This window comes from Callionymus lyra, chromosome 10 (assembly GCF_982586985.1).
Source record: "Callionymus lyra chromosome 10, fCalLyr1.hap1.1, whole genome shotgun sequence".
NCBI lineage: Eukaryota > Metazoa > Chordata > Actinopteri > Syngnathiformes > Callionymidae > Callionymus > Callionymus lyra.
Genome location: NC_141827.1, coordinates 4,943,726 through 5,076,582, shown reverse-complemented (window position 1 = coordinate 5,076,582; position 132,857 = coordinate 4,943,726). Strand labels below are relative to the sequence as shown.

At 40.4% G+C, this 132,857-nt stretch overlaps 2 protein-coding genes and 2 long non-coding RNA genes across 6 annotated transcripts; 1 reads left to right on the top strand and 3 right to left on the bottom strand.

Annotated features, from left to right (window-relative positions):
- Window positions 1-3,076: 3,076 nt before the first annotated feature.
- On the bottom strand, window positions 3,077-8,189 carry LOC148069982 (uncharacterized). Its single transcript, XM_087800983.1, has 6 exons — window positions 5,019-8,189; window positions 4,444-4,939; window positions 4,268-4,373; window positions 3,959-4,197; window positions 3,335-3,496; window positions 3,077-3,235 (listed from the first exon to the last, which is right to left on the bottom strand). Exons 1-6 carry the CDS (start codon window positions 8,029-8,031, stop codon window positions 3,115-3,117), a joined length of 4,137 nt encoding a protein of 1,378 aa, XP_087657109.1. The 5' UTR covers window positions 8,032-8,189; the 3' UTR covers window positions 3,077-3,114.
- Window positions 8,190-15,648: 7,459 nt separating this feature from the next.
- LOC148069980 (plasma membrane calcium-transporting ATPase 1-like) lies at window positions 15,649-108,763 on the bottom strand. Of its 3 annotated transcripts, XM_087801306.1 has the most exons (22): window positions 108,365-108,762; window positions 69,368-69,760; window positions 50,235-50,432; window positions 49,910-50,167; window positions 48,582-48,707; window positions 48,400-48,525; window positions 45,631-45,666; window positions 41,493-41,675; window positions 38,368-38,582; window positions 37,182-37,424; window positions 36,881-37,122; window positions 36,579-36,816; window positions 32,529-32,708; window positions 31,288-31,375; window positions 31,105-31,211; window positions 29,554-29,745; window positions 25,918-26,131; window positions 25,234-25,445; window positions 25,053-25,160; window positions 24,303-24,485; window positions 20,573-20,780; window positions 16,365-16,459 (listed from the first exon to the last, which is right to left on the bottom strand). In XM_087801306.1, exons 2-22 carry the CDS (start codon window positions 69,561-69,563, stop codon window positions 16,455-16,457), a joined length of 3,558 nt encoding a protein of 1,185 aa, XP_087657432.1. In that variant the 5' UTR covers window positions 69,564-69,760; window positions 108,365-108,762; the 3' UTR covers window positions 16,365-16,454. The 3 variants fall into 3 exon arrangements, with proteins under 3 accessions (XP_087657433.1, XP_087657432.1, XP_087657434.1); XM_087801307.1 differs by lacking the exon at window positions 20,573-20,780 and having other exon boundaries at window positions 15,649-16,459; window positions 108,365-108,761; XM_087801308.1 differs by lacking the exon at window positions 45,631-45,666 and having other exon boundaries at window positions 108,365-108,763.
- Window positions 94,229-94,613, top strand: LOC148069981 (uncharacterized). The gene is made up of 2 exons (XR_015712942.1): window positions 94,229-94,463; window positions 94,535-94,613. It is a non-coding gene; the product is annotated as an uncharacterized LOC148069981 (long non-coding RNA).
- An 8,144-nt stretch (window positions 108,764-116,907) lies between the features above and the next one.
- Window positions 116,908-118,359, bottom strand: LOC148069979 (uncharacterized). Its single transcript, XR_015712908.1, has 3 exons — window positions 117,794-118,359; window positions 117,629-117,663; window positions 116,908-117,530 (listed from the first exon to the last, which is right to left on the bottom strand). It is a non-coding gene; the product is annotated as an uncharacterized LOC148069979 (long non-coding RNA).
- Window positions 118,360-132,857: the final 14,498 nt, after the last annotated feature.

Here is a 132,857-nt window from a genome sequence, read left to right as displayed (position 1 = left end):
AAGGGAGGATGACATTCAATTGAGGGATTATCATTTTTCATTTTCCTCTCTAATCCTCACTGTTCCTCGGCGAGAGATTGAGGCTCCTCACAATGAGGAGTTTACAGAAGCGGCGCTTGAATCCTGGTATTCATGTCGAGGCTGCAGATGCCGGAGTGAGTCATGTGGATGCCAATGTCAGCAAACTGTCACTTCATGTTGCGACGTTGGTTAACAGGGCAGATGCTTGCTGCCTGGAGCTTCTCTCCGCGCGACACCACCACCACCTAATGAACGTGACTGAGCCGGAGTCGCTGGTTGCTGTGGTGCGTCCACGCCATCCAACCGCCCGACGACAGAGAGAAACGCACTTGTTAGTAAGTGCTTGTATGGTGGAGGGAGGAGGACGATCAAAGCCCTGAGGACTCACTGTTGAAGGTGAAGGCCCTCATGGGGTCAAAGTATGATCATTCCTTTGATAGCTGCTATTTTAGTTTGTATTCTTTTCTATGATTCATTTCACCAAATTACAACATTTGTTTCACCTTTTTAGTAAAAAAAAATGGTTGGAAAACAAGATGTGCATCATCAAATGTAATATTTTATTTAATTTAGCTTTTTCCGTTTGTTATAAAGGGCATAATGAAATGGACATATGTCAGAGTACAGATTGGAATCCAGTAGGATCTGGAATCATACTAGTACAGATTGGAAACTACTAAACTGGGATCTCAATATTGATATGGGTTAAGGTTTCCCAATTTTCCCTATTAGGATTGGAGCTTGTCCTGGTAGAATTCCCATTTGTCCTAATACAGATCGCAATACAGTAGTAGGATTCCAATCTCTCCTAGTTGAGATTGGAATTCAGTAGTAGAATCTGGAATCCTCCTATGACAGATTGGAATTCCAATCTATACTAGTAGGATTCCAGATCCTACTGGATTCCAATCTGTACTGTGACATATATATATATATTTTTGTAAAGGTTTCGTCCGTCCTTTCTACCGGCTTGACGGCCCTTTAAAACAGTCACAGTACATAATGTGGCCCCTGAGTAAATTGAATAGCCCACACCTGGAATAGATGGTTACACAAAAGTACTCAAATTATACGTTATTAGCAGTAAGTGACTCACTACCCTGGATGGAAATATTTTTTACTATTTTTTTAAAACGATTCTATGCGATCTTAAGTCGAACGACGCGAGTGGACTAAAGTGGTAGTGTTTAGCCAGATGGGAGACTATATTTCCCATGAGCACTTGCTAAACGTCTCAAAAGTTGCCATGACGAATTTTCTGTTTCCAGACTTCCATTGATGAATGAAGGATGGAAATCGATGAGGTAATGAATCAGATTGTGGATAATGAAATATGATACGTGTTATGATCACCATCCCCAAGAACTTAACAGTGAAAATTAAAATCATACAACCTCAAGTCACAGTATGAGTCAATCAACTAGTTTTAAGTTGATGTGTCTTCACAAATGTTATGAAAATATTTTAGTACAAAAATATTAAGGTACCCAAACTACCTAGAGCTGCTTTAAGCAATTTATATTCTTTTAGGGGGGGTCAGCAGTGAATGTCTACAATAGGTTCACAAACAGGGACCACTTTTTCTTCATCCAAAGGTACACACCAAAACAAACCATCCAAATTGTTTTTGATTGTTAAAGCGCTTTGTGACCCTGGTCTCGAAAAGCGCTATATAAATAAATATTACTTACTTACTTACTTACAAATACCTCCAAACTGTGTGTAATGTCTCTGGTATTGAAGCCGTTTCTCTCAGTCTACGGCTTTTACGGTGTCAGTACACATGTGAAAATTCACCCGAAAATGGTGGCTTCCTCTAATAAAGCTTTTATTTAAAAGCATTACTACAAGAGGGACGTTACAGACGAGCAATATGGAGGTATTTGGATTTCAAGTGTCTTTTTAGACGAAGAAAAGTGAGCCCTGGTCACGACCGCCATGTGGTCATACTTTTCTGCCAGTAACCCCAAGAAGACATTGAATACTCCCTAAGTCAACGCGAGGGTGAGTAGAAAATCGGTGAGATTTTACTATCACTTTAAGTCTATGCATAAGGATGGATTTATTTTCTTCAATTTAAGACATCACTGTGATCACAATGACGGGTGATCAACCAAACTAGATTACATTTACAAGCAGCCAATCCAAATGATTTGACTTCATAATGACCAGTACTCTTTTCTTCATTTGGTGGCTAATCTGGTCAAGAAGATCATGGTCAATGGATATCATTTATCCAGGTCATGGTTATCCAACTGGTTCCAAAGCGAGTCACCGACGACTGACAATGACTTGTCTCTCCATTGATTAAAAATCAGACCCATGCTCTAAGATTGTGATTGTAAAATACACTCTTGCATTCGTCCCTCTGTCTGGATCACTTGACTAACTTTCCTCACTGAAAAAGACAGAAATCTCGAACACGCCTCCAACTGTTCCAGAAGTCAGACTTCTATCTTGCACAGACCACAGTACATAACCCCAGTTTTGACCTTACAGCACTGACCACAAGATTCTATCGATAATGTCCAGCCTAGACCCTCAGATTCTCGACTACAAATACATATAGTGACTATTTTGTGTGTCTCTTTCTGTAAAAACTGCGGAGTTGCCTGATGTATTGTATTTATGTGGATTGTGTTACTAGCTGTACAATCCAGAGTATTATTACTATTGAACTGTAACCTCTGAAACATTGAATTGTCATACACTATTACAAGTGTGTTCAACAGTAAACATGTCTTCTTATTTAAAATACACTCTATTGCTGCCCAAGATGTCACTTGACAAACTCAGGTGGACAAAGGAGTTCAGGAGAGGTTTGAGGTTCACATAAAAAACTGTCTTTTGTCATGTGATCTGGTTCCTATTTGTGACATTGTCAGAAGATCTGTTTGCACAAGAGCCACAAGAAAGCTTTCTGGAAAAGACTCATGTACATAGCTCTTTTTATGAAGTCCTTACAAAGTCATCCATTATCCTTAAAAAATGATCTCGCCAAAACCGAAAAGGTTACCAACTTTCATAAATAGTTTTCATACAGCATGGGCCATATATTTGAAGTTGTCTCAGACAACAGGATCGTTTGCACCACTAGATGGTGCAGTGCAGCTTGTTAAATAATCCCATTTCTTTGTCAGGGATGATTTTCTTCCACAGTTCTTGAAACTTCTCCTTTTGACTCAGCTTTTGAAACATCTCCCGCCCGTAGTGCCTGCACAGAGAAGTATATACGTTCAGCACGAAGTCACGCACGTAAAAAGGCATAACAAATGGGAATATGTTTTTTTTGAGGGGCATTAAAATTGACAACCTGACATCTTGAGCGGCATCCGCAGACATTTTCCAGACAGCTTTGAAAAACTTTTCTACAAACGAGCTGTTGTTTGGTCGAAGAAAATACTTCTCTCCGATCATGGTTGACAGAAGGTGGAGATGCTTCGCAGCACTTGCCCTCACTGTGGCACAACGGTGACTGTAGAATAGAAGATGAATAATGTTAAAACGACAAAAACAATTGTTCATTTTCTTTTATGCAAAAAAAGGAAACAATCCTTTTTATATTTGGTATTCAAAAGAGGATACACACACCATTTGCGTGATGAAGTTTTTAAGATTGGTTGGCTTGAACTCTGACCATACATACTACTGACCACATTGAATGGCGATAAAAATTAAAATACCAGCAGCTTTTTTTCAAACTCACATCTCAGCATTTTCAGCTGAAAAGAATGTTTTGTGCCGTTGTTGGTTGCAAAGTTATGATGAACTTTAGGTACAAAGGTTCTAAGAAAATATAAGATTTAATTCCTAGATGGTTTTGAAAAGCCACATGGCACTTTTCTATAAAAAAAAAAGACTCCTCTTTTCTCAAATTCCCACGTTTTTGTGGCATGCCGGCCATGCAAAGAATACATTTCAAGTCAATGCTTCTTACTCCAATCCTGTGTTCAGCAGAGAGCTCAGCGTCTTCTCATGGCTACAGTTCTCCACCAATGCATCCAGAGCGTGGTCGGCCCTTTGAAGAATGAACTTGTTGATGGACTGAGAGAACGTCAGTAGCAGTGCGCGACCCATTCTTTCTGCCACACAGTCCATCTCCTTCCCCATTTGATGATGAAGCACAGCAATGGTGTCTATTGCTTTTCCTGCAACAGCTGAGCGCGAGTTCGACACCTGTGCGTGATGGAAATATTGACATTAACTATGTCCGTTCATTGGAATGGGTATAAGAATGGTGACTTACATTTTGTGCGAGTGCTAGGCAGACCCCGTGTAGCCTGAGCTGGAGGGTGTAAGGGTGGTTGATAGCCAAAGCTTGAACAATTTGGAAACCTTCAATTTTCTTTGTCCTGTGCGAGGGAAGAAATTAATTTGCTGCAATAGCTACAGGGTCATTGTGCAAAGATTTTAGTTTCTTACCAATCATTTGCAGTGTTATACTGGAAGAAATCATACATTTTCTCTGAAGGGTTAATGAAATGCCGGGGTTTGTCTTTACAAACGATCTTAACTGCAGCTCCTTTTGTCCCACGGTTGTCTGATGGTTTTGAGGAAGGCTGTCGTTTTCCCTTTAAAGTTCCAGACTTGGTGACCAGGGGCTTCGGCCCACGTTTCTCTAACCGGCATTTGTTTCCAAAAAATCCAACCTTGCGATGTTGGGTTTTGTTCGCACAATTCCCTAAGGGGTTGGCTACAGGGATTGGAGCCGCTGGAGGTCGGAGGGTTTTTCCAACGACGTGTGCACATTGCTTGTTGGTCGTAGTTGAGGGTAAAGGAGGGGTGACGATGTTCTTTTCTGGAGATTCCATGGGAACCACTATATTTGGGGTACAATTATGGAAGGAAAACTTAAATTCTTTAAGTTTTGCAACACATTCATCGATCTGAACCTTTGTTTCTTCAGTCGTGATTAACCCTGTGAAGAGCAAGAATTTGACAAACTTATTTAAAAAACAAATTATATGTCTTAATATTACCATTCAAAATGTACTTACGTGCCATTACTGGGATGCGAGAACGCATCATAGTTGGCGGAGCACCAGCAGTGGAAAGTGTTACTTTCAGGGTATTGTGGTACCCATTTTTGACAACATGGCAACTTGATGTGTTCAGCTCTGGTGGCACATCTATACAAGACCTCTTTCTGGGTTTCTTTGGATCCCTTTCAAACATGATTGTCCAGCTAGCATTATTTTTAGAGCTGGTTGAACCTTCATGTGGAAATGATACACTGTCCAAAGAGGTATGTGAGGATGAGAGCATATTTGAAGAGCAAATGTCTTTCTGAGCAAGTTCATTCTGGGCAGTATCTTCACAGGACTTTTCAGCTTCTAGATCACTGATCAAGGAGTCCGCTAAATTGGTTCCATCATTGTCTGTCACGTCTGTTTGTTCAGTCAGAGTAGGATTGTTTACATTTCTATCAAAAACATTGTCAGGACTGGAGGAGCCATTCGGAGTTGACAGTGACCTGAACTTTTGGCTATCCAATGGATCTTGACCTTCCGGACTACCCACTACAGCAATGGATTCCCAACATGTCTGCTCATCATTCCAACTAGCGTCATGACTCTTGCTAGAAGTTGAATGGGGACATGACAACTCAGGTAAAGGACTTGGGTCTGTATGAGGTAAAACTATTGTATCATTATCTGTAGCATTTTCATTTTGTAAACTTTGAACAAAACTTTTAACCGGTTGTAGGTCAGTGGAGGCCTCGTCCTTAATAGCCAAGGAATCATAAAAACTAACATCTGGACTAATGGTCTTACTAGTTGACAGTGGCTCTGCGGACAATGTGACACCGTCTCTTCGTTGAGCCTCCTGAGAAACTTCAAAGTCCATCTGATTCTCCTCCACAACCCAGGACTTCTGGCAATCAGAATTTCTTATAGATGAGCAAGGACTTATCTTACTTTCCTGCTCAAAGCAAACAAGGTCCTCTGGAGGAACTGGTGAAGCTGAGTGTTGTGAACTCTGGCATGAGAAAACAATGTCTTGGTTGGACAGGGAGCCATTCCTCTTATGGTCAATTACATTTGACGTCTCCTCCTTATGTCTTCCATTGCACTGTACACTGGTGTCCGGGCTGCCCTTGTCAATCAACAACATCCTTAGCTCCATTGGAGTGAATCTGTCTACACTGCTGCAGGCGTCATCAGAACTTGCGTATGGGCTCAGGCTCATTCTAGATTCTTGCAGTCTTGTCATAACATGGGCATTTGCTGCCTTTTGTGCTTCCTGGCACAATTTCTCCTCAAATAAAGGATCCTTCTGAGCCTCTTTTGCAATCCACGACGCCCAGGTCATGGGCACGCTTAAAGGTGAAAGGGAGCTAATCCTTTCTTGCTCAGATAAATCGTGAGAGTTAAAAGGTGACAATAACACCTCTGGAAAGGAGATTGGTTTCTGGGGAAGGTGATTCTGAAGCGTGTCTCCATTAACCATTTGTGCGACATCTTTGCTCTCCTGTGCACTAACATATCCCACTTTTCCATTTACTTTTATTCCCTCAGGTTCCATGTCTTTCATTTCTTTCCTGGCGTTTTGTTTCACAGCGCTTCCTTGAAAACTGTCTGAGATTATATGTGGGCTCATGCCCCCGATGCGCGTCTTTTGACCTCTATCACTATGATTATTGGTAATCCTTTGACATATTCTTTCCTCAAAAAGGCGATGTTTTTGTTCTTTTAAGATGTTCCAGTTGGTCATATCAATGGGATTTCTGACAGTAGAGTCCGGGCTTATCAGTTTTCTCTGCTCAAAGTAAGTACTGTCCCATGAGGGTAAAGGTAAAGAGTTGTGGGAAGAGGAGAACATTGTTTGTTGAGAAAAAAATGTATGATTGTTCAGTGCACCATCTCCCCGACCATTGGCCGCACCATGACTGTCCTGTTCATCAATTTGCAAATCCCTATCAGGAAACCGAACACTGTACCGATCACCTGGAGCATCACCAAACACAAGGTCCAGGTTTCTCTTCCACCTGGTTTCCCTGGGCCTACTTAACTCACAAGCATCTAAATTCTTTACTTCTTTGTTATTTTTCTCAGCATTTTGGTTATCTCTTGGATTTTCCATAACGACCAAAGATCTCCAGTCCTCAGAGCAAACTGTATCATGTTGGAAGTGAGACATGGGTTTTCTTTCCACAGCATCTACTACTTTCTCAGCAGGATCACCTTCATCCTGCTCGCTTAATGCTGGGCTTTCACTCATTGCCCCGCCAAGATGCAAGGCCCTTAATTCCGTCGGCTTGAACCCATCCACGCTGCTCAACATACGCATTGCCATGTTGTGGGATTCTATGGCCTTCTGAGATTCCTGCTTCAATTTATCCTCAAACAAAGGGTCTTCCTGTTTCTCCCCAATCCAAGATCTCCAACTATATGTATTATTTGTGGATGGCTGTGAGTCGGTCCTCCTTCTCCCCATGTCCTCGAAACAATGATCACCATCAGAAGAGTATGAGGGCACGGGCGAAGAAGACATCTCCTGGGAAGCAAGACTGTCTCGCTGGGAAGAATTTACATGTTTCATCTGAAAAGCATCTTCGCTGGATCTCTGTGCTGAAAAAAACCTTTTCCCATGTCCAAATTCCGTCCCTTCCAAGCGGACACAGTTGGGTTTGATGTCGTTCAGCTCGGATGTAATACAGCGTTCCATGCTACTCCTGCTTTCGTCAAGCTTCAAGTACGAGCTTAGGTTCCAGTGAGACGATATCAAACTCGCCACCATTTGAGTATCAGAGGCCTTTTGATTTTCTAAATACAACCTCTCCTTAAAAAAAGGCTCCCTTTGGGCCTCCTTTTTACCGTTGGTGGAATTCAGGCCGACCTTTTGATCGCACAGATTTTCCACCGAGGTCAGTTTGTCCTCCGAGAAGGAATGATGAGGGGAGGATAGAGAGTTCTTCTGCGGTAGAATTATTAGAGTCTTCTGTACAGCATCATCATGAGCTTTCGGTGCACCCCAAACATTTTGGCCAGGCTTTATCAGGGCAGCCATCTTAGGCCTTTGGTTCTTGCTAACATACAGGATTGTTGTTTGGCCCAGATCGTCCAGTGATGCTCACAGATATCTGCAAAATAAAGCATGCCAGGGATAAGACACCTGGAGTGAAAACTACAATAATGAGCAGTAAAGCATGAAGTACCTAGAAGAAAAGAAAGAATACACTGAGTCTGGAATTAGTCTGACTGCTACGAAAAACCAAATCTCATTTCCAGTGGTAAACCGGTGCCTCAGAATTTATAACTTTGATGAAATGATGGCCCGACAACACCTTTGATAATCAGCGCTGGATCAAAAGGCGTTTCCTTTGATTTCCTGCAGTTGCTTCAAAGGAAACTGTGCCGAGGTCTCACCTCGACAGGTCGATGCCTTTTTTCACTTTAAAGGAAAGGTGGAATATAAGAGAAGTTACCTTTCATGAATGTTTCTTAAGAACACAGAAGCTTGAAGAGTTCGTGTTGTGAGCTCCGTCAATCGAACACTGGTTGAAGGAATACCACAATTTACATCAAGTTTTTCTTTTCGACACCGTTCAGTTGTGTTCAGTCATGTCTTCACTCGGTCCTCAGCTGATGCATTAATAGCTATTGTCCAGCAGGGGGCGGCGTTGTACCATTTACAAATTCCATCCATCCAGTGGGTTCTAACCAGTAGCAACAACCTTCTTCCCTTCTCAAACCTCCATGATGGAAATAATTCTGAATTTAAATGAGAAAAGCGCATACATTGACATAAAGGCGTCAATATTTAATCCGCTTTCTCAATATTCTTTGTAATTGCTAACTGTAATGTTTCACCTTTAATTCCTGACTTCAAATATACCTTGACAAAATGACGTGAGGGATACACTGTGAATAAAGTGTTTATTGCATGAATCATTAGCACTATTTTTGCTAACTAGAAACAACTGATGTTGTTGAAATCTTGTTTTTTTTGTGTAAGTGACTCATTCCAGCAGAGCAGGTGTTGAACTAACAAGTAAACACTTTTGATGAACACAATGAATGAATTACATGTTAAGTTGCGAAGACAATAGATATTTTGATGGAATCGATCTGCATACATTACTCACGTTTTTTCTTCAAACTCAGCAAGAGTATTGTTGGTCTGCTGTGAACTCCTGATCAAGTCTGTCATTAACACAAGCTGACATGAGTCGTCCGTCAGGCTGTTGTCGGAATGAATGAGGAAACTATTTATTTAATGACTTTATTAAAGCTGAAAATCCAACTCTCATGACTTACATGTATTAAATGTTCTTCAAGATGCAGTAACTTCTCATCATGACCATGTTTTACACTTATTACTTTATAAAGTTGCTCTGAAATCTGGGCGAACAAGAGGTTACGAGAGTCCATTATGACGAAAGAATGGCTTCACTCCTCCTCCAGCTGTAGTCACGCTTTGTTTATACAATGAGTCCCTCGAAGGTGGAGACTTCCGGGATTGATGACGCACGGTGACAAACCTCCATGTTTGACCAATCACAGCTGAGTGAGTGTGGTTATGAAAACAAGATTAAATCTCGAGAAAAACAGTTGCTGTGTCTCAAATCGCATACTTCTCTTAGTATACTAGAAGTTAGTATGCATCAGGATAGTGTACGTACTAACTAGCACGCAAATTCTCAACAGATAGTATGTTTCAAATCAAACTCTGCCGCTACAAACTAACCGGATAAGACGCGACAGCTTCTTCTTCTACTACTATTTAACGATGTTTGCAACCAGCTGTTTGAACGCTATCGCCACCTGCTGGCAGCACGTTTTGCAGGTTTGGAAAAAGAAATAAAGAAAAAATATGTGAAATCGAAATATTCGCGAGATATTTATGCCGGTATCAGCAGCGAAGACGTGTCATCCTTCTACTGCTGCTGAAAATACACCTGAACGTATATGAATATATATATATATATATATATATCTATGACGTAACTTCCGTTTACAACGTCACTAAGATGGAGCCGTTTAGGGTAGAAAGTGTCCTTTGAACCATACTCAGTTTTGTGGGCGTTTTAGTACGTCAATTTAGTGTGCTTGGAGCACTAAATATCGCATACTAAGAATTGAGATGCACTTACGCACTAAAAATACTAACTTTGAGTACACAAGTATGCGATTTGAGACACAGCAAGTGGTTTCAGTGGCCGGAGCTTAAGATCATTTTCTAATGTCAATATTTCAATGAAAATAGTTTTTTTTACAGTCACATTTGACTACTGTAAAAGCTTGTTCTTGTGTGTCTCTTTGACCGAACCATACATGAAGCCAGGTTTCATTAGCTGCACTCTCTTCTTCGCCTCCATGGTGTCGTCCATCACTCCCGTTCATCGGTGAGCAGTTTATTCAAGGGGCCACATTATCTACTGTCAACCTAAATCGAGGGCCGAGGAGTCAAAGTATGATGGAATAAATATATAGCCTGAAAATAATAGGAAAATATAAGACTCAACAAAATAATGATTTTAGAAAGTGTTACTTAAAGTTTTCCCTTAGTATATATAAATAAATTGAACCAATAAAAATAAATTGAACCAAGGACAGAACTTGTAAATCTAAAATAAAGGACATTCATTATAAAATATATATAATTTTAATTATTACACGAAACCAATTCCTATGACAAATAAGAATTTAATTTCTTTAAAGAAACAATTTCTTATATTAGTTTCATGGCTTTAATGTGACCTCACGAGGCCAGACTTTGTCCAGGTCTAGAAGATTGACTCCAAATACTTGAACTGTTTGTTACCTTCCTATACAATCAGCAAACATCATTGTCGATCAGTCAGTTCACAAAAAAACCTTAGTCATAATGTAGTTAAGAGAAATGAAAAGGAAGGAAAAAGAATCACAGTGACCAAAGTTGAAATTCCAATGGCTTTATTTTATGTATATAGATTTGTATATATTTATATGTATTTATATGTATATATATTATATTTATATGTCACAACTTTGACTCAGTTGCTTGATTATCATCTTTTTTCAGCTTAATTCAAACAACATGACACTAAAGGCATTCCACATGATCATATCTTACAAAAGAGTAAAGAAAACAACACGTGTGTGTCTGTCACACTCGGCCACACTCACTCTCTCACACACACACTAATGTACAAGTGTCGTGGTTCTGTTTCAGCTGTAAGAAAGAACTGAGGAGTAAGAAGAGACGGAGACGAGAGCGTGAGACGGGGGGAGGCGAGTCGAGGAGTCTGTTGCATAGATCGAAGCAAACAGGAGGAGGACGAGTGAACTGGAGGTGAGACACACTGAGGAAAGACACACTTAAAACACACACACACACAAACTCCTGTTTGTGATGATTTAGTGACACCAGACCTGAGAGGGCGGGACTCTGAAGCCCACACGTCCAACTGAGTCCTTTCATAAGCCATGATTTCAACACACATCTTTTGTTGTAATAGGTCTGGATATGTGTGGAACCACCAAGTCAGATAAAGTAAGTCAAACTTCATAGTATTTTATCTTATTCTGGAAATATATCCAACAGCACCACAGGCTTGTCGCTAAGTTTTTTCACAGTCAAAAAAGGACAAAAAAAACTTTGTTATAATCGCAAAACTGAAATAACAAAACGAGTCAAATCCTGTTTCCAATAAATATATCGAGAAATGAACTTATTAGTTTGAACCCGTCTCAGGATATGGCGATCAAAAGCAACTTCCAAGACAGATTTAAAAGTTTTTCCTCCATGTGTTTCACCTCCAAGCGCCGATACACGTGTTTGTGTCCAGGAATAATTCGGTTGGGGGTGTGGTGGGGGGCAAACAAGTCACATGATAGGGGTGAGGGACGGGGTCTCATTCCGTACGAAAACATGCAGAACACAGAACATTGAACACATATACTGAACACTTAGTTTTATCCAAATGCAGTTTTTTTCTTTTTTCTATTTTGGCGTTTAGGCTACACAGAACACGACGGAACCAATCGCACCAGGTCGGACATATTGCTTTAAACCACCAAAGTTTGTATATATGTCATGCATGCCACATAGATGATAGTATGTCTTACAAAAATAACACCAACGCCTATTACCGTGTATCATAGTAATTACAGAACACAAGTCTCAGTCTTTTTTTCCCCAACAGAAAGAAATATCCACATGTTTACATCCAATATCAGGACGTAGTAGATGTAAACATACAGGTATAAATATATAGATATATATGCTAAGTGGTTACGACGTCGCCATTTTTCTGAGTGGAAGTAAAGTTTCTCGGGGTTTCCTCGTGCTCCGATGGCGGGAAGCTGCTCTGACGAAGGCCGTGCTGGAAAGGAAGCGGTCAAAATGCATCGAGACCAAATCGGAGTTCAGTCTTGCGGAGAGTTAAACTCAAAAATAACTCTCGAGAATATCGAGGACTTTCAGGTCGCCAAGTCTTTTAACAGTTTCCTGCTGAGAAGAGCATTAATGGGACTGCAGCGCCCCCTGGTGGCGCCAGGCATTAGAGCAGGCGCCATGGGTGAGGGGAGTGACCAGGGAGGAGGGGGATGACTATCAGACAAGAGTGTGCAGAAGAAGAAGAAGAAGAAAAAAAAAAAGACTTTGGCAGAATTTGTTAAAGCTATGCTGCGCGCTGATTGGCCGATTGCCCCGTCACTCTCCCTTTTCCGTCACACAGACTCTATCAACATATTTACAAGCGTGTTCAGTCGCACACGAGCGAAGCTTCGTCTCACCGACACACAGCAGGAAGTAGTGGCGTCACAGAAACAGTCCTCTTACCCAAAACACTTGTAGAAAACGGTCGGTGCCGCCGCAAGGGTCCCTTTAAACTCCGCCCCTTTAAACTCCGTGTGACGATAGAAAACTTTTGGTTTCTCAGTGGCTCCGATCTAACAGTCTTTGATAACAATGTTCGCAGTAAAATGTTGTCATAAAACATCAAAGGCTTGTAAACAAGCGCCTTTGTGGCTAACGAACGCTTGCGTATTCTGCTAGCGTTAGCTAATAGGAAAACCCGCCTTAAATATTCCGTTTCATCAAAGTTCTTTCTTGTTGATTTTGTAACTCAATCAACGGTCGCATCGTAATTCTACCCTCAAACTGTAGGGGGAGCCACATAAAGTGAACTAGCTTTTTGTAATCCAGAAATTGTCCCAGATTAGCACTTGTTAGCTTTTGTTAGCGGCTATTAAAAAAAAGTCATGTTTCATTGGTCCATTAGTTCACAGTTTTGGTCCGATTAATTGTGCAATTCACGACTTTTGGTTTGAAGCCGAATCAAAAGATCTGCGCAAAATTTGACGGTTTCTATTTTTTGGGATGAATTGGTCGGACTTCAAACTTTCAACAAATAATCTGAGACATTCGTGCGTGTCCGGCCAGACTAGAGGACGCGTCCTCAACACATGGATTGGGAAAAAAATTGGGAACTTTTGTGGACGTCTCTAATTGTCTTTCGCTTACATAAAGGAGTGTGAGGGGGCGGAGCCGGACCCGGGGACACCTGACGTGTAAAGTTGGAAAACATCGATACACTCACTCAATCCATTGTCGTGTCGATACAAAGAAACCAAAAGTTTGGATAAATAATCACACACTTGCATTTAATGTTAGATACAGTTACTCACTGACCTCTAGTGGATAATTGCAGAATCACAAAGCGTTAAGTGTCACAACAGCGTAGATATATTGGTGTGTAAGGGGGGTGGGGGGGGGGGGGTTTGACGCCGAGACTGCGAGTAGAGAGCTTAGGTGTGTGTGTGTGTGTGTGTGTGGGGGGGGGGGGGTTCCAATTAACCAGGAAGTAAACAAAGTCACTTGTTTTTGAGCCCTAACATCAGGTGACCATGACAACACACGTGGCATTTGAATATTTAGAGAGCGGTAAAAAGACACAGTCCACGGTAGATTCATCTCATTCATGTACTGCACTGTCACCAAACTCTTCGGCTTTGACATATATATTCATATATCTCCAAAATATTAAAAAGTACTGAATATAAAAATACAGAAGAATTGTAAAAAATGAGCAAAACATCAAACTTTATATGAAAACCATGCAAGAAAGATTCCCCCACTTTTTTTTCCGGTGAACTGGTTAAGATGGATGAAGGGAATGAACGAGGGAAGTGGTGGGATGAGAGAAGTGCAGGCGAGCGCCACTCTTTTCATGTAAACATTGTTTAAGTCCTTAAAACTCGGATCGGCAGTGACGACTGATGATTCTTTTTTTTTTTTTTCTTTTTTTTTTGGTCATGTTCGGAGGATCGAGGGAGCAAACCTGGAGAACTCAAAGAAACCATACGGACGAGCTAGAAAATATGGCTCTGAGATACATAGAAAAAGCTCATCAGTGGCGGAGGAAGAACAGAGTCGTGACGAGAAATATGGCAGTAGTAGCACGACACTGGCGACAGTGTCTGAGGGAGCGCAGGCCTCGCTGCGTCTGATTGGATCCCGTCTGTCAAGACACTGGCGTGCGGGCGACAGAGGGGACGCGCCGGGCAGCGGCGGCGGCGCTTGGTTTGAGTCGCACGGACGTCGTGCTGCTGCCGGAGAGGGTCACTAGTTTAGTCATTTGACGAGACAGACGAGGATGCGAGGACCGAAGGATGAGATGAGAGGCGTCAACTTTCTGTCGGGTGGGATGAGCCGACCGGGTCCAGGAGGAACGTCGAGGTCGAGCGGACGTTCGTCCTGGACTCCAGAGACGAGTCTGTTCCGTCTCTTGATCGTGACGCAGTGATCTCGCTTCAGACTCATCGTCGTGGAGACCAGGGGTGTGTGTAGATACACGCATATCTGGCAATGCATCGTCATATATAGTGAGATTGTAGAAACAAATATATATATGTGTACTATTGTCGAGTACTTGACTCGGTATTTACAGACCACATGACTCTTGACGAAGTCGTAACTGCTTTCATTTGTTTCCGAACCAAAATAGGTCCAAACATCAGCTGTAAAAAGATGCTGGAGTCACTGTATCCTCTCGTCCCCAGTCATCTCCCGGAATTATATTGTTCCTTTAGCTGCAGAGGACGTAATAACTGCTGCCATCAAGTGGCAGGAAGTTTAATTGCAACAAACATTAACAAAAGCCATGAATATTTGCTTTTTAATTGTAAGTTTACATTATATTATTTAATTTTAAACGTACTTTATCGAACTGTAGAATATTAAATAACTATCGTTAACCCTAAAATATTCCAAATCATATCGACACATTATTGTGAAAAGAAATGTTGCAATATTTTCTAGCGCCCCTAGTGGAGAAATTAGTCAAGATCCCATCTCATGACATTCTGAGCCTTGATCTGGTCAAAGTGTTTCGGGGTCACTGAACGACCCGGAGACAGCGAACAGAACCCCGACCCGTCCGGACAGAAAGTTGAAAGCCCCAAATGCTGCTGAGGACAAACGAACACTCCCACGCCGACGAACAAATCCCAAATATTCATTCCAGGGTTCATCATGCAACTCCAGTGAAACACAACATGCAATCGTACTAGACCCGCCGGGTCCTAGCCGACGCCGCGGGTCACGCGGGTGAGACGAGGTTTTTTCAGGGCCGTAAACATTCCGTCCTTCCACATGCAAACACAGCAGCTGAAGAAAAACCAACACGTAAAGACTCGATGAGGGAAGAACATTTCTTTTGACAGTTCCACCTTAAAGACTGTAGTGTCACACTCACAAGACATTCGCAGAGTTTTGAATCGACCAGTAATTAACATTCGTTAAGAGCTTCTTAAAAACACACGTTTAAAAAAAAAAAAAAGTTGAGCATTTTGCCTACAAATCTTGTTGATGTCAGGCTTGTTAGCAGAGGAGGAGCGCGGAAGCCTATGTACATGAGAATCGCTGCACTCTTAGTAAAGTTTTTTTTGTTACGCAAGAATGAAGCGAGTACAGAACACGACATGCTGCAGCCAAAACCTGCAAAGATTGAACCCAACGATTTGAAAATCTTTAAAAAAAAAGAAAAAAAAAGTAAAAAATATACATGAATGGACGAGGACAGGTCCTCCACACCGCCCTCTACTGGTTCATGTGTGGTGGTGACGACGAGGGACAAAACTTACAGGCAGAAAAGCGCCGCAGTCAGTGTGAGGGGGGGAGGAGGGGGAGGCGAGGGGGAGGCGAGGGGGGAGGGAGTGATGACTTCTTTCCTCGGTGCAACAGTTCAAGCTGGTGGGATGAAGGTGGCGTCGATGGCAGAGGAGGGAGGAGGAGCCGGTTAAAGCGCCGCCTCTCCACCTCCCTCTGCTCCGGAGGAGCCCGGAAGGAAGTCGGTCTCTTCTCCGATCTCCTCGAGGGGTTGGCGGGCCTCCTCCTCGGACAGGGGGACGAACTCAGGATGGGCCATGAAGCTGTGGATGGAGCTACGGGACTCTGGGCTCTCCAGCCCCGCGTACAGGGAGCTACGGAACGCGTTCACCACCTTAATCTGTGGAGGAGACGAGAGGAGAGTCAGTGGAAGTGAAGAGGGAGGAGATGGTGGCGGAGAAGGATGGAGGTGCAAAAAAAAACACAACCACGGACGGTGTCACAAGTGTGCAGGCAACACAAGACCACAGTCTACAGTCACGGGGCCACAAGGAGGTGCAAATGATAAATAAACACAACACAAAAATGCACTCGGATGGTGAAGTTCTTGGGAATATGAATGGAATGGTTTTTTTTCTTCAAATGCTGAGTACTTGACTCTGGTGTTGTGATAGTGTAGTAACAAGTATATATGTGTAGTATTGTCCAGTACTTTACTCTGGTGTTGTGATAGTGTAGTAACAAGGATATATGTGTAGTATTGTCCAGTACTTGACTCTGTTGTTGTGATAATGTAGTAACAAGTATATATGTGTAGTATTGTCCAGTACTTGACTCTGGTGTTGTGATAGAGTAGTAACAAGTATATATGTGTAGTATTGTCCAGTACTTGACTCTGGTGTTGTGATAGTTTAGTAACAAGTATATATGTGTAGTATTGTCCAGTACTTGACTCTGGTGTTGTGATAGAGTAGTAACAAGTATATATGTGTAGTATTGTCCAGTACTTGACTCTGGTGTTGTGATAGTGTAGTAACAAGGATATATGTGTAGTATTGTCCAGTACTTGACTCTGGTGTTGTGATAGTGTAGTAACAAGGATATATGTGTAGTATTGTCCAGTACTTGACTCTGGTGTTGTAGTATTTACAGACCACATGACTCTTGACGAAGTCGTAACTGCTTTCATTTGTTTTCAAACCAAAATATGAACAAACATCGGCTTTAAAAGCTGCTGGAGTCACTGTATCCTCTCGTCCTCAGTCATCGCCGGGATCTTGTGGGTTCATATTGTTCCGTTAACAGTGGATGACATAAGGACCACTGCCATCACAAAAATGAACACCGTGAATATTTGATATTTTCTCAATGCAAAATTGAATAATTTCCTTTTAAACTGAGCTTCTTATCTTAAGAGTGATCATTAGAACATTTATCTCCAGGATTTTTTGTTTTAGTTTAAATTTTGATTTTCTAACTATTGATTAACGATTACAAATACAGTTTTATTGAGTCCAGAGTTCTTCTGATTTCTGACTTTTACCACTGGAAGGGAACAGATTTAAGGTTGTTTAATGTGTGAAAACACACACACACACACACACACGCACACACACACGCACACACACTGCGGCTCCATCCTTCATGCTGCGACCCTCGATTTGATCGATGGCTTCTATTGACTTTGCTAATTAAATGTGTTCACGACGACCAGGCTGTTACTGAAGCATCATTTTCTCCAAACACTGTTTACGTCGAGTTCTGGTCGACAAACTTTGTTCTGCTGTTTGTCGGTGAAGCAGCTTTAAAATGAGCTTCACGCTCCTGCAATGTAACAAACATGGCCTCCGTTTAGAGGATCTGTTTCTTTACATTTTCAAATCATTAGGATGAAGGAGAGTTTTATTTTCATACATTTCAGAAAATAAAAATATATTTAAATTACGAATAATAAATTAAACAATTCCAAACTCCAAACTTTTTTTTTCTTTTAAGTAATCTTTACATTTTTAATACACTAAAAATAAAACAAATTCACTTTTTTATAGTTTATTTTTAAATAAATTTATAAAAAAAATAGGTTGAATTTGTAAGGGTTTATTTTGATGAATTAAAAAAATAATAATACATTTGTTGAAATAAATACAATACAAAAATAGATAAAATAAAGATAAAATAAATAAAAATACTTTAATTTGTTAACGGTTGAAAATAAAATGTAAACAAATACATTAAATAATTCTTAAAAAATGAAAATAAAGTGCTTGATTTGTAAAGACATTAAAAAAGAAAAAGGTTAAATTGTCTTTCAGGGTTAAAAATAAGAAATAGATAAAAACAAATAAATAATTGTTAAAAAAAAGGTAAGAAAAATAAAAGTGTAAAGACATTAAAAAAAAGAAATAGATATAAACAAATCAATTAAATAATTGTTAAAATAGATACAAAAAAAATAAAGAAGTTGAAAGACATTAAAATAATCACATGGTTACAGATGAGGGTAAGTTTAAAACAAAAGTATTATCTCGACAACTTTCCTAATCCATGGTCCGACTTATGTGAGCGTTTACTTTCCTGATCTGTTTATTGTCCTCTGGCTGCTCTCTTTCCTGATGCTCTGATTTACACGAAGCACCAGACGCTCGTCGTTAGAATGAATAACCTCGCGGTTCAAAGCTCTCCATTACGAACCACCGGAGAGTTGCTGCCGAGCGTCGCAGCTTTACTGCTCCCAACGTTACAAAGCTCTGGGCTGTTAAACCACGAGAGACTTGCTGAGCCTGACAGATTTAACCCTGCTCGGGATTAACCCATAAAAATTATCTTGGTGCCCGGCCTGTCGCCTCGCAGGGAAAATAGAAAACAAAAGAAATAGGGCAGAGCTTTTCTCGGCCTGTCGCCGATCATTTTCTCGTCAGCGGCCGACTGGTGATCTGTTGTCACGTCCTGGTTAATCACGCCGAGGGTTTAAATCTCCGCGAGCAGAAGCTGTAAGATGAGAGCGACGCGATGGAGAGAATAAAAATAAGATTAGGATGGAAGGAAGCAAACACAGGAAGGTGAAGAAGGAAGTGAGTTGAGACTCGGGGACGTCTGCAGGCGTTTCTTCTGGATATCTTGTCAACGTTTGAGGCTCAATTTCAAGCTGAGATCAATCTTTTGATTCAACGTCTAGAACGACAAACTTCCTGTTGACTGTTGATCACTTTGACCTTTCACTCTGTTAACTTGATATTAGCTTTATGTTGCTAACATGATAGTGTCTGTTGTTAACTTATTATTAGCTTTATGTTGCTAACATGATTGTATCTTTTGTTAACTTGATATTAGCTATGTTGCTAACATGATAGTGTCTGTTGTTAACTTATTATTAGCTTTATGTTGCTAACATGATTGTATCTTTTGTTAACTTGATATTAGCTATGTTGCTAACATGATAGTGTCTGTTGTTAACTTATTATTAGCTTTATGTTGCTGACATGATTGTATCTTTTGTTAACTTGATATTAGCTATGTTGCTAATATGATAGTATCTTTTGTTAACTTGATATTAGCTATGTTGCTAATATGATAGTATCTGTTGCTAACTTGATATTAGCTATATGTTGCCCACATATTATCTTTTGCCAGCTTGATATAAGCTATATGTTGCTAACATGATAGTATCTTTTGTTAACTTGATATTAGCTATGTTGCTAATATGATAGTATCTTTTGTTAACTTGATATTAGCTATGTTGCTAATATGATAGTATCTGTTGCTAACTTGATATTAGCTATATGTTGCCCACATATTATCTTTTGCCAGCTTGATATAAGCTATATGTTGCTAACATGATAGTATCTTTTGTTAACTTGATTTTAGCTATATGTTGCTAACATGGGCAACCCAACATTAGTAAGATAATAACGATCACAGAGATGCTCTACACCGAGTCTTCTACATACGTCAAAGCTACATTGAATTATGTTGCACGTCTACTAGAAGAAAGTTCTGCACCTTCATATAGAAGTAGATTCAAATATTGACCAGAAACAGCCCATGTTAGCTTGTAGTTGGTCGTAATGTTTTGGGTCCAACAGCACCAAACAAGTGCACGTTCCATTAGAAGTCTTCGCGGCTCCAGCCGTCTGGAGACTTCTACAGGAACGTCACCTGAACGCGTCTCAATACCACGACTGCAGGCGCTCGAGGTGATAATGAGCGCGACTCCGAGGTGTTGCTGGAACTAAGAAAGGAAGAGAAGCTCAGGTTGGTTTCGAGGGTGTGATGTTGGAAGTGGAACGTGTTCAAACGACAACTATCAACTAGAAACCTCAGCGGTCCATTAACCTTTCTTGACTTCAGGTCGTGGAAGCGACTTAACGAGTGTTCAGGTGCGTAGGTGAGATTCCCACAAGAGCGTGCAGACGACCACGAGCGACACAGAAGAGCCATGCAGCACGTCACACAGAATGAAACAGGGTCCGGCCGGGTGGGCGCGCTGTGGGCCGGACCCTGGTCACCCACTCACTGCCTGCGTTGGAGGAAGAAGCGGCAGTAGCAGCGGTGGGCGGAGCCCCGGCCGAGTTGGTGAGCGAGGCGGAGGAGCTAAGTCCCATGTGGGTGGGGCTAGAGAGAGTTTTGGCGGCATCATTGTGCTGGCTGACCACGGACGGCTGGCGGCGCAGGGCACCGGGCACCGGCGCCTGGCCTGTCTGGAAGGTATAGACCACATCCATCTGAAGGGAGGACACAGGTTAGAGAGCAGAGGCAGCAGTTAGAGCTGAAGGAAGATTGATAAGACACAGGAAAGATCAGAAGATTGTGGTTATGAGGAGGAGACCAGAGAGCAGGTGTGCAGAGAGACTTTGATCCTGAGATCTTTGTTTCAGACTCTTGTCTTTGATATTTCTCTTAAAGCTTCCGGTGTCACAACCAACCTAACCAGTCTTTAACTTTGAAACCTTAACCTAGTAAGTAAGTCCTGTGACCCTGACATTGAACTATTCAGCTACAGGATCATTCCCAATAACAGAAGAAACATTTTTTTTGGACTTTAGGTGCAAATTTCAAACTCAAGTCTGTCTATTAACAGGCGCCATGTTTGGGTCCTTAAACACCATAACATTATATTGAAGGACAGTACTGATGTCACTCTGTAATAGGACTCCATAGTATCATACGGTAGTATTACTCCGTAGTATTACTCCGTAGTATTACTCAGTAGTATCACCCGGTAGTATTACTCCGGAATATTACTTGGTAGTATCACCCGGTAGTATTACTCAGTAATATCACCCGGTAGTATTACTCCGGAATATTACTTGGTAGTATCACCTGGTAGTATTACTTCGTAGTATTACTCAGTAGTATCACCCGGCAGTATTACTCCATAATCCAATTTGATAATGGTCGTAATTGTAGTAATACTAGCAATAATAGTATAGTATAATATTCCCTGTATAATTTTTTTTTATTATAGAACCTGATGTTTCTCTACGATCAGGTTCTTCATCCTTTTATTGGTGTCACATAAAAAAGTGATAAATCTGCGAACATGACCCGTCAAAACATATATTCAGCCTTTTTTTTTTTTACAAAGTTCTAAAGTTAGCTGCACCGCGAGTGTCTGCGGAGTTGTCACGACAGAACACCAGATTATTTAAGCACATTCTGACCCATTTACTCCTTTGTTCTGAGCACCAGAGTCGAGGCAGAGGTTTCAGGAGGAAGAGAAAAGTTCCACAAAGAGAGAAACGGCTGTTATTTAGTCAGTGGAAGACGAAATCCTGCGCAAACTCCGGTAGAACGACAGGATGAAGGGAGGAGCGGAAGAATGAATAAAGAGCTTTTTGAAGGCATTTGGAGTGGGGAGGAGACGGGAGGACGACTGGAACTGTGTCACTCGGAATGACTGATAAAGTTTCTTGGGCGAGCTGCCGCTTGTAGCAATTATACCCGACAGTGTCTGACTGTTGAGGCGGTGAGCGGCACATCGCTGCCCACCAGGATTAGAGAGGAGGACAGCGAGAGAAGCTCGCACAGATAAGAACCTAATTAGCTTTCAGCATTTCCTCACTTCCCCCTCCATCCCCTCGTCCGCCCGTCCCGGGAGAAAGGACGCCGCGATACTACGGATGCAAACACGAGGAGGAAACACTCGGCTGCGTTTCCCCTCCTCGTCTGGCGGCTGAAACAAAGAGGCCCGGAAGATACGATTCAGGCTCGTCTCGCATCACTTCCTCCTTTCATGACGCGCCGCGGACAGGTGGGGCTGGTTATCATGAACCGGACTCACCTGGCGGACTTCCTGACCTCAGAAAACTTTGTGAAAGGGGCAGGAGAGGACAGGCCGCTCTTGAGGACCTCAAATACTGGAGGATTTCTTTCTACCCGTCTTAACACAGCGTTGTCTTGGTTCATGAGTTCACCATGTTAAGCTGGCTATGCTACATGCTAACTTTGTAACGCCAGCTAACACAAGGGTGTTAACATTCTTAAGTCATGAAGACACTTGACGAATAAGGAAGTGTTCAGGAAGGATGACTCGACGTCTACATCAACTCGGTCAACTCTTATGCTACTATTTACCATAAAATGTTAGGCTAACATATAAAACATATACAATCTTAAAGAACATCAACAGTTCTATGATTCTATATGTTGCTAATATTATAGTATCTGTTGCTAACTTGATATTAGCTTTATGTTACTAACATGATAGTATCTTTTCCTAATTTTTATGTTGCTAACCTGAAAGTATCTTTTGCTAACTTGATATTATGTTGACATTGATAAAATGATAGTATAAGTTGCTAACTCGATATTAGCTATGTTGCCAACATGAATGTGTCTGTTGTTAACACGATAGTATCTTTTGCTAACTTGATATAGGCTTTATGTTGCTAACATGATAGCATCTGTTGCTAACTTGATATAGCTATATGTTGCTAACATGATAGTTACCGTTGCCAACTTGATATAGCTAAATGTTGCTAACATCATAGTTACTGTTGCTAACTTGATATAGCTACATGTTGCTAACATGATAGTTACTGTTGCTAACTTGATATAATATATATATTGCTAACATGATATCATCTGTTGCTAACTTGATATAGCTATATGTTGCTAACATGATAGTTACCGTTGCCAACTTAATATAGCTATATGTTGCTAACATCATAGTTACTGTTGCTGACTTTATATAGCTATATGTTGCTAACATGATAGTGTCTGTTGCTAACTTGATATTAGCTATATGTTGCTAACATTTATAGTAACTGTTGCTAACTTTATATTAGCTATATGTTGCTAACATGATAGTAACTGTTAATAAAAGTAGATATTTTTCAGTCTATTCCTCATTAATCGTCTGACTTCCATGTCAACTTCTCGTCACTCTGAGAACACCATGTTGGATTATCTAAACTGAAGCTCCTTGTCATCCTTAAAACACCGCTTTTGCCAAAAAACTGGTGCAAAGTGTTGAAAGTGAATCATTCATTATGGGTGAATAGGATTAGTCCTGGTCTACATCCTCTTTTTGAGAGCATGACTTTGATCTTCCACTGATCTGCTTTGAATTTCTGTTTAATTACTGTTTTCTCTGTTCCACTTAGCCGTTGACTTGTATTGTAGCGACCAATCAGCCGTCACTAAACAGTAGAGGAATGTGTAGTGAGGCATCATGGGAGTTCATCTTTTTTTTGGCACCATTAATAAGGTAGAAACGTTATTAGTGTCTCCTACCCAAGTTCTGTCGTTGTGTTTACCTGCTGTTGAAAAAATCATGTTTGTAACAAATAGAATATACATTTAAATACACAGTACTGTGTACACATACAAAAAAAACCTGTGGATGATTAACCGCGTTATGGCGAGGAACTGTTATACGTAAAAAACACAAATATATACAGTGACGACAACACCTCGGCGGGTCTGGCCGGAGGAACAATCCTGTGAATGTTTCTGCTTAAACGTGTGAACGTGGGATCAAACGGCTACAGTCTGAGAGCGTTAGCATGAATGCTAATGAAGTCCGCTGGGACTGAGCGCGGCCTGTGGACAAGTTAGGATCTGTTCAGGTGTCGATGCATCTTGTTGTGGGAGGAAGACACACAAACACACACTTGACTGTGAGCTGAGTCACTCCAGCAACTAAAGTTCAGTGTTGAAACTGAAGTTCTGGATCATCTGAGCTGCAAAACCAGAGAAGCCTTTGACCTTAACTTTCTGGGGAAGTCAAGCGGGTTTTGTACCTGAGTCTGGATGCGGTTCAGACCTCTGAACCAGAGGATCTGGCCTCTCCTCAGTTCCATCTCGGCGTGGTCGATCTCATCCGCGTCCTCCGTCAGGTCCTCCTCCGGCATCTCCTCTTTTGTGATGCCATGACCCGCCTCCTTCAGGAACTTCAAGCGATGGGTTGGGACGGCCGAGATCAGCTGGAAGAAAAAGTCTCTTTATTTCCTAATCAAAACAGTTTAGAAGAGACTAAAATGAGTTTTTTTGGAACGTTTATTTCTAAGTGGCATTTCTTTCGCTCTTTTCTTCTGGACTAAAAAATAAATATACTAGACAATCTTTTGCCACCAGCTATGAAGAACCTTGTTCTACTTCTAATAAGAGTCGCAGACCTCAGATCAGTCACATCCTCCGTCACCGTCTCTGCCTGTGACCGCCACATGAACCCACCGGGAATCTAACCCTGCAACTTTCTTGGCAAACTGTTTGCTTTCCAAGTGTGTGTGTGTGTGTGTGTGTGCTGGTGTTAACAAGATCATGCCTCTGATGGCGTGTTTGTGCGTCTGAATCCACAGAAGGACCGACACGCTGGGTATGTTTTCCCCGCGGTACTCGTACTACCAGAAGTCGCGCTGCTTTCATGTGCTCTGCTCATTACCATGGCGATCGTCGTGATGGCAACGCTGCAGCGAGTGCGACAGGCAACAGTTTGTTGCTACAAAACCACAGGTTTTTTTTCCACGTCTTCGCGTGGGTTCTGGTCTCACCTGTCCCCACAGCAGCTCCCCCACGCCGATGAACACGCACCACAGCCACTGGTCGATGGTCAGAGCGGTGCAGGAGAACGGCTTCCCTCCGAACTGAACGATGACGATCTGGGGAGACGACGGGATCGTGAGGACGTTGCCGTCGTTCACCAGTGGACGACGGCAACGACGATGGAGTCACCTGCAGAGCGAAGGTTCCCAGCACGACGCTACAGAAGATGGGGTTCCTGTAGATGCCTTCAAACACGTTCCTCTCTCCGTGGATCTTCCTGGCGTTGATCTCGTTGAAGAGCTGCATCATGACGAACACGTTGAACACGATGGTGTAGTGCTCGGAGGGCGGCGAGTGCAGGGGAGTGTTGCGTCCGCTGTCGATGTCGAAGATGTTCTCTCCTGATGGACAGCAGAGCCGGGATAGAAAAGTTCATCAGCAACAGTTTACCAATACTATCATGTGTGCAACATACAGCTAATATCAAGTTAGCAACATATAGCTAATATCACGTTAGCAACATATAGCTAATATCACGTTAGCAACAGATAGCAAATATCACGTTAGCAACAGATAGCAAATATCACGTTAGCAACATATAGCTAATATCACGTTAGCAACAGATAGCAAATATCACGTTAGCAACAGATACTATCATGTAAACTCACAGATACTAACATGTAAACTAACAGATACTAACTATCATGTAAACTCACAGAGGCGAACTATCATATTTACTTACAGATACTAACTATCTTGTAAACTCACAGAGGCGAACTATCATATATACTAACAGATACTATCCATCACATATACAAACAGATAATGTTGGTGTGCGACTAGAGGGACTATCAAGAACACAGCTGGACTCACCGGCGAAGAGCAGAGTGAAGATGATGGTGAGCTGATACACGGCGTGTCCCAGGATGTTCTTCATCATGGTCCTGGAGATCAGGGGCTTGTTGCGACCGTAGGGTTTGCGAAGCAGCAGGGACTCGGTGGGAGGTTCGGTGGCCAGAGCGAGAGACGCCAGGGTGTCCATGATGAGGTTGACCCAGAGCATCTGGACGGCCTTCAGAGGGGAGTCCTGCAGGGGGAGCACGGAGACCATCAGATCAAGCCAGAGGAACATTTCAATGAAGACCGAGCCACTATTTAATCGTGAGTCCATGAACAACCACCGCTGGCTCGACACTGTTTACACGTCTTAATGATGGAACCAGACAAAGATGATCAGTGAAGCACAAACACAGCCATCGCGTGGACCCGCTGAGACCCGGTCCTATCTCGGGCCGGCGACGCCGACGCGTTGCCACGGTGACGGGCTGCATCTTAGCCTACTTTGTCTCCTCTGATCTGTGGACCGGTTAGTTATCCGTCCTGCCAGCTGTGAGCCTTTCAATTAACACACGGACCGAAGCCAGCGCTTCTGTATCGCGTCAGAAGTCCGGGTCTGATTAGACGCACATTTGTCTCCGACTCAAAAGTGAGACCATCGGCCTCGCCTCCTCTCAGCCTGTAAAACACACTGTGGATGTTTTTATGGATGTTCACAAAGTTCAGGAAACAGATGCTGGAGTTGAACTCATTGAGAGGATCCATGTTCTACTGGATTGGAAGTGGCAGCAGCGTCGTCAACAACAGGGACACGTTAGACCCTCACATCAACGTCCGCTAATCCATCAAGTGTTGACACTTGAAGCCGCAGATACTGAATCACCGTCATTTAAACTCTGTTCAAACCACTGGCATCCATTTCATCGACCGACTCATACGTGTTCAAAACAAAACATTTGCTAAAGGAATTTTCACAGGGAATAATAAAGTGACATCTAAGATCCCTTGTCAGAGAGCAAGAAACATGTGTTATGTGTAGAATATAACAAAAAACAAACATTTAACTACTCAAAACAATTATTTACCCCCTTAAAAATATGTGTTGTGCATTGATCTACATTTATCAACAGTAATTTAACGTAAATATTTAGTTTAGAAATGTGTTTCTTCCTTTTGTTTTTCATCATGAAAATCAGAATGTGACTGTGAATGAGATCTAATGGATCGAATGTTCAAAATAAACCCTACTAAGCATAATTCGACACAGATCAACACCGGGTGATGACGAGAGGATCTGTGGAGGTGAAGAACGAGGTGAAGAACGAGGTGAAGAACGAGGTGAAGAACGAGGTGAAGAACGAGGTGAAGAACGAGGTGAAGAACGAGGTGAAGAACGAGGTGAAGAACGAGGTGAAGAACGAGGTGAAGAACGAGGTGAAGAAGGAGGTGAAGAACGAGGTGAAGAACGAGGTGAAGAACGAGGTGAAGAACGAGGTGAAGAACGAGGTGAAGAACGAGGTGAAGAACGAGGTGAAGAACGAGGTGAAGAACGAGGTGAAGAAGGAGGTGAAGAAGGAGGTGAAGAACGAGGTGAAGAACGAGGTGAAGAACGAGGTGAAGAACGAGGTGAAGAACGAGGTGAAGAACGAGGTGAAGAACGAGGTGAAGAACGAGGTGAAGAACGAGGTGAAGAACGAGGTGAGCGAGAGACAAAAGACGGACGAGGTTGAAGTATTTGAGCTCAATCGTGCCGAGTAATGGACGGAGGTTCAGGGAGGCGAAGAAGAGAGTGCAGGCAGGATGGAAGGGGTGACGAAAAGGAAGCTTTATAGCAAAAGACAGGGACTAGTTCTAGTCTGCCAGGTATTTGTTACTGACTAGTAGCTGCGCAAAACGTTTTTAAAATGATGAGATAATAGTGACATCCTATCTTTTCATATACAAATTATTTAATTAAATGATTTAACATAAAAAGATAATTTAATGCTGAACAAAAAAACATTTAAAAAGTAGAAAGTTCCAATACTTTGTACAGAAACAACAAACTTGTAATGCTGTGTAATGTGGCCATATATGATCCATCATTAGAACATGTGGTTGAAGGTTCTACTGCACTCACTGACCAAAGTAGAAGAATGAAGTCAAACCAAAGAGCAGGTCAACACCATTAACCAGCACTTTCCACTCATAAAGTCACATGAGGCGTCAACCGCTCTGTCGTTAGCTTGATAGTATTGGTTGCTTACATGAAAGTACATATTGCTATGATGGTAGTATATGTTACTAACATGGTAGTATCAGTTGCTTAAATGAAAGTACATGTTGCTACGGTGACACAATCTCTTGCTAACATGGTAGTATCTGTTGCTAACATGAAAGTAGATGTTGCTACAATGAAAGTATCTGTTGCTAACATAGTAGTATTTGTTGCTACGATGACAGTAAGTCTTGCTTACACGGTAGTATCTCTTGCTAACATGGTAGTATCTTTGCTATCATGGTAGTATCTGTTGTTAACATGGTAGTATCTGTTACAAACATGGTAGTATCTGTTGCTAACATGAAAGTACATGTTGCTACGATGAAAGTATCTGTTGCTAACCTAGTAGTATCTGTTGCTACGATGACAGTAAGTCTTGCTTACACGGTAGTAACTCTTGCTAACATGGTAGTATCTTTGCTATCATGGTAGTATCTGTTACAAACATGGTAGTATCTGTTGCTAACATGAAAGTACATGTTGCTACGATGAAAGTATCTGTTGCTAACCTAGTAGTATCTGTTGCTACGATGACAGTAAGTCTTGCTTACACGGTAGTATCTCTTGCTAACATGTTAGTATCTTTGCTAACATGGTAGTATCTGTTGTTAACATGGTAATATCTGTTACAAACATGGTAGTATCTGTTGCTAACATGAAAGTACCTGTTGCTAACATAGTAGTATCTGTTGCTACGATGACAGTAAGTCTTGCTTACGCGGTAGTATCTCTTGCTAACATGGTAGTATCTTTGCTATCATGGTAGTATCTGTTACAAACATGGTAGTATCTGTTGCTAACATGAAAGTACATGTTGCTACGAGGAAAGTATCTGTTGCTTACATAGTAGTATCTGTTGCTACGATGACAGTAAGTCTTGCATACACGGTAGTATCTCTTGCTAACATGGTAGTATCTATTGCTAACATGGTAGTATCTGTTACTAACATGGTAGTATCTGTTGCTAACATGGTAGTGTCTGTTGCCAACATGGTAGTATCTGTTACTAATATGGTAGTATATGTTGCTAACATGGTAGTATCTGTTACTAACGTGGTAGTATCTGTTACTAACATGGTAGTAGCTGTTGCCAACATGATAGTATCTGTTACTAACATGATAGTATCTGTTACTAACATGGTAGTGTCTGTTGCCAACATGGTAGTATCTGTTACTAACATGGTTGTATATGTTGCTAACATGGTAGTATCTGTTACTAACATGGTAGTAGCTGTTGCCAACATGATAGTATCTATTGCTAACATGATAGTTCCTGAGGTCCAGCGGGTCTAAAGTAAAGTGTGGTAACCAGTATATGGTTCTTGTGTAGAATCATGTGATCGTGAAACTTCATACGTCTCAAATGAAACCGCGACGACTGCTCGGGTGTCCGGACCACCTGGTGGTCTCACCTGAGTGATGCAGGCCCCGGTGAAGGCCACGATGACGGCCACCACGTTGACGGTCAGCTGGAACTGCAGGAACTTGGAGATGCTGTCGTAGACGTTTCGGCCCCACATGACGGCCTTGACGATGCTGGTGAAGTTGTCGTCGGTCAGGATGATGTCGGAGGCTTCTTTGGCCACGTCAGTACCGGCGATGCCCTGTAGAGGGAGACGGGTTCAAGTCGACTTTGAAGCGACACACGTGTGTTTAAGAGGAAGTGGAGAGAAAGTGTGGATTCAGCAGCTGCTGAGGGCCTGAGATCCAGAGAGCAGAGCTGAGAACGACACTCAGGAGTCACATGATGAGTCTCTGAGCTCCAATCACCAGTCGCTCGGAGCTCTTTTAATCAGGTCTGATGGTTTTCAGCGACTCTAGACTCTCCTGCGACGCTGGTCTGAGGAGCAACTTCTTGACGAGACAACAGTGATCACACTTGAACTCTATCCATCTATACATCCACCTTTCTTTTCTATCTTCCTACGGTATCCATCCATCCACATTTCTCTCCATCTACCTTCAGTATCCATCAATCTTTACTTTCTTCATCTACCTACAATATCCATCCATCCATTTTCTCCCTCTCTCTCTCCACCGCAGTATATACCGTATCAATCCCTTCTTTCTTTCTCTCTCTCCACCTACAGTATCCATCCATCCATCTTTCCTTCTCCCTCTCCACCCACATTATCCAACCACCTTTCTTTCTCTCTATGCACCTACACCATCCATTTCTCTTTCTCTCCATCCACCAACGGTATTCATCCAACCCTTTTATTCTCTCTCTCCAAATACAGTATCCATTCATCCACCTTTCTTTCTCTTCATCTACCCACAATATCCATCAATTCATTTTCTATCTCTCTCCACCTGCAGTACATACCGTATCAATCCCTTCTTTCATCCATCCATCTTTCTTTCTCTCTCCTACAGTATCCATCTATCCATCTTTCTTTCTCCCTCTCCACCAACAGCATCCATCATCCATCCATCCATCTTTATTTCTCTCTCCACCCACAGTATCCATCCATCTTTGATTACATACTGTATCAATTCATTCTTTCATCCATACACCATCATCTTTACCAAAATACACATTCTCTCTATCAAAATACAATCTCCATCCATCCATCCATCCATCCATCCATCCATCCATCCAACTATACATCTATCCACCTACAGTATCAACTAACCCCAGGTTTATTCTCAGTATTACTAACAAAGATGCTGTTGTTATTTTCACAAACGTTGCAGCCATCAGTGTAAAGAAACTAAATATTGTCAACAACTTGTGAATCTGAACCTGAGTCCAAAAGTGTGTTGGTCTGTTTGTTGCTCATTATCAATGTGTTGGTGGAATAATTCAAACGCTGGCCGGCTGAAGCCCCGCGTGACTCATCTCAGCATCTGAGCTCATCGATTCCATTCCGCAGCTAAACGACAATCGAGGCTTTAACTGCCATGAAATTAACTGGCTTTTCTCTCATTGCGGTGGTGAAGCAGCAGCAGGCTGTGGTTACCATGGCGAATCCCACGTCGGCTTTCTTGAGGGCGGGCCCGTCGTTGGTGCCGTCTCCCGTCACCGCCACCACCTGTCGGGTCTCACCCACGGTGCTGTCGATGATTCCTGTCGGACGTCAATCAGAGATGAGCGAGAGAAACAACAACACCCTCACGACAGACGACTGTTGTTTATCGTTTACCTTTCACCAGAGTGTGTTTGTCGGTGGGCGAGGATCGGGCCAGCACACGCAGTTTGGGCCAAACTTTGTCCAGACGTTCTTGTTCCACCTACAAAAGGAACAGAGACGTCAGTGAGTCACATGGGGTTAACGATGGAGTGGGAGGTTGTAGGTTCTAATCCGACCGCTGCTCATTACAGGTGTTTATAAGCAAGAATCTAGCGATACGAGAGCAAAGACATGATATATTTGAGGATATATGTGTAGTATTGTCCAGTACTTGACTCTGGTGTTGTGATAGTGTAGTAACAAGTATACATGTGTAGTATTGTCCAGTACTTGACTCTGGTGTTGTGATAGTGTAGTAACAAGTATACATGTGTAGTATTGTCCAGTACTTGACTCTGGTGTTGTGATAGTGTAGTAACAAGTATACATGTGTAGTATTGTCCAGTACTTGACTCTGGTGTTGTGATAGTGTAGTAACAAGTATATATGTATAGTATTGTCCAGTACTTGACTCTGGTGTTGTGATAGTGTAGTAACAAGGACATATGTGTAGTATTGTCCAGTACTTGACTCTGGTGTTGTGATAGTGTAGTAACAAGGATATATCTGTAGTATTGTCCAGTACTTGACTCTGGTGTTGTGATAGTGTAGTAACAAGGATATATGTGTAGTATTGTCCAGTACTTGACTCTGGTGTTGTGATAGTGTAGTAACAAGTATATATGTGTAGTATTGTCCAGTACTTGACTCTGTTGTTGTGATAGTGTAGTAACAAGGATATATGTGTAGTATTGTCCAGTACTTGACTCTGGTGTTGTGATAGTGTAGTAACAAGTATATATGTGTAGTATTGTCCAGTACTTGACTCTGGTGTTGTAGTATTTACAGACCACATGACTCTTGACGAAGAGTTTGTTTTCAAACTAAAATATGTCCAAGCATCAGCTTTAAAGCGGCTGGAGTCACTGTATCCTCTCGTTCTCAGTCATCACAAGGATCTCACAGGATTTCATTGTTTGTTTAGCTCTGGAGGACATATTGGCTGCTGCCATCTAGTGGCTGAAAGTTGAAATTGCTAAACACAAATGAAGGAATGTTTTTTAAATTTCAACGGTCAATTATTTTCTTTCATTCTATTGAAAGATAAACCATTAATGAACTATAATACAAATAGAATATGATTTGAACTATCAATAAAGTTTTAAAAAGAAACATCGGGGTATTCAAGTGCATCAATCACGTCTACTGCTCACCTCTCCTTGGTCGTTCCTGATCTGCTGGTTGAACTCTTTGCCCTCCATACACAGGAAGTCCTCCCCGGGCAGCATGATGCCGCACTTGGTGGCGATGGCTCGAGCCGTGTTGATGTTGTCGCCGGTGACCATGCGGACGGTGATGCCGGCGCGCTGACACTTGGAGATGGCTTCTGGCACCTGAGGCGAGGAGACCAGGTGAGTCATGACGTGCTCAGGTAGGCTTGAAGGTTGTTGAACGTGATGTTTTGATCCCAGACATGAGATTCTTGAAGTCTTTAAATTCAGTATAAAAATGTTGGTCTAATAGTGACACCAGACAAAACCGAGCTACTGATCAAACTTTCAGCCAATCGTGTGACGACGCACTGGAGCACCTAATTTACAACTAATGAAAGTTCTACAACTTGACGTTTTAAAAATTCAATTAAAACAAATATAACCTTTCAATATACAAATTAAATTCCATTATTAAAAAAAAAAAAGAAGCCTAACTTTAATGTTTAAAAAACAAGAATATTTCAATAAAAACTGTTAAATTTCACCAATTAATATTCTGGCAGTGATTTACGTCCATATTTAATAAATCAAAGAGTTTTTTAATGGACTTTTCTCTCTTTTATGTGTCCTTTTTGAGAAGGAAGTGCTTTTATATCATATTTCTAAATGTATTTACAAGCAAATCTTACATAATACGAGTTTAGCTTATTTAGCTTTAATTCAAATTAAAGTCACATATATTTTAAATGTTGTTTCTGTAAGAAAATACTGTATATGAAAATATACTTATCTTTTTATTTATATATATATATATATAATATATATATATATATATATATAATGATAGTCAGTTCATGCTACAATGCTAACGTAGCTTCAAGCTAAAGAGCGGCTAATAATGCTCAAGGATTCTTATTGTGTGAGAAGCAGCGTAGCTTAAGAACATCCCTGGAACTAAACATGTTACCGAGCGACACTCAAATGAACGAAAGGAGCTAAGATGCTATTTTGGAAGAGTTTCTACATAATAATGTAAAGAGCAGCGACGAGTTTAACACAAAAGTCAACTTTGAATTGAATCATTCAACGTGTAAAAAATGGATAAACGAGTGTGTATAGAGTTACGAGTTAAGTTTGAGTAAATGAAGGTTAGATTTAAGAAGATTGTTGTTCACTCCTAATGTTCACCGACTCAGACCAACAGTGGCAGCTGAGACTGTGTGTCCAAGTGTCTTTTACGCTTCGATTCAAGAACCAAAAATAGAAGTTTAGTGATGAAGTTGACGTTTCATCTTTTGCGTCTTTGTGCAAATGCGTCTAAAAATATCCCACATGAGAGTTTGTGTTTGAAACGGATGGATTTGATCTTCACGAGCAGCATCAGTGGAAAAGGACAGAAATAGAATCCGTCACAGATTCAGTGAGACGACCTCAAATCAAAACTACAACCGTTTCCCGTCGATATTTTTCCACAAACAGCTTATTTTTCTCATGTCAGCGTGAAGCCTATGGATCCAGATCCCTCCGGACCCTCCGGACCCTCCGGACCCTCCGGACCCTCCGGACCCTCCGGACCCTCCGGACCCTCCGGACCCTCCGGACCCTCCGGACCCTCCGGACCCTCCGGACCCTCCGGACCCTCTGTCAGTAAAACCGCAGCAGCTTCGTTCACGGATCGATCTCCGTGTCACACAGACGCTCAAAATACCAAAGACGAAAACACTTTTCTCAGACAAACTGCTCGTTAACACACGACAGGATTAAAAAAGCCGACATTTGTTCATACGTTTCATCTTTCCTCGTCCTCCGTGCAAAGTAGAGTTTGAACACACCGCTGGCTCCACTCCCTGGAGTTGAACCAACAACTGAGTGACTTAAAAACACTTTTTTAATTAACGTCGGCCAGAAGTGGAGCGTGACACTGAAGGGACTTCATTATCTGGAGCTGCAGCGGCGAGAACATCCAGCTCCTGACGGTTCAGAGTTTGAGTCCACGAGTCGAAGGAGTGACTCTGAGTCTGAGTCACATCGATCTGGGAAGACGGTTTGATTGACAGATCCTAGATGTTATCATAGCCACACAATTTATTTTACGCTCTTTTAAGATGTCGTCAGAAACTGTGACACTAATGATAAAAACATTTAAATTAGCTTCTTTAGTTTCTTTAGCTTCTTTAGCTTCTTTAGCTTCTTGATTCCCCTTGGTAAAATCATTCAAAGATTTCCAGATGTTTCTTATCACATTTTTGCTGATGACATCCAGCTCATCCAGCTCTACTGCTCTTAGTCAATTGTTTGCTAGAAATCAAACAATGAGTGAAAACACTTTACAGCTTAATGTGGACAAAACTGAAACTCTGGTGATTGCTCCTGATGATAAGATTCCAGGGTTGAGTCAGTACTTGGGTGACTTAGGTCAGTCTGTCAAACTGAGCCTGAGAAACCTGGGTGTTGTATTTGATAAAGACATATCTCTTGTTCGACACTGAAGAAAACTGACCAGAAACTGTTTCCTTCAACTGAGAAAAATCTCTAAACTTAGGAAAATGTTGTCACAACATGATCTGGAGCTTATAATCCATGTGTTTGTTTCTTCTCGTCTGGACTATTGTAACAGTTTATTTTCATGTCTTAACAAGAAGGATCTGTCTCGTCTGCAGTTGATTCAAAACTCTGCAGCCAGAATTCTGAGCCGCTCTAGTAGAAGAACTCACATTTCTACGATCCTTAAAACTCTTCACTGGCTTCCAGTTTCTTTCAGGATCAACTTTAAAATTCTGGTTCTTACTTTCAGATCTATTCATGGTCAGGCTCCTCCTTACATCACTGATCTGATCCAGCCTTACACCCCAGCTCGGTCTCTGAGGTCTGTGGATCAGAATCTACTGATGGTTCCACGCACACGGCTCAGGACCAGAGGAGAGAAATCTTTTCAGGCTGTTGCTCCTAAGCTTTGGAACGATCTTCTCTCTCTTTGCACTTGATGATCTACTGACTCCTTTAAGAAACATCTTAAGACGTTTCTATTTGTTCAGGCTTTTCCTTGAATTTCTCGAACTCCTGTGTTGTTCTCAGTATTATCTTGATCTTTGAAGTATGTACTGTTTTGAGTATTGTTTTGATTGTCTAAGCGCTTTGTGACCCTGGTCTCGAAAAGCGCTATATAAATAAATATTACTTACTTACTTACTTACTTACTTCTTTAGATTCTTTAGATTCTTTAGCTTCTTTAGTTTCTTTAGCTTCTTTAGCTTCTTTAGATTCTTTAGATTCTTTAGCTTCTTTAGTTTCTTTTGGACACAAATCTCTCTTTTTTCCTTTTTAGAAAATGGTTGCATTTTATCTTTTAAAATGTTTATTTTTAATGTTGTTTTTTTTAAGCATTGAATATTCTTTTATACGATTTAATTCAATTATTTTAATATTGAAAAGTTGATTTTTCTTTTAAAATAGTTTAATTAAATCAATAACATTTTCAAAATGTAATATTTTTTTTGTTTGTTTTTTTACATAGAGTTTTATATACATAAATAAATACTCTAAATTCATAGTCTTTTAAGTTCAATATAAAACAGTGTCACCAGACTCTACCAACAGAGCACCGAGCTACTGGATCAATCAGTTCAAAGTTGAATCAAGTAGCTTATTAGCTCACAAATTAAGAAATATTGAATTTAGAAAACATGTTTTTAAATATTGTAAAATAAAATATCAACGTTTATGTGTAAAAACTAATTAATTATGATTTTTTTTAAAACTGAAAGTAAAATCATTAAAAGTCAAAGTAACAACATTTGAAAGGTTACATTAAATCATTCAATATTCTGATGGAAACACTTTCATAGTTTTCTTGTCCCACAAATTTCTTTGATATACTTTTTCTTTTACTTGGAGAAAAAAAAGTACTTGTTTATCATATTTATATCCAATCAACCAACATTGTAAGCTTATTTAATTAATTAGTTAGCTGGGCGGCAAAGCATCATGGATTTTATTTATGGCGGGGGTCTTCAGAACGTAACCGAGGGGCCGCTGTAAACGGTGTGTTACCTCAGGTCTGACTGGGTCTTCGATCCCGACCACGGTGATGCAGGTGAGCTCGTTGAGGATGTCGTTCTCCATGTCCCAGTTGGGTTCTCCGCCCTCCACCGGGAAGTCCCTGTAGGCCACGCAGATGGTCCTCAGGCCGTCGCAGGCCATCGGCTCGATCACCTTGCGCACCATCTCGTCGCGGTCTTTGGGCTTGAAGATCCGAGGCTGACCCTGGGCGTCCAGGATCTTGGAGCATCTGAGAGACGTCGGTGAAGGACGTTAGAAAAGGTTATGGAAAGACTGGGACGGGAGTGTCTTACTTCCTGAGGACGATCTCAGACGCTCCTTTGCTGTACATGCGGAACCCTCCGTCGGCGTTCTTCAGGACCGTGCTCATGGACTTGCGGGAGGAGTTGAAGGTGTAAACTTTGTAGAGCTTCTCCTCTGGGATCTCTTCTCTGATGGGCTGGTAGTCCCTCTTCAGCTCCAACACCATCCCCAGCAGGGAGCACTCGGTCTTGTTGCCCACGTGGCGAGGGAGACCTCCTTCTTTCTCCGGGGGCTGCAGATTCACATTCAGTTTAGCTCGACATGAGGTTCACGAGGTGGTCAGGGTCTCACCAGGATCTTGGTGGTGTACGCCGAGTTGATGGAGATGCTGTTGACCAGCACCTCCAGAGTCTCGGGTCGCACCGCGTCGGGTTCCGGGACGGACTTGTAGTGCGTGTCTCCGATGTAGGCCTGCACCACCGTCATGCGGTTCATGGTCAGCGTTCCGGTCTTGTCGGAGCAGATGGCCGTGGCGTTCCCCATGGTCTCGCAGGCGTCCAGGTGACGCACCAGGTTGTTGTCCTTCATCATTTTCTGAGAGCAAGAACACAGGTGTGTGGTCGGACCGTTGTTGTGATAGTGTAGTAACAAGTATATGTGTGTTATATTGTCCAGTACTTGACTCTGGTGTTGTGATAGTGTAGTAACAAGGATATATGTGTAGTATTGTCCAGTACTTGACTCTGGTGTTGTGATAGTGTAGTAACAAGGATATATGTGTAGTATTGTCCAGTACTTGACTCTGGTGTTGTGATAGTGTAGTAACAAGGATATATGTGTAGTATTGTCCAGTACTTGACTCTGGTGTTGTGATAGTGTAGTAACAAGGATATATGTGTAGTATTGTCCAGTACTTGACTCTGGTGTTGTGATAGTGTAGTAACAAGTATATGTGTGTAGTATTGTCCAGTACTTGACTCTGGTGTTGTGATACTGTAGTAACAAGTATATATGTGTAGTATTGTCCAGTACTTGACTCTGGTGTTGTGATAGTGTAGTAACAAGTATATATGTGTAGTATTGTCCAGTACTTGACTTTGGTGTTGTGATACTGTAGTAACAAGTATATATGTGTAGTATTGTCCAGTACTTGACTCTGGTGTTGTGATAGTGTAGTAACAAATATATATGTGTAGTATTGTCCAGTACTTGACTCTGGTGTTGTGATACTGTAGTAACAAGTATATATGTGTAGTATTGTCCAGTACTTGACTCTGGTGTTGTGATAGTGTAGTAACAAGTATATATGTGTAGTATTGTCCAGTACTTGACTCTGGTGTTGTAGTATTTACAGACCACATGACTCTTGACAAAGTCGTAACTGCTTTCATTTGTTTTCAAACCAAAATATGTCCAAACATCAGCTTTAAAAGCTGCTGGAGTCACTGTATCCTCTCGTCCTCAGTCATCACAAGGATCTCACAAGAACAAAGGTGTGTGGTCGGACCCTCGGGGGAGGCGCGGCGGGGGGCCTCACCTTGACCGAGTACGCCAGCGAGATGGTGACGGCGAGCGGGAGACCCTCGGGGACCGCCACCACCAACACCGTCACGCCGATGATGAAGAACTTGACGAAGTACTGGATGTAGATGGGGGTACACTCGGCCACCCAGGACCGGCCCTGGATCCCGAAGGTGTCGATGACGAAGTAGAGGATGAGGATGATGACGGTGACGGCCGACATGATCAGACCTGAGGAGGGAGAGGTTCACGTTACCAGGTCATCTCCACCAGAAACACTCTATCGTTCAAGATCGATTCAATGCTTATGTTCAACTAGAAATGGTGTCAAGGGTGGGATGGAAAACAAAAGGTACTGTATGTACTGTATGTATTTTTCTGGACCATAAGGCGCATCGGATTAAAATGAGTATTTTGTTCTACTGTGTGACTGAAAAAACACCATAATATTACGTTGAATCACAGTATCTATTGGTACTTTATTGTTACTGCAATGCTCTATAGTCCCACAGAGTAATACTATGAAGACCCGCTGTGCGCCGGAGCCTCATGGAGTAATACTATAAACCCTTGCAGAGTAATACCATGAAACATCGAGGTGTGTTGGAGCCTGGCAGAATAATACTACAAATCCTCACAGAGTAATACTACAGAGCCTCACGGAGTAATACTACAAAGCCGCATAAAGTAATACAACAAACCCTTGCGGACTAACACCAAAAACCGTAGTACGGCTTAGCCTCACTTAGTAATACTTAAAGTAACGGCATGTTCTAGTAAATGTAATTTATCCATTTAAACCAGTTGAAAAAAGAGTAAATAATTATCATTTGTTGTTTTCCTGGGATTGTTAAAGTCATCAAATACTTGGTTTTATTTTGAAAGGTAGCAGCTTTTATTGTTCTAGAGTTACAGATCTAGAGAGCTAATGGCTACATTAAAACTAACCACCTGTTTTGATGAGGCTCACGTTTGGCTTTAATTACTGATTGTTCCTGGACTCGTTAGTATCTGATTGACAGATTAATCTCTGCCGTTTGTTTCGACTCCATCTCTGCTGCCAGGACGAGGGTCCGACCCGAGGACCCCTGAGATAACATGGAGGTCAAAGGAAGCTCTGGTCCAGAGTTGATTTTCAGGAGAACAGAGGGAGTTGAAAAGATGGACTCAACAGTTTCAAGTAACTCAGGGTTTTGTTGTTTCTTTTGAAGGATCTGCTCGTGTGACCTTGAAAGAAGCTGAAGCTGCTGCTCATGAAGAACAAACATCGTCGACAGCTTCACTGAATACTGCTGACAGTCCAGGAAACACATCAAATGTTGGTGAAGAGAAGAGTGACCAGGAGTGACCAGGTCTGTGTGCGTCTGTGTGTCTTTGTGTCCATGTTTATCTGTGTGTGTCCGTCTACATGTGTGTATATCTTTTGTACTTTACACTTGTTTGTCTCTTTTTGTGTGTGTGATATTAATAACTGGTGTGTTCAAGTGCATCAAGGTGTGAGTCTGTACACGTGTGTGTATCTAAGAATCATAGTGTAAATCTGTTCATGTGTGTGTTAGTATCGTTGTGAGTGAGTACATGAATGTGTTTGTAACATTGTGTGAGTCTGTTCATATGTTTGCGTGTGTATATGTGTTAGTATCATTGTGCGAGTCTGTTTATGTGTGTGCAAGTCTTCTTGTGTTCGAGTCTTTTTACTTGTGCTTGTGTGAGTTTGTACTTGTGCTTGTGTGAGTTTGTACTTGTGCGAGTTTGTACGTGTGCTTGTGTGAGTTTGTACTTGTGCTTGTGTGAGTTTGTACTTGTGCTTGTGTGAGTTTGTACTTGTGCTTGCGTGAGTTTGTACTTGTGCTTGTGTGAGTTTGTACTTGTGCTTGTGTGAGTTTGTACTTGTGCTTGTGTGAGTTTGTACGTGTGCTTGTGTGAGTTTGTACTTGTGCTTGTGTGAGTCTGTACTTGTGCTTGTGTGAGTCTGTTCTTGTTCTTGTGTGTATGAGTCTGTACGTGTGTGAGTCCATACTTGTGTGTGAGTCTGCACATGTGCTTGTGTGAGTCTGTGCTTGTGTGAGTCTGTACGTGTGCTTGTGTGAGTCTGTGCTTGTGTGAGTTTGTACTTGTACTTGTGCTTGTGTGAGTCTGTACTTGTGCTTGTGTGAGTTTGTACTTGTGCTTGTGTGAGTCTGTACTTGTGCTTGTGTGAGTCTGTACTTGTGTGAGTCTGTTCTTGTTCTTGTGTGTATGAGTCTGTACGTGTGTGAGTCCATACTTGTGTGTGAGTCTGTACGTGCTTGTGTGAGTCTGTACTTGTGCTTGTGTGAGTTTGTACTTGTGCTTGTGTGAGTTTGTACTTGTGCTTGTGTGAGTTTGTACTTGTGCTTGTGTGAGTCTGTACTTGTGCTTGTGTGAGTCTGTACTTGTGTGAGTCTGTTCTTGTTCTTGTGTGTATGAGTCTGTACGTGTGTGAGTCCATACTTGTGTGTGAGTCTGCACATGTGCTTGTGTGAGTCTGTGCTTGTGTGAGTCTGTACGTGTACTTGTGTGAGTCTGTGCTTGTGCTTGTGTGAGTTTGTACTTGTGCTTGTGTGAATTTGTACTTGTGCTTGTGTGAGTCTGTACTTGTGCTTGTGTGAGTCTGTACTTGTACTTGTGTGAGTCTGTACTTCTGCTTGTGTGAGTCTGTACTTGTGTGAGTCTGTTCTTGTTCTTGTGTGTATGAGTCTGTACGTGTGTGAGTCCATACTTGTGTGTGAGTCTGTACGTGCTTGTGTGAGTCTGCACTTGTGTGAGTCTGTTCTTGTTCTTGTGTGTATGAGTCTGTACGTGTGTGAGTCCATACTTGTGTGTGAGTCTGTACTTGTGTGAGTCTGTTCTTGTTCTTGTGTGTATGAGTCTGTACGTGTGTGAGTCCATACTTGTGTGTGAGTCTGTACGTGCTTGTGTGAGTCTGTACTTGTGTGAGTCTGTTCTTGTGTGTACGAGTCTGTACGTGTGTGAGTCCATACTTGTGTGTGAGTCTGTACGTGCTTGTGTGAGTCTGTACTTGTGTGAGTCTGTTCTTGTTCTTGTGTGTACGAGTCTGTACGTGTGTGAGTCCATACTTGTGTGTGAGTCTGTACATGCTTGTGTGAGTGTGTATCTCACCAGCTTTCCCGATCTGAACAGCCAGTCGCGTGAGTTTTCCCTGCAGCACCGACTTCTCCTTCTTGGTGACGTTGACCTTCTTGACGGGCTTCACCTCCTCCTTCTCCTCCTTCTCCTCGGACTCCGCCGCCTCCTCGCTCTTCAGCGGCTGGATCTCCAGAGCGATGCCGTCCTGGGTCTTAGCTTGAGGGGGAGGGTTGAGGAGAGGTCAGGGATGAGGGACACGTGGATTGGCAAACATGGAGGACGCATGAGAGGGACACATGTGTGGAGGAGGTCCAGGAGGAGGAGGAGGTGAAGAGAGCACAGAACATGTTAGTGAGGGAGCAGCCGCCGACACAAGGACGAGGGTCCGAACCGGACCCGAAACACAGAGACCCTCGGATGACCTTCACTGATGACCACAAACATGAGACGTCCGGGAAGCTTTTCGGAGACGAGCAGTAATGACGAGCAGCAGACACACACACACACACACACACACACACATACACACACGACACACACACACACACACACACAACACAACAGACACGAGCGCCACAGCTCGTCTGCACAACACACCTCTGACACGTTCTCCCTCCACATGTGACAGATGTTCTCTTCCGTCTGACTTTGGTTAATGTTACCGATATTGAACTACTTTAAACAATAGAAAAACCTGTGGAAAGGCTACTTCCAGGCACAGCGCCCTCTACTGTTCAGCGTCAGACATGACAGGTTCAACTTGTGATGCAATGAGATCCATAAAGTTTGAATTATATAACTTGAATAGTAACTTTACATGAAAGATAAAATAAGATGATGTCTGTTTAGTAAATGAACAGAATTGAAATAAAGCAGATAAAATCGTCTTAGTTTACAATTCGTCTTGTAAACGACAAAGATTACAGTGTACGACAAAACACTGATCAGCCATAACATTATGACCACGTACAAGATGAAATTGATCGACTGCTTCTAGTGAAGATTCTCTCTATAGAACTAAATAATGTCCTAAATATCATGTCAAAAGAAAAAACATCTAACAAGTATGGCATCTTATTTATATTATTAAAATATATACACACTCATATATATATATATATATATATATATATATATAGATAGATAAACACACACACATATATATATATATATATATTTATTCATTATATGAAGGACGATGAATTAAATAATTAATGTATAAATACATTTCGAAAAAAATAAACAACTTTGTATTTTTATTTTTGTCTAACTACTGTGCAATGTATTTCTATATATACATTTATTTATGTATTTTAATTTTAATTTATTTAAACTTTTTGTCTCTCATTGACATTTTTAAATGTATTCCGACCTTTTAGATTTATCTTTACGTTTAGTTATAGTAAGTCATTTATATATACGTGTTTTATTATCATTAGTAATATATACAAATAATTGTATCTTTGATCATATTTCTCACTAAAGATAAAGATGAATTTAAGAACAAAACATTAACAACATGATCTCAACGTCTACACGGGTCTGACACAGAACCGCTCGTGCAGGTGGTCATAATGTTATGGCCGAGGATTGTTCACCATCATGCGAGCAAACACTGGTCCAGGAACCATCAACACACTGAGGAGCTCCTCGGATGAAGGTCAGAGGATGAGATGAGCTGGAGCCACAGCAGAAGCTGCAGAACTTTGTGCACACGACACCAAACTAACCCACACAGCAACAAGGACTCAGACCCACTGACCAACCACAGAACCAGAACAAGCGGAGCGAGCAGAGGGGACACCAAATCAGAGAAGCAGGTCAACAAATAGAAGACGCCAAAAGAAAGAAAAAGAAAAAACAACAGAAGGAAATGAAAAGGAAGTAGGAAAGAAAAAGATCAAAGGACCACCCGAAAAAAATGAGAGACGACAGCGATGCAGAACCATGACAGAGACACGAGGAGGTGGAGGTCACCACGACAGAGACGCTACGAGACGACACAGTCCTGAGCAACATCCTGCAGGGGGCGACAGTGAGAGACGTGTGAGGAGTCAGTGAGGAAACACAGAAGCTGCGAAGGTGCAACTCCCACGCATGCCAGCGCCGCCGCCGCCGCAACGACGACCTCCTGCTCCAGCACGCCGCGGAGGAGGTGAAGCTAGTTTACACTTATCTTTTACTGCATCCTCCTTTCTTTTATGTACAGATGGACATCTATAATGCTCATTTATATTCATATACTGTACATATATATAACATCATATATACCTAATTACATTACCGACTAGTCGCCAACATGCTAACATTTATTAGCTAGAAGCTGAAGAAAAGGTTTTTGTTAGTTTTATTCACCGATTTAAGATGCAACTTAAACGAACACTTTCATATTAGCTACTAGAAGAGGCGCTTTACAAATACTATGACTTACTTACAAACTATTGAGAAATAAAATGTTGCTAAAATGATCAAGTAGCTAAAGCATTCATCTCGCTAGCACACGTATTGTAAACAACCTGTAGAGAAAAGCTAATGCAGCTAATGAGCTAATGTAGCAAACATGCTAAAACCTAAATTGTAAAATAATAAACATATAGTAGCTTCAGTGCTTGTTTTAAGGTGTTATTAAAAGTTAAATTACTGTATGTAAATACAAGTTTTATTTTGGCTAATGAAGCTAAAGTACACAGATAACTAGGGAGCTAGCATGCATGCTAAAACCTAAACACTTACAAAATAGCTACAGTGCTGGTTTTAAGGAGTGACTTAAGTTTGTTGTTGCAACATTATGTTATCATGTTAAAAAATAAAAAGTTTTATTTGGCTAATGCGCTTAACTACACATTGCTAATGAGCTAAAATAGCATGCATGCTAAAATTCTTAAATAATAATCGTGGCTAAAGTGCTAGCTTCTACGCGGTGTATAAAGTTGGGTGTTATAAAATGAAATTATTATTATAAGATGTTTTTTCTTCGCGCTAATGCAGCTTAAGTACACAGGTAGCTAATGAGCTAAATAGCATACATTCTCAATCCTAAATGCTTAATGTATTACTTACTTAATGGCTGCAGTTGTAGCTTTTAAGAAGTGACTAAAGTTGTGTGTTGAAATGTTTTATTATTGCGTTTAAATACTAGTTTGTATGTGTGCTAACGTAGCTAAAGTCAGCGTTAAACCGAATGTAGCTAAAGAGCGATGTATGGTTAGCGATCGAGCTAATTTAGACGACGGTGCAAGTTAACTTCTCTCTAGTGAGTGTAGTTCTAACATACGACATACATGTGTGGGTGATGACCGGTAACCACGGCAACAACACTAACTGATACTTGCCGTGTCAAGACGAGCGTTTTCTCGTCACGCGCTAATGTCACCGTTGATGATGCTAACTCCAGTCGTAACTCGTCAAATGTGTGACACATGTACACACATGTACTTTAATGTGTGTGTACATGTGTGTACAAAGCAGATGCTCAAACCATGGGAGGTCATGAGTGTGTGTGTGTGTGTGTGTGTGTGTGTGCGCCACACAGGTCAGGAGGAACAGTTGGCTGTGATGATATCATGAACAGACACACACACTGAAGGTGCAGCGTGTGCGCTTTATATTAACACCTTGTCGCACAACAAGGACACACACAAGAGTATCAGACGTCACTGGTCGACTCTGGATTCATGTTTGTGAGACAAGTTGTTGTCCTGAGAAAGTGTGTTTGAATGACAATTGCATCATGTTTGTGAGTAAACATCACCTTCAGTTGTGTAGCAAAGAAGTGTATCTACGTTTAAACCTGTTAAACATTCATTTGTTGGTCGAACTTAAACTAGTTAAATCAATTAACTTGTTTATTTCTATTGTTAAAGTTACAAAATATGTCTACGTACACTTTTGTTGATTGATAATAATTTCTTCTCAGAGAGGAAGTGACACGTTCAACAACCACTAACCCAAAGTGACCAGCGGCGGTAACCATGGTAACCGTGGCGACCGACGGAGCAGAAGCGTGGAGAGTTGCACCCTCTGGCAGGTAAAGCGAAGCGAGAGAGAACACGCCCCCTTTGTTTTGAGAGAGACACCCCCCTCCTGCTGCTGATGAAGGGGGAGAGGGCGAGGAGGTGGAGGATGAAGGGGGGAGTCAGAGGAGGACAGGGGGATGGATGGAGGGGGTTACCTTTGTTGCGATTTTCGGGGGGTCCTTGTTTTTTACCTGTTCGGACAGAGAGAGAGGGCGGATGCTGATAAATGGATCGAAGGGAAAAAACAAAAAAACAAAACAGAAAAACTGAGGGAACACAAAAGTTCAAACGGATAAAAACCCACAAGTGTGTGTCTGTGTGTATGTGTGCGTGTGTGTGTGTTGTGGGCAGGAATGGACCAATCAGAGGAGAGAGACGGAACTTCCTGCTGAGCAGAACCAGAACTTTTTAAAAGCATCGAACGATGAATAAATCATGAGAACAAACATGGGGATTATATTCAGAGGATTGTTTGTTAGAGAAGATCAAACACACACAGACACACACAATATAACACACTCTCCTCCCCTGGTGAGGCAGTCAAAAGAGACTCGGGGTACGGCGCTTTTCTTGGTAGATTGAAGTGACTAGAACTGGCCACCAGGGGGCGAACTTTTAAATTCGTTTTTTCCGTCTTCTGTCACTTTAACTTCTGAAGACGAAGTTTCTTTGTTCACAGTTCAAAGTACAAACTTATGCAAACACACACGTTTGTTCTGCTGGTGTGTCTCATGATTGATGTGCAGGTGTGTGTGTTGAAACACTTGTAAGACAAATATTGGGCGTGAATCTCAGGTAACAACACACACAAAAACACACATAAAGACACACACAATAAGAATCGTGCACAAAGAAACATTGGTCAAACAAACAAACATGCAAAGACACACTCACACACAGGGACACACACACAAAGACACACCCACACACAGACACACACAAACTAAGACACACGCACAGACAATCAAAGACACACACACACACAAATAAATACACACATACATACAAAGACACACGCACAAAGACACACACACACACAGACAGATACACACACAAAGACAAACACACCTATACGAACTTGTGGAATGTTCACCTGTGTGTGTGTGTGTGTGTTTATATGTGTGTGTGTGTGTGTGTGTGTGTGTGTATATATGTGTATGTGTGTGTGTGTCTGAGCTTCTTGACCAATAGAAAAGCGTCTCTCTCCTCTGAGTCGTTCCATTTGTGGATGACAAACTGAAAGTTCAGCCAATCAAAGGAATGATCAGACGAACTAAAACGAACTAAAACGAACCAAAACACGAGGACGTCAAAGGGAGTTAAAGCGTGAAAACAAGCAAATCAACAGCTGCAGGTCAAACGTCCAAACATCCACCAACTGGACCCTCCAGCACCAGAACACACCAGAACCATTTGAGAACCAGAGCTGGACGTCAGTGACGTCGTTGTTGAACAAACTTTATATCAAGTTTAGTTCAAGTCAAAGTTCACAAGCTTTATTGTCACTGTTGGAACTAAACATGTCTTTAATTAATTAATAAATTAATTAATATTTATTATTTAGTTCAAGTCAAAGTTCACAAGCTTTATTGTCACTGTTGGGACTAAACATGTCTTTAATTAATTAATAAATAAATAAATATTTATTATTTAGTTCAAGTCAAAGTTCACAAGCTTTATTGTCACTGTTGGAACTAAACATGTCTTTAATTAATTAATACATTAATTGTTATTATTTAATTCAAGTCAAAGTTCACTTGACACTGTTGGAACTAAACATGTCTTTAATTAATTAATAAATTAATTAATATTTATTATTTAGTTCAAGTCAAAGTTCACTTGACACTGTTGGAACTAAACATGTCTTTAATTAATTATTTAATAGTTATTATTTAGTTCAAGTCAAAGTTCACAAGCTTTATCAACACTGTTGGGACTAAACACGTCTTTAATTAATTTATAAATTAATTAATATTTATTATTTAGTTCAAGTCAAAGTTCACTTGACACTGTTGGAACTAAACATGTCTTTAATTAATTAATTAATTATTTAATAGTTATTATTTAGTTCAAGTCAAAGTTCACAAGCTTTTATCAACACTGTTGGAACCAAACATATCTTTAATTCATTAATTAATTATTTAATTAATTAATATTTATTATTTAGTTTAAATCAAAGTTCATGAGCTTTATTGACACTGTTGGAACTAAACATGTCTTTAATCATATTTACGATTTACTTCAAGTCTTCCACTGTAAACATACAACATTAACCATTAATACATATTTATTTGAGAATTTCTTTAATTATTTAAGAATTTCTTTAATTTTTTTGAGAACTTCTATAAATTATTTGAGAATTGACTTCATTTATTTGAGAATTTATTACATTTATTTGAGAATTTATTTCATTTATTTGAGAATTTATTTCATTTGTTTAAGAATTTATTAATTTAATGAGAATTGATTTAATTTAATGAGAATTGATTTCATTTATTTGAAAATGTCTTTCATTTATTTAAGAAATGTATTTCAGAATTTATTTAATTTTTTTGAGAATTTATTTAATTTATTTGAGGATTTATTTAATTTATTTGAGGATTTATTTCATTTCTGATTTCTGACAGATAATGAATTAAAAATAAAACACAACTAAATATACATGAGATAATAAGTAAAGTAAGTTATTATAGAAAATATAAATTCAATCAGTTTGAACTTTCATTTTGAGCCTCAATTTTTCTGATACAAATATTTGCAGTAAATTTGACGAACCATGATTCAAGTGGAGATAAAGGTTGAAGGTAAAACAGAAGCTCTCTGGTTTCTTCTCAGACTGACGGCTGCTGAGACACCAGTTCACCCACAAACATCTCCAGCAGCTTCTCACAGCAGGACCACCAGAGTTCGGCCGGACGTCTTACTTTTCTTGACCTTCTTCTCCTCGTCGTGATCTCCGGCGCCGAGCAGCGTGAAGATGATGCCGGTCTGAGAGTTGAGGCCGACGGCCGAGACCACCATCCTGCCCGAGCCCTCCATGACGTGAGTGCCTTCAAACAGGTCCTCGGTCAACACCAGGAGATGAACCCTCGGAGCCGCGACTCACCTGACAGCATCATCGGGTCTTTCTCCAGGGACTTGCGGACGTGGTCCGACTCCCCGGTCAGAGAGCTCTCGTCGATCTTCAGGTCGTTGCCCTGGATCAAGATGCCGTCGGCGGGCAGCAGGTCTCCTGCAGAGGGTTGAAGGTTCAAGTCTTCATTCTTTTATAACTTCAGGATCTGCTGCTTCTGATCTTCACTCTTTTATCTGCTAACAAGTGGAACTTGAATCAATCCTGTCTCTGACTCTGACTCTTCAGACTCTGATCCTCCTCAACGAACAGATTCCCTCAAAGATCCATCGATTCATGTTAACAGAGCAGCGTAACTGAACGATTGTGTAGTAGCAGCAGCTCTCCTGCAGGGCGGCGATGTGCAATAGTTCCACATCTTCATATCATAACAAACAACAATAAAGTTTAAAATAAAACCACAAACATTAATTATTCGGTTAAAAAAACGGATTATTTGTTACATTAACTGGTCGCTGAGGACAATATTTAACCACAGATGGTAAAAACACAACAATATAAACACTTTGTGACCCTGGTCTCGAAAAGCGCTATATAAATAAATATTACTTACTTACTTACTAAACACAACTATGGAAGTAAACAAATGTTATAATATATGCTTGAATTTAACATTTTAACTGTTGAAACCCTTTAAAGTACTTTTGAGCATATTTTTTTTGTGTTGAATATTCTAATGCCAATAGTTAAAAATATATTTTCTACATTCAATAATTTTTAATTCATAATCTTTTATATTCAATATAAAAATGTTGGTATAATAGAGTCACCAGACTTTACTAAACTAATTCAACCTTTCAATAAAGACATTTCTTAATTAAAAACATTTTCAATAAAAACACTGGAAAAATGATAAATTAAACGTCTCAATGTTCCGAAAAACAAAGAGAAGAAGATTTAAACATAGAGCTTGATTTTTAAGTTTAACGATTCAAAAATAAATATTAAATGAATAAAATGTAACCTTTCCAAAAAAATTCATTAAAGAATATTTAGATTTACTTCCACAATAATTCACATTTATTAAAAAAAACGAAGAAAATACAAGGTACAAGGTTCAGAGTATTTTCTTTTGGCACTAAAGTTTTTTAGTGATACTATTATACCAACATTTCTACTTTAATTTTAAAACACTGAATTCAAAAAATATATTAAGTATTAACTTCAAAATGGAGCAACGTCATGATGAAAGAACTTCTGCATTTTGAAGACTTTAACATTTACAACATGTGAAGAAGTCAGGAGAGTTTTCACATTAGATGCCCTTTAAAAACATTCTGCATGAGAGGTGGAGGACGTACCGTACTTGATCTGAGCGATGTCTCCCACCACCAGCTCAGCCACGGGGATCTGGATGACCTGACCCTTCCTGATGACCGTGAACTTCTGCTCCTGCTCGATGCGGCTCTGAAGGCCTCGGAACTGCTTCTCCTTGGACCAGTCGTTGAAGGCCGTGACCAGCACCACGATGATGACGGAGAAGAGGATGGCGGCGCCTTCGATCCAGCCGGCCTGAGCCTCGCCCTCGTCCTCCACGCCGCCCGCCACCTGACCGCACGCTGCAACAGGAACACACGCTCGGCCAGAGTTCACCTCGCGACCTGCATGCCGGGGGCACGCGCTGACCTTCACTGTCGCCCCCTGGTGGATGGTAGAAAGAGAGGCCCAGCGAGATGATGGCGGCGATCTCCAGGATGATGAGCGTGACGTCCTGCAGAGCCTCCCACACCAGCTGCAGGAACGTCTTCGCCTTCTTCGGGGGGATGAAGTTCCTGCCGTACGCCGTGTGACGCTTCTCCAGGTCCACGGGGTTCCCGGAGAGACCTGAGGACGAGAGGATACTTAAGTAACGCTCACGACATCATCATCAAACATGATATTTATCTTTTCTTCCCTCGTTCCATCCCTTCATTCAGTCACAGAACTGAATCACAGGAAGTCGAGGATGAAATAATGACGTAAAAAACAACTTTATCTATAATATGAGACTTTTTTTTAATCTTCTAATGAAGAAAATACTATTAAAACTGGCAGAAATATCATCTAAAGAAGCAGCACTGAGAGGGTTTGACAACGATGGCAGTGGATAGAAAAAAGAAAATATATAAATATTAAATTATAATTATTATTCAAAGAATTGAGGGTTAACATTTAAAAATAATAGAAGAAAATATAAAATCCTGATAAAAATCATAAAGTACTGAGAGTGATGAACACAGTTACTATAAAAACTATAAAATAAATGCTTATATATTAATATTTGAGAAAAGACATGCAGATGTTAGATTAAAAAAATAAAATAAATAAAACATTAGTTTTGAAGAAATAGTCTAGAAAAATGTAGAACATTATTCAATTACTTGAATAAAACATTGAATATTAGGCCCAAGAATATTCAATGATGAGGAAAATACAATAAAATTGAGTATATAAGGTGCCGCTGAGGACGGCAGCCTTTCCAGTGGCTCCGCAGAAATAATCTGTATTGCTGTGTATTGATATTTGGGAAAAAAACTAATTTCCCGAAGGAGACCTGCTGAGGGATCAATAAAGTTATATCCATCCATCCATCCATCTATCCATCTATCCATCCATCCATCCATCTATCCATCTATCCATCCATCTATCTATAAGCAAGTCATTTAAAAAAACACAACCTTAAAGTATTTTAAAAAAGGGATTCAAAAGTTTATTTCCTTTTTTAAAATAATAGAAAAATGTTTAAGATTTCTTGATGATCCTTCTGATGTTTTTTTAATTATGTAAATAACAATTAAAACAAGCAACAATATTATAAAAATATAGAAGAAAATAGGTGAGACGTAAGTGTATATATATAAGAAAAAGATGGAAAATGTTGTCACACTACGATCTGGATCTTGTAATCCATGCGTTTGTGTCGTTTACACTATTGTAACAGTTTATTTAGTGTCTAAACAAGAAGGATCTTCTCGCCTGCAGTTCATACAAAACTCTGCAGCCAGAATTCTGAGCCGCTCTAGTAGAAGAACTCACATTTCTCCTTCAAACTCTTCACTGGCTTCCAGTTTCTTTCAGGATCATTTTAAAATTCTGGTTCTTACTTTCAGATCTATTCATGGTCAGACCTTCCATCAGTGATCTGATCCAGACTTACACCCCAGCTCGGGCTCTGAGGTCTGTGGATCAGAATCTACTGATGGTTCCTGAACTTCAGGACCAGAGGAGAGAAATCCTTCCAGACTGTTGCTCCTAAGCTTTGGAACCATCTTCTTCTCTCAAAAAGTATTAAGTATTATATACTAAAGAAAACATTCAATATTTTACTGAGAATATTGATAATTAAAACACAATAATTAAAACATATATTTGAATAGTAAAAATTAAAAAGGTACATAAACAAAAAAGGATAAATTTAATCTCACAAAAAAAGAAATTTATGTAATAAAAAGTCCCTAAAATGTATTTTAAAAATTGAAAAAATGAATCATGTTTAATAAAAAACATGAGATTTGTTAATGAACACATGAATATTTCATGGAGAGAAAAAGAAGAATTCGTCAATCATTGTTACGTCAACCGAGGATCAGCTGCGAGCGACTAATTGTGATTTGATCGAAGACTGATAAGGTTTTTTCTCTCGTGTGATTTTAATCCATGATCGTCCACCAGAGACGAACATGATCCGTTCCTTATTGATTCCGCTGCCATCTTTTCCAGCCGTGACTCATCCGTGACTCCGGGTCCAGGTCCGGGCGGCGCTAAGATGCTCGGCGGGCGTTGATGCGGCGGCGACACCGCAGGACGCTTCGCTCTCGGCCCACGAAGCTTCGCTCTCGGCCCACGAAGCTTCGCTCTCGGCCCACGAAGCTTCGCTCTCGGCCCACGAAGCTTCGCTCTCGGCCCACGAAGCTTCGCTCTCGGCCCACGAAGCTTCGCTCTCGGCCCACGAAGCTTCGCTCTCGGCCACGAAGCTTCGCTCTCGGCCCACGAAGCTTCGCCCCCCGGCCCACGAAGCTTCGCTCTCGGCCCACGAAGCTTCGCTCTCGGCCCACGAAGCTTCGCTCTCGGCCCACGAAGCTTCGCCTGATTAGAAACATGGTCTTCGGCGAGTGAACGACGTGTTTGTTTTGTGTGCAGAGCTTCTGGGACGAAGTCAATTCTAGGCTGAACGTGACTGGAATTCTGGCGCTGCTCCGTCGCCATGTTTCTAGAATAATGACCTCTGGTGATTCCACTCACACGCACACACACGCACACACACACACACACACACACACACACACACACACACACACACACACTCTCACACACTCTCACACACTCCTGCTGCTCGTCTTCATCCGTCTTGTCTTCCCTCCACACAGTAATCAAGGGAACCATCAGATCCTGGCGTCTTCCAAGGACACGAGTATTAATCAAAGTTTTTGCTGAAATTGCACTTTCACAGCAGCTGCATCGTCTCAAGGTTGCGAAAATACTAAACATCTGTCCAGATGTTGATGAGGTTTGGGACCGGACACCCGTCGCGTCTGCAGGCTACGAGTTTTGTGTTCACGGTCGACGGCGCCGCTGGAAACATTGTGTTGTGAACACGATGTTATTACATTTACACAAGTATTAACAGTGTCGTGCAGCAAAGCTGATTTATTTTGTTGCAAAGTTGTCGTTAGCAAGAGAATGGTAGTAATATTAGCAAGACTGTTAGCATTAGCGTGAGCAGGTAGGAGCTAAAATTAGTAGTCATATTATTAACAGGTATAGTAGTAGCATTAGCATTAGCAGATAAAAGCAAAATAAGTAGTTATATTGGAAATTAGTAGCATTAGCAGGTAGAAGCTACAATTAGTAGTCATACAAGCAACAGCTACAGTAGTAGCATTAACAGGAAGAAGCTAAAATTAGAAGTCATATAAGAAACAGATACAATAGTAGCATTAGCATTAGCAGGTAGAAGCTAAATCAGTAGTAATATTAGTAATAGGTACTGTAGAAGCATAGGGTGTTAAGTGGTCTTTGAAAGGCACTTTACAAATAAAACGTACTTACTTACTAATATTAGCAACAGGTAAATTAGTAGCATTAGCACTATACAATAAATCAGTTACAATATTAGGCAACTGCAATAGTAGTAGCATTAGCATAAGCAGTTCTAAGCTAATTCAGTAGCAATAGTCGTAGTTGTATGGAAGTACTTGAAGTGGCAGTTGATATTATGAGTAGAAGTTCTAGTAGTCGTGGTAATATTAGTAGCAATAAGCAAACGCAGTCAGAAGGTAGCAGCTAGCATTAGCTGAAGCTCCATTAACTCAGTAGCACTAGTTATAGTCACAGTTGTGTAGTAAAACTAGAACATTATGACCAGTAAGATACTTCAGGAGCGTAAACGTCGTCATGAAGTTGATCTTTTTCTTCTGTTTCTTCACCGTAAACGAAGCTCGATGAACAAATACTTCTTCTTCACGTCGACGCCTGATTGAACGTCTCAGTGATGAGGTCGAGATCGACGACAGAAGGAGGACGAGCGTCAGGTGAGCAGCAGGACCAGAGGTCCGGGTCAGATCGACCCACTGAGGGTCGGTCATGTGATGTAATGAGAGAGTTGAGGGGTGTAAGAAAATATCCATACACATAAATATTGCAATATTTATTTCACGAGAACGTGTCGATGTTTCAACTGCACTTCCATCTAATTTTTATTTCTCAATTAAATTATTATTATTTTATCATCGTTGTTTTATTGTTGATATTTCAATAAAGTGTGTATAAAGTAATTACATTTTATTATCAATTACCTTGAAAATATATTCACGTTGCTTCATTTTTGTTGCAATTAAACTTCCGACCCCTAGAAACATTAAATACTGGTGATGACTGAGGACGAGAGGATACGGTGACTCCAGCAGCTTTTAAAGCTGACGCTTGGACATATTTTGGTTTGAAAACAAAGTCACGAGTCAAGTACTGGACAATACTATACATATATCCTTGTTACTACAGTATCAAAACACCAGAGTCAAGTACTCGACAATACTACACATATATCCTTGTTACTACACTATCACAACACCTGAGTCAAGTACTCCTCAATACTACACATATATCCTTGTTACTACACTATCACAACACCGGAGTCAAGTACTGGACAATACTACACATATATCCTTGTTACTACACTATCACAACACCAGAGTCAAGTACTCGACAATACTACACATATATACTTGTTACTATATTATCACAACACCGGAGTCAAGTACTCGACAATACTACACATATATACTTGTTACTACACTATTAAAAAAACACAGTCAAGTACTCAACAATACTACACATATATACTTGTTACTACACTATCAAAACACCAGAGTCAAGTACTGGACAATACTACACATATATACTTGTTACTACACTATCACAACACCAGAGTCAAGTACTGGACAATACTACAAATATATCCTTGTTACTACACTATCACAACACCAGAGTCAAGTACTCGACAATACTACACATATATACTTGTTACTATACTATCACAACACCGGAGTCAAGTACTCGACAATACTACACATATATACTTGTAACTACACTATTAAAAAAACACAGTCAAGTACTCAACAATACTACACATATATACTTGTTACTACACTATCAAAACACCAGAGTCAAGTACTGGACAATACTACACATATATACTTGTTACTACACTATCACAACACCAGAGTCAAGTACTGGACAATACTACACATGTATACTTGTTACTACACTATCACAACATCAGAGTCAAGTACTGGACAATACTACACATATATACTTGTTACTACACTATCAAAACACCAGAGTCAAGTACTGGACAATACTACACATATATACTTGTTACTACACTATCACAACACCAGAGTCAAGTACTCAACAATACTACACATATATACTTGTTACTACACTATCACAACACCAGAGTCAAGTACTAACAATACTACACATATATACTTACTACACTATCACAATATATCATATCATTGACTCTCTATCTCTATCACGACACGTATCGTATCAACAGATTCCTCATAAGAAACACCATTACTAACACCTCTAGTGCCCCCTGGTGGACACATCACAGATAAGTGTGTAGCTGGAAAAGACACACTAGTGACGCGTCACAGACGATGTCGTCTCGATCTCCAGGATTATCTCTGACGATGAAAGCTGACATCGTGGTGAACCTGTGAGATGATGTCTTTAAAAATACTCTTCCTGTCTGAGCGAGTCTTTGATCACGTGCTGAGCTCCGGTTACACACAAGTGTGTCGAGAACCATCACCTCCGTGTGTTTGATGAGAAGTATTTTTGATTCACCAGAGAAGTGTCTCTGAGATATTTTTAAAACCAAATCATCTTCAGCTGCAGAACCTTCATGGTGTTCATTTGTGTTCAGAGTCACGTGATGGTTCAGGGTTGAAGGATCAAGATGGATTTAGGACTTGATTCAGACCCAGAAGCATAAAACCAATGTGTTTGTAGTATCCCTTGTGTTTTCTTTAGGTCAAGGTAACCCAAAGGCCTGAAAACAAACATGTTTGTGGTATCCCTTGTGTTGTCTTTGGGTCAAGGTGACACTAAGGCCTGAAAAAAATGTGTTTATGGTATCCCTTGTGTTGTCTTTGGGTTAAGGTGACCCAAAGGCCTGAAAACAAACGTGTTTGTGGTATCCCTTGTTTTGTCTTTGGGTCAAGGTGACCCAGAAGCACAAAACAAATGTGTTTGTTGTATCCCTTGTGTTGTCTTTGAGTCAAGGTGACCCGATGGACTGAAAACAAATGTGTTTGTGGTATCCCTTGTGTTGTCTTTGGGTTAAGGTGACCCGAAGGTCTGAAAACAAATGTGTTTGTGGTATCCCTTGTGTTGTCTTTGGGTTAAGATGACCCGAAGGTCTGAAAACAAATGTGTTTATGGTATCCCTTGTGTTGTCTTTGGGTTAAGGTGACCCGAAGGTCTGAAAACAAATGTGTTTGTGGTATCCCTTGTGTTGTCTTTGGGTTAAGGTGACCCGAAGGTCTGAAAACAAATGTGTTTATGGTATCCCTTGTGTTGTCTTTGGGTTAAGGTGACCCGAAGGTCTGAAAACAAATGTGTTTGTGGTATCCCTTGTGTTGTCTTTGGGTTAAGGTGACCCGAAGGTCTGAAAACAAATGTGTTTATGGTATCCCTTGTGTTGTCTTTGGGTTAAGGTGACCCGAAGGTCTGAAAACAAATGTGTTTATGGTATCCCTTGTGTTGTCTTTGGGTTAAGGTGACCCGAAGGTCTGAAAACAAATGTGTTTGTGGTATCCCTTGTGTTGCCTTTGGGTCAAGGTCACAATGGTGTAATGTTAAATCCAACCAATTAATATTCTAATGACACCGATATAAAGTGTGTCCTTCAAAAGAATCAAAACAAGCAGATAGTTCCAGGACCATATGTGGCCAAACTTTCATGGAGACACTGATCAGGTCTACGTCGCTGCATCTTCACTCGAGCCTCGACGACACAAAAGCATCTGTTCAACGTTTCCACAGACAAACCTCGTAAGACGATCAGGAATCACGACCGCAGATCCAGTCGGAGAGTCAGGAGGAAGAAAGAGGCGCTTGTGTCGTCCAGCCCGAGGAGACGATACCGAGAAATGACGTGTTTTTTTGGATCAAATTAGATTAAAGTTGTGTTCGTGTGAGTCTGTGCATGTGTGTCATCAACACACAAATGTCAGTGTCGCCACATTAGAAGATTCATCTCCAGATGGTGATTCTCACCATGAACCACATGTCTGGAGGTTTGTCACTTTACGTCATGACTCAAGACGTGATCCTGAAGAACGTATGGACGCACGATGTTAACAGAAGAATGTGGTGGACAACGAATCCATTGCATAGGTGACGTGGACACACGAGTGACCTTGACTTCATCCATGTCCGTCTAATGGTCCATATCTCAGGCTTTTATCACAGATTCACTTCCTGTTTCCCTCCAACAAAGATCTGGTTCTTGAACTGGCATCGCTGGGTTTCAAACCTGCAGCTCAAAGATCATTTGCAAACAAAAACATTATAGTTTTTGTAGCAACTGGATGTGTTAAGTTTGGCTGCGGTTCGTACAAGGTACTACATCTTAAAATAAATACTTAAAGTGCATCAGATTTACTACAAGAACAAGGAAAGAAACGTGTTTTAGTCTGAAGTAGATCTGGACGAATGACGAGCAGAAAAATCTAAGATGTGAAGCAGCTCCTGTCAATCATTAAAATCAAAACAAGCAGCAAATACATGAGACGTGTCATGGGTTTGGTTAAGGATGTGGTCCAGACTTCACAACCAATCAGAGTCTATCTCCAGAACCTTCACCACATGATGAAGTGTAAAAAACCTGGTTTGGTTAGTTCACTATTGTGTTGTTAATGTATCAGATATTAAACAAAATACATTCATACTTCATGTGTTTACGTTTGTTAGGAAATAGAAAATTAGATTCTTGACATTTTGATTCAAATTAGAATCTGTTGATACGATGATACACATCACGATACAGGGACAACGAGTTGATATATTGCATTATATTGTGATACTCTAGTAACAAGTACATATGTGTAGTATTGAGGAGTACTTGACTGTGGTGTTATGATAGTGTAGTAACAAGTATATATGTGTAGTATTGTCCAGTACTTGACTCTGGTGTTGTGATACTGTAGTAACAAGTATATATGTGTAGTATTGTCCAGTACTTGACTCTGGTGTTGTGATAGTGTAGTAACAAGTATATATGTGTAGTATTGTCCAGTACTTGACTCTGGTGTTGTGATACTGTAGTAACAAGTATATATGTGTAGTATTGTCCAGTACTTGACTCTGGTGTTGTGATAGTGTAGTAACAAGTATATATGTGTAGTATTGTCCAGTACTTGACTCTGGTGTTGTGATAGTGTAGTAACAAGTATATATGTGTAGTATTGTCCAGTACTTGACTCTGGTGTTGTGATAGTGTAGTAACAAGTATATATGTGTAGTATTGTCCAGTACTTGACTCTGGTGTTGTGATAGTGTAGTAACAAGTATATATATGTAGTATTGTCCAGTACTTGACTCTGGTGTTGTTATAGTATAGTAACAAGTATATATGTGTAATATGTCCAAACATCAGCTTTAAAAGCCACTGGAGTCATTGTATCCTCTCGTCCTCAGTCATTGCCAGGATCTCGCAGTGTTTAATTGTTCCTTTAGCTGCGGTGGATGTAATGACTGCTGCCATCTAGTGGCGGGAAGTTTAATTGCAAAGAAACAATAAACAAACACTGTGATATATTTGCATTTTAATTGTTAATTCAAAAAAATTAATTACACTTTATTGGAGTAAAAATAATAATAGAACTATAGTAATACATCAAAAATTCATTTTAAAGCAAATATTGATACAGTATTGTTAAAGAATATATCATAATATATCTCAATATTATATTTTCTAACACTTCTAAAGGTGATCAAGGCCTTATTCTTAGACTCGTGAATGTATTGACGACTAAGACTTTTGAAGGAACCCTGGAACCTGTATTTGATCATCTTCGTAGCACACGACGCGTCGCTGGTTCGACCGAAACAAATGTTCCTGAGCAACAACAAACCAGCGAAGGATCCACAAGATCCACCTCCAGAAACATCTCATCCACTTCGATAGCAGTTCTTTCCACACGAGCTCGGGTTGCAATAAAAATAGCCGTCAACGTAAACATGTCTTCCGGCGAGGACGAGTGACTCAGCGCCGACACGAGCACAAAACTTTTCTCATTTAAAACGACTCGGAGAAACGTTTGAGTCTAAACGACTCCAGGAAGATTGTGCAGTGATTTATACTCCAGGGTTGTGTCCTTGAACACACCGCTGGACTGATGAGGCCCAGCAAGAGTGTGTGTGTGTGTGTGTGTCGGTGTGTGTGTGTGTGTGTGTAGAAGTGTGTGTGTGGGGGTGTGTGTGTGTGTGTGTGTGTAGAAGTGTGTGTGTGTGTGTGTGTGTGTGTAGAAGTGTGTGTGTGTGTGTGTGTGTGTGTAGAAGTGTGTGTGTGGGTGTGTGTGTGTGTGTGTGTGTGTGTGTGTAGAAGTGTGTGTGTGGGTGTGTGTGTGTGTGTGTGTGTGTGTGTGTGTGTGTGTGGACATTGGCTGATATGCAAAGTGCTTCCTGGACCACTAATGCAGGCAGAACATTTGTTTACATCTAAGGGATCAATAACACACATTATGGCTGTAAAATCCTAGTTTCTATTATTTTAAATTCAAATTAAAATCATTCATATCAATAGAAAATGTATTTTTGTTCATTTAACAATACTTTAAGATGCTAAATAAAGTCTCATGATTCTTGTCAAATATAACAGTTTTGTCAGTTTTGCTTTGACATTTTACTCCATTAATAATAAGTTAAAACTTTATCGACACAATACAGACCTGGATGGACGACGCGTGTGTCGCTCCAGCTGATTGGACGAGCACTCTACTAGTTACGAAATTAACCAATGGGACGCTTTCTTTATAGATGGATCGATACTTTATTGATCCCCTGGAGGAGAAATTATTTTGTGCGGCATCAATAAATAAATCCATCCGGACAAACGTCCATGAATACATGTAAAAACAATCAAATAAATGAATAAATAAAACCTAATAAATACTATGAATACATACAAAAACACCTATTGATCCAGAGAGCTAAAGGTTGTTTTGGAGAACAACAGTCAATCAAAACATTTGATTTGTTTGAATTAAACTACTTATACTGAAATGTGCGACAGGTCGGGGATGTCGATCAAAAATTATTACTATTACTTCGATACTTGTTCCTGAATGATACTGTTTTCAATACCTTAACGAAAAAAAAAATGACATTAAATTTAGTGTAAATCTTGAGTTTAAGTTTTAGTAAATTTCACAGATTTTGTCAGTTTTTCTTCTGAGAAATCTACACATAATCCAGTTTTGATCACATGTTTTGCAGCAAAAGATGAAGCACGTTTCAATACTTGATGCTACCAAAGTATTTGGGTCGGTGCCTCAAAAGAACCGACACCCAGTCCTGGACGGACCAGCAGACATGGCCTGGATCACCTGATCAGTGCTGTGTCTCAAATCACAAACTTCTCTTAGTGCACTGGTTAGTATCATCAGTTTAGTGTACGTACTAACTAGTAACTAATTCTCCACAGATAGTATGTCTCAAATCAAACTCTGCTGCTACACACTAACAGGAAATGACGCGACAGCTTCTTCTTCTACTTTTATTTAACGATGATATCAACCAGATGTAGGAACACTATCGCCACCTGCTGGCAGCACGTTTGGTTTCAAGAAATATGAGAAATACTATGAGATATTTACGCCGGTATTAGCACCGAAGATGTGTCATCCTCCTATGCATATATATATATATATATTTATATATATATATTTACAACGTCACTAAGATGGAGATGTTTAGTGTAGAAAGTGTCCATCGATCAATACTCAGTTTTGTGGCTGTTTTAGTGACAATTTAGTGTGTATGCAAGCACTACATTTAGCAAGAATTGAGACGCACTCATGCACTAAAAATACTAAGTTTAAGTACACAAGTATGTGATTTGAGACACTGATCAGGTCTTGGTGTCGAGTCAGTGAAGTGAGAATCTCACCACAGACGCATGTGTTGATCAGTCTTGCTCATTTGCTCGTTTATTTCTATATACGCGGAAAAAATGACATATTTAAATGTATTTCTTTTAAAAGTACTGTAATGTACGGGTTAAGAAACAAAGAATATATTTAATAGAGTCACAACCTTCACAACAAGAGGATTATTTCTACAGGAAGATGGACGACGGTCGCGTCGGGAGCCGAAGAAAATCCATGGAAAGTGTTTGCATGTCACTATCTTTTCTCTAACGGCGATTCCTCAAAGTAGCTTTCTGCTTGAACTGGCATAAACATGGATGACCCGAGGCTCCGGGCGCACGAGTGCACGTGTGTGTGTGTGTGTGTGTGTGAGAGTGTGTGCACGTGTGTGTGTGTGTGTGAGTGTCAGTCACAGTGAGAGTCTTGGGTCACGCATCTTGAGCTGGATCTCACACTAGTTACTGACTTCTCACACCACAGAGCTTTGAAAAGATCTGGCACGTCAGCAGGCAGAGGAACCTCTGGACCTGTGTGTGTGAGCGTGTGTGTGTGTGTGTGTGTGTGTGTGTGTGTGTGTTTGTCTAAGTGTGTGTGTGTGTGTCATTCAAATACAGTTCTTGTTGCCAACGATCCGTTCCATCAGAATGTTGAACCACGAGATCTAAGATAATCCAAGATAATCAAAGTTAATGTTTTTGTTCCATAAACTGTTTTTCAAAGCGATGCTTCTTTAACTCGACCGTAAACGACAAACACACTCATAACAAGTGTTGATGAAACGAGACGATCAGTCAATTAAACCAAGATTTGTTTCTGTCGTTTCTCAGTGTCGCAGACGATTTAAAACATTGTCGAGCTACATTCTCTGATGACATCTAGAGCCGATGAAGTCTTTGGTTCTGAGCAGTTCTGAGCAGGTTTGTGTCCGTTTGTCTTCGCGGGCGAGTGTCCAGCAACAGGCTAACACATCGAGCTAACACATCGAGCTAACACGCTGAGCTAACACATTGAGTTAACACATAGAGCTAACACGCTGAGCTAACACATCGAGCTAACACGCTGAGCTAACACATTGAGCTAACACATTGAGCTAACACATAGAGCTAACACGCTGAGCTAACACATCGAGCTAACACGCTGAGCTAACACGTCGAGCTAACACATCGAGCTAACACATAGAGCTAACACGCTGAGCTAACACATCGAGCTAACACATAGAGCTAACACGCTGAGCTAACACGCTGAGCTAACACGTCGAGCTAACACATCGAGCTAACACGCTGAGCTAACACGTCGAGCTAACACGCCGAGCTAACACGTCGAGCTAACACATCGAGCTAACACGTCGAGCTAACACATCGAGCTAACACGCCAAGCTAACACGTCGAGCTAACACGTCGAGCTAACACATCGAGCTAACACGTCGAGCTAACACATCGAGCTAACACGTCGAGCTAACACATCGAGCTAACACGCCAAGCTAACACGCCGAGCTAACACACGCCCACTTCTCTTGGAGCAACACAACTGCACCAAAACGCATCATATATGAAACTAAATGAGAGAAAGATTTGGAAGGAAAAATGTGCAAAAGTCAGCAGAATTTCAAACGTGTTGATCTGTGTCAACAACCACTGTTGGGGCTACTGTCGCCATGGCAACACACTGGATGTTTATACTGGATAAATGTTTAAATGAATGAAAAACACAAGAATTTTATAATGGGACACATTTAAATATGTATAAACTAAACAAATAACTCAAACTAAACAGAGGACGGAGAAAGTAAATGATGGTGGATTATGGGAAATAATCCTTATTTAATATGAATTAAAATAATAATTAGATATTCTTTTTCACTTGATGCTGCCGGTTCTTTTTTCACTTAAACATGGAGGAAATGAAGAACGTCAACTAGTGGCCAGAAGTTTTATTGCAGCACATAAAAATGAATAAACGCAGTAAGTAAGTAAGTAAGTAATTTGTATTTACAGTATATAGCGCTTTTCCAGACGCAGTAAATATTCGAGTTTTAATTGCAAAATAAATCGTCAAATATCGTCTTTTATACACACTATTGAAATATAAACCATAACAAATGTGCATTTCAAAGATAAAAAATGTATATCGATACATTATCGGGACTAAAAACATTGCGATGTATCGTTAAATCAATATTTTCTTTCACTACCAACGACTAGTTCGCGACGGTTTGGTAAAGATATTTATCTCGGGACGCAACCAAAGGTGCGACTCCTCCAGGTACCAGGATACACATGTTACTACGACGACAGCAGAACCTTCAGCTCACAGGACATGACGTCCCAGAGTTTTACTCACAGAATATAATAATAATAAGGAGACACACGACTCACGTCGCTATTGATCGTCTTTAAACGTATGGCAGCGTCTTCCTTCCAAACACCCATACAGTGAGAGGTTATGCATCGGTTTGGCTCGCAGGCCTCATTGATCACAGCAGGAGATCAATAGCTAATTAAAGTACTTGATAAAGTAGCTCCAGATACAATCCACGCGTCAAATACTTCTAAAATAAAACCTGTCACTTCCTCGCCGCCACATCCTGATCAGCATTTTCCACAAATAGTTTCCTATTTTGGGCTCCTTTGAACGTCAGGGTTTGAAGACGGTCGTGGATCCGTGAGCAGCGTTAGCGTCTCGTCACCGCGGCGCGAACACGAGGCGCAGACGGACGCGTGCGAAGCCTCCGAGTGTCGACTTATGCTCGTGTTGTCGAGCAGACTGTTGGCTGGCGATCCCACCGCAGAAATGTGTGAGCTCAGGATGTGACTCACTCCAGTCGCGGCTCGCAACTGATGCCTCGAGTGCAGTGATGGTTCTGCTCGACGGTTCCTTTCGAAATGTGGCGAAAATAACCATCGTCGCCGGTACGACAGATTAGCAGACGCTAAAATGAGAGTTTGTGAACTTCGGAGTGGATTTTGAATTAATTAACGGTGCCAGCGATCAGACAGAACTAGTCGAACACAGAGTTGATTGAAATACTCTTCGTGAAATCTACCTTTCCGCAAAGGATCAAGAGTGATGTGTGAAGTATTATTTGAGTATATGAGAATTTATGATATTAAAAAGAAGAAGCCAGTGAGTATTCATCCTCACTATAACATTCATCACTGTTGCAAAATCAATACAACTCCAGGCAATATTATATACATCACGATACAGGGGCAACGATACGATATATCCTGATACTGTAGTAACAAGGATACATGTGTAGTATTGTCCAGTACTTGACTCTGGTGTTGTGATAGTGTAGTAACAAGTATATATGTGTAGTATTGTCCAGTACTTGACTATGGTGTTGTGATAGTGTAGTAACAAGTATATATGTGTAGTATTGTCCAGTGCTTGACTCTGGTGTTGTGATAGTGTAGTAACAAGTATACATGTGTAGTATTGTCCAGTACTTGACTCTGGTGTTGTGATAGTGTAGTAACAAGTATATATGTGTAGTATTGTCCAGTACTTGGCTCTGGTGTTGTAGTATTTACAGACCACATGATTCTTGACGAAGTCGTAACTACTTTCATTTGTTTTCAAACCATAATATGTCCAAACATCAGCTTTAAAAGCTGCTGGAATCACTGTATCCTCTCGTCCTCAGTCATCGGCAGGATTTCTAGAGGTTGAAAGTCTAATTGCAACACAAAAACACATTGACTTGTTGCAAGATACTGCAATATTTAGGTGTGTCGCCATTTTTTCAACCCCTATCATGTAAACCTGACTCTACTCTCAGCTGCTCCACAGTCAAATCAGACTTGAGTACCCACAATGCATCACAACAACAACCCCTTTATATAGACCAGCACTTTATTGACCTTCAGCTTTATTGAAGCAGAGCATTTACCGACTTAGTGGGTGTGTCCTGAGCTCCAGTCGCTACATTAAGATGAACAAAAGATTTTTGTCTGCAACTCTACAAAGATGGAGTAGAACGCGAGTGGATTTTGAACAAAGGGTGAACGATGACTTGAAGAAAAGTGTGCGTCCTTCATTATCTACACAACCTTTCTAAAGCCGTGGCTAATGATCCACTTCACTCACAGCATAACATCAACACAACGACCACTTAACGCCAGCGACACCCGCAAGTGCAACCATCCTCTGGACCCACGGAAGAACCAGGAATGGCGTCGAGGGAGGAGGAGAAAGAAAGTGAAGCGACATCTTTGAGGTGCTCGTCGTCGTGACCTCGATACATAATTATGAAATCACTTGAACTCATTAACAACTTCTTCCCTCCCGGGAGAAGGATTCAATCCGAGGTTCTCCAGGGCCCGTCTATCTCCCGGAATTAATCTGGAGCAACGCCAGGATTTATCCCGATGACCGGGGGGCGGGGGGGTCTCGGGGGGTCGTCGGGGGGTCATTGATCTTCACGTCTTAATCCGAGCTTGGATTACAAACCGCATCTGGACGAGTAGAGACGGAGACGATGCTTTTGAGTTTCTAGTAGATCTGCACGATATCGGAAATAAGTGCCATATTCCATATCGGTGTCTTGAAGTGCGATATCGACATTAATGCGATATTTTTTCTTTCACCTAAAAATGTAGCCACATGCACGAGCGAGTACTATAGTGCAGGTCCAGGGGTTTAGAGAAAGAAAACGATGCGATGTTTTACTTTTCCTGTATTTCCGCGCTTCAGTGCCGACATGATCGTAGAAAAATATCACTTAAACGCTCAGTTTTGCGTGACTTGCATCGATTTCCCGCCAAACTGATAAATAATAAATCCACCTCCTTGTACACACACACATAACACTTTATAATTGACGCTAACAACTTAGCTCGTTAGCATACGGTGAAGACGGACAGGTTTACACTTCTTATAATTACGCTGAAAACTGCACAGTTCACAGACGGACGGAGACGTAAAGGACAATAAGACATAGAAGTACAAATTGACAACTTTACAGAACGTGACACTTATTTGTCAACGTGTGCATTTAAGAAATTCTTGATTTATACAATAAAAAATAGTAAATGATCACATGTTTTCAATATGCATATCACACGTGCAAATATCGCAATATCTATATTTTTCGATATATTGTGCCCTAGTTTCTAATCAGAACGAGGCTCATTTCCTTTGAACTTCAGGTCACGTTTCAGTTCCATCGTCAACAAAATCCAGTCGTTTATTTCCATCGTTCACACCTCGTTCTGTGATGCGTGTCAAGAAAAGTCTTTCTCTCGTGGATCCACCGGTGAAAACAGATCTGCAGCCCAGACTCACAGCTTTGCTGCTACAAATACCACGTTTCTACTGTAGCCATGAGCGACGTGGTGGCTCCTCGAAGAAGCTTGTTGACGCGGGACGAGCAGATTTAAATGATTTTGAGCGAGATCTCTGCAGGTTCAACACCTGGATGATGGTGTGTGGAGAAGGAGAGGAAACATCTGGATCGTCACAAATGTAAGTTCCTGTTTATCGAGGCAGAAACATCCGTCGCCACGACAACCACACGTCTCGGCTCATCGTGAGGTCAAGTGAAGGTCATCGACTTACAGAAGCAACATCTATGAATGATGTTAATAATGTGTTTATATCATCATATAATATTCATGGATTTCACTTTTTAAATAAGTGTTTTCAGCACAAATATTTACTACATTATGACATATTTCATGTTAATTCTAACAAAATGATAAAATAATGTTTAATTTTGGGATAAAATATGCCGTTAGTGATATTAGTTTGTAGTTCACTTTATAACTATAATGGTTTTTATTGTAGTTTTTCTGCCTCATCTGCTGTGAAATTTGAATTTTTTCTTACTTTGAGCGAATTTTTCTTTACTCTTGTTCTTGAATAATATTTTTGTCTGGTTCTGACAAAATGTAAGTATTTAATAAACAAAAGGTAAAACGTTTATTTTTTATCTAAAAAAAAACGAAAACTTCTAATAAAGTTTTATATTAAAAAATATGAATGAATAAAAACCTGTATATTTATATAAATATTCAAAGATTCTTACCAACTTTCTAGAAGATTTCAATGAAGTTTACAAAAACATTTTAAAGACATTTTCCCCAAAAACTACCACGACTTTTTTCTGTCTTTCAAGGGATTTTCACGATTGTGGATGAAAATGAGAAATTAAAAAGTAGAAAACAAATAAATAATGACAATTTATTAGTAATAATAATTGTAATAATTAAAACTTTGATCCCTCGGGAGAGGAAAGTCTGGACCTCTTTTCTACGACTGCTGCCCCCACGACCTCACCTCAGATGAAACATTAAAAAGAGTATTTAGGTTAAAAAAGTTGTTCAATATAAATACATTTCTGGATCATAATTTAACTTTTAAAGATCAAGGTGTTGAGCTCGAGGTTTGACTGACAAGTTGATCCGTCGTCATGACAGCAGGAACTTCCTGATCTGATTTCTTTTTTTGTTAAAATGCTGCGTCGATATATAATAATAGTTTCTTCATTAAAGTGAGTAATTTCTTGTCAGAGGACGCGACTACAGATGTCCTTTGATTACTAAATGGAATTGAGCAATGATCTGCGGAGCCATTAGGGACACGGGCTGGAACTAATTTCAATCCTGGAATGGAACGACGACTGCAAACAAACACACACACACACACAAACACACAACACAAACGCACACTAACGCACACATGGGTGGTGAATGATGGATTGATGCAGAAACAACACACGGCACCACGTCAGCCATTTTATGGCGTCATGTCACACGGAGCTACTTCTGCAAATCAAAACCGTCTTCCTTCACCAGAGACGTGTGTGTGTTGCTGACGCTACGTTTGTGTGTCTGTGTGTGTGTGTGTGTGTGTGTGTGTTTCGTCTTCTGGCATGAGTTCGCAAATTCCTTCTGGGAAACTGTTAAAGCGTGAAGTGAATCTTCTTCTTGACGTTACCCCGACTGAACCCCAACACGGATCATCCGGGGGGTAAACGAGGTCGTCGTCCCGTCGCTGACGAGATCCTCTCAACACCAGGGAGCCCCCTAGTGGCCGCTCGCTGCACAATCGATGTTCGGGCGTGAGAAAATGTCAACACACTTTAAAATCGCGATATTTATTTTCACGTAACGATATTCAACAGCACTGTATGGATAAATATATGGATGTTTGTTTATTTAAATATTAAAACTATGATAAAAGTAAAACGCAATAAAGTGTGTAATACTATAAAATAATTTCTTACTATTTTCTTAATTTAAATTTAAATATTTAGTAATTTTTCTTTATTGTGTTAAAAATAAACCTCTGGCAGCAGTCATTACACTTAAGGAACAAATGAGATCCCGGCGATGACTGAGGACGAGAGGATACAGTGAGTCCTGCAGCTTTTAAAGCTGATGTTTGGGAATATTTTGGTTTGAAAACAAATAAAAGCAGTTACGACTGAGGACGAGAGGATACAGTGAGTCCAGCAGCTTTTAAAGCTGATGTTTGGGAATATTTTGGTTTGAAAACAAATAAAAGCAGTTATGACTGAGGACGAGAGGATACAGTGAGTCCAGCAGCTTTTAAAGCTGATGTTTGGGAATATTTTGGTTTGAAAACAAATAAAAGCAGTTACGACTGAGGACGAGAGGATACAGTGAGTCCAGCAGCTTTTAAAGCTGATGTTTGGGAATATTTTGGTTTGAAAACAAATAAAAGCAGTTACGACTGAGGACGAGAGGATACAGTGACTGCAGCAGCTTTTAAAGCTGATGTTTGGGAATATTTTGGTTTGAAAACAAATAAAAGCAGTGATGACTGAGGACGAGAGGATACAGTGAGTCCAGCAGCTTTTAAAGCTGATGTTTGGACATATTTTGGTTTGAAAACAAATAAAAGCAGTGATGACTGAGGACGAGAGGATACAGTGAGTCCAGCAGCTTTTAAAGCTGATGTTTGGACATATTTTGGTTTGAAAACAAATGAAAGCAGTTACGACTTCGTCAAGAGTCATGTGGTCTGTAAATACTACAACACCAGAGTCAATACTACACATGTATCACAATAGTATTGTTAACCGTGACACACATCGTAGCGTCAGATTCTTGACGTTAAACACGCGACACACCAGTGTTCTGGACGTACCTTCTATCGGCGAACTTTTCAACCGGCGGCAGATGGTCTGCACGTCTCCGAACGAGTCCCGGATCTTGTTGACGGCCTCGCCGCTCCGCAGCTCCATCAGCTCCCTCAGCTCCATCATGGTCACCCCAAAGTCCCCGTCATGGTTGCCGTCGGCGACCGAGTTCCCGGGCGGGTGGTCTGCCGTGTTGTTGGCCATGTCGACCGCGGCGATCGTGGACAGTCTTCGCTCTCTGAGGTCCTGGTCCGGCGGACTGGGCGTGTCAGTGGCGCACGGGGGGGATTGTGGGTCGTGTAGTTCTGGCGGCGAACGGTCAACTTTAGATGCGGTCCTGGATCAGCAGGCTCCTCCCGGTTCTCATGGGAACGAGGAGGTTGACATGTTCCGCTGGAGTCCTGCAGACAGAAGGAGTGTGAATGGATCGTTCAGCAGCTTCATCAGCACTAATTAATACATGATCTAATTACTGGAGTCTCTCATCACACATTACTGGTCCAGAGCTTCACGGAGGCTCGAACCACATCAACGAGTCCTCGCGACCAGATCCAGGTCCTTCACTCTCGTGACATCCATCGAGAGCCGACGCGTCACACCAACAATATTCCTTCGTTCGGTCGACACTTTGAACCGCATCACAAAGACAAGTTAACGACTGAACTCGTCAACATCCAGCAGAACATTATGATCAGTCTCTTGTCATCATCGTGAACTTTGACCTTTCCTCAAGCATCTTAAAAGTATGATCAAAATGTGTGAAGATTCACTTAAAAGTATGAACAGTTTCAATTGTAAACAAAAAAAAAGAAAGTTAATGATGGAAATTATGGTTTTGACATTTAATTAAGAGTTTTTCAGGCATTTTAATGATATCAAAATAAATAAACTACCTTAAATATCATGATGTAAGTCTTTTCTCTTGTCTAAACAAGAAGGATCTTCTCGCCTGCAGTTCATACTAAACTCTGCAGCGAGAATTCTGAGCCGCTCTAGTAGAAGAACTCACATTTCTCCTTCAAACTCTTCACTGGCTGCCAGTTTATTTCAGGATCAACTTTAAAATTCTGGTTCTTACTTTCAGATCTATTCATGGTCAGACCTTCCATCAGTGATCTGATCCAGACTTACACCCCAGCTCGGGCTCTGAGGTCTGTGGAGAATCTACTGATGGTTCCTGAACTTCAGGACCAGAGGAGAGAAATCCTTCCAGACTGTTGCTACTAAGCTTTGGAACCATCTCTGCGTTTGATGATCTACTGACTCCTTCAAGAAACATCTGTGTTTGATGATCTACTGACTCCTTCAAGAAACATCTGTGTTTGATGATCTACTGACTCCTTCAAGAAACATCTGTGTTTGATGATCTACTGACTCCTTCAAGAAACATCTGTGTTTTATGATCTACTGACTCCTTCAAGAAACATCTCTGTGTTTGATGATCTACTGACTCCTTCAAGAAACATCTGTGTTTGATGATCTACTGACTCCTTCAAGAAACATCTGTGTTTGATGATCTACTGACTCCTTCAAGAAACATCTCTGTGTTTGATGATCTACTGACTCCTTCAAGAAACATCTGTGTTTGATGATCTACTGACTCCTTCAAGAAACATCTGTGTTTGATGATCTACTGACTCCTTCAAGAAACATCTGTGTTTGATGATCTACTGACTCCTTCAAGAAACATGTGTGTTTGATGATCTACTGACTCCTTCAAGAAACATGTGTTTGATGATCTACTGACTCCTTCAAGAAACATGTGTGTTTGATGATCTACTGACTCCTTCAAGAAACATCTGTGTTTGATGATCTACTGACTCCTTCAAGAAACATCTGTGTTTGATGATCTACTGACTCCTTCAAGAAACATCTCAAGACACTTTCATTTGATCTTTTCCTTGATTTTCTGAGACTCCTTAGTTTGTCTCGGTGTTATCTTGAACTTTTAAAGTATATATTTTAACTGCATTGTTGATAGTTAAACCGTATGTGACCCTGGTCCAAAAACATCTTTACAAATAACTATTATTTACTTGTTTACTAACATACCACATGTTAGCATGGACATGTTTGGCTATTACAAAGACACCATTTAAAAAAATATATGTATATATAAAGACAAAGACAGCAGATGACTTGCAGGAGCCAAGGTCTCCAGCAGACAAGTTCCCACACAGTTTTATATATATATAGACATTTACTTCCCCGTAACGTAATAACATGAAACGTGTTTTTAACTGAACGTCAAAGTAGCCAGATTAGCTGGACTATAGCAGAGCTAACTTCAGTCTCTGCTGCCGTCAGGGAAATAAAGCACCTTACTTATGGTGCCAACAAAACTCCCATGATGCCTTTCTACACACTGCTCCATCTAGTGACGTCTGATTGGTCGCTACAGTACTTTATTTAAATTCTACGTTTCTACGCAGACATGTCAAGAAATGGTCGACAGCTGTGATTGGTTGGCTGGGCGGCAAAGCATTATGGGAGCGGTTCAGGTCAGTTACTGAGAGGGACGACGCCTCTTATGCAACGTTGAGTTTACGAGTTCGAATACATGTTGTTGAATAAATGTTGCTCAATTAAACAAGAGAACAATTTTTAAATGTTAAATACTTTGTGGATTTACTTTAATGCAGAGTTTTCAAAACGTAACGACCACAATAAGAACATTTAAATCTAGGATTACGTCGTAAAAATGTATCAACTCTTCTACTGTTCTATGACAGGAAAACTAATGTTTGCATTAAAGATGAATAACTGAGGAGGATCAACGTTCTAGTGTAAATATTCATGACGTCATTAATCAAACACACATTAAATCATCCTCCAGTTCAACATCAGCTCCTGACACTAAACATCTACCACCTCCTGGAGGTACTGACCACTGCGGACTGTAGCCGCTCAGTCAGACCCTCTACGGTGACCTTGTTTAAAGCAGCGAAGAAGAGCCTCAGCAGGTCCTGGATCAGCAGATCCACGGGAAACTGTGAGTGAAACCAAGTGAACATTCGCAGCCGTCGCCTCACGTTATGAGAGCGAACATCAAAGACTGTCGACTCGTCCGTCACGGTCTCGCCCTTCAAGGCTCTATTACCGGAGGTGTCGCTGATACGTTTGTGCCCAGAGTCTCATGGATTAACTGCTCGCTTGTCGGGGTCAGAGCCCCCCCCCCCCCCCCCCCCCCTCGTGACCGGAGGGGAGGACCACTGACCACTTCATTGTCACAGATACTGGAAAATATTCTACACAGCATTTACATTTGTGGATTCTCTCTGTGAAATACATTTTAAATAGATATATATACATATATATATACTTAGACTTTACTTTATTGTCATTGAAATTGTCAGAAAACACAGCAGTGAAACTGGCAACGAAATTTCGTCGCTTGGCAACCGAAATTTACAAATATATATATATATATATATATATATATACACATATATATCCACACACACACACACACACACACACACACACACACACACACACACACACACACTCTTTCATCAGATAACAACAGTTCAGATGATCTGTGATTTTAAAATATGTTTTTTAAAAACAAACAATTCATCATGAAGCTTCCATTTCCAGTTTAGATAACAACAAGTGTCTTTTCCATCACCGTTGCCGGGGCAACCGAACATTGGAGCCTTAAGCGTGTTGAGTTTTCCATCGCGTCAGGTGACCCGACCTTAAACATGTTCGGAGGAACTGGTTTGTTTTTGGGGCGTGTCGTGACACACACCTCGAGTTAATATCAAGATGTCGAGGAAACAATACACGTGTTCACACCAATGAACAAACACACACACCTGCACCTTGATGGTTCAACACACACACACCTGCACCTTGATGGTTCAACACACACACACACCTGAACCTTGATGGTTGAACACACACACACCTGCACCTTGATGGTTCAACACACACACACACCTGAACCTTGATGGTTCAACACACACACACCTGCACCTTGATGGTTCAACACATACACACACCTGAACCTTGATGGTTCAACACACACACACCTGCACCTTGATGGTTCAACACACACACACCTGCACCTTGATGGTTCAACACACACACACCTGCACCTTGATGGTTCAACACACACACACCTGCACCTTGATGGTTCAACACACACACACACCTGAACCTTGATGGTTCAACACACACACACACCTGAACCTTGATGGTTCAACACACACACACACCTGAACCTTGATGGTTCAACACACACACACACCTGAACCTTGATGGTTCAACACACACACACCTGCACCTTGATGGTTCAACACACACACACCTGCACCTTGATGATTCAACACACACACACACCTGAACCTTGATGGTTCAACACACACACACACACCTGAACCTTGATGGTTCAACACACACACACCTGCACCTTGATGGTTCAACACACACACACACCTGAACCTTGATGGTTCAACACACACACACACACCTGCACCTTGATGGTTCAACACACACACACCTGCACCTTGATGGTTCAACACACACACACACCTGAACCTTGATGGTTCAACACACACACACACCTGAACCTTGATGGTTCAACACACACACACACCTGAACCTTGATGGTTCAACACACACACACCTGAACCTTGATGGTTCAACACACACACACACACCTGAACCTTGATGGTTCAACACACACACACACACACGCGTCTCACCTTCTACACGCCTTAAATCAAGACGACACGACGATAAATCTGAAATATAACTTAAAAATATTTACTATATATTTACCACATCAAGTAAATTATCACTAAAAACTAGAATTAAATAGAAAATCGTGTTTTTTTTCCCCACATTTCACGATCAATATTCAATGTTTTTATCTGAACTACAAACGGTTGATCGGATCAGTCGCGGCGAGTGTAGCGAAGCGTCTGCATCAACAGGAAGTGAAGATATAAATATCTCGGGATATATATCAACGTCTGTGTGGACAGAGACGCTGTGTCTGGTCCTGGTCCAGATCATCAGTTGGTTATTGACTCCAGATGAGATCATGGATGTGGAGGGAGAACGTTTTTAATATCATCACGTTCCGTCACCGAGAAACTCTGAATATATCCGATGTTTGGTGACGTTCGTCGAGGTTTATTCTTCTGCGTCACAAATGTTCCGTCGAACTGAAGAAGCAAGAAGTGAAAGATCTTTTTTTAAAGACCAAAATAGGGGAAGAAAGATGAATGTACATTGTAACGTTCCAAAGTATTTTTACCGCTGAAAGAATTTGGGTGAACGTTCAAAACATAGTCTCTGACCCGTCAAACTGCGTCGCGGGAGGATCTGATCCATAAATGTGTCGCAACTTGTACTTTTTACTTCTGACATGACAAAACCATAAAATACATGTTTCCACGGTTAACAAATATAATTAAAGGTGTTTAAATCACCAATTGGATTTAAAAAATGAACTTAATAAAGATAATCTTAATTTATGGTCTTGTTGTCAAGTCTCTTCTGTACACGCGTGTCATGATGAATTTAGAAAAAACTTTAGCTTTTTTGCAACATATTTTATCATTAAAATGTCTTCTATGAAAGCGAAAGAAATGTTTATGAAAAACAATCGTAAAAGGCGCGACCTTCAACTCTGGCTCACATGACGGGAGAGTCGTGTCTTTATAACGTCCTCTGGTTCAAGGTCTGAAGGCTTTAAACGCCGGCGTGTTTGAACACGTGATCATATCACACGTCTCTGGAGACTCTGCGAATGAATCCGACTCGGGGTGGAAAGAGTTTGTTTTGGCTGAGAAGATGGAAACTTGTCGGGTCAACGACCACTTGAGGAACAACATGGAAGATCAAACATTAGATGAGTGGAAACGACACGAGTGGATTCATAACGTGCTGATGATGAATCATCTTTACTTCGGCTCTCAAAGTGAAACTTGAGTCAGAAGTTGATGCTGAATATGTTGAAGCAGTTGAATCTGTAATCATGCTTTCAATTACTTAGAAATAAGCTCTAACCACCGAATAACCTGCCTATTTACCAACCTACCTACCTTTCCACTTGACTATTTTCCAACCTACCTGCCTACTTGTCTAACTACCTACCTTCCTAGATACTTATTTAACCACCAATCTACCTTTCTACTTATCTAACTACCAACCTACCTACCTACTTATCTAACTACCAACCTACCTCCCTACTTATCTAACTACCAACCTAGCTACCTACTTATCTAACTACCAACCTACCTACCTACTTATCTAACTACCAACCTACCTACCTACTTATTTAACTACCAACCTAGCTACCTACTTATCTAACTACCAACCTACCTACCTACTTATCTAACTACCAACCTAGCTACCTACTTATCTAACTACCAACCTACCTACCTACTTATCTAACTACCAACCTACCTACCTACTTATCGAACTACCAACCTACCTACCTACTTATTTAACTACCAACCTAGCTACCTACTTATCTAACTACCAACCTACCTACCTACTTATCTAACTACCAACCTAGCTACCTACTTATCTAACTACCAACCTACCTACCTACTTATTTAACTTCCTACCTTCCTAGATACTTATTTAACTACCAACCTACCTGCCTACTTAATTAACTACCAACATACCTACCTACTTAATTAACTACCAACATACCTACCTACTTATTTAACTATCAACCTACCTACTTACTTATTTAACTACCAACCTACCTACCTACTTATTTAACTACCAACCTACCTACCTACTTATTTAACTACCAACCTACCTACCTACTTATTTAACTACCAACCTACCTACCTACTTATTTAACTACCAACCAACCTACCTACTTATTTAACTATCAACCTACCTGCCTACTTACTTAACTACCAACATACCTACCTACCAACCTACCTACCTACTTATTTAACTATCAACCTACCTACCTACTTACTTAACTATCAACCTACCTGCCTACTTATTTAACTATCAACCTACCTGCCTACTTACTTAACTACCAACATACCTACCTACTTATTTAACTACCAACCTACCTACCTACTTATTTAACTATCAACCTACCTGCCTACTTACTTAACTACCAACCTACCTACCTACTTATTTAACTACCAACATACCTACCTACTTATTTAACTACCAACCTACCTACCTACTTATTTAACTATCAACCTACCTGCCTACTTACTTAACTACCAACATACCTACCTACTTATTTAACTACCAACCTACCTACCTACTTATTTAACTATCAACCTACCTGCCTACTTACTTAACTACCAACATACCTACCTACCAACCTACCTACCTACTTATTTAACTATCAACCTACCTACCTACTTACTTAACTATCAACCTACCTGCCTACTTATTTAACTATCAACCTACCTGCCTACTTACTTAACTACCAACATACCTACCTACTTATTTAACTACCAACCTACCTACCTACTTATTTAACTATCAACCTACCTGCCTACTTACTTAACTACCAACATACCTACCTACTTATTTAACTACCAACCTACCTACCTACTTATTTAACTACCAACATACCTACCTACTTATTTAACTACCAACATACCTACCTACTTATTTAACTATCAACCTACCTGCCTACTTACTTAACTACCAACCTACCTACCTACTTATTTAACTACCAACCTACCTACCTACTTATTTAACTATCAACCTACCTGCCTACTTACTTAACTACCAACATACCTACCTACTTATTTAACTATCAACCTACCTACTTACTTATTTAACTACCAACCTACCTACCCATCTACCAACCTACCTGCCCACTAAACCCATCTGCCAACCTAATTAAACATAAATGATAGAAGTGATATTTATATTATATTATTTAAAACATTATCAAGTTACAACCTAACAACTTATCTTGGTTTTAATACAGAATAAACTTTGTAATAAAGTTTTCTTAATCACACTAAAGCACTAAATGATGGTTCAGTCTCTTGAATTATTGTGGCAGTAAAACCAAAAAACAAGAATCAGCTAAAATATTGTCGTCCACTGAACCAACAACATAAATCATTCCTCAGTGACAGCATCAGCATCAGCATCAGCATCAGCTCTACACTGAGTGTCCAACAGACGACTGGAGCTGAAACAAAACGTCCCGTTTCGAGATGTTTTGTTTTGCTTCTTTCTTGCGTTTCTCCTGCTGGTCACAATAAAACTGTTTTCGTTCCGCAGGGAAATGTGGTTCCGTCAGGATTTATTTTCAGGAACGGCCGAGAAACGATGCCCCCCCGACTCCCCCGAGTTCTCCGTGGTTATTATCTTCCCTCAGACGCCTCGCCTCGCGCTGCTCTTTGCCTCTGCAGACACACCTGCTCTGCATACTAAAGCAGCCTGCACCGCCTCACACACACACACATGGACACCTCCTGCAGGCCACACCCTCCACACACACACACACACACACACACACCATCCACACACACACACAGACACACACCCTCCACACACACAAGCAGGAACTTTTTCTTGTTGCACCCAGCAACAGATCCAGCACACACACACACACACACACACACACGCACACACGCACACAGAACCACTTGGATCCGGACCAGAGACGCCAGCGTCAACATGCGGGTCACATCCGAGCCCGAGGTCCGGACCGAAGCGTGTGCGGCGGCGAGTGAAAGTGTTGCCGCAGCACGTCAGGAGGAGGCAGAGCAGCAGCAGTCATGCAGGAGACACACCCAGGTCTGCAGTCACGTGAGCAGAATGAAGGAAATCCCCGTTACTGCAGAGAGGAGGTCTGGAGCCACGGTGCAGCATCTCAGCCCCGCCATCCGTGATGATCCGAGGATCAACTTCAGGATGTAACGACACACACACACACACACAAACACACACACGGATCAAGTGCCACAACTGTGTTCTTGTTTGAGGAGCACACGACAACAACAAGTCTCACCTTTAACTCGAACGTCAGACACGTCGCAACAAAGGATTCTTCTGGACCAGACGTTCAAATGTTGACACTGAAGATATTCTCACCTCGAACGACTTGTTTACACGCAAGTTTGTTTACACCCATGACTTGTTTATTAGCTTCGTCATGTGATCCCGTGAGTCGACGTTTACACACATGACTCGTTCATTAGCTTCGTCATGTGATCCCGTGAGTCGACGTTTACACACATGACTCGTTCATTAGCTTCGTCATGTGATCCCGTGAGTCGACGTTTACACACATGACTCGATCGTTAGCTTCGTCATGTGATCCCGTGAGTCGACGTTTACACCCATGACTCGTTCGTTAGCTTCGTCATGTGATCCCGTGAGTCGACGTTTACACACATGACTCGTTCATTAGCTTCGTCATGTGATCCCGTGAGTCGACGTTTACACACATGACTCGTTCATTAGCTTCGTCATGTGATCCCGTGAGTCGACGTTTACACACATGACTCGTTCATTAGCTTCGTCATGTGATCCCGTGAGTCGACGTTTACACACATGACTTGTTCATTAGCTTCGTCATGTGATCCCGTGAGTCGACGTTTACACCCATGACTTGTTTATTAGCTTCGTCATGTGATCCCGTGAGTCGACGTTTACACCCATGACTTGTTTATTAGCTTCGTCATGTGATCCCGTGAGTCGACGTTTACACACATGACTCGTTCATTAGCTTCGTCATGTGATCCCGTGAGTCGACGTTTACACCCATGACTCGTTCATTAGCTTCGTCATGTGATCCCGTGAGTCGACGTTTACACACATGACTCGTTCATTAGCTTCGTCATGTGATCCCGTGAGTCGACGTTTACACACATGACTTGTTTATTAGCTTCGTCATGTGATCCCGTGAGTCGACGTTTACACACATGACTTGTTTATTAGCTTCGTCATGTGATCCCGTGAGTCGACGTTTACACACATGACTTGTTTATTAGCTTCGTCATGTGATCCCGTGAGCCGACGTTTACACACATGACTTGTTTATTAGCTTCGTCATGTGATCCCGTGAGTCGACGTTTACACACATGACTTGTTTATTAGCTTCGTCATGTGATCCCGTGAGTCGACGTTTACACACATGACTCGTTCATTAGCTTCGTCATGTGATCCCGTGAGTCGACGTTTACACACATGACTCGTTCATTAGCTTCGTCATGTGATCCCGTGAGTCGACGTTTACACACATGACTCGTTCATTAGCTTCGTCATGTGATCCCGTGAGTCGACGTTTACACCCATGACTCGTTCATTAGCTTCGTCATGTGATCCCGTGAGTCGACGTTTACACCCATGACTCGTTCATTAGCTTCGTCACGTGACCCTGTGAGTCGACGTTTACACACTACATTCGATGCCAGTGGTTAAGATAAGATAAGTCTTCCTCTGAACAGTGTCAGTGAACAGAGAAGCAGATGCAGCATGAATGCTCCTCCCATGATGCAACACTAATAGACTGAGGGACTCATTAGACTGTCTAATACTGAGTTTGGGGGCAGGAGTGAAGAAGATATTCTATGTTAATCTTTGTGTTATTTCCTTTGATCTATGTTCTTTAAAATTGCACTTTCTCATACTTGCTCTTTTTTTTTATTTATACGAGTTTGACTAATGACTTTTACGCAGCACAAAATTAAAAAAGTGTGTATCGAGCACAGATTCAATGATTTATTACATTTATGGGTTTCTTGTGAAAATGAGGTCATTTACTACATTTACTCATTAGTAGTTACTAGTTACTGATACTGATCAGATTTTTGCTGGCCACTGAAAATATTTTAAATAAAATTAAAAAAAAAACAATAGACTAATATATGTCACAATACTGTATCAGTATTCAAAATTACCATACAAATATTTACAGCGTTTGTTCATTTTTGTGTTGCAATTAAACTTCCGGCCGATAGGTGGCATTAGTCATTACGTCCTCCGCAGGCTTAGGAACTATGAAATCCTGCGAGATCTTAAGGGATGACTGAGGACAAGAGGATACAGTCGACTCCAACTGCCTTTAAAGCCGATGTTTGGACATTTTGTCTTTCAGTTCTATTAATTCAACCAAAAGAGAGTGGGACAATCACTAGATGTCATTAAAATCCAGTATCTTAAATGGTTTACAAAATTCTGAAATTATTGTGAGCTGAATATATCGTAATGTAGGATTAAGGTAATAGTTCAACCATACTTGTATGACAACTTTTTCAGAAACGGAAGCACAATTTTAATTTTAATAAATGTTTACTTGTAGTCTCTTATCGAGAAGATGTTTTCAGGAACAAACGCGTTTCTTTCTTTCAATTTAGGTACAAACACATAAACCTTTTTTTTTTTAGATAGTCCCGTAAATTCCACGTTCTACTCCACACCAACTCGCCCTCCTTCACGATCCACCCGTCCTATAGTTCCACGCGTACTATGTCTCGTTCCCGCTTGAATAAAAGGTTCCAAATGTTTGGTTCTATCAGGTCAAACCAGGCTGCGAGAGTCCGGATCTTTGCTCACCGTCGTCTTACGACTGAAACACTGCTGCCGACTGTGAGATGATCTTACAGGCAAACAGGAGGAGAGACTCCAGGACGTCTCATCGCGGCCAAGACGACACCTTATTTATTTCAGACTCTCACTCGACAGCTTTTCTACCATCTCTGCCAACGACCTCGTCCGAGTCGTACATCTCAAGCAAGGACTCGACAAATGTGGAGACGCATCGTGAAGCGTTAGAAACAACGAGATCATTCATGTGAAGACTTCGGGGCTGAAGGGACCTCGAGCCACGTTTGACCTGGAGGGCTCCAGATGGCGCTTTGACCCGTTCATAGCACAAGAAATTATCAAGTCAACCGGATCAGGTCGCGGTGTTGAAGGGGCTTTGCTTGTTGTCATACCACACTCACTAAGCCTGATAAACATGACCCGCTGTTGGTGATCTGACGGTTTAACACTGGAACTAGAAGAACAGGTCAAGGCTGAAGGAACCAAACCATGTATCTTGGACAAAAGCATCACATTAAAAACAAATCGGGTTAGAAATCTAGGGTTCTACGCTTCATTTAAGGTCAAAGGTGAGCAGTTTTGACCTCAGAAAAGAAGCACAACAGTAATTCATATCGAGTTATTATAGGGATTTGTTTTTTGGTTTAGGTTATTGTAGAAAAAGTTACTGAACATGTTCTGAAAAAACTTGTTTAATCTCATCACAACGATATTATCTTTTTAGATTCTTTATTCATCTGATAGAAGAAGAAAGTTAATCAGAGAAGGCTGGTAGAAATTTCGGGTCAATTTCTTCAAGTCACAACAATTCTTCAATAAACAACACAAGAGTATTTTCCTCGACCAGTGCACCGGCATTCTCTGGCAGAGGTGCGGGTCAGGGTGTGAAAGCGGGTCAAAGGACGCCCGGCATCTTCTCCACGTTTGTAACATCTGACCTCACCTCTAACATCCATTGATCCAGGACCAGTCGAGGGCTGTGTGGTCTCCATGTTTGAATGAAGGCGTGACGGCGAGACGCAGAAGGAACAAACTTTAGCAACGATTTGAACAAGTCAGTAACACACCGAGCATCAGATCCAAACAGAACCTTTCACATCCAGCAAAAGGTCCGTCGGCGGCTACAGTGGAATCGGCAGCAGAAACAGGGATGAATGAACGAACCATGTGGAGGTCAAACAGCGGGCGAGGATTCGCAAGAACAGTTGGACGGAAATTGAGTCCGACCACTGAACTGCGGAGTAAAAGATGAATGAAGTCACACATTGCAGGGGATTCCTGACTGACAAGGACAATGTGGTCAGGCTGGCAGGGCCCCCCCACGCCATTGTACTTCCATGTGTGTGTGTGTGTGTGAGAACATGTGTCAAGTCACACACTCATGTTGAAGTAGAGAATGTCGCTGACGAGTCTGGTTTAGTCCTTCACAGTAGACGCCATCGTTAATCCACTCGGAAATGCTTGAGGTCAAAAGTCTTCATCAACTAACTACAGACTTTATTTAACTTGGATAGAATGAAGCGTGTGTCAGCAGAATCTGAGGATACGATACAAGGTAACAATCCAGATATATTGAGATAAACTGTGATAGTGTAGTAACAAGTATATATGTGTAGTATTGTCCAGTACTTGACTCTGGTGTTGTGATAGTGTAGTAACAAGTATATATGTGTAGTATTGTCCAGTACTTGACTCTGGTGTTGTGATAGTGTACTAACAAGGATATATGTGTAGTATTGTCCAGTACTTGACTCTGGTGTTGTGATAGTGTAGTAACAAGTATATATGTGTAGTATTGTCCAGTACATGACTCTGGTGTTGTAGTATTTACAGACCACATGACTCTTGACGAAGTCATAACTACTTTCATTTGTTTTCAAGCCAAAATATGTCCAAACATCAGCTTTGAAAAGCTGCTGGAGTCACTGTATCCTCTCGTCCTCAGTCATCACCAAGGTTTAAGCAGGATTTCATCGTTTCTTTGGCTAAAAGAATGGAATAAGAGGCACCGAGGCAGCCATCTTGAGAGGTTTAGACAATAAATCAGACCTGAATTGATTCAAGAATTTGAATTTGGATCCTCATGATGGACACTCTCGTGAACCTGCTGCTGAGCTAAATCAACGATGAAGACTTCTATAGCGTGAAGCTCCAACACATGCACATACGTGACGGCTGCGTGAGAAGTCAGGGTCACGTGACCTCCTGTAGTAGAAACAGGAACAGAAGTCCAAATGAAAAACATGAGCGTGTCAGAATTATGTGGAAGTGGATCAAGGGTGAAGGGCAGGAGCGACTGAAGAAGATCCACTTTGCGAGCCCTTTAAGACCGAACAAAAGGGGGAGACAAATCTTGAACCCGGCAAGCGGCAACATCTAGAAGCCGTCCAGATGTTCAATAATCCTGTTCAGAGCGTGAAGCTCCAGATCGCTTGCTGCACGGACCCGATCCAGGCCGATCAGAAAACCCTCAATAAAGCCAGAAGGAGTACGAGTGAGGCAGGTGGGGGGGGGGCTTCACACACTGGTGCTACTGGTCCGTCCCCAGGTGTGAATCAGCAGATAAAAGCCTCCATTGTTGGAGCAGATGAAGGGGAACCGTCCGCAAATATCAGCACTCGCAGCAGAAGCCGAGGATTTAGGCCAGCGTTGCTTTTATGCTTCAGGTTGTTTCACATCATCCTGGTTTTCATAGAAGAGATGAAGCTCAAATTTAATTTTTTCTGCTAAGCATTTATTGGTCTTATCTTCAGATAAACAGTTGCACAACATGTTCTCTGTGGCAAGTATAGTTTTAGGTCGTAGTATAGGAATATTCACTTTTATTAAAGATTTATTTTCTCAACTAAAACCGAAAACAAGATACAAATCATCAGTTGAGAAAAATGTAATTACGAAAGGTTTGAGTTTGAGATCCATTGTTTTCTAAAGCCAGGCTTTGTCGTAACAACAAATATAAGCTTAACATGCAATATTTTCCACCAACTGCACGTTCTTACTAAAGACAAGACAAACATCGGCACAAACGCTCCGATTGTCTTCAGTAGCTCTTCCAGTGCTGAGTCAGCAGGTTTAAGAAGGTACTTTCTTGTGCCGTGTCAACAGAGGAGGAGACGTATTTACTGTAAACACCAGTGCAGAGAAATAAACACGGCGGCGGGAGACTGAGCTAACAGGGAAGTTAGCAACGGAGACGAGCGTGAGGGAAAGATATCGTCATCACCAGGAGTTACGTTTAATAGAGTCTCACGTCGTCGAAGTTCAACATTTCACATTCATGTATTTACAGCTTCATGTATACATAGAATAAAAGTCCAGCACGAGGACCTAATGCCTGTATTTTCCTTCCTTTTTTCCTCAAACACTCGACTAGACTTTGATGGCGTTTACACCAACTCAGCAAGTGGAAGCGTCTACCATTGTAGTCCCTGCTCTGATCTGTTCTCAAGCCAAGCAGGTACTAAAAATGTGACAAGGATCGACAAAACCGACGTCCACTTACTGAGAGCGACTTCACTGAGGAGTCATCAGCGATACTTCCCACACAAGAAACAAACGTTTTAGGAAACAATGGACTACGGTATGTTGGTTTGAAAAGATTTTCCGTGGTCCGTGGTCAGCGCACCGCGAGTAGGTAGCAGAGCCGGTGGAAACACAAGCAAACAATGTGGCTGGAATTGTTTGTCAGAGAAAAAAAAACATGGCTTCAACTCCAAATCGAATATAATACAACAATAACTTACGTTTTTTCCCTTTAAGCTAAAATAAATCTCAAGAAATGAAAACCGGGAATTAAAATCCGTTGATATCATATCGTCCATAATTGGTTTATGATTTATTGGCTTCACGGGCCTTCAATACGGTCCCTTAGCAGATTCTATCTACAAACCCAGGCTCAAGAGTTGATTAAAAAAGATAATGAATAAACCACAACATATTTGATTAGGGAACTTTACAGCAGTTTCCATTGGTGAAGCCCTGCCTTAGAAGGAGAGTGGTCCGGTCAAAAGGTAAATAAACCAATGAAAAGTATCGCTTCAAAGTTCAACGTTAACCGTTGATTAATTTCCACACACGTCGACGCCGTGACTCAAACTCATGCATACATTAATGCTGCTCCTCCTTTTCCCAATCTGTCCCACTCGCTCTTTGAAGGAATCTCTTTTGAAGAGCGTCAGCATCTGTCAAGACCCTCAACGTTAGCCGCCGGCGCTAACAAGCTCCACAGGGCGGACGTGGGACCATCTAGCAGGACCTGCTCCGAGGGTGGACGTCCACGGACGCGAGGCCCAAATATCTAAGAATCAAATGCTTAAAAAAAAGATGGAGATGTTTATTCGTCATGGATGAGTCAACATTGTGTTGGTGTCATGGTCCAGGACAGTCTGTCAGCTACTTTCATTGTTGTTTTTGTGAGCTTTGGACCCAAATAAGGTGATTTGAACAGAGATGGACGCTGTGAGAAGATGTTATTGTCGAGTCAAGAGCTGGAGTCATGGAACCGTGACGCCGCCTGACGTGACTTCACTGAATCATGTGGACAAACAAAAGATGTCTTCTCTGCTAAACTGCTGCCACCGTTGTGGAGGAGCGAGACGAAGAGACCTGGAGAGCTTCGGTAACACCTCCTGATAAGCAGGACACGCCGACAGGGATGTGCCGGCGCTTCTCTCCGCCGGGGTCGGAGGTCGAAGCCGAGATATGTGTCGTTGCGATTTCATACAACGCAGAGACGCGTCCAGTCGGTCAGACGTCCAACGTGGCCAGAGCTGCCACGATGAAGGGTTTGACAAAAAACTCTTGGACTAGCTTCAGAACAAAAGATTCCGGGGGAAACTGGACAAGCAGGCAGCAACAAGAAAGAAGGGGTGTTTAATATTAATAAACTTGGAAGTATAGTGGGAAGAAAAAACTGTTTAACAGCACTGTATCAATTTCTAATTTACAATTACTTTCTCTGCAACCAAAGGAAGAACGAAATCAACCCGAGATCCCGGCGATGACAGGATGAGAGGATGCAGTGGACTTCAGCAGCTTTTAAAGCTGATGTTTGAACATATTTTGGTTTGAAAACAAATGAAAGCAGTTACTACTTTGTTAAGAGTCATGTGGTCTGTAAATACTACAACACCAGAGTCAAGTACTGGACAATACTACACATATATACTTGTTACTACACTATCACAACACCAGAGTCAAGTACTTGACAATACTACACATATATACTTGTTACTACACTATCACAACACCAGAGTCAAGTTCTTGACAATACTACACATATATACTTGTTACTACACTATCACAACACCAGAGTCAAGTACTTGACAATACTAAACATAGATCCCACTCTGACCCTCGAGCAACATCAGTTGTTGCTCTTCTGGGGGGACATTAAAGGTTGTCAACGTCACCATTTATCAATATCTAAGACCTGTACCTGCTCCACTGTGTGTCCCGGGTCTTGAGTCCGAGGCCTTTAAACAAGTAGGTTTAGACCTTGAGGATTGTCTGCTTATATCACTGGACCTCCTTCACAGAAGATCAAACAATCTGCAGGAGGACAGACTACGACTCAGGAATGCTCTACTCAGTATCTTCTGCCGATTACTAAGCTCCTCTTCATCTTATCTCCAAGAGAGACCAGCCAGCTGCTCACAGAGCTCCCATTAGAGTCCCCATCAGGGATGATGCTCTTTGAACGTAGAATCAACAGTTTCTGAATTAAATCAACAGCCCCTGACCCTCCTTCAAATCCAAAAACTGTACAATTTGCTCCTTTGCCGAGCTTCAACAAAAGAGAAAAGAACACTGTTCTTGTCGCACGGAGGGAAAAGAAGTTCCCGCTTTGAACCGGCGGCTCATTCTTAAGCCTCTTTACGTCGACTGATTATCCGCGGAGAGTCTTGGCTTTCTTCTCTCCTCCTGGCGCTTTTTTTCTCTTCCAAAAACCTGCCACCGGTGTCAAGTCGTTCCCTTCCTCACACTCCAGGCTTCATTACGCAACCGACTGTACGGAGCGAGGGAGTCCAGAAGGAGGAGTGAGTTCATACTTTCTCTCGCAGTCATCATGTTGGTTGGAACTCTTTCGCCTCCACTTAGGATGTGTCATCATCACTCGCGATAACGAAACAACGCCGCTCGGATCTGCACGACATCCGCTGAGCGACCCCGGGAGTCGAGAGCCTCGTCGTGGATCTGAAACCTGAGCACAGATGCGGTAACGCACGAGTGTGCGCCGGTGATGACAATTCGGCGTGTGGAGTTTGAAAAAGGCCGGGGTCGGGTTACGGCGGACGTCGGAGCGACGCCGACGTTTTATCTGGTGGACATGAAAGCGTGAGCGCCACACAAATCATGACGGGATCCATGATTGACATGTGGAGGTCTGGCATGAACGTGTCACAGGAGGACAATGGTGACTCGCGTCGACCTTTACCGACCACATGGGCTTAGATATCATCTCGTGGAAAGATTGCGTAGATGGTTTTCCTCCCGCTCCTGATCATTTTTCCTCGACCGTTCACACCATTTATAGCCATGTGTCGAGGCAAAGGTGACGAGGAATCCTCCCTCCTCGTCCTCCGGTACAGAGGCTGCTTCAGATAATGTCTCCTCTTTTAGATTCATGTCATTTTCCACAAACTGACAAGAATTGTTGGGGGTTATGTGTCAAAGTAAATCGATCAGTTCAAAGCCCGGAGAAGACGCTACAAACGCTGAAAAGATTCTTCCTCTGCCCAAGTCGACAACTTTAAAAGCCAGTTGGCATCAAGCGACGCTGGCGCTCCGCTCGTATATTTTGGACGCGTCCCATGAAGTCGTTGTTACGTTCCCTCCAGCAGCCACTCAACAGCCTTTAGGATCCAAACAGTCACAGATAAAACTGCAGCTGGTTATCTTTTAGCACTGCCTGTATTTGCAGCTCAAGAGTTATGGGTGAAAATAAATCCATGAATCATCACACGAAAGTGATTTTCCTCCTCTACGGTCGCGCGCCGTATCGACGGAAAACCAGTTTTCTCCCAGTGAACGACTGATCGGACTCAAGAGGGTTTTTTTTTTGTGCTGCTTCTCCACTAAACATGGCCATTATGTCATCTCCGTGTCCATCATTATGAACGCGGGCCTGTGGTCCTCAGCCGGCTCTTACCCACATCACAACGAGGCTCTTTTGAAGAGACCCTCAGATCCTCCTTCACGTGGATTCAAGTGGGTGAGTCTCGGACTCGCCGTATGAAAATGAGTGAAGGAAACGTGGCCACAGGAGCGTCACAGAGGTCGATGAACCTGCCAGGAACAAAAGACCTCGGGGGGCTTCAGACAGCAGGTCTGCACGTGAGCATTAGCACGACCATAACTCACACAAGTCCTCGTCTCGGGAGAGTCCTCGCAGATGATGGACAATCCATCAGTCTAATTGATTGACTTGCAGGCAGACGACGTCTCCAGCTTAAAACTGATGAATCATTTCAAAACACTCCTCGTACGAACCCACAACTCTCTCCATCCTGATTCAGCTTTTCATCGTTTAACCTCTAAAAAAAAAAAAAAAAACCTTTTTGACAAAACCTGTCGCCACTTTCCCCCAATAAAAGGTGAAGAACATCTCCCTCCGTCAACAATAAAGAGAAATATTTTCCATTACATTTTGTCTGCCTCAATTATTTATCGTCCGTGGTCTCGCCGTTTCATTAATAAATAATAATTTTTTGGGTGTCATGGTACCACACACACACACACACACACACACACACACACACACACACACACACACACACACACACACACACACACACACACACACACACACACACACACACACACACACACACACACACACACACACACACACACACACACACACACACACACACACACACACACACACACACACACACACACACGGTCACTGTGATCGAGAGAGTTGTTGCGATGGATGACGCCTCATATGAAGTGTTGATTTAAAGCTCTGATAAATAAAATAAAACATGTTCATTTATACCAGTAAAAAAATGTAATGGCTACTACTTCACGCATTTCATTTTATCCGGAGGTTTTCACAATGTAACCCCCGCGATAAACGAGGGACCAACATTTCGTAGAAACAGGTGTTTCCTTGACAACAACATTGAGCTAAAATGACAACACCGATGGAGGAAATTAATGTTTAAATGGTGGTTAAGGGGCTCCATCGATAGTTCTGTGGCGAGATTAGGGACTTCCCCGGAACGCCACGTTCAAGAGCGTTTAAACGATGAAGCCACAACAGGAAATGTTAGCGTGAAGCAAGACGCAGATGTCGTAAATGGAAAATGTTAACATTAATGATCACTCAAAGTATTCCCCGGAGGGAAGAAAACTAAACCAAAGACTATTTGTCAGCATTTCAACTTCTCGTCTGTGACATCACACATTATATTAAGAAACGATAACACGTCATTTTGTGTCAAACTTATCTTGACCGTCGGGTCATTTTGTGTGTCCTGATGGGAGGTTGTCTGGAAATTGTAGATCCATGGTGACTCTTAAAGATGTCCGTGATTTAGGAAAGATATGGACGTTAACAATACGACAGAAAAATAACAGCAAACACAGAGATGACAAAAATGAATTGAGCCTCAAGGGTCAATGATGTGACGCCTTATTTTTCTGTCCAAGTAAGAATTTTCCGATAGACAATAAATAGAATTACATAAAAATTAAACATCCATTTGTTATACATTCCTTATAAACTGGCTCAGTCTAACTCATCTTCTTTTTCATCATTTTTCCACCACCGTCCAGCCTTGACTTTTGTCAGGAGAAGGAAATACATTCAAGTATTTTTTAAACTAGTTTTCCCATTTGGCATAAATTCTAATAAGTTTTCCATTCATTGGCAAAATCATAAAGCATTTTCACATACATTTCCATCACGACATACAAACGAATGTTGTTGGGTTACGTTTTATTTTATCATCCGAGGGCGACCATCAAGAAATGGAACTTGGAACTTTTATTTTGAAACCATCTTAAGGTGGGAAATTCCGGCAGTTGGAAGGTTCGGAACGAAGTCTCTTTCAGATATCAAAGAACGTTTTGTAATGTGGTCATAATGTGTCATAAGGTGTATCCAACACATATTATTGAGTATTAAATGGTGATAAACTATTGTTCGTCTTGTAAGATCTGTATAAATTAATTCAGTTTTAAGGGTTTTTCAGGTTAAACATATTATAACTGCATTACGAGGGAGACAATATTATAGAATAAAATGAACAACAAACAACAAAGTATCTTCTTAAACTGTTTATCTAGTTCCTGATATGCGTTCAACCATTTTAACGTTAAATGTATACATTTTGAGATAAACTCTAGTCACCCCAAATTAATTTAAGGTAAGGTAAAACTTTATTGATCGTTTATTTTGTAAGAATGTGTTGTATTCACTCAAGTGTAAAAACACAAAAATAATATATAAAGGCATGTGAACACATTCCAAGTGTTTAACAATCGGCCAAACATATCCTTTTTTCTTTATATTTTAAAATCGACCTATTAAAAAGTTTTGTCCGTCATGACCTTCAAATTATAAAAGGAAATGCTCAAAATCATACTTTCCTGCTAAATATACATTTGGTTTGACTGCTAAAAGACTGTGGCCCCTCGTGTGATCGATCTGACGCCCCTGGTTTAGATGTAAAAGGGGGTCGATCACGGAGCCTCTTTGACTGTGAGGAGAATCTTTATCAGAGAAAATCTGCTTCGCGCTGATCTCGCCTCCCCTGCAGTAACATGTTTCTCTTGTTTCCAATTCCGCCTTTATTGCCAATGTTCTCCAGGCACTTAGTGGAGCAGGTCTGTGGAAATTGGACGGGATGTGATATGCAATGCCAGCACCTGAAGGAACCGCCGAGGGGCCCATGTTACTGGATCACGATTAGACGGATAGTTGTTGTCAGAATGAAGGCTGTCAGAGACCAACAACAATAAAGCAGCATGTTCTAGCCACACTTAATTGATCCACCGTTGGATTTTATTTACAAACGTACTCGGGTGGATACTTGTTGTTTTTGTATTCATTCACTACATTTGAAGAGCTGGATCATGTAGAAACTACATCTTTTCTCAATTTAAAATGAGTGGAGTTTTGAGTATCTTAATTATAAACGGATAAACAATTCCCCGAGAGACAAGGAGAGCTTAGCCATGGAAACGCTTTAGCAAACTCGCTTGTTTGGTCGGACGACTTTCAAGGTCAACACAACCTTTTATATCTTCACATCTTACAGAAGATCTCACGGAAGAAGGAGACACTGGAAAATGACGAGATCGCAGCTACTTCTCAGAAACAAAATGAGTAATCCTTATGTAAACATAATGAAAATCAATCAGGAACAAGATAAACATTTTAGGGACTTTTGTTCTGTTAAGGAAATAAACGACTAAAATCCTTGTTTACATCCCATCCTCGTACATGTCCCACTAACTGGTCTCCTAACTTTGTCACCGAACGTTTCTTAAAGATCTGTTCCTCTGATATACCGTTTAGTTAAAGTGATAAACCCAAAATGCAAACTTCACTCATTTTCTACTCACTCTAATGTTGACTAAGGGTTGGGATTATTTTCAGAGTAATCTGTTCTTTTTACAGATAGACAAAAATAGTTTGTTCATTTTAATGTAGCGACTGGAGCTCAGTTGTCTTCGTCATCGTCCAAAAAGACACTTAAGAACATCCAAATACCTCCATATTTCTCGTAAGTTTTAAGTTAGTTTGTGGCAGACGTTAAGGATAACAGGGAGATAAAACTGGAAGTACTCTCAGTAAATATAACAACGGCTTCTAGTGTAGACAGTACTGTGTGAACCCTGGAAGCGCTCGCGGTATTTATGACCATACATTTTTGTCAATAACTCTAAAAAGGAACAGATTCATCTAAAATGAATCCCAACCCTTAGCCGACATGAGGGTGAGTAGAACATTTGGGGTGAACGATCACTTTAAAATAATTTAATTGACTCAAAAAATGCACAGTTGACCTTATAATCTGATGCTATAATCTTACGTATTAATTCTGGTTGACCTTGAACTGATTTTATAAGGAACAGGTCTCTCAAAGATATGTCAACATGTGTTCGTAGGACTTTAGTAAACTGAATTGCCATCGCTTGATGGATCGTCTGAGAATCATACCGTGCTTCAACATAAGATCACAATGTCTGTACAAGATCCCAACATAGCAACCGTTAAGAGACAAGTCTACGAAGTGGATTTCCATCTCCGGTGCGGCATCATCTTGTCCGAATAATGCTAGACTTTTTTTTGGGTCATTTTCTAGAAACCTGCCCTTCAAACGCTGCCTGCACCCTCTTCTTCACCTCCCTTGATCCGTGTCCAATTCCCCACCAAAATTCCTGAACCATTTCCCGTCAACATCCCGCAGATGAAGAAGTTGAACCGACACACGTTGCACACACCTGAAGGTTCTCTAGAAGACCATTTTACCGCTCAACTGGAAAACAATGCAGCTACTAGATTTCGTCGCTTGTCGACTCGCTGTGTTCCTGACACACTCCCACTGTACAGAGTTTCCTGCGGCTCGCTTTTACACAACATTTGTTTGGACATCTTTCTCCTGGAGCGCCGAAACAAGCCCGACAGCCGTCAGCCGGTCGCCAGCTCAAGCAGTGAGACAGCACATTAGTCAGCCTCGGATGATGCCGGAGCATCTTGTGACTGCGAGCGGATCGGAAACAACTCCTCACAGTCCGTCGTCTGTTGGCTCGAGTCGCAGTTGGACAATGGAACGCCGCACATTTCGGCAGAAAAATGTATGGGCTGACAGGGAAGGTATGTCGCGCCGACACAGGCTCCCATTCACGTTGAAGAAGGGGCGGGGCCTATCAATTTTCTTTTAAAGAGTCGTATTCAGGTCTGGAATGTGGGCTGAGGTGGGGATGTATAGAACATATTTTCACACAGAGTCACACACAGCAGGTTTTTCCGTAAATGCTGAACAAAGAAAATAGTGACGAATGCATTGAAAACAGGTTCATTTCCAACAGACACATTCAGAAATCACATGAACGCACGAGATTTGCTTAAAAACAGATCATGGACCATGAAGTCTGGGAACAAAAACCACGTCAGATTCAAGGCGCACATGATCTCATCGAGCTAAATGTCACTTTTAGGTGGAGTCCCTTGTTTTTCCGCCAACAATCAGCTGACGGGAAAAAGATAAGTGGTTGAAAGTAGTTTCTGCATTTAGTCACCATTATACAGTGGTTTGTTGTGTTCAAATACTGACGTTACTGTATTTTACTTTTATTTTAAAGTGATTTAAAGGTTAGCAATATCACAACACATATCATTTTTAATTGATAAATGATGGTGTATCAAAAAAATAACAAAGTCAATGAGGCCTGTGAAAACTTAAGTAACTTACATAAAGGTGTATCTTGTCTTATATGAAATGAGTTAAGATATCCAATCACTTCTAGATAAGGCAGGTAAGGTCAAATGTTCAATGCGTATTCTAACGGGAGGAACCACAGGGCAGACCCAGATGAGATTTCAACTCTCGGTTTAATTTTTTTGAGCTTCTGACCCACAAACATGGACATAATATGGACAGATTGTGGAACAATAACAAAAATACATATTGATGACGAGAGACATTAAATCATTTTCTGCACCGCTTAATTATTATGGGGGCCGGGGGGGGGTTCTGGGTCCTAGTTTCTTTAGGCGAGAGGCAGGGGACACCCTGGACAGATCGCCAGTCTGTCTCAGGACAAACAAAGACACACTTCATCCACACAAACACACTCATACCTACAGACAATTTCCCCCAAGTTCTCAATCAACCTCTGTATGTTTTTGGACTGTGGGAGGAAACCGGAGTTCCCGGAGTAAACCCACACAGCACGGGGAGAAGATACAAACCGGCAACCTTTTTGCTGTGAGTAAAGTATGAATTCCAACGTAATAATATCATGAAAATATTTAATTAAATATCTCAGAAATGTAGATGGAACATCATTACAGTTCAACATGCTCGGGTTAAACAAGGAGTCAAAGGAGATTTGTTTAAACAGAGCATTATATTGTCAAGTATTGAAAAGAAAAATGACATCTTCCTTCATAAATCATGACCACAAGTAATTGAGTAAACGTACGTTTGCTCCAGGAAGGTGCGTCTTGGCGGTGACATGCGAGTTGTGTGTTGCATGTGTGTCCTGTGCGTGTGTACACACGCTGTGTGTGAAATGACTGTGTGCTGATAGCCTTCAGGCTCGCAGGCCAAACACGGCCACGCCCAGATCTCTAACACAAACACCGCATTCCACCCGCTCCCCGAACACAGAGCAGGACCAGGGCTCGCATGGACCAGGGCTCTCATGGACCAGGGCTTGCATGGACCAGGGCTTGCATGGACCAGGGCTTGCATGGACCAGGGCTCTCATGGACCAGGGCTCTCATGGACCAGGTCCCGCGGCGGGCAGAGCGAGGGATCCTGCTGGACGTCACAACCCGACAGAAGACCGACCGCAGCAGGCGACCAGCAGCACCGTCTGCACTCGGAGCAGGAACCAGGAAACACGGTCAGCAGGGATCCCCCTGTTTCTACAGGGGTCACGTGATGAATCAATAAACCACCTGTTCTGTTCAACAGATCCTCAACGACGACGATGGTGAATGAACTTTTTTTTCATTTCATGAAGAATCAGTGAAATAATAACGTTTCTAATTCACCTGCCACTTTGACATAGTAACTGTCACAGCTCTTGAGAAGAATGTTCTTCCTTCTTTCACAAGTCACACACACACACACACACACTTCTCGAGTCGGTGACGTGAGGACAGGCGAGTGAAATCCTGACTGTTGCCAAAACAACATGAGGAAACCATCAAGCCAGAACTTCCTGTTGGCCCTCGCTATCCGCCCTCCATCTGCTGACTTCCTTCTCAGACCAACGCCTTTTCCGTCAGATGCTGGAGATACACACACACACACACAGAGACACACACACACACACACACTCACACACACACACACACACACACACACACGCCACTGTGGGTCACTGCCTTTATATCAATCCCCGATATCAAGCGTCAAGCGTCAAGAACGGCATCATCTTGTCGTTTTTATTCAGCTCGTAACGACAGAACAAACGGGTCAAAGCCAGAGGAAGGAAACGCACGATGGTTGCCAAGTAACCGTCCATCTCACTTGAGAACAAGACACGGAGCTACTTGACCTCCTCCACCTGGACAACCCTCCCAACTGGACGGGCCGTCCAGACCCTCTCAACAGAGCACAGAGTAACAACAAAATGTTGAGTCACGATAATACAACTTTATATACACAGTAGTTTAAAGACGTTCACGTTTTTCAACAAACAAGTATTTACAGTCTTTTTTCAAGTAGTTTAAATCTCTTCCACTAGTTTCTCTACTAATTCTGCGTCATAAGTGGCAAGATCAAGATAACCAGACACAAAAAAGGCAAATAAATCAAATAATGATGGAACAGATGTAACTTAAAAAAATGTCTTTGTAATAACTAGTGAAGCATAATCTGGCATTTGTCATAAATCATGGTTTGATTAAAAAATATATACTTTTATTAAATAAAAAGTAAGTAAGTAAGTAAGTAAGTAAGTCATATTTATTTATATAGCACTTTTCCAGACCAGGGTCACAAAGCGCTTCAACAATCAAAACAATACTCAAAAAAGTATTTCCTTTAAAGATCAAGATAATACTGAGAACAACACAGGAGTTCCAGAAAATCAAGGAAAAGCCTGAACAAATAGAAACGTCTTAAGATGTTTCTTAAAGGAGTCAGTAGATCCATCAAGAGCAAAGAGAGAGGAAGATCGTTCCAAAGCTTACAAAGCTTACAAAGCTTTTCTGGGAAAAGAAACAAAACATGGAATATATATATTGTTTCATTTTAACATTGAATTAATGCACATATTTTTGAAAATAAATAAAAAATAAAACAAAAAACCTTTAATTTCCTGTAAGATCAGTAAAGTATCTTTTTATCTATTTGGGACATTGTCGAGATGATAAAATTCTAAATGTTCTCAGAGAAAATGACTAGAAATGAATCATTGAATGACGCAAATATGCATTATTTAGTTTTACACCGTTTTACGGTTTTGATCCTTTTTACTGCATTTCTACTCAAAATGTGACTTTTTTAATACATTTGAATTGTTGCAAAGAGGAACAATTAGAGTACATGTTAAGAAAAAAGTTTTTATGTTTTATTTATAATTTTAGTTATTCTCACACATTCAGTGATGATAGTAAATATGCTCCTGTGCTCGCTATTTGTGTGATTCTTTAAAAACTTTTCCTTGACTCATCAAATCTTTCAGTCTTGATGAAACAACAGGTCTGTTATAAAAGCGGAATATGTCGGAAAAGTTACTGGAAAACATCACCTGCTGTTGAACATGAACGCGGCTATAATGTGTTTGTGATGCTGAGGCTGTGAAAGAGTAAATGTTGAGACACTGATGAAATTACGTTTCCACTAACTGAGCTCATATTATCGTGCGAGTCTTCTCTCCTGCAGAAGCTGCGACGCCCTTTATTCGCTCATCTTTATCAGCCGTTAACATGCAGTAGACAGATGCCAACTAAGCTGCCAACGTAAAACCTACACACAACACACATGCACACACACACAACACACACGTGCACAAGTTGAATTATACAGCTGCTTAGTCCTGCAATGAGTCACTCTACTGCAGTAAAAATATACATTGAAAATAGAGCTTGATGTTCCATCATGAGGGCAAATCTTCATCAAACCCAGTGTTTTGTTCACCATTAACTAGAGCTGCACGATATTGGAAATAAGTGTGATATACGATATTGGTGTCTTGAATTGCGATATCGATATTAATGCGATGTTTTATTCTTTCACTTAAAAATGTAGCCGACGGCACTTCCGGATATCACCAAATCAATAATAAATCCACCTCCTTGTACACGCACACATAACACTTTATAAATGACCTGAAGCTAACAACTTAGCTCATTAGCATATAGCATACGGCGAAGACGGACCGGTTTACACTTGTTTGGAAGTTCGCGATCTTACAAGAATGCTGAATACAACGAGATGAAAAGTAATTACAATATGTTGCTTTACTTCACTCATTGCGCTCATAAGTTAGTATTACTTCTGTGTATATACGGTTCACAGACGGACGGAGACATAAACGACAACAAGACATAGAAGTACAAATTGACAACTTTACAGAGCGTGACTGTCATTGGTCAAAGTGCGCATTTAAAAAATGCTTGATATATACAATGAAAAGTTATCACATGTTTTTGATATGCATATCCCACGTGCTAATATCGCGATATTGATATTTTTCCGATATATCGTGCAGCCCTACCATTAACCCAAACCACACAGCAACAATCCAAGTCAGGATAGTGAGACTGTCACTCTTCTCAAACAACAGTAGTAAAAGGTGCAAACACTTCAAGCCTCAACAACTTTCTGCACCAACAACCTCATCACACACTTAACCTAACACACTCAAGTGTCAACAAGTCCAAATCCAAACAAGGAGTGAAAGTAAAAGACAAGTTTATCAACACATATTTTTCCAGGATCTTATTTAAGGAAGTTCTACTCGTTTGCCTCCGACTTCACTTTGTTTTACTCCGGTAAACTTTTCCAATATCTTTAAAGTCGACTATGGTTTTATGAAATTCTATTTTCTCCGCATACAATCCACGCAAAATCTCCCACAATCCCTCCCACTGAACACCTGACCGCGTGTTGGTGGGCGACTGGAAGAATCTTCTGGCAAATCTGCGACTGGCTCTCTTACCGTTCTGGAGCGATTTGAGTCTTTGTTCTGCCGGTTTGATGGATCATTGGCAGCTGAGATCACATCATACCAGGCTTGTTACAGAGGCGGACGCTTCTCTTCTTGCACTCAGTCATGAAAATGTCGAGTTTAGACACAAACGGGACGGAAAGATCCGTCGATGGCAAAGACATTTGAGATCAGGGGTGACAGGGTGAGGCAGTGGCACGATCGTGTGGAACTCGACACACCTGGACTGCATGACAAACAACCACAGTCAGTGAATCACAGCATTTACATACTTGCAAACTCCACGAGGACTGAGGCAACGTTGGGAGTGGTCTCCTGTATCGAGTGAGGCCATTCACGAGGTATTTGCAGGATCACAAAGGCATTATTGAATCCATTTAAAAACCCTCTTGACAAACTAAACAGATCGACGACAACAACTTCCAAACTACGGTGGAGTATTTATTGGCTGAGAAAAGTTCTCGGAGGAGCATCAAGTGAACAATGATGTCATTAAACCACGAAGTTCTAAACATGTCTTTTTTCCATTACAACTTTTAATGAAATTGAATTCATCATTGCGGTGGATTACGATGCGACGATGACTCAGACGTCGGTTTCACATTTGTTCTTCGAAAACTTTATTTACCCAGCGAGGGTATTAAACCTCACACTCATCATCTCGAAATAAGATCCTAATCGAGCCCCAGAAATATGTGAAAATATGTGTGAAAAAAAAAAAGATCTACTGACTCCTTCAAGAAACATCTTAACACACGTTTATTTGGGATTTTCCTTGATTCTCTGAGACTCCTGTGTTGTTCTCGGTGTTGTCTTGACCTTTAGTATATATTTTATCGAGTATTTTTTGGATTGTTTAAGCGCTTTGTGACCCTGGTCTGGAAAAATGCTATATAAATTTAAATTACTTGCATTACTTTTGGCAACTAGCTAGCCTGAGAGAAAAATCTTCCAAAGATACTTTGTTTTTATTGAGTATTCTAGCAATAAATATACATCAAATCATTTATTTCTAATCTTCTGCTCATTCTCTGGATACTTGAATGTGTGGTTAGAGGTGGAGGACTCAGAGAAGACCGGAGGAAACCTATGCGAGCAGACTGAGTTCACACACACAGAGAGAACCTCGAGTGAACCCTCATGCCAAGCTAACATCTGTCCATGCATGTTTTAAATACTACTTTATTATTAGAGCTCCGTTGATCAAACAATCTGGTCCATCATTAACCTCACGACGGAGCAAAGACGCGAGAGAAAAACCTACGACACACACGTCATTTCTCGGAGGTGAATAAGAAGCGATCGATGGCGTCGGTTGAGCAATATTAAAAGACGCGGCGGCGGCTAAAGGACAAACACTCATTTCCTGCGCGAGGGCCACAGGACGAGGATATGAAATAATGATAAAGGCCACAAACACGAGGAGCTCCGGAGTGAGAGCATCCATATCTTAAATATAGGTCTGAGCTTCCCTCCGCAGCTCTGCGTCTATTCATTATTAATGGCCTCTTACGTAAGAGCCACACCGAGCTCTGCTGCTTCATCGCAGGGATTCCGCCTGCAGTGGGGTTCCCACTTTTCCATGGGATTTGTCATTTTAGGAGGTTCACGACGAGGTGCCGGGCTGTGAACGATAATGGACACTATTTTTTTTTCTACTGAAGGGATTTGTGGAGCTTATGAAGGGTGGCAATGACCTCTGACCTTCACCTACATTTTAAAAAAACTTTACAAGATAACAAAACAAGATCTGCAGCGTGTTTGTGTGTCATCATCATCATCTTCATCATCTTCATCATCATCATGAGTCATCTCTCCAAGAGGGAAGCAAACACTGCTCAAGGAAACACCGGTAACATTTCTCAACTAATACGTTGTTGGTTGAGTCCAAACATTATTATTTTCTCAACTTTTTTTCTTCTGACAACAGAAAGCCTTGAGACGGTGTAAGGTTGAGCTGTTTTTAGTGCTTTTTACTTGTTTTTTTTTTTTTTATACATCTTTGTGTGTTTTAACTGTGCTTTCTTTTGTGTCACTTTACACCCATTTGTAACGGCTGTTTTTAAAGTGCTTTATAAATAAAGTTGAGTTATAACAAACCGTCAAGAATCCACAAATGCAACATGAACTACAGCTTCAGCTGAGAACATTTTTCGCCAACATATTGGATTTAGAATACATTGATAAAACTGCTGCCATTATTATGAATGTATCAGGATTGAGAAACTTGAACCGAGGAATCTGAGAATGTTTATGTCCGACTCAACCATCTTTTAACCCGAGTAATCTGTTCTTTTTAGAGTCGTAAACAAAAATGTTTGTTCATTTTAATGTAGCCTCTGAAGCTCAGTTGTCTTCGTCTTCCTCTTCGTCCAAAAAGACACTTAAAAACATCCAAATACCTCCAAACTGCTCGTCTTTAACGTCAATGTTGTATTGAAGCCTTGACATGAGCAAATGTTCAGGAAAAGTCTTAAATAAATCCATATTTTAAGTTTGTTTGTAGAAGAAGATATCAGTCTCCAAGATCCTGCTTCAAGTCTTTCCTCATTGAGACACATTGCAACTTCAGTACGCAAGATTTGTACAGGAAGATGGGATCTTCTGCTACAAACAAACTTAATATATAGACAGGTTTAATTTTTTCAGAAGAATTCCTCACGTCGAGGATGGAATCCAAGACGGACGTTACAGTCGAACAGCCTGGAGGTATTTGGATGTTTTTGAGTGTCTTTTTGGACGAAGATGAAGATGCTACATTAAAATGAACAAACATTTTTGTGTATAACTCTAAAAAGGACAGATTACTCTAAAAAATAATCCCAACCCTTTGGTGGACATGAGGGTGAGTAGAAAAATGAAATTTCATATTTGGGTCAACTATAACTTTAAGGGGTGATTCGTGACTCACAGGTTAATGTGTAAGATAAGATAAGATAACTTTATTAATCACACAGTGGGGAGAGGACATGGTCAGAGCATCTCAATTTACACACACAGATTAAAAGAAGTATACAATAACAACTATACACATAAGTTACAATATTATATAAAAAATAAAACTGTACATACAAGTGCAAACCACAACAGCCTATAAAACTCTAACAGTTCAAAACAATTATTTGTTTTCTAAACTATTGTTGTACAGACGGACAGCAGACGGGACGAGGACGAGTCGCTCAGTCCAGCACTTCATGAGTCTCTGACTCAAACGGTTCCTCATCTTCGCACCAGATAGTTATCAAAGACGGTATTAAACTGGGAATTTAACCTGATGCCTCACGAGAACAAACACAAAAATAGAAAGCACCAGAGGACAGCGGGGACCTCGCGGGCTGGAACAGATCGTGATCAACAGGTATCAAGAGTGAACTGATAAATAACCAGCTGCTCCACATCAGACCCGACACTAACTTGATTCAGCCCTGGACCACCGTTACCGACGACAGGTCGCGGGGGCCGAGACTTCCCTCCTTCCACTCCACTGGCCTGACATGATCACGGCCAGACCGGGCCGGTGCCGGGGTGGCCTGTGCCGATTTGATTAATTACTCCGAGGCGGAAATTCAATGCGATTTCTCAATCAATCATCCGCTGAGCCCGATGACCAGTTCTATCTCCTAATCAGTTTAGTCGGCAGACGAGCGTCTGAACCGTCGGATCACTAATTAAATGTGTCGTTTCTGTGTGTTGAGGTTTGGGTTTGATGTTCTTCGAGTGTGTTTGATAAGACGGGTTTTTAGTTTCACACGACGCTAATGGGGTCGCGCTCGTATTCAGAGGTCAGGCTCTGTTTCTACACAAACTGATATCATTTCCATGAACCGCAAGTCTGACAGTGAGGGAACTACAACAATAGTCATTATCAAACCCACATCTTCTGACCCGGAAATCACTTTATGTGGCACGGATGGTTGGTTCAAATGAAAGTATATTAAAGGTCAACTAATGTGAAGACATGTAGTAAATGTTCTTCTCTCCAAGATGCATTAAGTTCCTCATCATGACCATGTTTTACACTTATTACTTTATAAAGTTGATCTGAAATCTGGGCGAACGAGAGGTTACGAGAGTCCATTATGATGTAATCACGGCTTCAATCCTCCAGCCAGCTGTAATCACGGCCCGCTTTGTTTATACAACGAGTCCCTTGGAGGTGGAGATTTCCGGGATTGATGACGTGCGGTGACAAACCTCCATGTTGGACAAATCACAACAGAGTGGTCGTGGTTATGGTCAACAAGATTTAATCTCCAGAAAAACAAAGTGTTTTCAGTGGGCGGGGCTTAAGATCATTTTTCTAATGTCAATATTTCAATGAAAAGAGTTTTGTACAAACACACACTGATGATGCAATAGAGTCACATCAAATCAACACACACACACACAAGTTGAACTTTGATATTTGTGTTGATAAGCTGACCTATAAAGCTTTGAGGAAATAACAATACACTTAAATATCGTGATATTTCCTTTCCCAATACCATGTCGTTACTAAACAATAAACATGTAAAATATTTACTTTATTTTGCTTCTATTTCCTCCGCTTTAAATGACAAATATTGATCTCTCTGTTTTAATTCAATACGCTGATGTTTAGCATCTAATATCTTTGTGTGTTTACTATGCTGTGACAGTTTCCTGCAAAGATTTTACACGTTCCTACAGTATCACAACACAGTATACACACCACGAGTGTTGAAGATAAAGAGTGACCATGGATGTCAACAATTATACACAGACTTCCAGTAAGAGTTACATTGATGACGAAGGAAAACCTCGACGATTGACTACTTCCTGGAAACAACAGTTAAAAAACACATTCCATACAACTGTGTAGTAGATTGTGTAGTAATACAAGGACACGTGAACCTAAAACCCGTTGGTAAAATGCTTAGGAATGTTTGTTGCAAGTAAAAATGCTTGAAAATGTGACAAACTTCATCATGGAGTCACTTAGCAAAGTATCTAATAACTCAGGTGCTTGAATGAATCCGCAGACTCGAGTGGCCCATTTTCCTCAAAGACGCCACAAGGTTGGAGTTTGATAAACGGCGAGGACGTCGGACACATTTTAATGAGGTAAGTAAAACCTCATTGACCTAAACCGCGACGCCAACCAATCGGCGAGCTCGTTCGCTGATGAATATTAATGGGCCGTCACTCACGATGATCCAATTCCACCAACTCAAGGTTACGACTTTCAGCCGAAAAGGTCAGGAAAGACGGATCCTCGGAGCACTTCTCCGAGACGGTCGGACGACAGTGTGGGAAAGCTCATTAAATAAGCTTCTGGGATAATAAATGCTTTACTCTGATGCTACGACCGCAAGTAATCCTTCCACATGAACAACATTCAAACACGCTCCGACCTCTGGCTTCATTCAAGCAGATATTCCTCAAAACCACAAATTATAAAAGCCAATTTCATGTGGAAAGCGTAACAAAACACAGCGATAACAGGCTTAAAACAAAAGCACGTTAAAACAAAATGACTTTTTTAACCGTGTCAGGAAAAGAAACGTATCCTTGTATATCTTCTTTACTTCAGTGGTTTCTTGATGTGGATTAAAAAGTCTTTGTTTCTTCAGCTCAGTTTCGTCTCACAGACAGATTTTAAGAATTCAGACGCAGAACATTTGGCAGCGAGGAAAAAGATCAAGAGACATTCTGCTTGGATACATTAGCGTGAGACATTAGCGACGCACAGAAGCAGGAGCGCCGGTCCGTTAATGAAGGAGGGAGTTCAGGGAAACAAGCTGGGTCTGGAATTCCCTTTAGTGGGACCGGCAGGCTGTTGCTTTGTTGTTGTGCTATTATCAAACTATGACAAATATATTTGAGGAGACATAAAGACAGTGTCTTCCGACTCCTTTTTTAAAGGCGCTTCCTGGGTCTGACCCAGAGCCTCCCCCCAGTCCGAAAGACCTTTCCAGGATCCATGGTATACTCCTTGACTCTGGTGACCATGTTGACACTTTTTACCCGATATTCTCACGGTACCAAATCGAAAACTATAGTATCAAAATAAATGAGTCGCATTAATTTCAGACTAAACTTTTATTTTGTGTGCACCAATTGTCATCTTTTTTGGCTTTGGTTTTTGTTTTGTTTTAACAAACTAAATTTTTTTTCGTATCAACTTGAACACACACTAAAGTCACTGTTTTTTATGATCCCACAAACCCATTAAATAACAACAATAATACTTAACCCTGTATTTAAAAAACTAAAAACAATCGTTAAAGTGCACAAACAAACAAAATATAATTATTTGAAAACAATTAGTTTTGTTAAATCTTTGGGGTCTTTCGTTTCGTGTTTTCCCATGTGTTTTCTGTGTGTTAAATTGTTAATAGAAGTTATTAACATTCAGTCAAAGAGGTTGTTTTAGCGATGAAATACCCTACACTCTTGAACTCATCATAGCAAACGTGAGGTCAGTGAATGCATCATTTGCGTGTGACAAGCAGAGAAAGCTAACAGACACATCTTTTCTTCCTCATATTCATTGTTGATTTATTAATGTGTGTTCAAGCAAGAATAACAAAAGGAATAAATCATGTTATTTAACAGGAATTCATATGTAGAGCATCTTGTAAAAATGTCAAGATTATGTCATAACGTCTCATGAATCAATCAGCAGAGACTTTTGTATTATCTTTTACATGTAAGTTCCATTTTTCGATTAATTCTGTACTTTTTAGTCACATCTAGAGCTGGGTATCGAATTTGGGTATTTTTTGGCACCAACCAAAACGTACTTCGGCCTTTAGGTGACAGGTTTCAATTCAATTAGTGATCAGAACTTGATAACATATGGATTTTTCTGAAGAAAACTGAAAAAATGGCATTGAACATCAGATTGTTATCAAGTCTTCTTTCGCACTGGAATTAATTTGTTACTTATTATTTCTGCAAGAAAACCGCTTGGCGTTGAAATGTACCGAAGCTGAAATGTTTTACTCAAGATGTCTAGAGACATTTTCAAATGGTCTTATAAAATAGTATCGGAAAAAGTATCGTCCAGGAACCAGTATTGAAATGAAGACATCGGTATCAAAAATGTTCCAACGACACCCAGCCTTAGTCGCGTCTCATTCGCAATGAAGCGTCAAATGTAACATCGTGTAGATTTGCCTAAAATACATCAAACACCATCAAATCTAAAAGCCTCTCCAGCGATCAATTATCACATGAGCTGCCTCTATGTTTCTCAGCTGGTCTGGGTAATCACTTTAAGGGACTAATGGTGTCATTTACAGTCGACGCGAGTCTCAAACCGCTCGCTTAACCTTCAGCGACAAAGGCTAGATGTGCCATTTATAGCATTATAACAAATGCCATTAAGACAGCCCGTAGTCAGAGCTGCTGCCAATTAACTAATTATAGCGCGAGGCGGGACACGCCGGGGTCCGGGTGGTGGACCACCTCGCACGAATCGGGTCCCGGTGGGATCCCTGAGCCGCGTGATGCTGCCTGTTAAAAGCCGGAGAATCCTGCGGCGCTCCGACGAACATGTGTATTGGGTTGAATTCGAATGACTTGTGAGGGCGAACCAGCAGATTTAAGAGTCAAGTGTTGGATTTGAAATCTATTATTCAAGCCCGGCAGCCCAGTGTCTTAACCCCGCTTGTGCCTCCAACTATTTCACGGCTAGGAAAGGAAGTATTTATTCAAACGCTAATGGCTACAGACACAAATTAGTGTTCACAATGCCCCGCTGTACTGTCGAGAGAAATGTAACTAGCATGTTTGCAAAATATATTTGTTCAACACAGTGTGTTACTATGGCAACTAAAGCAGTAAAATAACCTTGTCAGATTATAGTAACATCCTTATGACCTGCTCTCTTCCTCCGACTCTTTCAGTTTCACATTTGTGTCAAACTATGGTCCTTTCTCAAAGATTTTGGAGGTTTGTGTTGAATACATTTAAAAGTAACTGTAGAGTTAGATTTTATGATGATGAAACTAACTTGTAAACCTATTTAGGAGTTCTCGACGTCAAGGTGGGTCAACGTGGATACCAGGGTGAGACGTTGTTAGTCTTGTTTGTTTCCTACAAGATATCATTTGACAAAATTCGGTGTGTTTTCATGGTTTGGGAGACGTTTCTTCTGCATTCACTAGCAACAAATTCTACTGAGGATACTTTACATCTGATGCCTGGGTTTGAGAATCGCACTGGAAAAGCAATTTTCAATCTCTTTACTTTGTTTTCTCGCAGGCTTTGACTATTTTCTAAAAGGTGAATTGGATACTTCAAGATTGAAGTAGAAAAAAAGGAACTCAATGAAAGATTCCAGAAGTATGTTTTTGTTTAGCCTCTATTTAAACAATTAAGCTTTAGGAAAAAGCCTGTTATCAACTGTTCAATACAAGACTAATATCTATATATATGTAAATGTTTGAACTGTTGGCACCTTGTGCGATTGTGTTAAACAACTCGACAACAAACATGGTTTAATACACAAGCAGTCATTTTCTACACTGCTAGTCTTTGACTCGGAGGTTAAATGCACTCGACGTAAACGTTAACTTCGTAGATGAAGCCCCTGGAGCTCCAGGGTGCAGTCAAATAATAACGTTCTGAAGATAAAAATCATTTCCTCCTTGTATTCAACGCGTCTCTGTTCTTGTACACGGTATTCTAACCATTACTGCGGATCAAAGTACTGCCTAAATGTTAGTGTACTCAGCTTTATCTGCCAAGTATTTGACAATATAAATGGATTTTTTTTAGTTTTTTAGCTATTTTGTTCACGCAGACGATAGAAGGGGAATCAAATTAAAAATGGAAACTAAATAATATACAAAAAAGAACAGAGCAATGAAAGGTGATACTTGTTGATATTGGTTCAACACATGACAAAAACTAAATTATTGATCAATTAGAATTCAAGTTAATTATATTTTCAAATGCTCCAATAGCTTGAAATACGTTTTAAAGGATGTACGGAGTAACAGCAGCGTCACGAGCTAAAAGAACGTATCGTCCATCAACCGATCTTCGTAGATGGAAGAACGGTAAAGTGCGTTGAATTAAACGGTGCTAGAATCATCAGTTTTTACGTCTCGATCAATACCGACTCGACTCTTCCTCGCGGGGACCGGGCGTCGAGATTGATGTTTGTCGTGGAAAAACCTCTGAAGCGAAATCACCTACAGCGTCAGATCTAAACACCGTCGCACGACCCACGCTCGTCCTGGTCTGCAACGAATCCCTGTGATTCACCACATAATGAATCCATCAGGCATCCAAACAAGTCCCTGGTAAACAAATGACTCATTGAATCGATGCTCCCCTCGGAGTCGCCAATAACACAAACCGTTTGTCCGTCAACAAGCTGCGGAGAAAACTCAATTCTCCACACAAAAGGCTCTTTATAACGTCGGTTAAATTAGACTCGAACAGAAGGAGCAATGCCCTCGTTTGGAGGTCACAAGCCGAGGAGGAGTCTCCGGGAGCCGAGATGCGGGATCCCCCCTCCTTCCTAACGCAATAAGGCAGGACACACCCAGATCAAGATGGGAGGAGGAAGATGAGGAGGAGGAAGGAGGAGGAAGAAGAAGAAGGATGAAATGACAGGATCGGAGGTAAAAGAAAGAGAGAAGCTGCTGCTGATCATCCACCCATATCTCGCTGGATGACGTCAGGATGCTTTGAGCTGGTCATTCAAATCAAACCAGTTAAGGTGTGTGTGTGTCATGTACACACACACACACACACACTCAAACCTGTGGTGTGTGTTCACAGCAGAATGTGGAAGAACAGCTTCAACAAGCTGGACGAGCCACAGCAGTGACAACAACAAACACGACTGTAGAACACAACAAGTGGCCACACTGACAGATGGATTTAAAACGAAAAGAAAAAAAGGAAGCAGGGATGAGGAAATCAAAACGGGGGACTCTGAGCAAACAGTTTCCAGACACTTGAACATCCGCAGGCTCGTCTGCTCGCAGCCGCTCCGTCGCCCTGGGAGACCTTCACCAGAGCGCCATTGAGATTCCAACCATTTACAGCTTCTCCCCCAACTCACGCTCCAGAGCCGCATTTTTACCACGTTACCCCCACACAGCAGCAGCCCCCCGACGAAACCCCTGCATTCGGCTGACCGCAGAGCCCTTCAAAGCCCTTCAAAAACACCGCATCTGACCGAAAACACAACTTGCGAAGGCAGGGGAAAAAAGCGGTGATGGGCGGCAGCAACTCGTTGTCATGGCGGTCAGAGAAGAAAAAAAGTTAATATTTAATCGAAAGTAGACGCTATTCGATTTATTAAAGCGAAGCCGGAGCGTTGGCGTGTTCACGGTCCGTCGGTCGATGTTTAACACGCGTTTAGGTTCGTGGCACAGACGCGTAAAAATGGCGTTTTTATATCGGCCACATTTTTTTTTTCTGAATGGAGAGTCGCTGCAGCGGGAACATGTCGAGCGAACACGCCAGACCTGACCTGTAGAAAGTCGATAAGCACCTGTAGAGATCGACGTGTTTGTCCGACAAACACCATCGAAAGCGATGGTCTTAAAAACGCCACAATAAACGGTACAAATCCAGCGCGTTTTAAGCTACAAGTCGATGTTTTTTCTGTAGAAAGTTTGAGGATCGAGACTCACCTCTGCGTCCAAAATCCCGGGCTCGTGTGGGTGAGTCACTTCAGACGGGTTCGTCCATATCCCCGCGCGCCTCCAACTTGACAACTGCAGTGGTGGGAATGATTGACAGCCCGAGGCGAGGGGCGAGAAGAAGAAGAAGAAGAAAAAAGAGCCCAAAACAGACGAACCTCCTCGACGACTTGAACCCGAGAGTCAGGAACGGAACTCTTGGCTCTCGGAGGAGGAAGAAGAGGGAAAACAAACAAAAAAAAACGAATTCCTGTCAGAGAAAAATGGGTGAGAATCAAGCGAGTCTCTCTCCGGGAGTGACGAGGAGATCCAGCGAGAGGTGGCTGCAGATGTTGGGGGTCAACAGTGGGGAGACATGGAGAGAAGAAGAAGAGCCGAGCCCTGGCTGAGGGACAGTGAGGGAGGCAGAGCTGGAGCGAGAGGGAGGGACTTGACTGGGACTCGTTTTTAAGGTGGATCTACTTAATGATTAGCTTTGACATCAGGACCTTCAACCCACAGGTGAGGAGCAGCAGTAGGTGTGTGCGTGTGCGTGTGCGTGCGTGTGTGTGTGTGTGTGTGTGTGTGTGTGTGTGTGTGTGTGTGTGTGTGCGTGTGCGTGTGCGTGTGCGTGCGTGTGTGCGTGTGTGTGCGTGTGTGTGTGTGTGCGTGTGTGTGTGTGTGTGTAGGGGTGTGTGTGTGTGTTTGTGTGTGTGTGTAGGGGTGTGTGTGTGCGTGCTTGTGTGTGTGTGTGTGTAGGGGTGTGTAGGGGTGTGTGTGTGTGTGTGTGTGTGTGTGTGTGTGTGTGTGTGTGTGTGTGTGTGTAGGGGTGTGTAGGGGTGTGTGTGTGTGTGTGTGTGTGTGTGTGTGTGTGTGTGTGTGTGCGTGTGTGTGTGTGTGTGTGTGTAGGGGTGTGTGCGTGTGTGAGTGTGTGTGCGTGTGCGTGCGTGCGTGTGTGTGTGTGTGTGTGTGTGTGTGCGTGTGTGTGTGTTTGTGTGTGTGACAAAACGTCCATATATGTTGCTCTAATTTAAGTGTTTTTTCCCATCGAAGAAAGAATTCTCCTTCCTGCAAACTCGAAGCCTGCGGGCCGTATCTGCCCCGTCGAGCCATTTAATGTGGCCCTCAAGAGCTTTAAGACAAACTGACGACTACGATTTCGCACATATGACTCATCTGTTTATATCTTGATAGATTGATTAAGAATAGCTCCAAATAATTTCACTTCTGATACGATGCCATCGTGGGATACGTATCGCGATACAGGTGCTGTGATACGATATATTTTTGTACTGTAGTAACAAGGATATACTTGTAGTATTGTCCAGTACTTGACTCTGGTGTTGTGATAGTGCAGTAACAAGTATATATGTGTAGTATTGTCCTGTACTTGACTCTGGTGTTGTGATAGAGTAGTAACAAGTATATATGTGTAGTATTGTCCAGTACTTGACTCTGGTGTTATGATAGTGTAGTAAAAAATATATATGTGTAGTATTGTCCAGTACGTGACTCTGGTGTCGTGATAGTGTAGTAACAAGTATATATGTGTAGTATTGTCCAGTACCTGACTCTGGTGTTGTGATAGTGTAGAAACAAGTATTTGTGTAGTATTGTCCAGTACCTGACTCTGGTGTTGTGATAGTGTAGAAACAAGGATATATGTGTAGTATTGTCCAGTACTTGACTCTGGTGTTGTGATAGTGTAGTAACAAGTATATATGTGTAGTATTGTCCAGTACTTGACTCTGGTGTTGTGATAGTGTAGTAACAAGTATATACGTGTAGTATTGTCCAGTACTTGCCTCTGGTGTTGTAGTATTTACAGACCACATGACTCTTGACGAAGTCGTAACTACTTGAAACCAAAATATGTCCAAACATCATCTTTAAAAGATGCTGGAGTCCACTGTATCCTCTAATCCTCAGTTATCGCTAAGATCTTCCTACAGTTGCGGAGGACGTAATGACTGCTGCCATCTAGCGGTGGGAAATTGAATTGCAACACAAAAATTAACAAACGCAGTGAATATTTTCATGTGAATTACAAATATTTTAGATATCCTTTAACATTTAAGCTAGATATTGTTGTTGATAACCGCAAAGAACAAAACATAATTGTTGTAAGAAACATTTCTACATTTGGTGACCCCATTAGGGCCACATAAATACAGTCAACAGCCATAAGGTCCAACTAGGGCACAAACATCAATCGGGGTGTGTATTGTCAAGAATCAGGTGATACGATACGTATCACGATACAGGGTCAATGATACAATATATAGAGATAGTGTAGTTACAAGTATATATGTGTAGTATTGTCCAGTACTTGACTCTGGTGTTGTGATAGTGTAGTAACAAGGATATATGTGTAGTATTGTCCAGTACTTGACTCTGGTGTTGTGATAGTGTAGTAACAAGGATATATGTGTAGTATTGTCCAGTACTTGACTCTAGTGTTGTGATAGTGTAGTAACAAGGATATATGTGTAGTATTGTCCAGTACTTGACTCTGGTGTTGTGATAGTGTAGTAACAAGTATATATGTGTAGTATTATCCAGTACTTGACTCTGGTGTTGTAGTATTTACAGAACACATGACTCTTGACGAAGTCGTAACTGCTTTTATTTGTTTTCAAACCAAAATATGTCCAGTCACTGTATCCTCTCGTCCTCAGTCATCGCTAGGATCTTCCTACAGTTGCATAGGATGTAATGACTGCTGCCATATAGCGACCGGAAGTTTAACAAACAAAGTCATAGTGAAGATTTAATATTTATTTACTTATTAAGATTTAATGCTTTTAGACTTAAATTTGTGGTACTCTGTGTGTGATTGTCATCCCGACTGTGAAAGGAACGACCACACAAAAATGAACAAAAGTTCTAATTCTACAGAAGCGAGTTCATGCCCAACAGATTAGTTAATAAATGATATAATAGTTTTAAAGCAGAGAAACAGAGAATAGAAGTTATCTTTAGGGGTTTCTTTGTCAGACCTGGTATTGTAATCATACGAGTCACTGATTGTTTGCTTTTGTCTAGATTTGAAGCTTCTTCAGTGACACACTTTCGCTCATTCGACATGCGATGCCTCAGGAGTGTTTGTTGTGAGCAATGTGTGTTTTACACCGAATAAATACCTTGTTACTTCTACTGCACTACTGCTCAAACACACAGACTCACGAGTCGGGAACGAACCTCTTTAATTCAAGATGAATTCATGAATGATCTGGATTTTATCCTTGAATTTTGAGCACATTTTTTGACTGACCTTCACAATGTGGCGGTTTTTTATGAATATGAATTATTATCGTTTACATTTATTGGACTCTTTCTATGAACAAGTATCAGAATTACATTTATTTAAATGTATTTATTACGTATTCATTAGTTATATTTGAAAATATGTATCTTTAGTTATAACTCGTTTCCTAGTTCTTTCCACGTCCCATGAGCAACACCATCGTTCCAGAAGACCTCGGCGTGCCCCGTGGCCTCCCCCCAAAAATCTCTCAGTCCCTCATATTATGAGAGCTCCTCGTCCTCATTTTGAAATAAAAATCCTCAGTATTTTTAAAACGAAACAAGCCGACAGCGATTCCTCTGATGACGGAATTCGGTGGGTTTTCAACTCGCAACTCTTCTCAACGGGAACATCTTGACATAAAACCTCTGCTCGCAGATTTTTGTCAAACGCCGTGATTTGACAACATAATATTGTGTTATTAAGGCCGTGGCTGAGTTAAAATTAGGATGTTCTTGGAGGGACGCGATTAAAAAGCCGAACACGTGGAGTCTAGAGATGTTGGTACAGACCCCCCCTGACCCCCCACGGACCCCCAACACTACCATTCATTCCCATCCGAACCTGAGCAAAGATTGCGAGGAGATTCTCTGCGGCGCCGACCGGCCACTCAATCAGCTCCACTCCTACGCTATGCTAATGACAGAGGCTGTTACAGCTGCCACCGAGCCGCTCGCCTTCTCTTTTCTCTGGAAAATGTTTCCAAATTTCACATCAGTCACGGACAAAAAACTCAGACTCTCTGGGGTTTTTTTTTTTATTCTTTTATTCCGGTGATCATTTCCTATTGAGCTCAGAAACACTGACTGTTTCTTTCTCCGTTTGAAAACTTTTCACGAAGGTGACTCAGCGACACCCTCGTGTCTGAGGTCGACCACGATCGCTCGCGTCAAACTCCTTCTTGGACTTTTCTGCGCCTCGTGGTCACGGCTCGGGTCGGATCCAGACCAGGAAAAACGAGCGTCTTCCTCGGAAGTCTCTCCAGAAGCGACAGGAAGTCGAATCTTCTGTTTCAAAACCTCAAGACTGTCGTGACTTCGTCAGTTTCTTCGTGAATCTGGATGTTCTGAGGCAGAGACACCTGACTTCTCCACGGGAAGTGGTGAAGTTGTCAAAGTCGTAGTCAAGGTAACGCTGAAAAAGAGACTCCCCGGTCCGACGGGTCCCTGTGATGTGAGTCGATATAATGTATGAAAACCCGGCGAGATCATTCGCTGGAGAATCCAACTGGATTCATGTTCTTGTTGACCTCTGGTGACCTCTGGTGACCTCTGAGCTGAGCCAACACTGAGCAACAGGACTGACGATGATGAAGAAACTTCCAAAAGAAGGAAACTGGAAAATTATTAATATATATAGCGCGATATTTCTTTCCACACTACTGTATCAATACTCGAATACGGATCTATTTTCTTGTTTTATTATATATTATTTCTTCTTCTTTTTTGCTTTTAAATCATAATCTAATCATATAATCATATACGTATATATTTTTATCAATTCATGTTTTTATTTCAATAAATGGCTAATAAAATGAATACATTTTTCTAACTACAATTAACATGCAAATATTCATGTTTGATGCCAGTCATTACATCCATGTAGGGACAATGATGACTGAGGACGAGAGGATACAGTGAGTCCAGCAGCTTTCAAAGCTGATGTTTGGACATATTTTGGTTTGAAAACAAATGAAAGCAGTTACGACTTTGTCAAGAGTCATGTGGTCTGTAAATACTACAACACCAGAGTCAAGTACTGGACAATACTACACATATATACTTGTTACTACACTATCACAACACCAGAGTCAAGTACTGGACAATACTACACATATATACTTGTTACTACACTATCACAACACCAGAGTCAAGTACTGGACAATACTACACATATGTACTTGTTACTACACTATCACAACACCAGAGTCAAGTACTGGACAATACTACACATATATACTTGTTACTACACTATCACAACACCAGAGTCAAGTACTGGACAATACTACACATATATACTTGTTACTACACTATCACAACACCAGAGTCAAGTACTGGACAATACTACACATATATACTTGTTACTACACTATCACAACACCAGAGTCAAGTACTGGACAATACTAAACATATATACTTGTTACTACACTATCACAACACCAGAGTCAAGTACTGGACAATACTACACATATATACTTGTTACTACACTATCATAACACCAGAGTCAAGTACTGGACAATACTAAACATATATACTTGTTACTACACTATCACAACACCAGAGTCAAGTACTGGACAATACTACACATATATACTTGTTACTACACTATCACAACACCAGAGTCAAGTACTGGACAATGCTACACATATATACTTGTTACTACACTATCACAACACCAGAGTAAAGTACTGGACAATACTACACATATATACTTGTTACTACACTATCACAACACCAGAGTCAAGTATTCGACAATACTACACATATATACTTGTTACTACACTATCACAACACCAGAGTCAAGTAAGGTAAGGTAAGGTACAACTTTATTGATCCCTCAGTACTGGAAAATACTACACATATATACTTGTTACTACACTATCACAACACCAGAGTCAAGTACTGGACAATACTACACATATATACTTGTTACTACACTATCACAACACCAGAGTCAAGTACTGGACAATACTACACATATGATAAAGTCTAAAATAATAAATAATAAAGTAATACAAATAAAATGAGGAGAAAGACATTCAAAGAAGGATCTGGATGAAAATGGACGTAGATGTAATAACTAGTAATAACTAGTAATAGTATGTGACGTGTTCAGAGAAGTCGACTCATAAAAGCTCTGAGAGGAAACACAGACTCTGTCAGACTTGATTCACTTGACGATGTTCTGCTGCTGATCATGTGATCACGAGCATCTTAAACCTTCAATTATTTGCTTCACGTTCCTAAAATAACTCTTTGACAAAAGTTGTTATCAATTCTTGAAAATCCGTGTTTTATGAGAAACGTTCTTCGTCTGCTTCCACTCAATCGTTGGCAGAGAAGCTTCGCTACAAACTCAACATTTGTTGCTCCTTGTAAAACACGTTCATACCAACATAAATCACCGCCAGCCAGAGAAACATCAGCCGTCGGGCCTGAAAATGGGACCAAACCGGAGCCGGAACTGGACAAATGGACGTGAGCGGCGACTGGACAGGATCCTGCATCATCACCTGCGATCTGAGAAGAATCGCACAAAACCTTCTCTGAACTCAACCTTCAAGGTCGTAAATCCACATCACAAGAGTCGTTCTGAGCTCAGGGAGCGAGGGATGAGATAAACCTGTTGATGGATCAGATCCTTCTGTTCGCAGTTTGTTGTGAAGCGTGAAACACTTTCTGCTTCAACCCCTGCTGAGGACAAGAAGACAGAATGTGCTGCGTCAGGATGTTGCTCTGAGATCATGAAGGACGATAAATGTATAAATAAATGTATAAATAAATGTACAAATAAATGTACATGTAAATATATAAATAAATGTATAAATACGTAAAAAAAAAAGATAATTACGTAACAAAATGTATAAATGTAAAAATAAATGTATAAATAAATGTATAAATACATAACAAAATGTATAGATGTATAAACAAATGCATAAATAAATGTATGAATACGTAACAAAATGTATAAATAAATGTATAACATACGTAACAAAATGTATAAATATGTAACAAAATGTATACATGTATAAACAAATGTATACATAAATGTATAAATAAATGTATAAATAAATGTATAAATACATAACAAAATGTATACATAAATGTATAAATAAATGTATAAATAAATGTATAAATACATAACAAAATGTATAGATGTATAAACAAATGCATAAATAAATGTATGAATACGTAACAAAATGTATAAATAAATGTATAACATACGTAACAAAATGTATAAATATGTAACAAAATGTATACATGTATAAACAAATGTATACATAAATGTATAAATAAATGTATAAATAAATGTATAAATACATAACAAAATTTATACATGTATAAACAAATGTATACATAAATGTATAAATAAATGTATAAATACATAACAAAATGTATACATGTATAAACAAATGTATACATAAATGTATAAATAAATGTATAAATACATAACAAAATGTATACATGTATAAACAAATGTATACATAAATGTATAAATAAATGTATAAATACATAACAAAATGTATACATGTATAAACAAATGTATACATAAATGTATAAATAAATGTATAAATATATGTATAAATACATAACAAAATGTATACATGTATAAACAAATGTATACATAAATGTATAAATAAATGTATAAATACATAACAAAATGTATACATGTATAAACAAATGTATACATAAATGTATAAATAAATGTATAAATAAATGTATAAATACATAACAAAATGTATAGATGTATAAACAAATGTATAAATAAATGTATGAATACGTAACAAAATTTATAAATGTATAAATAAATGTATAACATACGTAACAAAATGTATAAATATGTAACAAAATGTATACATGTATAAACAAATGTATAAATAAATGTATAAATACGTAACAAAGTGTATAAATGTATAAATAAATATATGGATAAATATCAATATCAAAATAAATAAATGACTTCTAATTTTGTCAAAAGAATGTAGCTATTTTACGTATAAATACACATTTTTTTCATTTATACATTTTGACTTTTATTCATACATTTTGTCTTCTATTTATTTAGGTATTAAAACATTTTGTTGTAAGTATGTAAATGAAGTGGGCGGGTCGAACATCAGTCTAAGGCAGTGATTGGTTAAACAGGTGAAACAAACTAAAGCAATCGATGTCGATCTTAAAACTATTGTTCCTGCAGCGTCTGATCTGAAGCATCAACGCTGCACGACGAGTGGAAGAATCTTATCTGAATATTAGCAAACAAACTTGATAAGTTGTCCGTGTTGTTCTTGAGTTTTTAGTTTTTAACAACCACGACCTAATGAATGAACTGTGAATGTTACAGTTATAGCACCTGCTCATGTTAGTAAGTAACTTAGTTGTCTTGACCTTTGAACATCTATTTTATTGATCGTTTAAGCGCTTTGTGACCCTGGTCAAGAAAGCGCCATATATATATATACAGGGAGTGCGGAAATATTAGGCAAGTTGTATTTTTGAGGATTAATTTTATTATTTAACAACAACCATGCTCTTAATTAACCCAAAACACTCATTAATATCAAAGGTGAATATTTTTGGAAGTTGGAGCAGGGCTTTTTTAGTTTTAGCTATTTTAGGAAGATATCTGTGTGTGCAGGTGACTTTTACTGTGCATAATTATTAGGCAACTTAACAAAAAACAAATATATACCCATTATAATTATTTATTTTCACCAGGGAAACCAATATAACAGTTCAACAATCACAAATATACATTTCTGACATTCAAAAACAAAACAAAAACAAATCAGTGACCAATATAGCCACCTTTCTTTGCAAGGACACTCAAAAGCCTGCCATCCATGGATTCTGTCAGTGTTTTGATCTGTTCACGATCAACATTGCGTGCAGCAGCAACCACAGCCTCCCAGACACGGTTCAGAGAGGTGTACTGTTTTCCCTTCTTGTAAATCTGACATTTGATGAGGGACCACAGGTTCTCTATGGGGTTCAGATCAGGTGAACAAGGAGGCCATGTCATTAGTTTTTCTTCTTTTAGACCCTTTCTTGCCAGCAATGATGGAGCATTGTCCTGCATGAAAATCATGTTTTTCTTGAAGGATGCCGACTTCTTCCTGTACCACTGCTTGAAGAAGGTGTCTTCCAGAAACTGGCAGTAGGACTGGGAGTTGAGCTTGACTCCATCCTCAACCCGAAAAGGCCCCACAAGCTCATCTTTGATGATACCAGCCCATACCAGTACCCCACCTCCACCTTGCTGGCGTCTGAGTCGGACTGGAGCTCTCTGCCCTTTACCGATCCAGCCACGGGCCCATCCATCTGGCCCATCAAGACTCACTCTCATTTCATCAGTCCATAAAACCTTAGAAAAATCAGTCTTGAGATATTTCTTGGCCCAGTCTACAAGTAGACGTTTCAGCTTGTGTGTCTTGTTCAGTGGTGGTCGTTTTTCAGCCTTTCTTACCTTGGCCATGTCTCTGAGTATTGCACACCTTGTGCTTTTTGGCACTCCAGTGATGTTGCAGCTCTGAAATATGGCAAAACTGGTGGCAAGTGGCATCTTGGCAGCTGCATGCTTGACTTTTCTCAGTTCATGGGCAGTTATTTTGCGCCTTGGTTTTTCCACACGCTTTTTGCGACCCTGTTGACTATTTTGAATGAAACGCTTGATTGTTCGATGATCACGCTTCAGAAGCGTGGCAATTTTAAGAGTGCTGCATCCCTCTGCAAGATATCTCACTATTTTTGACTTTTCGGAGCCTGTCAAGTCCCTCTTCTGACCCATTTTGCCAAAGGAAAGGAAGTTGCCTAATAATTATGCACACCTGATATAGGGTGTTGATGTCATTAGACCACACCCCTTCTCATTACAGAGATGCACATCACCTGATATGCGTAATTGGGAGTAGGCTTTCGAGCCTATACAACTTGGAGTAAGACAACATGCATAAAGAGCATGATGTGGTCAAAATACTAATTTGCCTAATAATTCTGCACTCCCTGTATATATATATACACAAATATGTGGCTCAGTAGTACTCGCCTCTGGACCCAGACGTCCAGGATCGATTCCCAGCAACTCATTTTCATTTTTCTGCTATTTTTTAAATATTTTATCTTAACGTGATGAATGATTTATTTTGAAATTAGCAACATTTAGAGACATTGTTATGAGCAACAATTTAACATGGAATAATAGGTTAACTTTTGATTTAGACATTGTGTAACGTTCTTAGAGAGAGAGAGAGCATGAAAGGACAATTTGACATATTGATATTTATCCAAACATTTCTACATTTGGTTACGTATTTCTACATTTATTTCTACTTAAGTCATTTATCGTCCTTCACCTGATTGGCTGGACGTCCAGCTGACCCCCTGCAGACTGTTGTCACAACACACACTTGTGTATTTAATGTCAACAACACAACGACTTGACTGGAAAAGGACACAAGTATCAACACAGCAGATCACTCTGTTTGAAACCATTCAAAGGATGTTGAAATCTTCATTTATTTTACTTCTTATTTTATTTGTCAAATATAGTGTAAACAATTAATTATATTCAAAGCTGGAGGTTGATTTTGTCTGTTGTGTTATTTATTTACTTTCACTTTTTATTGATTTTGTAAACAATAATGTGACAAGATGTGTTGATTAAGACACGTGACCTGTAAAGAAATATATTTCCCTAAATATCTATTAATATTATTGATGTTATTGATTATCCAAGTTTAATTCTTACAGCCAGTGACACGATCAACCTCATTTGAAATCATTTAAATAATTTAACTGAAACTTTTTTCTAAAATTATATGAAATTATATCACATTTATAATATAAAATAATATAAATTGTCTTATATTATATAACACTTATAATATAAAATAATATACAATTAAATAATATTATATAACATTTATAATATAAAATAATTTCAAATATGTAATATTATATAACATTAATAATATAAAATAATATAAATTACATAAAATATTTAACATTTATAATATAAAAGAATATAAAATATATAATATTATATAACATTTATAATATAAAAGAATATAACATATATAATATTATATAACATTTATAATATAAAAGAATATAACATATATAATATTATATAACATTTATAATATAAAAGAATATAACATATATAATATTATATAACATTTATAATATAAAGAATATAACATATATAATATTATATAACATTTATAATATAAAAGAATATAACATATATAATATTATATAACATTTATAATATAAAAGAATATAACATATATAATATTATATAACATTTATAATATAAAGAATATAACATATATAATATTATATAACATTTATAATATAAAAGAATATAACATATATAATATTATATAACATTTATAATATAAAAGAATATAACATATATAATATTATATAACATTTATAATATAAAAGAATATAACATATATAATATTATATAACATTTATAATATAAAGAATATAACATATATAATATTATATAACATTTATAATATAAAAGAATATAACATATATAATATTATATAACATTTATAATATAAAGAATATAACATATATAATATTATATATGCCAAACGTATCCACGTCCTTGATATAATTTTTATCAACAAAGTCATTGAAATGAAAAAACATAATTTAATTCATCATATAAATTAGAAGTTTTGAGCTTTTAGACACTTTTTCACACTTTCTTTGAAGCTCTCATCACATCAGGACTTTGACCCGAGTATGTGTGTGTGTCGGTTTGGTGTCAGAGGTAGGATTGTCCACGTGTAGATCATGATGTCACTGAGAAACAACACGTTCTGGAACCACAGTTTGCAAATGACTCTTTGTTGAGTCAGCGAATCACAGGCGACTCAAAACTCCTGGTGGTTTATCGAGTCACTGAACCGAGTTCATCGCACGTCAACCTCACGAGTCTCCTTGACTTCCTGCTGCGAGCAGAGAACGTACGACTCGACCTGTTGGACCTTTGAGTCGAACATCTGAACCTGGAGCACCGTCCTGGTGTCGTGAGAAGCTGAGGTTGACCAGAGGAATCATGACGACTAAGTACAAGTCACACACAACACGCCTACACACATAAATGTATCCAAACGCAAACACACTCAAGCACGAACACATGCAAACATACACACACAGACACACACAGATGGACGCTAACACATGCTGACACACACATGTGCACACGCACATACTGTTAACTCAATGTATCCAAACGCAAACACACTCAAGCACGAACACATGCAAACATACACACACAGACACACACAGATGAACGCTAACACATGCTGACACACACATGTGCACACGCACATACTTTTAACTCATAAATTAACGTATCCATACGCAAACACACTCAAGCAAAAACATATGAAAACACACACACGCAGATGGACGTTAACACATGCTGACACACACACGTGCACACTCAAATACTGTATGAAACTACAAACACACAAAACATGACAAACACAAAAACTCATAAATAAATGTATCTATACGCAAACACACTTAAACGCAAATACACGCACACACGTATACAACGCAAACACACATTTAAGACAGACACACACAGTTTGACGCTGACACATGCTGACACACACACTTGCACACTTAAATACTGTATGAAACTACAAACACACAAAACATGACAAACACAAAAACTCATAAATAAATGTATCTATATGCAAACACACTTAAACACAAATACACGCACACACGTATACAACGCAAACACACATTTAAGACAGACACACACAGAAGGACGTTAACACATGCTGACACACACACGTGCACACTCAAATACTGTATGAAACTACAAACACACAAAACATGACAAACACAAAAACTCATAAATAAATGTATCTATAGGCAAACACACTTAAACGCAAATACACGCACACACGTATACAACGTAAACACACATTTAAGACAGACACACACAGATTGACGCTGACACATGCTGACACACACACGTGCACACTCACATATAAAACTAAAAGCACACAAACATTACAGACACAAAAACTCATAAATAAACGTATCCATGCGCAAACACACTCAAGTACAAATACATGCAAACATACACACGCAGACACACACAAATTGACGCTAAAAAGCTAAAACATGCGGGGACACACACATGCAAAGACGCGCAAACACAACTTAACATCGATACACATGTTTCAAAACCACAAGCGCACAAAAATAAATCAAACAAATTTAGAAACTACTTCCAAAAAAAAATGCAGACTGAAAAAAAAAAAATTTTAGTTGCCACACAACTACACACACATATACGACACACAACATTCAGACGACTGGCACGGACACACACAAACACACACTTAAACATGTTGTTGAGTGCCAGCATGATCGACTGGAAGTTGGATCAAGTAGCTCGGTACTCTGTTGCTTTTGTCTGGTGACACGATTGTAGCATTTTTTACATTGAATTAAAAACACTACAGATTCAAAAATATTTAGTTTGTAAAAATGATTTTTGAATGATTGTAATTTAAATATCAAACTCTATGTGTAAAAATAAAATCATACATTTTGGAATTATTAGATTTTTAAATTTAGTTATTAAAACAACAACAAAAAAATATTCAATATACAAAATATGCAATTGAATTATGAAAAAACATAATTAATATATTAAAAAAACAACAATTCAATTATTTTAAACACATTTAAATAACAACATTTTAAAGTTTCAACATTAAAAAACGTAGAATTAAAGCCTTTAATATTCTCAATATTAAAATAAACGTCCATGAATAAAGTAAAATAGTCAAATACTCTGGAGTGTGTGGTCAGTCGTGGGTCCGAGTCCTGGTGTTTCTGATGGATGGTATTAACTGGCGTCTGAGGCTCGTCCAGCAGCAGAGTTTCATCACAGGAATGGACTCTTTAAGAGGCGTCGCTGCTGCAGCCACAGCGCTGACGGATCTCGGTGTCGGCGCCGTAATAGCGTCATATATCACGGCGGCGTGTTATTGGGGCTCCTGGCCTGCACTCGCACACAAACAAAAGAGTGATTCCACCGCTCGCCCGAATTATCGCAGCAGCTGAGACTCAGAGTTTTTTGGATTCGCATGAATCACGGTGGATTCAAAGCAACAGTTTCTCATTCGGCTCACGCCTCTGAGCGAGTGACCGTCACATGCTGCCATCATTGTCCTGGTTAATGAGCAAACACTCCTTTACACCCTGATGTGATTTATTACTCAATATAACTTAACTTCAGTCGTTTAATATGTAGATTTGTTTACCTTTTTAAGCTTTTGAAATATCCTTGACAGCAATGAGCCTAATAGGATAATAGATGGAACCTTTATAAAGTTCAACTACTGTGTGTGTGTTGTTGTGATGTGTGACTCTATTGTATCATAAGTGTGTGTGTTGTTGTGATGTGTGACTCTATTGTATCATCAGTGTGTGTGTGTTGTTGTGATGTGTGACTCTATTGTATCATCAGTGTGTGTGTGTTGTTGTGATGTGTGACTCTATTGTATCATAAGTGTGTGTGTTGTTGTGATGTGTGACTCTATTGTATCATCAGTGTGTGTGTGTTGTTGTGATGTGTGACTCTATTGTATCATCAGTGTGTGTGTGTTGTTGTGATGTGTGACTCTATTGTATCATTAGTGTGTGTGTGTTGTTGTGATGTGTGACTCTATTGTATCATCAGGGTGTGTTGTTGTGATGTGTGACTCTATTGTATCATCAGTGTGTGTTGTTGTGATGTGTGACTCTATTGTATCATCAGTGTGTGTTGTTGTGATGTGTGACTCTATTGTATCATCAGTGTATGTTGTTGTGATGTGTGACTCTATTGTATCATCAGTGTGTGTGTTGTTGTGATGTGTGACTCTATTGTATCATCAGTGTGTGTTGTTGTGATGTGTGACTCTATTGTATCATCAGTGTGTGTTGTTGTGATGTGTGACTCTATTGTATCATCAGTGTGTGTTGTTGTGATGTGTGACTCTATTGTATCTTCAGTGTGTGTTGTTGTGATGTGTGACTCTATTGTATCATCAGTGTGTGTTGTTGTGATGTGTGACTCTATTGTATCATCAGTGTGTGTGTTGTTGTGATGTGTGACTCTATCGTGTCATCAGTGTGTGTTTGTACAAAACTCTCTTTTCATTGAAATATTGATATTGTAAAATGATCTTAAGCTCCGCCCACTAAAAAAAACACTTTGTTTTTTCTGGAGATTAAATCTTGTTGACCATAACCACACCCACGCTGCTGTGATTGGTCAAGCATGTAGGTTTGTCATAGCGCGTCATCAGTCCCGGAAGTCTCAACCTCCAAGGGACTCTGTGTATAAACAAAGCGGGCGTGATTACAGCTGGAGGAGTGAAGCCATTATTACGTCATAATGGACTCTAGTAACCTCTTGTTTGTCAAGATACAAATAGTTTAATTGATCCGATACAGATCACGACACAGGCATAACAGTATGCTATATAGTGATACTGTAGTAACAAGGATATATGTGTAGTATTGTGGAGTACTTGACTCTGGTGTTGTGATACTGTAGTAACAAGTATATATGTGTAGTATTGTCCAGTACTTGACTCTGGTGTTGTGATAGTGTAGTAACAAAGATATATGTGTAGTATTGTCGAGTACTTGACGCTGGTGTTGTGATAGTGTAGTAACAAGTATATATGTGTAGTATTGTCCAGTACTAGACTCTGGTGTTGTGATAGTGTAGTAACAAGTATATATGTGTAGTATTGTCCAGTACTTGACTCTGGTGTTGTGATAGTGTAGTAACAAAGATATATGTGTAGTATTGTGGAGTACTTGACGCTGGTGTTGTGATAGTGTAGTAACAAATATATATGTGTAGTATTGTCCAGTACTTGACTCTGGTGTTGTGATAGTGTAGTAACAAGGATATATGTGTAGTATTGTCCAGTACTTGACTCTGGTGTTGTGATAGTGTAGTAACAAGGATATATGTGTAGTATTGTCCACTACTAGACTCTGGTGTTGTGATAGTGTAGTAACAAGGATATATGTGTAGTATTGTCCAGTACTAGACTCTGGTGTTGTGATAGTGTAGTAACAAGTATATATGTGTAGTATTGTCCAGTACTTGACTCTAGTAACTGCTTTCATTTGTTTTCAAACCAAAATATGTCCAAACATCGGCTTTAAAGATGCTGGAGTCACTGTATCCTCTTGTCCTCAGTCATCGTTGTCCCTTCATGGATGTAATGACTGGCATCAAACATGAATATTTGAAGGATCTAGCGATATTTCAAACGCAGTGAATATTTACATGTTAATTAAACATTTCAATTTAATTTTAAAACACTCTATTTAATTATTAACCATAAAAGAACAGTAGTAACACATTAAATGTGATTAACAAGCCAAAAACTAAAAAGTAAAAATGGATACAGGATCGTGGTAAAGAATATTGCAATATATCGCTGTAATAATATTTCCTAACAACCTAATACATATAGACTGTAAACCTGCTGAATAGTAAAAAAGGTTAAATGCTGTTAATGAGGTAATAATAAGTAAATAATCTTGTAATAAGTTAGAGGCTGTTGTTTGTATGTAATATTTCATTGATATATCGTTTAATTGTCAGAAACGATTCTGCACGAATGTTTGATATTGTTTTCCTCTGAGGCACGATTACAGTCACGCTTCTCCACATCCTACGTTCCTCATCCTCTCAGAACGAAGAATCCTTTCATCTCCTCCGTCAACAAACAAGTTCTCCGTCACTTCGCTCCAATCCTTCGTCAAACTTGGTTCCACCTGCTGATCTCTGTCTCCAGCCTCCGGGCTGCGATCCACATCCATCACTTACGTAACGACGTGACTTCCCCGGTCAGAATCCTCCTACACTGCAGCATCTCCACGACGACTCGAGGTGGAAACATAAAGCTCCATATATGCACCGACAAGATGTTGTATCCATGGCTACGTCCTCACGTAATCTGTATTATTTTTATCACAAAGGCTTTTCTGCTTCTTCCTCCGAGCCTGCAGCTAACATGTCGGTAATAAACACAGATTCTGATTTATACGTGGAGGAAGAAAACCACTTTATCGGCAGCGGCGGCGGCGGTCGAACCAGGGAGTCCAACTTTAGTGTGAATCACCAGGATGTGCTCAACATGTGATGCTACCAGAGACTCCTTCCTGCCCACGTCCTCCTCCTGCTGTCAGCAAACACAGTGGATGGAGGAGACAAAATGTACTTGAAATCAAACATGTGTTGACAAGAGGAGCGTCGACACAGAGTATACCTCCGCCAAGAAGCGAATTTCACAAAACCTTGTGAACGCAGTGTACAATGAATCAAATGAACAACATAAAGGTCAACTGATGATGATGTAGTAAATGTTCTTCTCTTCAAGATGCAGTAAGTTCCTCATCATGACCATGTTTTACACTTTATTACTTTATAAAGTTGCTCTGAAATCTGGGCGAACAAGAGGTTACGAGAGTCCATTATGACGTAGTAATGGCTTCACTCCTCCTCCAGCTGCAATCACGCCCGCTTTGTTTGTACAACGAATCCCTCGGAGGGGGAGACTTCCGAGATTGATGCGAGCGGTGACAACCCTCCATGCTTGACTAATCAATGCGAGTGGGCGTGGTTATGGTCAACAAGATTGAATCTCCAGATAAACAAATTGTTTTCAGTGGGCGGGGCTTAAGTATAACAAGTATATATGTATAGTATTGTCCAGTACTTGACTCTGGTGTTGTGATAGTGTAGTAACAAGTATATATGTGTAGTATTGTCCAGTACTTGACTCTGGTGTTGTGATAGTGTAGTAACAAGTATATATGTGTAGTATTGTCCAGTACTTGACTCTGGTGTTGTGATAGTGTAGTAACAAGTATATATGTGTAGTATTGTCCAGTACTTGACTCTGGTGTTGTGATAGTGTAGTAACAAGTATATATGTGTAGTATTGTCCAGTACTTGACTCTGGTGTTGTGATAGTGTAGTAACAAGTATATATGTGTAGTATTGTCCAGTACTTGACTCTGGTGTTGTGATAGTGTAGTAACAAGTATATATGTGTAGTATTGTTGAGTACTTGACTCTGGTGTTGTGATAGTGTAGTAACAAGTATATATGTGTAGTATTGTCCAGTACTTGACTCTGGTGTTGTGATAGTGTAGTAACAAGTATATATGTGTAGTATTGTCCAGTACTTGACTCTGGTGTTGTGATACTGTAGTAACAAGTATATATGTGTAGTATTGTCCAGTACTTGACTCTGGTGTTGTGATAGTGTAGTAACAAGCATGTATGTGTAGTATTGTCCAGTACTTGACTCTGGTGTTGTAGTATTTACAGACCACATGACTCTTGACGAAGTCGTAAATACTTTCTTTTGTTTTCAAACCATAATATGTCCAAACATCATCTTTAAAACTGCCAGAGTCACTGTATCCTCTCGTCCTCAGTCTCCATCTCTCCATGCTAATCATTCTTGTGACTATCTATATTGTTCATTCTAAATAAAAAATATATGTATTTGTTGAATATCAAAACAGGATCATTAAAAAAAGAAAATTGTGATATTTTAGTGTATCAATATTTTCTTACGTCCATAGTAGATTTAGAGTTAATTTATATGAATTAGTTTAATGTTTTGTTCTATGAAGTCAAGTTTTCTGGGGGGGGGGGGGGTTAAATGGTAAATAAATGTACATTTGGTTTCCTGTACTACCGGAAGTAGTAAAACACAAATAAAACACTAGTAGAACAAAAATATACAGTCGTGTTGGTCTGGTTTGTGTTTACCTCATCAAAACCTTGTGATAGATTCTATATTAGCAGCTAAGGCTAAACCTTCTTGAAATACTTCGGTAATTCATACTTTAATTATTAAAACGGGACAAAGGGATTATGGGATTGTTGGTTTGTTTTAATGAATGTTTTGTAGCGTGTTGGCCGTTTAGAAGTCGTATACTTGGTAAGTACCAGAAATGACGATGTTGTTTTTCTACCCTGTGGGTGTTTGAGATTCCAAAAGAAAAAATAAATCTATTATTCATGTGCGTTATAAAGCTTCCTGCTGCGGGAATGAAACATTAACGGCGTGACGGAGCCACAACTCAAACCCCGGTCATGAAAACAGGTCAAATGAATCCGCCAGACGACCTCGACCGGCGGTGGAAGACGTACGGCCGGAGACAGGCGAGGTGAGAAGGTCACGAGGGAATCCATACCAGCTGACACGGTTTCAAATCGAACATCGATTCTGGACGCCGAGGGAGGGGCGTCGTCCTGCTGCTCCTCGCGGGTCGTGATGGAACCCGGGTCGGAGGAGGAGGCCCCGCCCCCGGCGCTCGGCTGGAGGTCCACGACACCGGGTCCTAACCAGTCATTACCGCGACCCAGGTGCTGCTCACGGATTCCATTAAGTTTTCATCTTCCTCACCAGTCGCTGGAAGAGATCCTCCTCAGAGACGACGCCTCCACAGGAGTCTCCAATCTGTCTTTAAAAAAACTGCATAAAACAGAATTCATCAATTTAAAGAAGTCTCTCCCGACAGAAACACAAACGATACATTTTTTATTCCTATTTTTGGAGCAAAAGCTGCGTCTGGTGAAGATCTTCATCTTTCGAGTTAATGAAACGTTATCGATCCATTAATATCAATTGATGAACACTTTCCCAGAAGATCACAAGACGTGTGAACGTAGCCAACGGACTCGTGACGAGCATAAATCTTGTCTCTGCGCCTCATCGCCGTCATCCATCACCATCTCCAGCGACTGGACTTGATGAACATTTTCTGAACAGAAGTTTGATGAAAGTAGTGGTTTATGGATCAATGGCTCAGTCAGTGCAGAAGCGAATGTCTCTTAAGTAATTTATAATCTCATTTAATCCGTCAACACGATGTTCTTTCACGAGAAAAACTCTGCTATAAGTAAGTCAATTTTAAAGTTGATCCTGAAAGAAACTGGCAGCCAGTGAAGAGTTTTAAGGATCAGAGAAATGTGAGTTCTTCTACTAGAGCAGCTCAGAATTCTCGTTGCAGAGTTTTGAATCAACTGCTGGCGAGACACATCCTTCTTGTTAAGACATGAAAATAAACTGATACAATAGTCCAAACGAGAAGAAACCAACGCATGGATTATAAGCTCCAGATCATGTTGTGACAACATTTTCCTAAGTTTAGGGATTTTTCTCAGTTGAAGGAAACATAATAAGTGTGTCTTTTACTCCTTCAACTGTCAATCAAAAGATGACTGACAGCATCACCTGCTGCAATAGACCATATATATATATATATATATATATATACAGTATATATATATATATATAAGATATATATATATATATTTATATATATATGTATGTGTTTGTTGGAATCTGTGTTTAGCAGTCAAGTAATATTTATTTGTCGCAAAGTTAAGTTCGTGACTTTTCTGCTGCATCGGCACTTTCCTCTGGCGCTCCATCCATCATCAGTTGGTTCAGAACCAGACTGCGGCCCAGAGAATACTAGGTTGGACACTTCAGCAGCTCCACATTCTAACTCACTCTTGAAAGGAGTTGTTGAGATTAAAAAACCTTGAAATATACCCAAGGAATATTTGACAGATGAAGAATCATGATGAGAATAATGCTAATAGAAAAGTTTATATTTTAACTTCTTCCAAAATGTAATAAAAAGTGACATTATTTTATAATAAATGATGAGCATTTTGTTACCTCTGACAAGGAGGTCATGTGTTCATTTTTGTTATTCTGTCCTTGATGTGAAGACGATTACATTTAAGGGCTGTTTAGGATATCCATCTGGATCCACACATAAACTAGCTAAGACATGTGTCCTGTTGAGCAGTTCTGTTCGACCCATACTGCCCCCTGCTGTCCAACTGAGCCGACGACTATAATGCCATTTAAAGAATAAATAAAATGTTTGTTTTTTAAGTTCAACTAATGTGAAACTTCAACTCTCCTGACTCACATGTAGTAAACGTTGAAGTTCCTCATCATGACCATGTTTTCAACTCATTACTTTGTAAACATGCTCTGAACTCTGGGCAAACGAGAGGTTACGAGAGTCCATTATGACGTAATAATGGCTTCACTCCTCCAGCCAGATGTACTCACGCCCCGCTTTGTTTATACAACGAGTCCCTTGGAGGTGCAGAATTCCGGGATTGATGACACGCGGGGACAGACCTCCATGTTTGACAAATCACAGCAGAGTGGGCGTGGTTATGGTCAACAAGATTACATCTCCAGGAAAAGTGTTTTCAGTGGGCGGAGCTTAAGATCATACACTCACACACTTAAATCAACACATTAGTTGAACTTCAAAAAGATTAATATTGAGAAACAAAATTAGGTATAAAAATAGAAAATAAAATCTCATTATGGATGTAAATACGCTTCCTGGTGGATTCCTGTGTTCTCTTGAGTGCTTTTATAGTTAAATATTTTATCATTTTTAGTTAATTATATCATATTTGAATGATAAAATTTCTATTAATTTCAAAGTATACATACATATATACATTTATATATATATATGTATATATATATATATACATATAAAATAAACAGATATTGTATCTGTCATGTCTGTTTCAATTCCATCATCTTTGGTCCAGTATAAGAGTCCAGACTATGTATTTATCTACAGTTTCTTCTCTGTCACTTCCTTCATCTGTCAAGTCTTCTAACAAGCGTAGCTTTTATTTGCCTTAAATGTTCACGACAATCCCTTTAAACTCACTTTAAAATCATGTTTAACACTCGACCTTCACGCTCAGAGCTTCGGCTCCACAGTCCAATGATTGGTCCACAGAGCGTCGCCTCAGTAACAAACACGACTGTCAACATGCTAACATTTGCTCAAACTCATCAGATGGAACACGATCCTCGCCGCCCGAGGCTTCGGCTCGGCTGAACTAAATTAATTTGCCGGTTTTTGCATCATTATTTCCAGCCTCGTGTAATCTGAGCCGTGGAGCGAGTGTGATGTCTGACCGGTCGACGCTTCGGCGGCTACGTCACGCGCGAGCCAAGATGAAAGAAGGACTAACGAAGATGGAACTTCACTTCCTGTCGTCTGGTATTAAGCTCCGAGTGTCGCAACAAGTAATGGATTTAAAAGACTTCACATGGGAGGAAAGAAGGACCGTTCGAGAGGGTCTGAGGTCTAGTCCTGGAGGAGAGATGGACTGCTTAAGAAGTCACATTCCAGACTGAAGCTAGCTAACCAAGAAGATGCTAACCAAGAAGATTCTAACCAAGAAGATGCTAACCAAGAAGATTCTAACCAAGAAGATGCTAACCAATAGGATTCTAACCAAGAAGATACTACCCAAGAAGATTCTAACCAAGAAGATGCTAACCAAGAAGACGATAATCAAGAAGATGCTAACCAAGAAGATGCTAACCAAGAAGATGCTAACCAAGAAGATGCTAACCAAGAAGATGCTAACCAATAAGATTCTAACCAAGAAGATGCTAACCAAGAAGATGCTAACCAAGAAGATGATAACCAAGAAGATGCTAACCAAGAAGATGCTAACCAAGAAGATTCTAACCAAGAAGATGCAAACCAAGAAGACGATAACCAAGAAGATGCTAACCAAGAAGATGCTAACCAAGAAGATGCTAACCAAGAAGATTCTAACCAAGAAGATGCTGACCAAGAAGATTCTAACCAAGAAGATTCTAACAAAGAAGATACTAACCAATAGGATTATAACCAAGAAGATACTAACCAAGAAGATTCTAACCAAGAAGATGCTGACCAAGAAGATTCTAACCAAGAAGATTCTAACAAAGAAGATACTAACCAAGAAGATGCGAACCAATAAGACGCTAACCAAGAAGATGCTAACCAAGAAGATGCTAACCGAGAAGATGCTTACCAAAAAGATGTTAACCAAGAAGATTGTAACCAAGAAGATGCTAACCAAGAAGATGCTCACCAAGAAGATGCTAACTAAGAAGATGATAACCAAGAAGATGCTAACCAAGAAGATGCTTACCAAGAAGATGCTAACCAAGAAGATGCTAACCAAGAAGATGCTAACAAAGAAGATGCTAACCAAGAAGATGCGAACCAATAAGATGATAATCAAGAAGATGCTAACCAAGAAGATGCTAACCAAGAAGATGCTAACCAATAAGATTCTAACCAAGAAGATGCTAACCAAGAAGATTCTAACCAAGAAGATGCTAAGCAAGAAGATGCTACAGTACCTTTTGTGTTTGTTTGTTTTCCCTGTTTGCTTGCCACTCTGGTTTCCTCCCACAAAAACATACTTATCATATAACAAGTGTATGTTGTCGAATGTCGCAATCATTTTTCATGTATTCCGGAGTCAAGTTTTTTGTCTAAGTCACCCTACTAAGTCAGCTTGGAATCAGAACAGAACAGAATCAGAAACTCTTATCTAAAAAACATGATAGCTCAGCAACAATATTTTAGTCTGTAAAAGGAGTAATACTAAGGCGACTCGTGAAGTAATACCAGAGTAAAAACTTCAGAAACTCGCGGTAAGGCTTCGTAGTTTCGTAACACATAAAATCACTTTGAGGCTATAGGTACAGTGTATGTTTTTGAGAAACTACTGGAAGGGCTTTGCTGTTATGGGATTAGGTCAGAGGTGTTTGAATGGAAACAGAAGTCTCTAGAGGTTATATTGGCAACTGCGATAAAAGATGACATCATCAGTGAAGGTTCTAATTGATCCAGGTCAGGGTAATCCTGGTGGTTTGAACGCGAGTCAACTGGAATTAAGTAAGTAAGTAAGTAAGTAAGTAAGTAAGTAAGTAAGTAAGTAAGTAAGTAAGTGAGTAAGTAAGTAAGTAAGTAAGTAAGTAAGTAAGTAAGTAAGTGAGTAAATAATTAAGTAAGTAAGTAAGTAAGTGAGTAAATAAGTAAGTAAGTAAGTAGTGTATATTTATAAAGCACTTTATTCAGACCAGGGTCACAAAGAGCTTATACGATCAAAACAATACACAGTTAAAATACATGCTTTGAAAGGTCAAGACAACATAGAGACAGACACAGCAGCCCCAAGAAAATTAAGGAAAAGCACAAATATGTCTTAAGATTATTCTTGAAGGAGTCAGTAGATCATCAAACACAGAGATGGTTCCAAAGCTTAGGAGCAACAGTCTGGAAGGATTTCTCTCCTCTGGTCCGGAAGTTCAGGAACCATCAGTAGATTCTGATCCACAGACCTCAGAGCCCGAGCTGGGGTGTAAGTCTGGATCAGATCAGTGATGGAAGGTCTGACCATGAATAGATCTGAAAGTAAGAACCAGATTTTTAAAATGATCCTGAAAGAAACTGGCAGCCAGTGAAGAGTTTGAAGGAGAAATGTGAGTTCTTCTACTAGAGCGGCTCAGAATTCTGAGTTTTGTATGAACTGCAGGCGAGAAGA

Excerpts from the sequence above, each read along its gene's own strand:
- LOC148069980 (XM_087801306.1), bottom strand. The coding sequence starts at position 69,563 with ATGGCCAACAACACGGCAGACCACCCGCCCGGGAACTCGGTCGCCGAC. Across the intron at positions 48,526-48,581 it reads AGACCCGATGATGCTGTCAG|GCACTCACGTCATGGAGGGC; the intron begins GTGAGTCGCGGC and ends ACCTGTTTGAAG. Across the intron at positions 37,425-38,367 it reads CGCTGGCGTACTCGGTCAAG|AAAATGATGAAGGACAACAA; the intron begins GTGAGGCCCCCC and ends TCTTGCTCTCAG.
- LOC148069982 (XM_087800983.1), bottom strand. The coding sequence starts at position 8,031 with ATGGCTGCCCTGATAAAGCCTGGCCAAAATGTTTGGGGTGCACCGAAA. Across the intron at positions 4,940-5,018 it reads TCGCATCCCAGTAATGGCAC|GGTTAATCACGACTGAAGAA; the intron begins GTAAGTACATTT and ends TGCTCTTCACAG. Across the intron at positions 4,374-4,443 it reads TATAACACTGCAAATGATTG|GACAAAGAAAATTGAAGGTT; the intron begins GTAAGAAACTAA and ends TCCCTCGCACAG.